We start from the raw sequence: 119,231 nt of genomic DNA, 5'->3' as shown, positions 1-119,231 counted from the left end.
TCTGTGAAGAAATTTCTCGTAATGTCCAACCTGAACATCCTCTGGTGCAGTTTGAGGCTGCGTCCTCTCGTCCTGTCACTTGCTACCTGGGAGAAGAGCTCGACCCCCACCTGGCTACACCCTCCTTTCAGGTGGTTGTAGAGGGTGATAAGGTCTCCCCCGAGCCTCCTCTTCTCCAGGCTAAACAACACCGTTTTCCTCGTCTGTTGCTTATAAGACATGCTACGGACTCTTCAGCACCTCCATTGTCCCTGTCTGGACATGCTCCAGAAAGAAAATGCAAGGCATGTCTGTCTTCTTATGCCAGGGATTGGAACAATTTGTCCTTCACACCCTGGCTGTGATCACAAGGCTCCCATGGGGCATGAGGCTCTTGCTGATGCCTCTTGAGGAGCTGAGGGACACCAGCCCCTGGCCTATCCTCCACCTGCCAAGACCCACATTTTAAGCCCCTTCCAACCCTGCCAAGCTCAGGTGTCTCTTCCTGAGTGTGCCAGTGCCAAAATCCATGGCCATGTCCTTCTGTAGAGGAACTTGGGGGTGCTGATGGATGACAAGCAGCCCATGAGTCAGCAGTGTGTCCTTGTGGCCAAGAAGGCCTTGGGATCCTTGAATGCATTCGGAAGAGCATTGCCAGCAGGTCAGGGAGGTGATCCTGCCTCTCTATTCAGCCTTTGTGATGCACAGCTGGAGTGCTGCGTGCAGTTCTGGGCTCCTCAGTACAAGAGAGACGTGGAGCTCCTGAGGCAAGTCCAGTGGAGGGTACAAAGAGGATTAAGGGACTGGAGCATCTCTCTTATGAGGACAGGCTGAGGGAGCAGGGCCTGTTCAGCCTCTAAAAGAGATGACTGAGAGGGGACATCATTAATGTAAATAAGTATCTATGGCAGGATGCCAAGAGGATGAACCAGGCTCTTCTCAGTGGTACCAAGCATTAGCACAAGAGGCAATGGGTAGAAACTGAGGCACAGAAACTCCACCTAAACAGGACGAAGAACTTTGTTGTGTGGGTGACCATGCACTGGAACAGATTGCCCAGAAGATGTGGAGTCTGCCTTACTGGAGGTATTCCAGAACCATCTGGATGCAATCCTGTGCTGTGTACTCTGGGATGACCCTGCTTGAGCAGGAAGATTGGACCAGATGACCCACTGTGGTCTCTTCCAACCCGACCCATTCTGGGATTCTGTGACAGCTGCCAGCTTCTCTTGGGGCATTTCCACCCTCAGCAGTGTGCAGGGCAAGGTTGATGCCACTGCTGGGATCTGTGTACCTACCACAGGCACGCATCTTCCTGGCTCTGCACAGCTGGTGACAGCTTGTCTGTCATCTATGTGATCAGGGGAAATTAAATGTCCCATGGCAGTTTGCTGCTGTCAGCAGGAAAACCAATTGGTTAGTCTTATTTTTAGTCTCTGCTGTGCTCTAGGCTTATGGAGCCTGCTGGGTGTGTGCCAGTCTTGTCTGGCAGATGCCTGGAGTTCCCCAAAACACTGAATTTTCCCAAGGTTCATTGAAAACTGGGCAGAGGAAAGAATTTCTTGGCTGAACAAAGAGCCTCAAGATGAGCTTAGACCTTAGCAGACATGAGAAAAACAAAAATGAAAGCCAGGACACATGACCCAGTTTCAGAAAAAGGGTTGGTCTCGAACCTGCTATGGGGACCAAATCCAGAGGAAGTCAGGTGTTACAGTGGGGATACTGCAACACGTGTATCAGACAACGAGACCCATGGAAAAGAAATATCTATGGACTGATTCTTGCTAGCTGTTTCAGAGATGTTTATTTCTCCAGCCGCATGGCCGGGCTCTGCTGAGGAACTGCAGTAATCACGGGACCAGAGGGTCCTTGCTGGGCAGGGGAACACAAAACAACCAACGGGGAACGAGGCTGCCCAGGGGCAGGGAAACCTCGTGTCTGTCCCCCAGGGCCCCTCTCCCAGGACCACATGGCAGGGGGGAAGGGACCCCGACAGTCAGGTTTCATTTTGTTTGTCGTGGTACTCCTGACCTCTTTTGAACAATGAAGTACTGCGTAGGACTTACATTTTACCTGAAAATTTAATATGGCTTTATTACCCAGAAGATTATTTTTGTCTTTCTATGCATGTTTCCATACTCTCTGATTACATCATACGTCCTAGATGACCCATGCCTCAGAAATTCAGCTTTCTCTAGGCTGATGCATAATGAATCTTTCATCCTCACTGACAAAATATGTTGCATTGATTTGTCAAGGCATTGCTTTGCTACATTTTAAACTATATATTACGTTGTAATTTATTGCCGGGCCACTCTTTATTCATGCACAGACAGCTCACATGCATTTTGCATCCTATTTATAGATTTATTGATAATAGTAATCCAGCAGCATGTCAGAATGTAAGCTAAATACAGCTGAATATAATTTGAGAAAATATTAGGTGCTTTTAGAACTCTTTAAGATTTGCATCTTCCTTGTGTCTCATCATGTAATTTGTTATTCAGGGCAAGAGAGCTTTCCAATAATGGGAAATTTCATGTATCTTCAAAGAGAGAAAATGCCAGTATTTGCCTTCTTCAATTATTCATGTCACAAAGCAAAATGTGAAGAGCATGTATTTTGTTGAACCCCATAATCCCAAACTGGGTGAAAATGGGCATGCTACTTTTGCAAAAAATATGTGGATAGAAATATTCTTACCTGGTTTTGAAGTAAAAATACTTTCAAAGAATTAAAACAATATTTCAGACAAAACATGAATATCATAGTCAAGAAAATGTAATATTTAAAGAAATACCAATCTGCTTAATAGACTAATCTAGCATTGAAATCTGGTGATGCCATATCAAAAGAAATACATTACAAGAAATATTTCAGATCCTATCCCAGAATATTGTGGCTTATTATTTTACATTTACCGATTTGGCTTCAAGTACCTGGTAAATACAGTCTTCTTAAGATCTAAAATGTGAATAAATTAGAAACTCCTGCCAAGGACTCTTCCAACATTCCTGTGTTGTCTAAATACCAGAAAAGGGAGGAAATCCAGTTTCCATTTCACAAATTTCACATTTAGATCTCTGCATCATGTGAGCATTACTTATCAAACAGGAATTCGGAATTGAGGGTACATTTCGTAATTGTCCTTTGTTTTGACAGTGATCCCACATCAAAGAACAAGCCACGAGGGTAGGCTCACGTTTGCAATGAAATTGAGCATAATGGCATGATTCACTGGAAATGAAAGTTCATATAGAATTGTTCCTTCCTGCTGAGATAATCTTTGTTAACAGATTTCCTTTCCTATTACTTTATTTTCATGGATTATTATTTCCCAACCCTTAGCAGAATGAGCAGAATACAATTCCTTTAGCTGCTTCTCTGCTATTGTCTCCTGATCACCTCCCACATGCCATGAAAATGTGCCTTTGTGACTACATAATGCACATAGGTATATTCTGGCTCTTTTGTAATTTGCAGCTATTGAGAATATTTATCACTACAGGAAATATCAAAGCAGCACCAGAAAGACTTTTAGACTGAGCTCAAAAGGGTTGCTCTTTGTTCTCATCAATGGAGAAAACAGCCTGATTAATGTAAGAACATGGCTTTAAATACAAAGCCTTTTTTGACTCTACAGACTAAAAGCTTCTTGCCAGAATGAATTTATTCCAAGCACTGAGAGCCTCAGAACAGTGCAAGTTGCTCTGCTATGAGTACCCAGCAGAGCATCCATCTACTGGAGGTACTGCCTCTCCCCATGTCATACTGTCATCAGCAGAACTGAAATTTGGTCTGCTGGGAAGGATTGTCTGCGGAAGGACAATTTTCTTCTGGAAAACATTTTCCAGAGTCTCAAGGCAGTACAAAGTTGCTGGCTCTTAAGGTGTGTTTCAGGCCTACCTATTGAAGAAGGTATTGGCAGGTGAAGAAAGTGGTTTCCTTGGTGTTTTAAAGATACATCCCTGATGCTCAGAATCTTTTTTGGTTGTTGGTTTGTTGGGTTTTTTGTTTGCTTGGTTTTGGGTTCTTTGTTTGTTTTTGTTTTGTTTTTTTTTCCCAGGGTGTATGTGCTAAGTAATTCCTGCACTTTTGGTCTGTAGACAGCTTAGACAGGCATGCTGAAAACGGACTACACAAAGAATCTAGAAAAATATCTGTTCTGGCACTTTCTCCCACATTTCCATCATCTTTGTACCCGACCTTGGGCTGGTCATTTATCTTCTCTCTGCTGCCTTTGTACAAAATGAGTCTCTTTCCATCATTCTGAGACTAAAGCCACACAAGTATATCCTCCTGTATCTCCAGGCTTGTCTGCTGAAGACATTCCCACCCACAGCACCTCCCCTTGAGGGGTAATTCCTGCCTCTTCTCTGTGGCTGCCCCAACAGATTTGCTGACCAAAAGCTGTTTGCTGAGTTTTTCATGTAATTGCTGTCTTTTAGTCCCTGAAATCAATGTCATTTCACTCAGTGCTCACTGGTGATACTCCTTAAAAGAGATCTACCATTAGTTTAAGCTAATTTAAGCTGTTTGATTGAGACAAATTAGAAAGTACCCATGAGTATTTCATACGGGGATGTCTGTAGCTCTCCCCCTCCCCTCCAAAAAAGCAGCAGCTGAAAGTGGAAACCTCAACTGGCAAAACTTGAGTAGGGAGAAGATGCGTATTCACTGATTCTGATCATCAATATCTTTTAGTTCATTGGAAGGAAGGAGTGGGTAGTAAAGGTTATTATTTAGATAAATTATCCAAAAGACAAGCATAAAAAAGATGGATATGCTGAGTGAAAGCAGAAATCCATTTCCCCAATCCATTAGCATTTTTAGTTTTAAACTACAGGGAGATTATCTAATACGTGGCACAAGGTTGACTGAAAAAATGCAATCAGATTACTTTTTGCTATTAAAAGGAATAGGTAAATTGCAACTAAAATGAGATTTTAAATTAGTGTTTTGTGCACATCATAGTTTAAAAAAACCCCAGTTGTAAATCAGAATAGCACCATTGGTCAAAGTCCTACATTATGGCACTTTGCATTTTTCATACAAAATTTATATAATCAAAGCTTCTGTGCCAAGAATTGTCTCTGTGGGAGACTTTGTGCTAAACACCAACCTTATCTAATGAACACTTGTATTGTCATTTAGAAGACAGTTTTCATCAAAAACCTGTAAATACATACCAAGGGATCCTTTTCTCTCTGTTCTTTCTCTTTTGTTGTTAATTACTTAGCTTTAACATACCAGTCGTAATTCTGTTCCCTGAAGATCAGTCTTTATCAGCTATTTCTTTAATACTGACAAGGAAACTTTAGAAAAATAATACTTAGGAGTGACACTCCAGAATAAATACTTGGGAAGGCTTGAATTCAACAAACAAATTCCTTAAACTTAACATTTTTTTACCTGTTTGTTTATTTATTTATAAAAGTGAGGACAGTGGCAAGAGTACATGTGGCCCTGACACAGGAGCAGTTGCAGCAGTAGCAGTGTGCAGTGCTGCTGTTCATCCCCCTGCTAGCACTCTCTCTTTGGTGCATGGTGTAAGGTGATCATTTCCAGGGACAATCTCCAGCTGCTTTTTCAGCTCAGTGGGGTGCTCCTAGCTATTAACAAAATTCTTACTACATTTCTTCTGAGGTTTTGCTAAACATGCAAAATATGATGTGTGTCTGAGCCAAATACAACGAAGCATTTGGAGGTCTCTCCAGGGTGTCAGCAACCTTGTACTGAAACAATGATATCAATTCATACACATTGGCTGCCAGTCTATATTTTAATCCCAGTTCTTATAAAGCATGATGATATTATGTATAATATAGTATTGATTTAAGGTACAGTTCCTGATATGGAGCTCTACTTATATGTCCATAAGCAGAGTGCAGCAGTGGATTGTGCCTGCTAAATCTCTAGTTACAGACCCTTCTCTCAAAGTACTTTGAAATAGCCACACTGATCTGAGCCTGACAGACCACGGGGCTCTTCTCCCTCAGTTTAGACAGACATCTAGAGCTGAGCCAGTCACTTTGATTTCTGTTTATAGTCAAAGGGAGAGAAATAATGACTCTTAGAGAAAAAACCCTCATCTAATTCATCTTCGGCTTCTGCATCAGGACAAGATGATCAGTGCCTTAGACTCCCTTAACCCAAGGTGAAAAGGCTGCCTTCCATGACTGGCTTAGCTGCAGGCAATGGCCTTGGAGATACCTCATTAGGTGACACATGCAAAGGTCATGGCAGCAAAACAAAACCATCCTCAAGTGACCTTAAGTGACCTAGTGTTTACACGGTTTGTGTCTGGCAGTATCTGACACTGGATACCACCCTAATCTAGTCCTTCACTTCATGACTTCCCTTTCAAGTGATTGCCATCTTTCAAACCCGCAGTTTTGCAGCTACTTTAGGTCAATCTGCCACGAATTTGTCCGGGTAATGCATTTCCCCATGTTAACACCAGGAGTAATAGCATAATGCACCAAATTCAAGATTTGATCACAATGAAACTAAAAAGTTTTTACATTGGACTGGCTTAATTTTGATTCAACTACACAAAGAGGTAGCTAGCTGTGGGAAGGGGAACTTCTTCCAGTTGCAGCACGGAGCAAGACCACCCAAAATCAGTTATGAAACTACAGCATTAGCAGATTACAGAAATTACTGTGTCAGGGTTATTTCCCATGCTGTTTTAAAGGAAAATTCATTATTCAACAGCTACAGCTGGCCCTTCTGTTGCCCAGTCTGAAAAAGGTTTTGAAACACCGGTGAAAACAGGAACAATTACAAAACCCCTTTTTGTGTAACTACATTGTTTGTCATGAAAGGGCTTGTCTTCTTCACTCTCCTGAATAATTTTCTAAAAAGCAAAGCATGCTAACAAGCAAGCTAATGTTAAGAATAAAGCCTACACAACTGTATGTGTGTGCTTAGGGAGCTGGCTGAGTCTGTACAGCTTGAATTCTTTTTCTTCAGTGGAAATTTCCTCCTTGTTTACTGGTGGCAAAGGTAAGAAATCTATTTTTAGGACAACCCACATTTGTCTGGATGCACTTCCAGAATGGCAGTGTTAAGCTTACTGCATCCTATTCCTCTAAGAAATCATGGGAAAACACACACTTGAAATGAGGCACATGTTAGTATCATTTAGAATTTTATGATTACAGAAATCAGCTAAAGAGACAGTTTTATTCTTCATCTTATAATTGCAGTTGTAAATTCTTAACTACAGGTGTGATATTTTCATTAAGTGTTTAAATCCCCCCCTGATGGGGGACTCCTGCAGCACCGTAATGAAGAAGAAACAACAATAACAAGAATAAATAACTGTGCCCATGCTTCTAAGGCATGTCAAGATGTTGGTTTGAATTCTGAGCTCTTTAATTAGTCCTGAGTCCTGCACATGAGTGGTTCCAATTCTAAGATCTGTTACCTATGTGGTGACACTACTGCCTGGTTTTGAGCTCTGCAGATGAAAGAGGAAGCTTGAAAGGAAGAGAAGCATATCAGAAATTTGACCATATGTAATTTTTTTCCTTTTTTTTCCCCTAGGGGAGAAAATAGTTAATGCATATTAATGTAATGCACTAGTAGTGATGATGATATCTGTCTACAGATGAGCTGCCCATATGTAAGACTTGTTTTCTCCTCCAGCATTCACAGAAGAACAACACCGGCTATGTGATCTTAATGTTCCTTTTCTTGGTAAATTGATCGTGGCTTCTTTCTGTTTCAACTTTGGTATTGAAAGAAACTTGATCTACACAGGACCAAAGACCAAATGTAACTGAGTTTCAGTCCTGGTGTAGTAACATCCTCTTTGTAGCCTTGGGCAGGTCACTTGATCTTTGAATTTTAAAGCTTCATATTTTGTTATGCAAATTAAAGATGTTGTGGTGTTAACTTGAGCCACATTAGTGGTGGCAGAACTGTTTAGATGTTCTTCATAAAGGGTGGTGAAGAGGAAGTTGTGCTAGGCAAGAAGTGTTATTAGAGATACATCTAAGTAGCAAAATTCAGATACTGAGCCTAATCTGGGTGTCCTAAAGATGAGAGAGCACCCAGATTTGGGGTTCAATATGACATTGACTATTTTTGAACTCCCAGGATCAAGCAGTTGACCTGTTTTGTTAGAGTTGGAATTTCGTATTTTCCATTACTTTCACATGCCTAATTTCAATTGCTTTTTCCCATCAGCAGGAAAGGTCATTCTCATTAGGAGACAAATAACGCAAATTGGATGCATTCAATTTGCATGTGTGAATATGCGAATGAACACACTTCCCATTTTTCTTCCCAAGGACTGACCTCTCACTCGAACAGAATTTATTCTACTCTTAGCTGAAAGTGAACTTCTATACAATAAAGATGGCTGGGAGTCACAGGGCATCTGACATATTTTAGCTAATTGTGATTCCACATATTTGATGGCAGACAGAAAAGCAGTGGCTGGATTTCACAAGAATGAAAAATTAGAAGTCAGCCTAGATTCCAGTTTTTGTGTAGAAACAGAGGTGATTAAGTGAAATTATTAGACTTGTTCAAGGCCAACATCAAAAATAGTTTTAAAGACTCGTGTATAAGATTGATGTTATGAGCAGCCTCTTGATGCAGACTGGGAACATAGCCATGGAACAATCCCAACCTCCAGCAATAAGGAAGCAGATTCAAGGTCACTTGCAAGCTGAGATGCTTTATATAGCACATCTTAATGCTTGCTTACATTCTGGACTGACCAGGGGTTCTTGCAGTACCAAGGATTGTCCTTTTATTAGGTAATCACTATGAGTGATTATCAGATGAGAAATACCTTGCCATCATTATCTGTGATGGACAATACACCATTATTCTGCAATAGAATTTAAAAGTATCACCACACTTTATTCTTTAGTAACTAGATTGAGTAAGGGTGTGATCCAGTATTACTCTCCAGTTCCTTCAAAAATAATTACGCACTAAAATTTGTAATACATCAAAAATTTAATTATGCTAAAAGTGCTTACTAATGTTTTGTTATTACTCTGTTTAATCTTGGCATCTGTATGCCATCCATTAATTTATTTCAGTAAAAACTATAGGTCACATTGTGGAATTCTTATTATATTTCTATGTAGTCAAAACTCCCATTTTTTCCCAGAGCATGGTTTAAGTCAACACATTGATTTAAGCTACATGACTTTGTGCATGCAGTGATGCATCTAACAAGGGAAGATAACTAAGATAATGATTTAGTTTGTGTATATTTCAGATTATACATAATAATTTTTTCAGTTCATAACACTTTCGCTTATTAGTTCTTGTATTATATTAAGCAGCCACTTAAATATTTAATCAGTTTTAAAATGAAGAATTTATTTGGGGCACAAACTTCAATGCCCCTCTTAAGGAAATAAAATATAAACTGCAAAATAAAATGATAAGCTGAAGAGGCCCTCCAACAGTAATTAACCTATGTTTTTGTTTCATATATATAGTCACACAAACTCACATGAAAGAATGATATAAGCTGCTGCTTCTTTATAAAGGCAAAAATACTGTTTTCATAAAAGTCACTACACCATGATTTTGTAAAAAACAAAAGCTCATACCCATACCATGCTTGAATTTAACTCAGCATACAAAATATGTAATTTGGCTCTTGTAAAGAAAGTCTCTAGAGGACCCTACCCAATGCTCTCCTCTGTACAAGCTTATTTTAGTACTATGGGAGAGTAACTATATTTTGGAGAACTTTAAATAAAAATAAGCACACACACCCCACATATAGCTTAATAAATACACAGACCCACACTATGCATAAGTATGCATGCAATATATAAATCATTCAATGATTTGAAATTGTACTCTTTAAAATCTACTGTGTGAGGGAATCTTTGAACAAACTCTTAAAAAACATGCAATAAACTTGTCCTGCTGGCACTCTGCATACGTATTTCTTCTGCCATATGCTCACGGCAGGAAGAACTGTCTGAAAATTGTTGGTCTGTAGTTATATCTTGACTCATAAATCCTTTATGAGGACTGTGATTACAGAGCAAAAGGACAATATAGTTTCTCACATTTTCTATTACTCTCAGTAGTACAAATGGCATTAGCCAAACGGAAAAACATATTTGTGATTGCTTTGAGTGTACACTGTAGCTCACAAGCATTTCTCTCTGCAACAGTGGTGGATGGAGTAGCTCCTTCTGCTCAGTTTACATCGCTCCTTCTGTTGTGTGAACGCAGAATGGACTGGCTCAGAGAATTAATTCTGATAAAATTTTTAATTTTTGCTCAGTTATTTTCCCCAGGTCTGACCAGCCATGTGTGGCTGTTGGGTAGTGGGAATAAACTGAACAAGAACAGAGCTGGGCAGGATCAGCACTACAGCCCAAAAAGTACTTGCTCGAGTATTTTTACAAAGTGCTCAAATGAAATCCTCACTTGAGTTTTTCAGAGGTCCTATGGAGATTATTATTAGCCTGCAGTATTATAAAATCAATTAGAAGTAGGGAACTTGGAGTTGTACATATCTGCTGGGGGATTACTTCACAAGTGCCAAATTATGGGCTAAATTTTAGAACATGAATAGACAAAATAGTTTTTTGTTCAGATATTCTGTAAGGTGCTTTAGGCCACAGAGAAGGAATCTGAGACTTTCTGCAGAGCTGTTTGAAAGCTAATGTTCACTCAAGCCTGGCATGACTCAAGGTACAACAAGAAAATATGAAGGGTAGAAGGATGCATCAGCAGATCCTGCTGCGTGGTGATGGTGTTGAATATGGGAGTCAGTTGTGGGGCTGCAAAACAGAGGAAGGCAAGGAGTACAGCTGGAATTTAATCTCACCAGGATGCTGCTGGTGTTTTACTGTGGAGTGTGGGGTGAAGAGAACTTGGAAAGATGATGAGCTCACTGATGTGGTATCTTTGCCACTGCAACAAAAAAACCAAGTGTATGTCATAGCCTATAGTGTTATTTAGGACAAGAGTGATGTTCAATAATTAATTCCCTAACAGGTTTGCTAGCAGCCTGAATGCATTCCAGACTAAATGTCACTTTGGTAACAGAGTTGAAGGAGGAAGAAGATCTGTCTGAGAGAAGTTGGTTGTTTTCTTACTTTGTTGACGATATTCAGGTGTTAATACACAACGAGACAGCAAATAGGTCTCAAAGTATATTGTAATTATGCTAATTTTGAGGCATGTGACTATAAATGGACCAACAGGTGCTGCAGGCTAGGATTTAAAGATGGGGATGATGTCAGGTTAGCATATGCTCAGAGTACTGGCACTTGGATACCCCCAGTGATGACAGGAGAGAGTGTGGGGTAGGAAGATAGGCTGTCAGGCTACAGAAACAGCGGAGACGTGACTTCATAAATAGCAAAGCTGTCATATGCTATGCAGCATTAATGGTACTGCAATGAAAACTACATCCTCTGCAATACTTTACCACTGACTACAAACTGCAGAATTATTTCCCGTGGTTTGTTGTTATTACTATTCAGGATGAAGTGACCCTTTTGTATTCAGGTCTTCCTATGTGCCTTATAGTGACTTTTAATGCACTCTTTTAATGTATGAGTAGCTATTGGCAAATTAACAACAATGCAAAAAATATTGTTTCTGTAAAAGCAAGTAAGTTTTGAGGTATCAACACACATGATATAAAACAGTACGAATACATCCTATGAAACTTCACTAACTTTGTATTATCTCTACAATTTAAATAGGTGATTACTCACAGAGTAAGACGAAGTATGTGGACAGTAGTCTCTAGACAAACATTGGATTTGGAGATTTTGTAGGATAGCCACATGCTTTTCTTTATGTTGTATAGATTGACCTTTCCTCTTGCCCAGGCCAAGGGCTACAACTTAATAAAATGGGAAAAACATTTTTCAATGTGATAGTGGCTTTCAAAGGGGTGCCTTATGGAATAGAATGAGGCTGTGTCAGGGGAAGTTCAGACTGGACTTCAGTTAGGAAAAGGTTCTCCACTGAGAGGGTGCTTGGTCACTGGAACAGGCTTCTCAGAGAAGTGGTGATGGCACTAAGCTTGTCAGAGTTCAGAGAATATCTGGACATTGCTCTTAGTCATATAGTTTATTTCCAGGTAGACCTGCAAGGAGCAGGGAGTTGGGCTTGATAATCCTTATGGGTCCCTTTCAACTCAAAAGATTCTGGGATTCCGTGTGACACACTGCATGTAAAATGTGGTCAAATATCACATATGCCTTGTAGCATAGACAGAGATGGGGTATCAGCATGCAGTATCTCTGCAGTTGCAATCTCTGGCAGGGTGGGTATAATTTGAGTTTAATGTATGGCTTACAGGACCTAAAATTAGAAAGATGAAAATATTTTAAAGAGTTGGATGAATCACAACCTATTCCTTGTTCTGTCCTCCCACCTTTGAGTTAGTATGAAATCCCTGGACTCCTCCATTCAAATACTTAGATATACCCAAGTGAATAGAGATGGCTTTTGCTTTCATATGAGGGCCAGAGGACTATATATCATCCCAGGGACTGAGGATCCTGCCATTTTCTTTTTTTTTTTTACTTGCAGGTGTAATTACTGTAATGTAATGTCTACTTGAGAAAGGAAATTAAACTCTCAAGAACAAATTAGCTAATTTCCCATTAATGGCATGATTTTGTTAAAAGGCCTCTAGAGCTGAGTCCAGTTTCTGAAAAGAAGTTTTGTCTTATATTATAAAATAACTTGCTCTCTTGGTGTCAGCATTTTCTGATAGACCACTGCCATGTCTTCTGTGGATCAATTACTGGACACTGGAGCTCTATGAGGAGTGTAGTCTTTGATGGGATAACTGCATAAAGTTCTCCTAATCAGGAGATCACACCTGACAGACCTTTTTGGTCTTCCAGCCTTTGGTGCCTTTTACAATGGCAATAGTCTCATACAGCAATGGGCAACTGGCAGATGCTGTAAAAGTGCATTTTATATATGACTGTTGCAGGAAGGAATACCTGCTGAAATTTATTTGCTCTGTCCTTGAACAACATTGAATTCTCCAGATTAGGTGGTGCCTGTGGAGCAAACCTATTCATTTTGCTAATGAGACAGAGGAGGAAGATAAAGATTTAAAAAATGCCTGGCATCATATTTTATTAGTCACCCAATATAATTATTGACAGGGATCGAGGATGTTAAGTTCCAGAAAAGGACTACTTATTATCTTAACACTCCTGAGATGCATTAAACACATTTGAATTTAATTAGAAAGGAGTATCCATGATTTAAGAATAAATCTTGCACCTATTAATTTAAGAAATTAAAATGATTAATTTCCTTTAAAATTTCTAGCATTTTGGATAAAAGTCCTTCATAAAAGGTGCATGGCTTACTTTCAAAGACTAAATTTATACAATGTGATTTTTGTCACCCAGACTGAAAAACGGTTGTAGTTAATACTGGATAGATTTTTGAAATGCCTTCCATGTGGTATTTAACAGCACAAGAATCTTAGTCATGATGAGTCAGATGCTGAATTTAGAGAGAAAAAAATAAAATTACTTAACTAATGCAATTTTTTTAAAATTATTGTTTAAGGATTTCACAGTGCAACCTATCTTCTCCAAAAATAGTAAAATTCCATTTCTCAAAACTATGTAACTAACAAAAAATAGCTTGAGGATAGTTCAGAGTAAGCACAGATGGCCCAGCAGATTAATGATTTAATTTTTTTTAAAGGACGATGATTACAGCCATGTTAAGTAGTCAGGAACTGATCATATGGGTGGGTATTTGCAATTTTGTCATTTATAATGCGGCGAATGCATGATCACATCTTTTAGAATCAATAGTAGATTGGCAGACTCAGATGTCTAATGCAAGATGTTGATTGGCCCACAAATTAAAGGAGAATATTCTGAAAGCACAGAGAACATTGTAAAGTAACAAGGTAAATGACCAGCAAAGCTTGTGGGGAAAGCATGGGTGGTGACAGGTGAGAGTGTGCAGGCCGTGTTCTGAGTTGTGTAGATGTAATGTAGTGCCATGAACACAAGAAACCGAAGTGCAGCAGGGCCTGGGGTCATTGAAAATGGGACCATGTGAGCACTTCAAGAGTAGGAACTAAACAGAAGATGAAGAAAAAGCACAGGAGTGAAGAGAGCATCTCTTCTGGAAGAACAGAAGAATTGTTTGTGACACTTTGGTTTCAGAGACACATTTGGTGCTATTATTCAGCCAGTGGTAAAACATTAAAGCTTCTAATGATTATTTGCTAACACAAATGTTATTGACTTCACTGTCGGATAACTCTTTTAATCCCATTATGGTGTTGCTATGTAACCAACACATGATATTGGCAAGCTTGTATTACATAGGGGCAAACATAACACTTTCAACCAGTAAAATAATTATTTTATGTATTTAGTACATCAGGAACTTTCCAAAGATGAGAAAAAAAAAATAAGAAAAACTTATTTTGATTAAATGAACCCCAGAGAGATGGTAAGGACATTTTTTTAAAGGATGCACTTACTCTGGTCAACAAATCACTGCTAATGCTAGTGGCAGATAACACAAAAATTCTGGCAAATACTGGAAATAGGAGTGGTAAATGACAAGGATGAGCTAATCATACAGAGCAATCTGAAATGTTTGGGAAGCAGAAAACAAAGGAGGCTTGAATTCAGTCAAAAGCCCATGAATACACCAGGAACAAGGGGTTTCGGTCCTTTATGCAAAACAAGGGCTGTACCCAGAGGGCAATGATTCAGAATAGAAATTACAGATTGCTGCTGGTTGGTATGAGTGAAGTTCAGAGGTAGCCACTATTTTCTATGTCAGGGAAATGATTGCTATAGCATTTGGATTAAAATGTCCCTAAAATTGGCTTTAGTCTCTGTAAGGAAGGAAGTGGACATGGCAATCAAAACCACAAGGCAGCCTTTTACCTACAGCCAGGCCTCTGATAGCAGGAGGACAGGAGTAGATACAAGTGTCTTCAATTGCACATTCCATTTACTTCTGGGAAGTAATCATGTTTTTCACCTCTGAATCTGTGTGCTGTTTTCCTCTGTAATGATTAAATGGTCTGTAATAAAGAGCATAAAATAAGAAGGTGATTTTACATCTGGTCATAGGATTGCTGAAACTGAGCCTAGAATACTGCTTTCAGTTTTTGTGTCTGCATTTTAAAAAGTATGTTAAAAGTTTGGAGAGAATTCAGGGATGAAAGAAAAAAAAAGAGTTCATGGTTGAGAGAAATCTTTAAAGGGTAAATTTACTTAGAGTAAATATTTTTAACCAGTTGAAAAGGAGATTTTGAGGAGAATTGTGATTAGCAGGACCATAAGGAGCACACCATAAGAAGTAATGAATTTTCACTCTTTTCATCCATCCACTCTAGCTGAACCTCCCTCAGAGTCTGATTGAGTCTAATACTAATTTCTGGGCTCAAAACAGACATAGACTGGTGAAAGGCACACTTTTTTTTTTTGGTTGATTCAATTCTTTGGTTCTTCAGTAACAGTATTGACCCAGACTGTCATTTTACCAATAAATACCTACTTGAAGAATCAGCCCAAACAGCCATGGGTGCACAGCATGGAACAGATGACCCTGGCCTTGTTCATATCTACATAGCAGGTGAACTTTGACTTAGAGATGCAGCTGCATATCCTTGAATATTTCCTTTCGTTTTATTCCTAATAAAATTTAAGCTGCAATGTGGTGTGAATTTTGTTTTGATTTGAGGACTGCTTTGAATACACCCAGTGGTACATGAAAGACCCATTAATGGTGAATGGAAGCAAAATGAACTTTCAGTCACTTCATGCCCCCTAGATATGGAAGAGAAACTGTTCTAGCTTCATGATGTGACTTATGCTTCCTTTACCTGTCAGCACTCAACTCCTGCAGCGTTTATGTCTCTGACTGTAATAAACTCTGCAGGTTTTCTGACTCTAGGCTCCTATCAGTGAAGGAATCTTAATGATTAGAAGGGGTTTCGTTCATTACCAAATCCAGTTCCTTGTTATTGAAAGCAATCTCACTAAACTTTTTATAAGTGGACCAAGCTTTAAGTTAGAAGTAGTGCAGATTTTTACTAAAATGTTAGTTTTAAAAGCTTGTTCAAGATTGTAATACTTTGATTGTACTTTTTTCTTCTTTTTGGATGGAGTAGATATTAATCAATACATTTAGTACTATATGTATATAAAATCCAGAACATACCTATGTGGGTCTATACTGAAGTAGTTTATAGCCTTTTTCTTTTTGTGCCAACATTGTAATTTTTAAATTAAATTTCTTCCCCTTGGATGTTTAAAAAAATTAAAAATATATATTGTGCTATACTACAGCATTTAGCTGGGGAGCTATTGTTACTGGGTTGATGCAATGAAAATATAGGCTGGAAGTATTTGGAACCAAAAAAAACCCCACTTTTTTGTTCTAAAAAAAGCAAAGAAATAAAAAGTATAAGTTGTGAATAGAAATGAAATGTCAGCCAGCAATGTTTTAAGTTGAATCCAGATCCAAGACTGATTGAGCTGGATTTCTAAAGTTATAATGCAATTCTTGCTGTGTTTTAGCTTACCAAATATAAGACACTGAAAAAATTGCCCAATAAATAAACTTAATGTACGTAATTATGATAGCATAACGTTTTTATACCATTATCAAGATATTTTAACTTTTTAATCTTTCTTTTTGTCTTCTGTAATTGGCTTTTGAGTATAAAGTGCTGGGTGTCATCTGTGGCATATGTTTACCCAAAATTCTCTTTAAAGTCAGTGGCCATTCTTGGCACCATGTTATAGTGGGCTTTGGGCTTCAATCTGACCAATTCTTAGGTAACATCTTGAATATAAGTATGTAAGTAGTCATGCTGAGAGAATAACTTCCTATTTTCTGTTTAGTCCAAGCTGCATTTGGCTGAAGAATGATTTGAAAAGAAAGTATCACCTATTCAAATGCTATGAGATAAATTTAGATTTAAAGGCATAGCGCCAATTTTGCATTTACAGTTAAAGAGTGCTTTAAAATCCATTGGCAAATTCTGAGGCAACCTTCTTAGAGAAACAGTTCCAACTTTAAAAACTTCCATCTTTGACAATTCGAATGAATTTTATTAGCTTGAATATCCCAACTTTTTTTTCTGGAAAATCTCAGAGGTAACCCTGTGCACATAAAACTCTCCTTGGGGATTCGGGGTACAGATACTTACTGGGTCATCCTGGAGCTGAAAAATGGTGTTAAAACTATGCTGAAAAGCAATAAACGGAGCAAAATCTCATAAATCTTCTCAACTTTTGTGCTGAGGGGTTAGGCATCACCAAATGTAAGTTTAAAAGGAGGCCAGTTTTTATTACTGCTTTTGTGTGTGTGTATCTGTCCATTACCAGTATGAGAAAGTTTTCTATTTACACCTAAATCACACATAGCTTACACCTACACCAGGTCCTTTAGGGTTACTGAGGAGGTCCTAAGAATAGCTGAGGACAGTGCCTCCAGCACTGTCTTGTTTTGTCTGGGATATGGGTGAAAAACTTCTAGAAGTCTTTTAACCACTCTCTGGTGCAAAGTACCTCAGACTTGCTTTGGTAGTTTTACATCTTGTATGCTTCAAACTATTACGTTTGTATTCCCATCCGATCAATGCATGCATCTGTCAGCCTTCTCATCAGTTTGCAAAAGCTGCCTATTTTAAGACTGAGTTTCCTTTGGTATAAATAGATTTTGCTGTGGTGGCTGCTCTGACCTTCCTTTGTGATGTAGATACCTCAGAACTGAGCAGTAGCTTCTGCCCAAGAAAGGATCGAAGCTATTTCCACCCCTCCCCTGCTTTTTCAGCAAATATAAATGTATATCGTGTTTCTGATGATTCATCTGCTAGAACTGGAAGAAAGAACTTGACAGTCCACAGTGTGAGACAAATTATGTACTATATCTCCTCCTTAGGTTTCAAGTAAGATTTCCTCACTTCAAATTCAGTAGATTAAAAAGAACACATATTGCCCAAATGGAAGTGGCAGCTTCAGGTCTTCTAAATATTAATTTTAATTTCTATAAGCTACAAAAATACGGTTAATTTTCCTTGCAATCTTCCAGTGTTTAATATGTCTGCAGATAAAGTTAGAAATGCTTGAAAGGCTGTTCCTTGACAGTGCATGAGTCATTTCCCAGGTAGCTCAGGAACTAACCCTCACCTCAGGCTTGGACTGCTGGCTGAATCTCTGGTTGTTCCTGTTTTTCCTCTTTGATTGGGCCATCTGGTCACCCTAGTTCTTAGAGCGGGTTTGTTATGGTGACAGCATTTCTCTCTTCATCACAAATACAGTGAAGGCCTAACACTGGGTTCCTAACAGCCTGGTTACAATACCATTGTCATTTGTTGTGTGAGTCTTTTATATAAGATGATGAAAGTTGGGATCCTGTCTGTTCTGTACCAGTATTTCTATAGGCAGCTCTAAGAGAATTTGGTTTCCCTGGGGTCAGGTTTGCACATACCAGACAGTTGTCTGCTCTTCCCAGCTGTTTTTGTTATAATAAAAGATACTGTGTTTACCTACAACCTCGCCTTCAGTTACACTGTTCAGTCTGGACCAGCTCCTGAAGAGAACAGCATTAGCCTTATTCTAGTCAAAATTAGAACTAGGCTTCAACTAGAAGCCTAATTCTATGTCAAATTCATCTTGGAAACTAGGGATGCTTTCACCACTTTCAGCATCTGAAGAAGAAAAGGAGATTGAAGATAAATGGGAATAGGCAAAGGAAAAAAACCCAGAGAAGTAATAATATTTTTTGTCAGAATCAAGTGCTGTGCAGAAAAGAGCTGTAAAGTAGGACAGTTTTTCCCAAGAAGGCGCTCAAAGACTGCGCTCCCTGCTCCTTCAACTCTACTTTTAATGGTATTCTGTTCCTACAGCTTCTCCCTCCCTGAGCAATGGGCTTCAAGAGGAGAGAGCATGGGGACATTTCTGGCCTGTCACACGCAGGGTGTGATTGTGCCTGCAAATACCTTATCTTTATCTTCTCAAGTATCAGAAGGACAAGAGTGGAACTGTGGCCATTCTGAAGCTGCAGGATGCTCTGCATCCATTAAGGACTACAAGAAATACATCAGTCAAAGATTACTTTTTCTAACTCTAAAATTTCATAAATCCTTTACCATTTGCTTTTAACCAAGAAAATGGGCCAGATGCTGGGGAATGAATATAATCGGACTTATAATTGGCATTGACAACATGTATAATGTATCAATAGTTGTAAATAAGCAGAAAATGATGATCCTTGTTTTTGAAACTTCTTTCAACTAATGATACATATTTGGATCGAAATACGGGTTTGATTTGCTAAACCACAATCTATAATTTATAGTGTGTCCTAGATTAATAGTCTTCTGTGGATATTTAGACAATTGATCTACTTGCAAACTCAGAAACAAAGATTGTCCGTGTGTGTAGGGGGAACGGGGAAAAATGAGGAGATTGTGCCTTTTCTCCACAGCACTTGGGCAAAAACCAACAAAGCAGAAATCACCCAAAGGCAGAAACCTGCTCCAGGGAAGTGGAACACAAGTTGTGACTGAAGTTTTAAGTACAGTCTTTCAAACTAGAAATTCTGTTGCGTTTACACTGTTGAGTTTCAGGAGGATCAACTAGAGCCGAACATCCCCCACTCTCTCATGTTGCCCTCACGGGTTCAGTGACAGCGGTGGCTGAACCCCTGTCCATACCCGTCTCTGAGCGGCTCCGTGCGCTGCTCCGGGTGACTCTTGCCGGTGACTCCCGGGGTCCAGACTGCTCTGCCGACTGCCCTCGCCGGGGAGCTCCCTGCAGGGCCCTGGTCTGCAGCTCTCCTCATGGCAACCACTGCCTCCCGCCCTGCTCCCCTCCAGGAGCGTCATGCCCCCCGTTCAGAGCGTCCCTTCTCCCACGGCCCCCGGTCCCTGTCCCCCAGGTCACAGAGGGGCTCTCTGTCCCTGCCAGTCCCCACACGGGCACAAACAGCTGACTTGCTTCCGACAGGATGGGAGGACTCAGTCTTAAGGTGCACCACGGGAAGTTCAGCTTGGACATTAGGAGGAAATTCTTCACTGAAAGAGCGATTAGATATTGGAATGGGCTGCCCAGGGGGGCGGTCGAGTCACCGTTCCTGGGAGTGTATAAGGAAAGACGACGTGGTACTTAGTGCCACAGTCTAGTTGACGTGGTGGTGTTCGGTCATAGGTTGGACTCGATGATCTCGGAGGTCGTTCCTGCCTAAACGGTTCCGTGATTCTGTGAACCCCCCTTACCGCTAAAACCATCCCCGCCCGTCCCCGCTCCCGAGCCCCGCCCCCGCCCCTCCAGGCCCGCCCCCTTCGCGCCCCTGCCCGCCCTGGTCCCGCCCCGCCCCGGCCTCGCCCCCCTTCCCTCCTCCCGCCCCCGCCTTCCTTTAGCCCCGCCCCCGGGCGCGACTTCGCTCGCCCTGCGCTGGGGCGAAGCCACGCCCCCACCCGCCCCCGCCCCCACCCCTCCCCGGCCCTCCCGGGGTCGCTGCGCGGTGACGCAGCAGGAGGAGCTGAGGCGGCGCTTCCCGCCCTTCCTCCTCCTCCTCCTCCTTCGCGCCCGCTGGCCGGGGACAGAGCGGCGGAGCCGGGGCCCCTCAGCCACTGCCGGGGTCCGTGGGAGCAGCCGGGCTGCATCCGGCCATGGTGGCCCGCTCGTTGCCGGCGGGGCAGGAGCAGGCGCGGCGGCGGCCGCCATTGCTCGCGGGGGCCGCGGTACTATGAAGGATGGAAGCGGACGAGGTGACGATCCGGGAGCAGAACTTCCACAGCCAAGTGCGGGAGTACACGGTAGGTGCCGCCGTGCCCCGCGGACCCTCTCTGACCTGTCACTGCTCTCCGTCCCAGCCCTGTCCCCGGGCACCGGCGGCTTGTCCCGCTCCCTCCCGCTGTCCTTGCCTGCCTCTCGCCCCAATGCCCGGAGGAACTCGGGGGCCTGTCCCGGGTGGGCAGAGAGGTGCGTGCACCTTCTCTGAGGTGCCACGAGAGCTGGAGGATCCCAGCGCTGAACCCCCTGGAGGGTTTTCGTCCCCTTGTGCCTTCAGCGAAAGATGGAGATGCTGTGTATGCGTGCAGGGCATCGGTGTGCTCCATGGGAGTGCTCTCGGAACAGATACCAGTGCAACAACCTCGTGAGCAGTGCGCAGCTTCGGTAAGAGATGACTGAGAGCGGACATCATTAATGTGTATAAGTGTCTAAAGGGGAGCTGCCAAGAGGATGGATCAGGCTCTGCTCGGTGGTGCCAGCCACCAGGAGATGAGGCAATGGGCAGAAACTGATGCACAGGAAGCTCCACCTGAACATGAGGAAGAACTTCTTTACTGTGCAGGTGATCATGGACTGGAACAGATTGTCCAGGGAGGCTGTGGAGCCTCCCTTACTGGAGGCAGTCAAGAACTTCTGGATGCACTCCTTTGCTTTGTGCTCTGGGATGACCCTGCTTGAGCAGGGAGGTTGGACCAGATGACCCACTGTGGTCCCTTCCAACTGTGACCCATTCTGGGATTCTTTGAACACCTCAGCCCTCAGGTGCAGCCCTGTTCCATCAGGTGTTCATGGGATTTCATGGTATCATGTCATACTGGAATTTTCCTGCCTTGTTGGGCTGCTTGCAGTGCTGTGTGTGTGCAGTGCATGTTTTCCCTGACCCCTCATGCGCCCTGCTCTCCCAGTGGAGCACATGGCAGTGCCTGTGCTGTCCCGTCTCCCTCAGCCCTCCGTTGGCAAGTGCAGCACTACACCCTACGTGCAGACAGAGCAGTTGCAGTTTCCTCTTTGACAGCCTCGTAATTGTTTTCAGGACTATTCAAAGCTGATGGAGGTGTTTGATGGAGCTCATGTCTCTCCTACTTCAATTCCAGGAAGGAAATACATGCTGTACATGGGAGACACGCAGTGTTGTAGACGTGCTGTCCCAGCTCAGATGGGGAATCGTGTTTTCTTTGCCATCCCTGTTTTTTGGGGGGAAAATGGATTTCTTGAATTAAAATAAGATTTCATAATTTAGCTTTAAGTATTTTTCAGCCTTATTGGGAGATTCTAAAATACTGCTGTTAACCAGTTTGTGTAGGGCTATGGCTAGGTCACTTGATAGCAGAGACTTGCTTGGAATGTGTTAATTCCTCTTCTGTATTTTATGAATCTATGTTAAGACCTTTCTTGTGGTGAAGTATTCTATTTCTGGGATGTTTCTCTCTGAAGAGTGCAAAACAAGCCTGTATGAGGAGAACAGTTACTTTAGGAGATATTTTGGAATGTCTCTTCTTTGGGCATGGATGTAGTTTATGTCCTGGGAGCCATGACTAGTGGAGGGGCACAAAAAGTAAAATACTTCTTTGTAAAGAATGCTCTAAGTATCATCTTAATCACCTTTGTGGTATGAAAACATGAAAGTATGTACAAATCTTCTCTCTTTTCCCTCATGTCTGTTTTTCCATTTGTATTTCATTGTGTGCTAATTATCTCCTACTTATTTTTACCAGAGTCTTGTTCTAATAAATCAGATGCTACATCTTGTGATTTCATTCAGTAGGAAACACAGATTTTTGAGTCTGAAGGAATGGCTGTGTGCAGCCTCTCTGGGTACTGTTACAAATAGTGAAGTCTATTAAATTCTTAAAGAACTAGCTATCTGTACTGTAGGTAGTCCTCTAAAGTTAGAGGGACTTTTTCAGCTCCTCTAGAGCAATTGGTAGGTCTTCCTATTGGTGTAGTCATGTGAGAAATCACACAGGACATCAGTAACTCATATTTTAGAGGTGCAGTGTTGTTTTGTTTGGACAGTGGAAGCAGAATATTCTTGCTCTTGAAACTTTACTTTGATCTTAACACTGATCACAGGCCACCTTTGTTATTGTTTAATCAGTGGGAATAATAATAACAATATTGCCTTTTAAATCATACCCTGGTACAGTTATGATTTTGTCTTCAATTTGGGTTGGAACACCACAGAGTTTTATGACTGCATAAACTGTTGCCACCCCCAGCTGAGTGTGCAGCCTCCTGTGGCTCCTGCACAGAATATTGCAAGTATGAGTGCATTTGTGGTTAGTCTGAGCATGCTGGAGCACACAGAATATGTTGCTTGCATATGCAATTATGTTAACATCCTCTCCTTACTATTCCTGCTCTTGCTGCTCATGAAGTTATATGGTGAATAGAATTCCTTAAAATATGCAAATTGGCAGTTGTTGTGTGGGTAGTGGGTGTAATCATCAACCCCTCAGCTGGAGCAGGGAGCATATTCCACTCTGACACATGGGTAAAAACTTGATTCCAGCTGCAGGTGGGCTGGGGGCAGTGGAGCAGTTAATAGAAGCATTTGATGTTACAAGAGGTAATGGCTTTAAATTGGGATAGGGTAGGTTTAAATTAGATATTAGGAAAAACAGTTTATTGTGAGGGCGGTGAGGCACTGGCACAGTCGCCCGGAGAAGATGCGGATACCTCATTCCCTGGCAGTGTTCAAGGCCAGGTTGGATGGGGCTTTGAGCTACCTGGTCTAGTGAAAGGTATCCCTGCCCATTGCTGGGGTTTGGAACCAGATGATATTTAAAGTCCCTTCCAACCCAAACCATTCCAGTCTGTTGTGGAATATTACAGTAGAGGAGACCTCTCTATGTCTGTTAGGAACAAGAGAAATTTATGTTGTCTGTTAGAAGTATCCTTGAAGAGCTAGTTGTGTGGCACAGTTTTTACTGGAAGCTAAAATGATACATTCACGAGAGAAGAGAAATCAAAGTAAGCTAATGTTGTTGAAAAGAAAATCCTTTTCACTTTTCTCTTTCAAATTTTCTTTGAATGCATACAGGATTTCTATACTGTGCTTTCTGATGGAATCCTTGAGTTTAGCTTCAGTGTAATGCTTTATTTCTGTTTCATCTATTCTCTGAACTGGCAAGCTACAAAGTTTTCCATAAAGTTGTGTAACATAAAAAAAATTCAAGGCTTGTTATCCTTTTGCTGGTGGTGCCTGTCTCTTTCTGCAGGTGCCAACTTCTGCTAATTCCGCCTTCAAAAGACAAATATTTTTGACACATGTTTATAGATTGAGCAAGGGTAGTAAAAGATTGTTTTTTAAAAAATACATCCTTCATCTGCTTTTGAGGTGACTCAGTGCTTTAATGCTTAATTTAACTCAGGCCTGTTTACTCTTGACCTCATTTGGAGTGTGTATGGCACCTGTTTTTCAAGAGGGTGCCTGTTCGCAACAAAATCGTCTGCCTTGGATTTTGTTGCTTCATGAGGATGATCTGTGCAACTAGAAGATGGTTAACTCCCTAGTTAGGCATGGCTCTTCAAACATTAATCTGCTCTATAGAGGATCTGTTGATTCGAACTGTTCTTGAAAACAACCAGATTGAGACTTGTCTGAACTTTAAAATTCAGATGCAATGAAGTAAATATGGACACCGTGAACTGGTGACCCAGTGTAAGAGACATGGCATAGCCATGAGTTTGCTTGAAGTCAGTGAGATCCTTGACTTCAACAAAGCCAGAGTGATCCTCAGTTCTGGCTAAAAGGGTCATCTTTCTGAAAAGTGGTTTTAGTTGATTGCAAAATACAGAAAAGGGTTTGTGTTCTGTACTTCATCAGTACTTGTATGAAAGAGCTGTAAACACAGGACAATATTCTGTTAGTTTGCCCTTCTTGGTCCTTTAGATTCATTTATAATTTGCTGAGATCTTGCACATCCATGGAAGATATTTGAGCTTCTAGGGAACTGCTTTTCCCTTGTGTCCTGTTATTAATATGTCTGTTAATAAAGTGTTCCATGTTCCTCTGGTATTGTTGTGAACTGTTTATTGCAAATGTAAATGGAGCAAGTGCAATGGTTCAGTCTGTTTGTGGTTCCCTGGGTTCACTTTTTAGAATATTGTCTTCTTCCTTTTTTTTCTGATTTGAATCTTCTATTCTGCAGTATTAGCTTGTATTTTTAAAAGCTAAAGCTACATTTTCCTTGTTTTTCCACTTAAAAAATGTCAGATTTTGAGTTTGTAAAAATATACATGTACACTTGGTTATAAGGGTTCCTTAGCAAAATAAATACTCTGTGCTTGCATTTGTAGTGTGGGGAAAACTGTGGAAGAGCACAGTAGAACTACTAGGTTCTATTATTATTATCTACTTCTAGGTTCTATTATTAGAACCATAGAACTATTAGATAGGAAGCTTAAGAATGAACATAGTGTATTTGGAAATAAGTTTACTATATTAAATATATTGAAAAAATCAGTCCTGGTAGAACAAATTCAAATACAAAAGTGATATTAAAACTTTTAAGTGCTTCATGCAAGTTCAGGCAGATACTGAAATTGGTGTAATATAGAGTTTTATGTTAAATATGATACACTTCCATTTGAAGGACTAAATGTTTTCAGGGGTGCAGCCTTCCGATGCTAAATATTCTGAGAAGCTTAGTTTCTGTATTTCTTCTCTTAATTCACCATGGCTGCTGCTGGCATTTGTCCTCTGTAAGGCTGTAAAATGAGGGAGCTGGTTTGAGCATTTGACTTCTGTTGGTAGTGGGCTCTTGTTTGTGACCAGTTCTGCTTCCTAAAAAAACTGATCTTCACAGACCCTTTTTTCTGCCAGCAGTGATGATATTCTGACAGTGGGCCAGGAAGAAAGTGCTGATTAGAAGTGTGGGGGATTTGTGAGAACAAACTTACTACATACTGAAATGTTTTTGTTTGAATGCTTATGCAAGTTTATCTTGTATTAAAAAAATGCCTTTCAATTTTTTTTACCTACACTGAAAACTTGAGGACTGCTTTATATCTTATCTATTCTTTTTAGTTTTTCTTTTAAATATTTTGGGAAAGATTTGTAACTGAATAAAGGAGTATTTGTAGTAGTGATGTGAGACATAAAGCTGAATGATTGGTGCACATTTAACATAATTAAAGATATAAAATGTTGGCATAATTCTGTCATCTTAAAACTATACTTGTAAACATGGGTGCTGTACTGAACTTTAAGAAGTGATGAATCATCTTCTGGCTGTTGGTCCTGGGGATCAGCGCTGTGGATCCATCTGGAATCAATAGGCATCTCAAAATACTTGGCATAGACAAATGGAGAGAGATACTTATTCCCTAAACAGAAACAGCTTTTGGAGAGTTCCGCTATTTCTGTTTACATAAAATAAACATGAGAGGCTGAAGTGTAAGAATTTGCAATTAATTGCAGTTCAGAATAATTTCTTCTGAGTTACTGGTATGTTTCTTTGGAGGAGCAGTTGACCAGAGGGGCAACACACTTTATGGAGGGTACAGACATATGTTTAAGAAAAATTTGTATTAAGGTGTAATTAGTTTTGAGAAAATCTAATAAAAAGCAAAAGAACTGACAGCAAACAAAACCAACTTTTCATTGGATGACCAAAACCAAGCATATCCGTCTTGGGTTTTGTTTGGGTGGCTGGGCATGGAGTAGAGGGACTGGATAAGATGGCAGGGTGTAACTGGGAGATGGGAGGGTTGTAATAACAACTCAGCCTTTGCTGTGAGGAGGTTGCTGAGTGTAACTGAGTTTGTTAGTTTGGAAATAGGTGTTTTCAGAGACGTTGAGGAGGGTTGAGAAATGGGTGAAGAGGTGAGCAGAGCAGCAGAGGAGATGGTGGTAAAGTCAGAGGGGAGAGAGAATCTGAAGCATGTTGCCAGTGACATGATAAGAAATTCAGAGTTCAGTTCTGTTGACGTAGATGGAATTTTGGGTTAAGGAAGACTAAAGAAAACATTCCATTCATTATAAGTTTCCTGCTTGTATTTGAAGATTATGCGAGTGGTTTTTTTTTCTTTCTTTCTTGTAAACTGAAGTGCTTTCTCCTTTCCTGTCTTTCAGCCTTCCATATTTAAATTGATATTGATCCTCATTTAGGAGGGCAGTGATAACTCTTGTTGAGAAAGTCTTAACTTCTGCATCACTCTCTACTCCCACGCTCTCCCCTTTACCTTGAAAACCACTGACTCTTTCATGTAACCGTGTGCTGTCAAATGACTTGGGGCACTGCCTTCTTAGGAACAATCATGTGCAAAAATTTATACCACTTACAACACAGGAGGAGGAGAGACTTTGGAAATCATGGCTGGAGTTTGTGTTTTTATGCATCTAATGACAAACAGCCTTGGTTGTTGCATCACTCTGGAGGGTGAGCATAGAGCCAGGTAGAGATGACCTGGAACAGTCTGCTGCTCTAACCCCCTGATTAGGCATTCATGTGACAGGGGAGGTTGCTTCACGCTTTCAGCAGCTTTGACCTGTGCTCTTTGGGATCCAATTGACTCTCATAATGATGGTTTCAAAACTCATGTTGCCGTTTTGTCAGCTGGGTGTTGAATATTCATGTATAATTGTGTTGCTCAGCTGCTTCTCACACAGAGGTTTCTAGTTTTTGGATTAGCTGGATATGTTAAAAGTTGTTTCTAACTACCATCAACATGGTTCCAAGAGAGAGCCCTGTGCTTTGTACTGTTTTAATATTTGAGCACTTGGATAATTTTTGAAAAATTTGATTAACTGGAAAATACAGAGCTATGTTTCAGTTCCTCTATTTCCAAATCATGTGTGCTCCTAATGTTGTATGTGTATTGATGGCATCAAACTCTGCATATGGCTGGGTAATGTACAGAGGATAGAAGCAATGTGATGCTTTTTCTCCCTTTACCTTCTTGTGTGGTTTCCAGGATAAGCTTCACAATTGTCATCAAAACATGGTGCTTTAGTTTTACTGTTGATTTTACATGCCTGTAGAGGCCTTGGGTATCCCATTTTTTCCATTATCTAAGTGTAATTTCTATTTTTGATGTATTTATAGGAAAAATTGATGCTGATGAGTTTTAGTTGAATTTGACAATAGGAACATGTCTAAAATATTTATTGAGTTTCAGACTGTGGTAACATATTCAGTAGAGAGTCTGCATAATTGGTAAGAATTATGAAAACATACAGGTGTTGCAGTTTAAATATGTTTGTGTTTTGGGAGTAGGGGTGCCACTTAAAAATGCTCCAGGATAAATGTGTGAGAAGACAAGAGTATTTTTGTATTATGATGAGAAAGTTTATTAGCTCTGTCTTCTAAGATCTTCTGCATCTTGCCCTGAAAATTAATATTAGTCAAAAAATCTGTCTTAAATAAATTGTTTACCAAGTCCCTATTAATGAGACTTTTGAGGTTATTTTTTCAGAAATGAATTTTTAATGGTATGACTCTGGAGTTTTAATATAACCGATTATTATAACCTGACTTTCCAGCGTTGAACAATGCCTTCATTCAGGGACAGAATGTTAGCATGGTCTGGGTTGGTGCTGCTGGTGTTAATTCTAGAGAATGTTTTTAAATCTTGCACTAATGCTGAAAAACATTCTTGACTGAAGGGCTCTAGAAGCTGGTTTTTATCTTCAGCAGAATTTCTAGAACACAGAATATATTTTTGAATGTTTCATACTTTCTGTTGGATCCTGGATGTTTTGTCTAGATGAGCAAGTCTGGGCACCTGCCTCCAAACCACTTATAATTTCTTCATGACTTAGGAACCAACAAAAAAAAGTGGGTCAATCTCTTGCAAATGTTTTAAGCCAGGGAGGAGTCCTGAGAAGAGACCATACATGGGGGAAATCATAGGTATGGAGGGCAGTGTTAATGAGAAAAATTAATCTGTAGTCATAGGACATACTTGATATTTTCTCATAAGATTAAATTTAGTGTGTCATGCCAAGTGTATAACGCTGGCTGGTTTAGAGTGAACTTAATCTAACCACAGAGTGCAGAGTTAATGTCTCATTTGAGAAAAATGAAATTTCCAGAGCAGATGATACAATGAATGCCAAGGTCAATCTGAGGGCCTAGTTACAATTTTTAGTTTTCTGTGGTGTGCTTAGTTGGTTGTAGGTCACTTACTGTTGACACATCCAAAGCAGGTGGAATGCCTTGTTTGCTTTTTAGATGTCTGGGATAATTGAGTTATTAGAAATAGACCAAGCAGAACTGCTTGTGTCCACCTGTATTTTTTTGGCTGTTTATTCCTGCCATCTTTTCTATGAGTAAACAGAAGCAGTTGCCAAGTGGGACAGTAGGAGGAAGCTTTTTGGTTGCCGTGTGGTATTTTAATGCACATTGAAATACTTGAGCAGCGTTAGAGCAGTAAGAGATGGATGTATAATGCTGTGTTCGTTGTTTTATATTACAGAAATTAAATCCAGAAGTGTAACACTTATTTTCTGTAGATAGTAATCACAGGCAAAATACTGACTGTTTCATGTTTGACACTTAAACATGTAAATAGACATATTCTACATGGTGATATTACCCAGAGGGATCTCTGCCTTCTCTTTTCTCTGTGCTGTTTTTTCTCCTTAGGGAAAAGGACAAATTTTGTAAAGTAATAGCTAGAAATGGAGATGTTCTTTATTACATCCATAGCTGTTTTTTGTGTATAATTTGCATAGAAATGCTTGTGGATGTAATAGCAGTAACTTTTTTTTTTTAATACTGGCACAGCCACTTCATTATAAAGTTACTTCCTTTCTTCCCTTACTCTTTGGAGCTAATGTTCAGAGCTTCTTGATCTTTCATTTCACACATGGCATAGTAAAATGCTGTTTGCTGCTTGTCTGTTTTGCTCCTCCAGATTTTCTCAGTTCTAAATGCTAGTATGCAGTCAAGTTGGAGGAAACAATCACTTATCTGCTTTGATGCTTTTCAAGTGGAAATGAACCTGTGTTGAACCTGTGTTTTGTGCTTGGAAGTGTGTTAGGTTAAAGAACATTACTAAGGTCTGTGATTTCTCTCTGTGGTAGTTCCTTGCTGCTGTCAGGCCGTCCTGAAGCCTTGTTGTCCTCAGCCTGAACATGCTGAGGTCCTTCAGCCTGTCTGCACCAGCCTCCTGATCATCCTGGTGATCATCTTTCTGCAATTACCAACATCTTTCCTGTACTGGTGGCTCAAAACTAGACACAGCAACTACATGTGACAGGGTGAATGCTGCTTGGAGAGAGATAATTACTCCCCATGATTGTTTGCTTTGCTTCAGGTAATACAGCCAGGGATGCTCTTTAAGGTGTGTGCTACCAGGGCACACCGACTGAGAGCTATGGAACAATTACTGGACAAGGCACCTGTGTGCTTTCTTCCTAGTGTAAACTACAGCTGTACTTCCCTCACAACCCATGCTGTATGAATAGAATCCTGTACATAAAAATGCAGCTTTTAATGTGCACACACACAAATTGCAGTTGTAAAAGATGGTTGAATCTTGTTTGTTAGAAGGGAAAAAGAATCTTACACATTTTGAACATAGTCTTTCTTAGCATGAAAGTAACTAACACTTGCAACAGAAGATGATGCTTTACCAATCTGAGGCATGAATTTCAGTGCCAGAGTTTTAAAGATCATCCACAAGGACAAATTAGTGCCAGCTTATCTTTAGTAATTGTCAGTGGGATAAATACAAGGTAATTTGACCTAGTTCAGACTAGGTCAAATTAGTTCAGACAGTTCAGACTGTTACTGCTTGTGTTTAATGCCAGACCCTTCAGTGCTGGCCCCTTAGAACATACAGTATGCAGGTAATCTCCAGCTTCGTTCTCCCAGGAGCTGGGAGCTGTGGTACAGATCCAAAAGTATGATGTGGATCATACTTGGATAACTTTGGATGAGAGATCCAAACCTGTGACACTGTGGGCAAGTTGGACACAAGGTACCTAAGAATGTAGTGCAGTGTGTCTCCATAAGCAGCCTCTCCTGGTGTGTCTGGTGTGTAATCTAAGCAGGAACAGAAGGCACTTCCTTTCCCAAATGAAAATTAAGGGCTCCACGGGAAGACAGGTTTCTTTTGCTTGTCCTACCAGAGGTTGTATTTAGTCCACGGGAAGAGATGTAAATGAATTACATGCTTGAGGTTTGAAGGCTTCTTAATGTGCCATCTGTTAGAAAGGAGCCCCTGGATGTGGCACAGAATCCACGTGTCTTGTTTTCAGGTACTGAGTGGAAAGGACACACACACAAAGACATTAAAAATTATTAAGAATTGCTTTGGTTGACTGTTTGGATATAACCATAGACAATTCTTGGGCTCCTTGTAATTTCCTTTTTTATTTTGAACCATCTGGTCAAACATGGACTGAATGTATTTCCCCTGTAAGGTCAGTATGTACCATAGGTATGTTTAAAGTAGCTTCCCAGTTTAGCTATGGCAACAGATCCACAACTACTTTGTCCATCAAATTTGGAAGTAATTTAAGGAAATACATTTTAAGATTGAAAAGCTTTATTTCTTGTGAAGTGGGGGACATCAGAAATCCTTATTCATCACAGTTGGGTACATTCTCTGCACAGTGTCTTGACTGTCTCCCCAAGTCAAACCTAGAAGAGCTGCATTTGAGGTCCAGTGAAAATCTCCTTGCAGAGAACTTGAGGATATGAGGAATACACCTTGTCCTAGATTTGCTGTATTTGCAGCATCCTTAATTTTTGTCGGCTGTAATTGTAGGGATGGGTGATGGCAGAAACCATTGCTTTTTGGTTGGAAACAACTTGCAATATAATTTGGACTTAACATTGTATTCCAGTGTTACCTCCAATACTGACACATACAGTAGTTTTCTGAAAGAAAGATGGACTTTACGGAATATAGGCTGTTTTAAATTCTGGTTTTTTACTGAAGGTATCAGTGTAGTTTTGTGTATGGTGTTCTTTTGTGAGTAGCACCCTATTTCAGTATTACTACCTGTACTTTTTTAGTAAGTGACTAGAAATGGAATTGACAGATGATTGTATGTAGTGTGACTTTAAGGTGTGGTTTAAAAAAAAAAAAAAAAAAAGAAAAAGACACAGTGAGGAACTTGAACCCTAAAGCCAAGTTTCTACTGAAACTTGAGAGCTACTTTGCTGTAAGCAATTGGGGAGGACAGTGCTGATGTGACCAGGGGATAATGCTGAACTGCCAGTGTGATTCTCAGGTGAGTGTGGAGAAGCATTTACAGTGCAGCAAGAAGGGCTTAGTGCTGTTACATACAGCTGTAAGATCATACCTGGAATGCTGCATACAAGCCCAGCCACTCATTATTGAGAAACACAAACTGAAACTACAGCAAATACGAACAAGTCCTGATGGCTTTTTTTTTTCCTAATACAAAAATATCCTGAAAAGAAGCAGCAGTATGAGGAATAAGAACCCAAGGTTGCAGCATGACAGGACAGTGGAACCTATTCTTCAGCTGTTAGAGGCAACACATTCCTTTTCCCCAGCTTGACTGAGTTCCACTCTAAAAATAGTTGGGATGCTGACTTGAGCTGTTTCCTTTAGAAAGCTATTCAGAATGCATGGTTAGAAACAGTTCAGAATCAGAGGTTTCACTGAGTGTAAATTGAGACTGCAGTAATATTTCTGAGCTTGGTGTTTGAGTTGTTTTGGTCAGTATGAAGGACTTTTATTTTGACTTCTTTTTTGTTAAGATCATAAAGCTTTCACTTAAAAGAATTTACTTATTTTCTTGCCAGTAATTTTAAAATTTTGTGAATTTTCAATAATAAACAACTTTATCAAACATTCGCAAAGTTGTTCTCAAGTCTGTCAGAAGTAGAGGGAGAATTACATCAGGATGCATAGTTACCCCTTACTGCTGGGTTGCAGAGTAGCTGTTATCTAAAACCAGAAATACAGCATTTGACAGTTTGTGTTACTGGACAGCTTTTGTCTGCCGTGCCCTCAAAACACCTCAGTTATCTCAGTGGTACCTTGTAAGTACAGACCCACATTTTCATTGTAACCTTGCTGTCACGGATAGAATAAAGGCCACATACTCTATTTGAAGATGTAAACAGATTGCAGTAATTTTGATTCTTGTTTTAAATAAAATTAAACCAAAAATGAGCTGAACTATATTTTTCTTTTACACCGGTTACACCGTGTTATTTGCATCTGACAGATTTTTAAAGAATTCACTTACCCTGTATATGTGATACCTGATTTTCAAAAGTGGATGCCTAAAATTAGATGTCTGTTGCTGTAGCCTTGGTCTAGTTTTCAGAGGAACTGGAAGCTTAGAGTAGGATTCTCTTTCAGCACTGACATTGCGTTTTCCGATACTGACAGGACGAGCTGTGTCAGAGTACTCTGAAAGCCCAAGGCTGTTCTCTGTTTCTTTTGTTCTTCCCGTTCAAAAATATACCAAATGTTCTTTATTAAATCTTAATAACATTCTTTAGAATTGTTTAAAGGACTGAATTCTTTATCAAAACCTTTTCTTCTTTGAGGCATCCTCAAGAAGGTTGGAGTGGTAAACTCAATTCAGATTAAAAGTTGGAAGTCAGAGATCTAGTTATGAAACCTGATTTTCAGTGGCTGTATTTTACATGTTGCTGCTGTGTTTTGCCTGCACAGAGAAGGAGCTGGGTTGCCACTTTCAGACTTACTGTTGTCCTTCTGGGAGGCACCTGGAAGTGACAGGCACCAAAATGCCATGCTTAGTCACTTGGGTTGTTTTAATCTAAAATATCTGACTACAGCAGAAAAATAACTCAGTTTATCAGTATTTCTTAGAAAGTCTGTCTTTCCTGATACTTTCTTCTCCCCTCTGATTTGCTTATTTGCATGTGGTTTTGTTGTTTAGATGCCAATTTATCAAGGCTATCATCACTACCTTCACTTTCACTTTTCCCTTTCTCTTAAGGTAGCCTTTCTGCTCTTGATTTTTTTAAGACAGTGAGTTCTTAAAGGCAACAAATCCACAAATGACTGATTAAAGAAATAGATCAGCTGTTATCCAGTGAAGTAGTTTTGCCGCAGAGAATGGCTTGCTTCCTTCTTGTTGCATTTCTGTCTGACTCATGTTTTTAATAGGCATCAGCGCCCAGGATTAAGGAAGCAGTGTTGAGCCACTGATGCCTCATTCAGGAGCAAATAAAATATGTGGGGATTTTTTTTGGTATTTTTTTTTACCCCACAAAGGCTTGGAAGGTTAAAACTTTCCTGCTGTTTAATTCCTTTCCTGTAAGATTTTCAGCATTTTTGTAGGGTTTTGGTCTTATCTTATAGTATTGAAGTTGTAGTGCTAAATCTTATAAACAACTTCATCCAAGTCACTGTGGGCAGAAGGTACATCTGACCTAAATAAACCACCAACCTTCTGCGAAGGGAAGTTGTATCCTTGGCTTCTGACTTTAAAAGAAACATCATGTTTGATGAGCTCATGCTTGGACGTCCACTGTAGGCACGAGTCTCTCTTGTGTGTGTTGTCACCTGGAATTTGTTTGATTCACGACAGGATGCAAATAGTAAACATGTTTGTTTCTTTCCACACATGTTGACAGCTTAGTTCAAAATGGATCCTCAAGAGCCCATTATATAAAATACAATTCCTCTTAAGGATACATGTGAAGGGGATACAAAGCCTGATATCTTTTACAACTCAAGTGGATTCAAACTTCAAAGAACAGCCCACTCCACTCAAACAAAAAATCACACTGTAGACAAGGCTTTTTCTTAATTTTAGAGTAAAACTTGCTGGCCACATGATTGATGCAATAACTGTTTCTCTAACCTAACTGTTCTTATGCGTTTAACTTTCTGTTAATAAGATACAAAACATAAGTCTTGAAATGACTTGAATTTACATAGAATGCACTCTTGTTGATCTGAACTAAATTTTAAATTGTTGAGACTAGATTTACTGTTTATTTATAATCCAGGCATTTCTTCATGACCTAATAAATGCAATTTTTTTCCCCAGATCTGTTTTCTCCTGTTTGCTGTTCTCTACATAGTTTCCTACTTTATAATCACAAGATACAAAAGGAAAGCAGGTAAGCATAGAAATTTTAATATGTGAAAATAATTTTTGTTTTTCAAATAAATAGGTGATTCTTTTCCTCTCCATCTCCACAAGGAGAGTGGAAGAAGTAAAACTGTTTGTTAGGCTACTGGTGTATGGCAGCCTGGATTGATCTGATTGTGTATGGCAGCCTAAGTGTTAACTGTTTTGAGAGGGAAGAAAGGGGTTAATGTCAAGTATATTCTTCTGCCTCCCTTGCCTTTAGATCCTGTTCTCCTTTCACATCAGCCTTTCCAGAATAAGTATATTCAGCTGTGTTTTAGCAGCAAAATCAGGTTCTGAGCTTTTGCTGGTGAAGTGAAAGGTTGCCAGTGCTACAGAAGAGAAGTAGCATTATTTCTTCAAAAAGTCCTGCTCTGCTCAGGTACAGTTATTTCAGTGGTCTTAACCTGTTTCTTATGAGTTCACCACTGAAGTTTAGATAATACCTTGAAATAGTACTCTTGTTTTTTTTCCCTTTGGAAACATGGTCTAGTTTCCATTCTGAAACTAGTCTTTAGGAAGCCCTGTCATTTTCTTCGGTATTTTTTCTAAAGACAAATAGCATAAAAATTGGTATAAAATTGCAGAATTTTAGACTCTTGACAGCTTAGTTGGGACCTTGGTGCTTGATAATAGGTTATAGAAACATTCCTGTGTATGGTGATCTTGGTGCTTTGAACTTTATTGGAAACTGTGTATTGAGCTGTAGTGACCTGTGTTATGATAGAGATGCTTTCATAGATTAATGTTTTAAAAAGTAAACTTTTCATGGAATTTAATTCCTTAAAAGAAAGGTACATATCTTTAAACATGGGAAGTAAGACAGATACTATCTTCTGATCCTGATACGTATTTTGGGCACTACAAAGCTGCTACTATTTGTAGATGGAGAAGAACAGGAAGGGGAAACTGGTTTGGCAAACACTGTTGGATGCAAAGACACTTTTATTGCCTTTTTTTGGCAGTTGATCTTCCAGCTAGGAAGAGGGACTGCTCTGCAGCTGTCCTGACTTTATGAAAGCTTTGTGAGCATGTACTTAGGCACACTTTGTAGCCTGCTACGATCTTCCTGATGAGAAATGTTTGAAGAGTTAACACATCTGTAACTCTTTCAGCACAAATTGTTCACTGCTTCTCCAAGAAGCTCTTTAGCCAAAATGATTCATAAGAGACCTTGACTTAGTCTTTCAAAACACCGTGAGGTTTCCATCAAAAAAACCAACAACTCCATGTCCGTTCACAGAAGAATTTCAAAATAGCATGATGTTAATTGGCTGTGTGTTTATTTCAACTGTGTGCATGACTCTTAAGAGCTTAAATTTATTTTAAAATCTAGGAATAAATAGAGTCAGGTCTCCTATCTCCTATGGAAAATAGGAGAAACTTTAGAATGCTGAGTGTAAAAATTATTTTAAATTCAGAAATTTTTATTTAAAAATGCTTCCATTATTTTAAATTTAGAAATGCTTACATTTGTGTACTGATGCACATAGAGAAGGGTGTAAAGCATAAAAGGATGTGTTAGTGATTCATCTGAGTGAAATGTTGATTGTTTCAAAAAGATTGATCTAGTGAAGTATTAAGTGAGGAATAAGTGAATAAAAAGGGTCTAAAATGTGAAGTATCAGAAGGAAGTAATGATATCTTAAATCCAAAACAAGTAACAAGAATAACACCACCTGTCCTTCCTCCCCTCTCCCAAATCCCCAGGAGCTGGGAAGAGGGGCAAGTAAAGGGAAGCAATTGAGTAGTCATCATTATTGTTCTGAGCATACTTTCTTGTTTTAAAAAGACATTAATACTGAAAGTGATCTCTAGTAGTAGTTAGTATGGATTCTAAGACTTTCCTGTAGCTTGCCTGCTCTCTGTGGTTCCAGAGATGCCCAGAGGGACAGTTTCTAGCAGCTGCCATGGCTGTAGTAATCTGAAAGCATGTTTGCCAAAAAGCACTCTGGAAGAGGTCTCCAAGAAGTTTTGAACTGCATACTTAAGTAAAGTGAAATAACTTTGTTGTTACATTGAAAAGAGTTTGACTAGAAAAAAAAAGGGGTGAGAGTATTCATTTTTGGAAGGAACCTTCTTAAATTATTCATGCTCATAAATTGTATCAGTATGTCTGAATTTAATTGTAAATTAAAATTATTCTGATGTATATACATTTTAGCCTGAGGAAAAACAAGTGAGTATTGAGTATAACCTGCTGTAATTTAATTTTCAGATGAGCAAGAGGATGAAGATGCCATTGTTAACAGAATATCGTATGTATAGCTCTTCTTGGCAGAACTTCTTTTCCTGAATATAGTGTTATGATAGGAACCTTCTGTGCTTCCAAATAAATAAGAGTCTATTTTAAATATTTAAATGTATTTTAAATAGATTGCTAGAGGGTCAGGGAAAATGATTTGGTTAATTGGCACCTTGTGTTATGAAAAGTGTTATGAAAATCTGGTCTAGGGCTTTTTTCATCTGTAGTTTTCCCAGTAAGCATGAAGTCGTCCAGAATACTGCATGAAGACCTGATGCAAGCAGTGGAACTGAGTGCAAGACCTGCATTTAGGTCTCTAAAATGTAGGTGTTTAGATGCAAGGTGGTGTAAGTTCCTGCAGCAGTCGATGGAAGGCCTGTCAAGGGAGGCAGTGGATCCTGGGAAGAAAGTTAACTGCCTCTGTAGAAGACATCTTATCTGATCATTGTGAAAAAGCTGCAGAGGGGGTAACAAGTGGAAGACAAACACTTGCCAGACCTACTGGTCTGCCAGCAACTCTCTCCTTATCCTCTTCCTTTGTAAAGCTAGATATTAATATCTCCTATTTGAATGTGCCTCAAGATGTACAGAGCCTCCATGGCTGTTGCTGCCCTGTCAATTAGGTGATTGGCTGAACAATGTGAATTGACTCCTTGTGTATTACAGTGTTCTTGGCTCTTCCCTGGTGGTGCTGTCATCCCCTTGGAAGGAGAGCTCATAGAAAAGTGTTGTTGTAAATATAAAATGTTCTTTTTTCTTTCAGCCTAAGGTTTCTTGTTCCTTAAATGTGCATCGTATTTTCCTAAAAGCAGTAACTCTCAAGCATATGTAGATAGATTTTTCTCCACATGGCATAATTGTCAGGACTTGAGGTGTGGAGGGAGGAGGAAAAAAAAGCCAAACTGCTGTAGTACTTTGCTGTAGTTTGTTAGGTTTTACAGTTCTGGCTTGGAACACTTAAACATCCTTAAATAAAAGAAAAAGATCCCAGAAGCCAACAACAATAACGTAAGAATATCTTAAAAGATAAAATTAGTCACTCTTTATGTTAACTTTTGTGTAAATGAAAAATGGATTTGTAGACTGTTAAGAAAGTAAGATTCCTGTAAGGAGCTTACAGATGCTCTTGTTGTAGGGATGTTCTGTTTATTATTTTGTCATGCAATTTGAGAATTATTTCTACTTTTATTACGGCATTAGATTAGTTCTGTAAGAATGCTTTGTTGATCTTATTTTTTTAAGAACACAGTTCTTTTTAATGCCACAAGATGGCATGTGGTTTAGGTTGTATTTGGGATCTAAAAAGAATAAGCTTAAATACTTTAAATATTTCTGATAATTTCTGTATATCGACTTTACAGCTATGAGATGATAACTTGAATAACTACTTTGTGGAAAAAAAACCAACTTTTTTTCAGTTCGGTGTTAAAATATTTATGTATAATTGTACTCACTTCAGTTGTTAGAATGTTGTTCTGCTTTTAAAAATTTCACTAAGAATATAGAAATTGAATCTTTTTTTCTTATGTGTATGTCTGTGTGGGAAATTAAAACTGAAAGAGGAGACTTGTGAAAAGATATTTGATGAACACCAGTAGTTTAACCTTTGTATTACATTGGAATTGAATGCATACATGTGCCAAGAGACTAATTATGGGAGGTGGTAAAAGCTAATTATTTATACTGGGTTCTGTAAACTATTTTAAATTTGCTTTTGGAAGTCAGATGTTTTGGAAATCCCAGTTTCTCCTGCCTGTTTACAATGTAAGAATGTGTTGCCTTTAGATGCTGATTAACAGGAAGTTTAATGACTTTTTTTTTTCCTGCTGTTCAGAGCATGTTGGTGGTAACAGTAGTACATTTCTTTAAATTTCAGGCTGTTCTTGAGCACCTTCACTCTAGCAGTTTCAGCTGGTGCAGTCCTGCTTCTACCTTTCTCAATAATCAGCAATGAGATCCTGCTTTCTTTTCCACAAAACTACTATATTCAGTGGTTAAATGGCTCACTAATTCATGGTTAGTATTCAGCATAATGTAATTAAAATGGATGTCCTCGTTTTACATGCACAGATATGTTCTTATTTTCAAACTGATAACTTATTTTCATTTACTATGCTAATTGTTAATGTGCTATTGGCTGGTTGGTTTTGCTGCTGTGTGAGGTATGACCAAAGTCTGTCTTAACTGCTCTGTTCTTTTTTTAAGAATTATGCAGAGTTGCTGGAATTAAACCAAAATCACTGCTTTGAATAGTAATGTAAAATAAGAGCTACTACAGGCTAACCTGAAACATGCTGTTCAGACTTCTTCCTCATGTGTGAATGCAAGATTCATATGCCTTACTCTTTATGAGGATACCTATAAATTTATTCTCAAAATAATAACATGTTTTAAGAAACTTGCTAGTTGTGGGCAGCTTGGACTGGATAGTTAAATACAGCTGTTAGTGATTTATGTGTAAACAAGGAAAATTGTGGAACATAAGTATTGTGGCAAAGATGTGTGATAAAATAACTGGTGAAAACAAGGTCTTTGCTAGGTTTGTCTGGAGAAAGTATGTTCACTATGCGAAACAGTTTATTTAATCTGGTATAAATAATTTACAAGTTAACTGTGGTGTCCTCTTTAGTCTTGTGAAGAGATAGTAATTTTGCTTTGGAGGACTTTTCTCTGAAAAGTGCATGCTTTCTGCTAAATGTGTAATAATATTCACACATAACAAATTTATGAATTTCCACATCCCTAACTTGCAAAGATTTTGTTTGGGGTTTTGTTTTGTTTTGGTTTTTTTGTGAAGTGAGAGGCAAGAAGGGATATTTGTAGGACATAAAGGAATGATTCTTCACAGTGGGGGTGGCTGAACGTTGAAAAAGGTTGTCCAGAGAAACTGGGAGATCTTGAAATTTTTCCAAAACTCAGGTGGCCAAAGCCCTGAGCAGGCTGATGGCACCTGCAGTTTGGCTGTTTTAAGGGCAGATCAGACTGTGTGACTTTACAGGTTCTTTCTAGTTGAGTTATTCTATGACCTGTTTGTGACATGTCATGGGGGATTGCTAATTTGGTATGTCTCCTGCATGGGAGGAAAAAGCCCAAGCTAGATCTCATTTTCCACATGGATTTAGCTGCTCAGACATTTTCTTCTTTACTTCCCTCAAAAAATTAATGGAGAAGAATCCTTCCTTCTGTGTCTGAATTGCCTTTGGAAAAAAGACAAAAAAATGCATCAGAGACTGAAAATTGTATAATAACCAGTTCAGAAATTTTTACTCTGTCAGTTGTTGCTTGAGAAAATTTGGTTTAGTATGAAATCTGCTGGAATAGTTACTGTTAAATAGGAAGGCCTTTGAATTTTCCAGTGACCATCTTTTGATTTTACTGTGCTAATGTTTGAAAATACCACTTTATAGGTACACAGTATAATTTATATTCCCTAAGTCCAGCAGCAGTGGCTAGCAAGAAGGGAAATTCAGCATCTTGGTGTTTCCAGGTGTAAGTGTGTATGGCAAAGGGATAGGCGTGACCGCGGTAAACCTCGGGTGGGTTCCGGCGATGCGGGGCGAGTTCTGGATCTGGGAGGTTTTGGGTCGGGGCTGGGTCGGGCGCTGGTGCGGAGCCGTTCCCTGGAGCAAGGGCTCCCCCGCGTGGCACTCGCCGGGATCGCCCCGATCCAATCCCGTCCCGTGCCCGGCGAGGTCAGAGGGGGAAACCTGTGCGGCTTTGGGAGCTCACAGCCCTGGCACCGGCACCCGAGCTCACAAGTGCTCACATGCCCATAATACTCTGCCTACGCAGCCTTCACGTGTGGTTTATGAACTGCTTTATAAATGTTATCAAATGGGAGCGTTTGTGTTGCTTTAAAACACTTCCCCTCCCTAGATTGATCGATTACAGCTATCATCTGAGGTACTTCAACCTGACACCGAGGGGTTTTATTCTGTAGATTGTTGCATTACTTCTGGAAAATAAAAAAGTCGAGAATATATGCCTCAAACTTTTGAAACGAGGCAGAAAGGCCAAACCTGTATCCAGTATAAACACTCTTACCTAATGAATACGTGCTGAAGTAATCCCAGGACTAGTTCTGACAGCGGTGTTCCCTTGTGCTGCTGTTGGGTACAACCAGCAGGTGGGGGTAAAACGTAATGAAACTGCCATGAATAAGAAAAATGGGAAAATGCTCACGATCTAATCTGTTTGCCTAAGACTGGGAAATTTTTAATTTTTATGTTTTATTAACTTGTTTTATGGGGTACAGTCTTAGGTCACTGCAAATGCAAAGGAAAAAAGTTCTAATTGACTGCTTAAAGCTTTTCTATATGTTGATGTCTGCAAGTGTCTCATGCAATTTTATGATGCAGTCAGTGTAGTAGAAAATAATTCTTTGTCTGGGTCTATTTTAATTTGATTTCTGAACTACCAAATCAGGGTAAGAAATACAGAGGGCCCTTACTTTGAGGAAAGTGTATGTGTCTGTTGACAGCAGAACAGCACTATCCTTGCCTCTCCTAACTTTGTGTGCATATTGTAGCTCTGTAGTTTAATATTCTGTAAATGTGGTTCCTATATGCTACTAATGTGTTAATTTCTGGATTTTAACTTTTAAAAAATCACCCTGGATGTGCACCAGTCTCCTCCCCCCCCCCAAATGCTGTGTCCTCTTCATCTCCTGAGCACTGTTTTATGTTGTAAGATACACATGTAATAGAGCTGCTGAAATTAGGACAAGCAGATATTGAACTTTGCATTAGGTAACTGAATGCATTCTGTCTTCAGTTAGAGAAAACTGCTGAAATTAGACTCCTACCCCCATCTAGTTGTATTTCTACTCTTACTCTGGTGTCTTTTTTGGGGAAAAAAAAAGGTGCAGACTGCTGAAGTTAATGTCCCCTCGTAAGGGCTGTTAATGACATTCTTGCTGATGTTGCTATGCCTGAATGTTTCTCAAATGGTAACAGGAGCTTCCTGGCAAAGCAAATTCTAAAGGAAAAATCCCCCTCTTTGTTAACTGGAGTTTAGCCACCTTTAGGCAGTCTGTTTTCTTTAGCAAATGAGTGTTATATTTCACGCATCTTTTGGAATTTTCGTGTTTTGTTTTCTGTAGCCTGTTTGGCTGGGTTTGGTTGCTGGTATCCTGCTGCTGTCAATTGCTGAAGAGGTTCTTTTGGCCCCTGTCCCCCTCCTTCTCTCTTTTATTTCTCCTTCAAATTCGAATGTCATTTGAGCAAAAAGGATGTATATGGCGGAAGCACTTTTTGAGACGGTACAGGCAAAGATCACTGCTAACTATTTTACATTTGGATCTAACTACAGAAATTTCTCTTGATAATGAATACCCCAGACATCCAGTAAATGTCTCTTTCCTTCCCTGTTCTTTACAAAATGGACAGTTTCAAGAGAAAAAGGAGCAAGCCTGTACATGGGAAGAAGGAAAGAAACAAAGCTGTTAGTTCAGATTTTCTTATCATGGGGGAATATTCCTTTTTGAGTGATACTCAGGTGATATAATATAGTCCTGCAGAATTATGGAAATGTGTGTGCCTTGGAGAAGGTGGGGAACTAAGCCTGTTTTTCTGTACAGAATTTTTTTTTAGGATGTAGAACATGTGACAGTAGTTAGACCTGTTAGGTACTAAATCGCAGATAAGCTTCTGCTTTTATAAAGAAGAAACACTGCATCCTGCACAACTTCTGATAGGGTGATTGATGATGGATTCGTGTTTAGGCACCAGAAACTGGCTCTTCAGTGAGTGTTCAGCTTAGAAAATCTTAGTAGAGCAGATACTCTAATGGAGATTAGCTATCACTTCAGGTTGTTTTCTAAACCCTTTCTCTTCCTGCATATGTCACATGTGTCTTACAGATGTCCTCCTTGTAGACAGTTGCTGATTTTTCACATAGATCATAGAACGGTTGAGGTTGGAAAGAGCTCTGGAAATACCCTGCTCCAAGCAGGGTCAGTCATAGAAGGCTGCTCAAGGCACTTCTCTTTTAGGTTTGAGTATGTTGAAGGATGGAGATTACAAAACCTATGGACAAACTGTTTCACTGCTTGCATACAGCGGCAGTGGAAAATGTTTGGGATTTTTAGTTTTTGTTTGGTTTTTTTTCCTTCCCTTTTATGAGTAAGTAGATTTTCCAGTTTTTCAATTCATGCTTATTGCCTCTTCTCAATTCACTGGATACCACTGTGAAGATCTGACTGTTTTCCTTTCTCTCCCTCATCTGATATTTATATATATTGTTTAAATCTCCCTGAGTCCACTCTTCTCTGCTCTCTGTCCTTTTGTCTAGCCTGTTGAGATTCATCAGAGCTGCAGGAGACTGCTCCTCCCCATCCTGTCTCTTGAGCAGATTTGCTGGGGATGTGTCCTCTCCCACCACCCAGGTCTCTAATGAAGGTGTTTAACTCACCATCAGCCCTCTGGGGTGTACATACCACTGGTGGCACAACCCTGGGAGCCCAGAAGCTCAGCCAGTGTTCAGTCCACCTCAGAGTCCATTTACCTTGCCCACATCTCATTAATTAAGCGATGAATGGGTTAATGGGAGATGATGTTGAAAGCCTTATAAAGCTGAGATAAAAATATATACTGCTCTCCTTTTGCCTGCTAAGCCAGTCATTCCATTGTGGAAGGCTGCTGTTACCATGATATCTTCTTCTGATTTGGAGGTGACAGTGGCATTTGTGTGCTGCTCATGTTAAAATCCATGGTTTGCTGAAGTTTCTCTTGAAAAAATATGGGAGGAAGGAAATACACAGAACTGGATTTTGTGAGATTCACTGAGAGTAGTAAAATACTTCTGTCCTGAAAATTTCTACAATGGTTCTCTAAAGAGCCTTCAGTGAGTTTGTGGAAGTAGTACACCTGAGCTTGCAGTCTGTCTCCCAAGGTTTCAGACACTTACTGCTGAAAGGTAAGTTGTATCCAGTTTTTGTTTGAAGATCATTATGCAGAGAAATGGAAGTTTTTCAGCAGTGACCTGTAAATAACTATATCCATAAAACCTTGGCACTTGTACATATACTACATTGTTATATGTAAGGGAAGAAAATGTTGTATATTTAACTGTTAAAATATAGGAACTTATAACGTAAACTTTTTCTTGTTTGTTGCAGGTTTGTGGAATCTTGCCTCTCTTTTTTCAAATCTGTGTTTGTTTGTATTGATGCCCTTTGCGTTTTTCTTCCTGGAATCAGAAGGATTTGCTGGCTTGAAAAAGGTAGGAAAACACTATTAAATACAGAGTAATTGCAGTATATATTTCATTTTCAGCCCTTGTTTCTGATGAAACTAATATTACAGATTGGAGGGGATTTGGTGCTGGGATGTGTGCTTATGTGAAGGTGTATATACAGCTGCACACTCTGGCACAGGCCAGATCTATGGGGGAAAAAGGACTCCTTAAAACCCACATGTACTGAGATCAAGAAAATTACTTTGCTCTCTTTTCAACGAAACAATTCAATCAAGATTTATTTTTTGGAAGGTAATTTTTTTGGGATGTTAAAAGGAGAGAAGGTTCAAAAAATGCATAAGAAATAAAATAACAAGGAAAAGAAGTTTCTTGCTAATGGGAATGGTGATTAAATAACAGATGACCCTGAGAAAACAAGCTTGATTTGTGAATTTTAAAGATTACAAACATCCCAAAAAAGGTTTAAATGTGGCCAGTATTAACAATAATATGTTAAGAAAACTGTCTTAAATGGGTAAAGAATACCATAAAATACTCAACTTCATTGAAAATATTCAGGTTGAGAGGGCTGAGTATTTCAGTGAAGCAGGGAATTTGGCAAAGCAGTTTTTGAACAATGAGATGATAATGATTGTATTAATATGTGAACATAAAGAAACACAGTGAAAAATTACTATAATGGGAGGCACATCAAAATTAATTTCAAATCATAAATATGAGATAGATTAAACTGCAATGACTGTCTGAGACCAGTTGTAGCACGTTACCATTAATCTTTATCATCCAAATGATTACACTTTTGTTTTTAATGATACTACAGTTAGGGGAATTCTGCTCCCTTTGGATGACAGTTGTCAGAAAGCAAAGGGTCTTGGGAAGTGATCTTGAAATCTGGAGGATGAAATGAATTAAAGATGGATGCAAAAGAGTATGAGTCATTGAAGCACGGCATGTAATGTAAAGTCACCAGGGGATAATTGTATTTGGAAGGTAAACATCATTCCTGGTTGCATTGACAGGAACTGGCATGAAGGCAGTGAAGTTGCCATTTTGGTTCTTGGTGGGATTAGGGAAAACTAAACTGAAGTGCTGCATTCAAGTTGGGATTTTTTGGTTCACTTGAGAAAAAACAGAGGACAGCAAAACAAACCACTTAGAAACTACTGTGTGAAGGAAAATTTTAATTCAGAGAAAATAATGTGGAGAAACAGAGACTTTATTCCGTAGCAGAAGGTACTGGGGGATTGCAGCAATGCAGCTATGTCAGAAAACACCTGCAGGGCCCAGCCCAGGTGGTGGGTAAATGTTGTCTGGTGTCACCTGCACTGAGCTGATGCTGCTGCAGCATTGCTGTGCATTGACCAAACTGCAGAAGTATCCAGGTCACTTCAGTTATGAATTTGGGTGACCAAGTGAATGCATTCAGCTTCCAAGGAGTTTGGTGATGGGCTGCTGGTTTAACCCTACTTGTCCATTTTGGCTGGAAAACACTCTTCTTTCTTCTTCCTTCACTTCAGGTATATACAGGGCTGAGAACTTTTAGCAACTCTGTTTGTCCTTCCAGTTTTCATGTGGAGGCCACTCCATTTTCCTTTTGACACTTAGGTATCTAGCCACAGCTAATATTTATCTTTTCTTCTAAAAAATATGTTAACTAATTACAGTGGGGTTTTTATCTCCTGCAATCCAACAAAACCAAGGATGCTGTCCATTAGCATACTGGGTAAGGTACTTCTGCTTGTAGAGTTCTGTTGGCTCCAACAGATGCTCTGTGTATCCCAGCTACATGAAACTTGCACTTTACATGAAACTTTTAATAATTAAAGTGTAATTTTCTTACGATAGTGGCTATCAGTAAATTCCATTCAAGATAAATCAGATCATCTTTGCACGTTTATGCTTGAAAGCATTTGTGAGATGAGATGGATAAGATAGAACCATAGTCTTCTGCAGATGCCAGGGAAAAGATGATTGTTGGTGCTTTAGAGTAGTTTTGCTTTTAGTATCAAAACCCAGGGGAGGGAATTCCATTTTGGATTTTTTTTTTGAGTTCTGGATGTTTTTGGAACATCCCAGAAGCCAAGTGTGCTTCCTGCTACAATACTCCAGGCCTTTATGCAATGTCTGTTCTATCTCACTGCTCTGTTTAAAATTATCCAAAATGGATGGAATTGTTCTGCCTGTTTTGTGTGAGCCTTAAAGCTGCTGGTCAAGACTGAGGAATTGTGGTCTGTTGTAATATGAACATACCTTGTCTTTGATTGCTTTTCTTGGAAAGTAAGTGGCAGATGGCACTTCTGGACTAAGATGATAGTTAAAATTAAATGTGCTGTTCTGTTCAGGTGCTGATGTAGATAAATGATTCTACTTGTAATAATTGCTATACATGTTTTAAAGAATTATATCACATAATTGGGTCATTAGAATCTGGGAAAGTTCATAATTAATTGAAATCAGGATTACATGTAAGGTTTTCAGTTCTAGCATCTATGAAGGAAGGGTATTTCCCATTGTTTTTTACTTTTACTAGATTTTTGTCATATTTCTTACCTCTTTTCTGAGAAGATTTTGAGACTGCGATTACTTTGTAGAATTTTGGTATTTGAACAAATAATTTAGTGTAATTTTTAAAGAAAAGTAATATTTTGTCATTCATCACGTCAAACTAATAGACCAGAGAGATAAAACAGTGTTCAAATGCTATTACTGTTCACTGGGAAAACCAGATTTTAGTGGTCTCAATTTAAAAGAACATTTCATACATTTGGCAAAACTTGTAGCATTTAAGAGAAGAATGATCTACTGTAAATGTGAAGACATTCAGTAAAGAGGTTTGGCATGGATCTTTAATCTTTCATTTGGGAGTTGGGAAAGCAGTTGATTCTAGATACCCAGCTCAAATCAAAATTCGGATAAAAAGACTGTTCCAGTGGAAGCTTTTATGCAGGTCATCCTGTCATTGAATTACCTTCATCATAATGACTAAATAGGTCACTTGGGATATAGGTGTGTGCAGTGAGGATGTCTCTTTGAAGGTGTTCATATATGAATTACGTGCTGGGCTTTCATTAAAGTTCTGAAAATGCATAATTAAAAGAGTTTCATTCCTGAAATTGAAATTTTTTTTTCATTTTTAATGGATGTCTTTGTTCAGATTAAATAGCAACAGTAATTTTAGTCATTGTCATGTATGGGTCTGACTCCTGAAGATTTTAGCCATCTGTTTGTTTATCACAGACTGTGCTAAAAAAGTTGATTTTATGTATTGACTGTAATATGTGGGATTCTTTTTTTTCCAACCCTGATATTTCAGATAGTTCATAGATTACTGTTGAGAGCTCTGTATAACTTTTCTTTCCATGTTCCTGAATGGTAGCATTGCTCCCTTAACTGTTCAGAATCAGAATGGGTTTGATTAACCATCTTCCAATTTCATATGGCTCTTTTCCCTGACTGCTAATATACTTTCTAAATGGCACATGGCCCCTCTTAGAGACTCACTTGGATTCCCCAGGGCAGCAGTTTAAAACAACCAAGGGCTTGCCTATTGTGCAGAGGAGAGAAACAGGGAAATGAGGCACTGGCCATGGATGGATGCAGTGCTGCACTGGAATTCAAACTGATTCTCTGCTAGTGTTTCATAAAATCCACTGTGAAATCAGAAAGGGCATTTTGGACCTAAGTGGGTTGACTGCCCTTCTAAAGAGTTTAAGTGCTGCTCTTAGCTCTTGTTCATTTCCATTTAATGGCACTTGAAGAATTCAGATGTCAGGACAAGAATAATAATCCAGCCAATACTGGAAGTGTATAAGATATACATATATATATATCCATATGCATGTATGTCCTTGGGCATCTGCCATGTGTGTATGGATGCACACATGTATTTTTGTGCACACATAGGAATTGGATTTTTCTAGACTTTGAATTGTGATACATTATGCCTCAGCCAGTGCTATTAACTGAGCTGTTGGAGTACCTGATATCACTTTAATCTCTTGCACCAGTATTAAAAACTGTTTTACATCTTTCTCTGTTCTTCTTGTCTTCCTTTGTAGAGTCTGTGCATAAAGTCATATTTCTTGTTTAGATAATCTCTTAGTTCTTTGTCACTGATGTGCTCAGATTCTATAGTAGTTATGAAACAAAGTTGTCAGCAGTGTTTCTTAATGTCTGAATTAGCCTCATTCTTTATCATTCTCCCAAAAAAAGAAGAATTGTGCTATTTGCAGTTGAGTAGGTCATAGTGCTGATGTTTCCATGTGTGGTAACAGACTGCACAGAAAATTACATGTGTGCTGCTGTGTGAAGGAGGCAAACATTTTTGAGGAGGTAATTGTTATACCTTTTCTTGACCTTTAAAATATGCTTTCTCTTGAAATAACTTCAATGGAAATTTGTATTTATTTGAAGTTGACAAAGAGAAAGACATTTTGGAGTAATTTCCTCGTAAGAAAGTACAAATAGTGCAATTTACCACAGCGAGAAACTGGAAAAACTAGGTATTGCATAATCAGAAGTGTAGAGTTTTAAAAAGGTTTTATGAAGTATATTACCTTAATACTGATCTTTGAACTTGAAGTCATAGCATAAAGTTTAACATGAGCGACAGCAACATCCTGACCAATTATCCAAATTATCCAGACATCCCAAAATGTTCAGAACACAACACACAGAGTCTGTGGATTAAGAGGTTAACTCCTGGAACATCAAAAGAAGTGCATGATAATAAAAACAAATAGTACAAAAATTTGAGGTAACTTCCTTGCTTAATTAATTAGGTAGACCAGGTGGAAGCGAAGAGGCCAGAGCTGGTGCTCAGAATGTCTATAAAGCTGAGCAACATGACAGCACAATGGAGGAGGAACAAAGATTTTTTTAATATACTTCTATCCTGTGTCACAGTTTGAAATTGTCCTGGTTTATGTCCCTTTTGGCAAACTTACATAAAAGTGACCCTGTACTGTATTTTATGACCAGATGACTTTTTTCCCAGTGGCTAATTTGTATCAGACCCCCATCTTAAAGAGACACAGAAATGAGTAGGAAGTCCAAGCCGGTTTGTCTCAATGAGCTTTCATTGCATGCTTTCATTATTTTTGCTCGTTTTTGCCACTGATCATCCATAAATTGTTGGAAATGAGTGATTAAGGAAGTGCTGCTTAGTGTTAGTGGCACATGCACATTCTTGGTATGTTTTTTGTGGGTGAGAGGAAATCGCGTACTGCACAAACAAAAAGGAAAACTCCTGCTGGGAACCTTTCAAGGAAATTTAACTTGCGTAATGTTTTGATCTTGGTGTTTATTACAGAAAATAAGAGTAATATTTCACCAGCTATTGTTATGTGTCAGCTAGTCCCTCCATCTGCTTGCCTTTCCTTGATGGCTCTTCCCAAATTCTCAGTTTATTTTAATAAAAACACCACTTAAAAATGTAGCAGTTTATTCATATGCTGAAGGCAGGTGAGCTGGGCCAGTGTTCAGAACATTTATTGTGTTGTGCTTGCTACTGTATAAAGATTTGGCTGTTGTGGCTGCAGAGCCCTGCCTGTGTTAGCTGCTGCAGCTTAACCCGTGCAAGTAAAATGTGGGGTGTAGTTCCTTTCCAGATAGTAAAATGCAGGGGTTTCTGCTCTTCAAGGCAGATTTCTTCTCTTCATCTCTTTTACTGAAGCATGGCTTTAAAAAATGTTTTGTAAGTAAAATTACTTATTTGGGGAGAGGGTGAAAAGTTGAAGCTTTGCAAAAATACTGTCATTAACATTTTTTGAAACTGCTTTTTTTTGCTATACTCTGTTGTTAGCTTGCTGAACAACCACAGTTTGTATGTCTCCCATTTCCTCAGTGTGTGATTTGATCCACTTTATATTTATCAATAGCAATGACTTTTCCTAGTCATGTCACTATGAAACAGGACTGAACTAAACTTAAGTTTCTGATATATTGTGTTGCAATGCATTGTATTTGCAAACTCCAAGTAAAAGAAACGCGGTAATAAATACAGTGAAAAGTGAACCTGCTGCTTTTTTATTCTTGGTGGGTATGGAAATTCTAATTTCTGTGTTTTTCCATGTAGAAAATCTGTACTCCCAGCTTTGCTGTTTGTACCAGTAGAACTCTGATAGGTGTACATTACTATAAAAGACATTTCAGTGTGTGATGACAATGTAGGAAGTATGTTCAAAGTTAGTTTTGAAGTATTTACTTTTAGCAACTTTTTTGCTTATCTCAAGCAGATTTTCATGGAGAGAAATTTGTTCCTATATTGCAAAATACTGGCACATAAGTGGCTTGGAAATTCTTTCCAATATGAAATAATCTCTAATTAAAATCAGTCAGTTTTTAAAATTTGCCTTGATTTTTCTGTAAGAGGGATTTGGAGAGTTGAGCCTTGTTTGCAAACAGCATTTGACTGTGCTTTATGCTTTTTGCTTGTACCTCTGACTGCAATACCCACAGGCCACTCTGTGTCATGGCTCACCAAATAGTCTTGAGGTGCCCTGTTAACAGTGGATGTTTATTTGGCATTTAAGCTCATATTTATTTGTCCATAAAATCATTCTGCATGAACTGAGACTTTAGTGCTCTGATGTCTATGAAATGTTTACTAGTATGTAACTGAATTATTGTACATTATATTACAACCCATTTACTCATTCCATTAGTAATACCAGAAACAAAAGTTGTTTAATCAGTCACATCAAAGGCAGCTGTTTGGATTTGTATTTTTGACATAAGCTAACATGTTAATTTCAGATATGAAGTCCAGTTTTTAAACTGGAGGCCTTTAAAATGACACCACCTAAAATTTATTAGAATTTGTTGTTGTTTGGAAGCAGATCCTGATTATTCTGGGATTTTGATTTGGCAAGTAACTTGATCATGGTTTTTCCTTCTCCCTATTAGAAGCATACCTAGCTGGCAGTTGTACAAACCTGTAACTTAATTTGTAGGATGTAAGGTGCAGAGCTAAGGACTATATTTAACTGTAAATCTTGCATTAAGGATGATGCCTATCTGGAACCTTTGTGGGCTTCCTGCTTCCACTGAAGTCTCAGAAACAGCTTGTACACAGCTAAATATGGAGTGTATTTGGAATTAGTAATATAGAGGACAGCCCCATCTATTATTAAGTATGAGAAGAGCTTATAAAATGGATGGAAAGGGAAGATGAGAAAGTTTAGTATAATTTGTTAGCATGTCACATTGACAAGGGTTACAGCTCTGAAAACATGTTATAATTACAGCTTTACACTACCAAGTCCTTCATTTGCACTTCTGCAGAGGAAAGAAAAATGTTCTTATCTTACAGGTATATATATTAGCAAATTAGTGCATGAAGAGTTTGGTGATTGTTTGGGCTACCTTTATGAATCTGTGACTGGAATCTGTAACTCTACTGTAGATTAGTGTGAAATGAAAATACCTTTGTAAAAGTGATGTCTGTTTGCAGCGATGTCTGTTTGCTGTCCTTTCACAATGATGTAAGAGCCTGACAATTACTACAGGTAAGTCAAAAGAAGTTGGGAATCCTTGTTGTATTACTATTCTTTTGTATTTCAAAACCTTGACTTCAGCACACAATTTTTTTTTTTTTTGGCCTAAATGTCTGTATTTGGACATTTAGGATCAAAGGCTGTGCAGGGCAGGTAAATCACGTCCATGTATTTGACAGCTTAAGGTCACATCATGTTTCACTGAGAGCGAGATAAAAAAATTCAAGAATCAGTGGCCAGGAGAGAGAAACTTGTCATATGAGGAATAATGACTTAATGTGAATTTGGTTTTGTAGATACATAAAATATTTTATCAGGTTTTTATAAGACTTCTTGCTTAAGTCAGTTGGGGTCATTATATGCAAAAATCTGCCTTTTTTATATTAGCATAAGGAGATCTGTGGTTTGTTGAATATAAGTAACAGTTCTGTATCTGGGGACAGCTGAGGGGGAAATAAGGGAATGTTGGTTGTTGCACACATTGGATCAAGATGTGATGAGATGTGATCTGTGCTCCGTTTCATTGAAGTAGTTAAATGTCAGTTGGTTGCTTCCATAAATTAGATGGTACTTCGTTTAAAGAGGCCTCAGTGTAAGGTACAAAAAAATAGGCTACCAGGAGATAAGCTGATGGTGGAGTTTATTTGGTACAGCTTTTCTGCACTGGCTGCCTCACTGCCACTTTGTTATCTGAGCATGGGTTCAGCCTTTCTGCAGCAGTGTGTGGAGTTGAGGTTATAATTACTTTTTTGATCAACTCTATAATGCAGATAGAAAATCAAAATGTGTCAGCTTAGTTTGTGTTCTTGCAGCATTTTAATGTGTTTGAGCTATGGAAATTTGTAGAGTAACAAGATGAACCAAGTGTTGTTAGTAATATTGGGGTAAAAATACTGCACAAAGAAAATGGTGTCATTTTGAAATGTGGTTTTTCTGACTGTGACTTCTCTAGCACACTGTGAGAATCTGCATTAGGTGACGCATTATGAGTAGGTAGAGGCATCTGTAAAACTACTCAGTTTTGGAAGCTAGCACTGGAGCATTAGTTATTCCACCTCACCCCAGCCAGGAATGGGCTGCATTGCTGAACTTTGTGCTTTCCCCACGCCTACGTCGCCCTGAACTTGCACATTTGTGCTGTATGTAGCATGCTTATGCTTTGTAGAATTTCCACAGTTTCTGCTAAGAGCCTTAACACGTAGCTGGAAGCCTGCAAGTGGAATAAGATGAGAATATTTTCCTTTGCTGCTCTCTTAGTGGATAAATGGAGTTGGTTTTTTTATTTGGTTTTAGGATAACTTACGGAGTTCTGCATGAGCAAAAATAAACATGTTAAATACTTCCACTACTTGTAAAGTGTGCATCTACCAATGCTAAGCTTGCATCTCTTAGTTTATCACTGATGTCGACTGAAGCACTGGCTTCTAAAATATTTTTTCTTCCTAAGACACTTATTTTTAGGCAAAAATAAGTAGCTTTTAAATTTTGTCTGGATGGAACGTTCCTAATGCCCTCTATAGACCCTTCTGTTTGTGGTAGATGATAACTGTGTATCTAAAAACCCTGAGATGTAATTTTTTAAAATTTTCTTTTTTATGGTCAGTTTATAATAAAATTCATGTAACAATTTAATTTAAAACGGAAATGTTTCATGGAAAAATTTGCCATGCTTTGGGAAGGAAGTATTCACACATGCAAGATCCCTGAAATGGCTGTGATTCAGACCCTGTTTTTAGTCAATGGAAACAGGCAGATGCCTCTAAGAATTTGGCATGTCTGAGTTAGAGGCTTCAAGAGGCAATGTAAGCATCTTCCATCTCAGTGTGTTTGGATTTATTTCATTAAATGGTCAGAAACATTAAATTGATTTGTTTTATAAAAACAGCTGGTTTATGCACGAGGAATATCTTACTAAGATTTGAATATTTAAATATTTTCATGGCAGTGTCTTCATTTGTGTCTCCGTTGACATCAAGTAGTGACCATTCAGAACAAGCAAAACTTTGTCTCTATTTTAAGTCTGTTTATGCACTTTTGTTACTTTATATTAAAATTGAAAAATACTTACAGATTTACTATAATTGTAATTTTAATTCACAGAGAAGAAAATTTCCATAGAATTTTATGTTGGTAGCAGAAAGGTTTAATATAATTGTCTTAATCATAGAAAGGCAATAAACATTTTTCTAATGGGTTTTCATTTATTAAATGAAGCTTTACTAGCAGACAGCACTTCTCATTCCTTCTTAGAAAGCAGTGGGATTTTGATACTGATAACCATGTGATATTTAAATCCGTATTCTACATTACTTATTTAGTATTAGTAGAATTACTTCATGTTAAGGATTGCTGTATATTAAGAATCACTTTTTCTGAACTGACATCTCAAGGAAGGAGCTTGCACATCTGTAGTGAGAGTTTGTGAGGCAGACAACAACTTTATTTACAAAGGAGGGGAGGAGGGAGAACCACAGACTTTCTTCCATCCCTGTCTATTTTTTTGGTAGGTTTCCCAAGAGTTTTCCCGCCTTATTAATAGGAGCTTCCATCATTCTGGTGCTTTGACCAGTTCCTAGATGTGAGCTTTCTTCTTGGGCTTATTGACCCTATCAGGGCGTTAGTAGTAGACATGACTTCAGGGGATTTACTTTTGTTTTCTTTACTTAGTTTAGAATTTTAAAAGTGACCTGTGTGCTTGTACATGTCATTTGCTTTTGGTAACAGTCTTCAGGGTTTCTTTCTGCCAGAAACACAATCACAGATTCCAAGTCTTTCTTTATACTTTGCGTTACTTGTCTTAATGCGCTGCCAAGCTACAAGGAAGTTGGAAAACATCTATTTATCTTCCTATCAGGCCAGTCTAGCAGGAAAGATTCTTTCTGATCCAAAAGTAAATTATTAGAGGGAGACTCATAGTGTCAGAAATCCCACAGCTCCCATGTTGTTGTTGCAGGTGGCTTTAGAAAGTCTGGGAAACTTGGTAGGTGGAGGGAGTGGAGCATCTGAGAGCTAATTAGTGAAGGCTGAGCTAGTGAATGGAACAACAGAGCAAACTTGTGGGGGAAAGGGGTAACACTGGGACAGTTATCATTTTACTGTGATTGTCCTTTCATTTCTCATTTCCCTCCTCCCCAGAAGGTTTGGGTTGTATGTCCATAGATCTGCATAGGGCAAGCTGCAGCAGGGTAGTCGTGTCCATCCTGACAGCTGAAGGATGTATTATTTTATTCCAGTTAGTGTGTGCTTGCATTTTGTCTGCCATTCTGTGTAGCTTTTCCTCATTTTAAGAAATTGGTATGTATTCTGATATGTATTCTGTTACAAAATTTGGAAGGAATAATATTTCTAATGTACTATTTCTATGTTAAATCTACAAGAACGATACCTAAAGTGGAAGAGCCAGGGATATGCTCTTTGCTTGAGTAATTTGAATCCATGTATTTGAAACAGTGCCTTAACTGCTAGGCAATAAATGAATCTCACATTATCATTCTCACTGGACTCCATCTTGCATTGGATAATTGAATAATCCTAGGGAAGAAGGTGAGAAAGGACTGGTTTTTATCCCAGTCATGAGGAATCAAGTCTGCAAGGAGTCCATGTTGGTTCTTAGGTTATTTTGCTGAGTTGTTTGTGTGCAGCGGCATCAACAGGAACGTTTGATGGGTATAGATCCCAAACTATGTTAGAACATTTTGGTTTGGATACTCCTCTGGAACACTGAGGAAGGGAGCATAAGTTTTCTTTGGCAGAGGAATCACTCCAGTGAGTGTACTGCATCCTGAATAGATGGCCTCCTCACCAGGCATCTTTTTCTTGAGCTCTGGTTGAGGGATTTTGGTCCTTCACTTCCAGCTTGGCAGGCATAACTGTAATGCTTATTGTTACATGTCTTTAGCCAGTACCCAAAGAAATAATTTTCTTTTTTTTTCAACAAAACTTTCATTTTGTTTTTCTCTGTCTCTGCTTCTCTTTGAATTTTCTGAATTTTGTGACTTATCCTGTGTAGCTGTTAAGTTTGATACAGGTCAAACTTAAGTATTTTGGCTGCCTACTCTTCCTCCATTGACAGCATAGTAAGAACTGTGAAACCATTTGAGAAAATATGTTAACAGAAAAATCAGCTGAAAGTTGCTGGGAGTGTTTTATGACTGAATTTTTCATATTTGTATTGTGTGGAAAAATAAATATAAACTTTAAAATATACTTGTGCTGTGATGAAAAGTGCTCATTTTCATCTTAAAATCCCCACAGGCTGGGAAGATACTGTGAGGGAAGAGGTGGTGTGGGAGAAGGCACAGTCAGTGCTGGTTACAGTCTGAAGTATTTGGTTCTTGGGCAAGGAAATTGTTGGTTGTTTTTTTTTTTTTTTCCTACTTGAATCTGAGGCCTGAATATATTACTTCTTGGTTAAAATTTTCTTAGCTTGCTCCATGAGGGTTCTGAGTCATGAGCAGCTGCATTTTTAAAATGAACTGAGTTTTCCTAAAACTACAGCATCTGTTTATGGCTTAGTAATTTGTGTAGTCTCATAAGCTAATGGCCCCTTGACTAAATATCAGTGTGCTAAATGTAGTATGTGTTTAATGTTGCCTGATGCAGAATGCTTCTCCTTTGCTTATTACAAGACAATTGTTTGTGGACTGCCTTGAATAGGTCACAGCAAAGATTGCTCCAAGTCTGGTGTCAAGCCATAGGAATGGGTGAAATGCTTGACACTCATCTCTTCACTAATGCTTGCAAATTGAAAAAGATGCTAAAAAATGTAATTGGGGTTAATATATAACATCCCCGACCTCATACCCAGTGTAATTCTCCCTTTTTTAGTGGCTCCACTTTTCCTGCAGATGTTATCATGTGTGTTTGTTGCCATCAGCCCCTCACTGAACAAATCTTGAGGTTACTAAGACTCCTTTCTGTCATGTGAAAACAATGGGCGTCATGTGTACTTTAAATGTGCCATGATTGCAGAAATGTTTCCCAGGCTTTCCCCATGGGTCAGGGCATGGTGTAAAAAGTGATGTTTACCTACTTTGCAAGAGGTCAAGATGTCCAAGCAGAACTGTGTTCAAATATTCAGCACCATAGAAACTTAGTGCTCTCTGGTTTTGTGTGTAACACGTAATTTTTATTTCATTGATGATAGGCTGTTTTATTTTTTTTTCTGCAAAATTGCAACCAAATTAAAATGAGGAGTTAACAAAAGCCATTCCATGTCTCACATTGGCAATGTAGCTCCAAAAATGTCCATCTTATAGGAGCTAATAATATGTTCATCAAAATCTCTATAGCCAGGTAATGTTCCAACAAAGAAATACTTTTTCTTAAGGTGAGGATGGGGCTGTAGTTCTTTGACTTTACCAGGAATTTTTCCTCTTGCAAAAGGAGAAGATAACATATTGAAAGGTTTTCTAATCATTCATCAGCATTGAAACAAAAGAACTCTTGGTACATACCTGTTAAAATCCATCTGGCATTAGACAGCATTAAAAACTATGCTTAAATTTCTGAAGAATAATATTTGTGTTTCTAATCATAATTGGCAGAGTATAAATTGACAAAAAATGGCTCGATTGCTTTCATTTATGTAATCATTCTTTCCCAAAAAATAACAACTTGGGCGTTTCTGGCACAGGGTTGTGCCACTGCTCGGAAGATAACATTATCTTCCACAGAGACTTTCCTGGAAGATGGTGCGTGTCTTGCCTTAGCATTGCTAGAATGGCAGTTGTCAGATATTTCCTTTTAAACTTTCCAGAGTTTACATGTGGCCCTTAATGGAGAGAGGAGCAGACAGGCAGGTTTCTTGCCTATGCACTGCCCTTGTGAGTGAGGAGAGATCCCTGTGCTAACTGCCTGTTATATGAGAGGTCTGAAACTTGGTGGACAAGCAGTGTGCAGAGCAAGATCTTCACTTGTTACTGGTGCCAGATCAATGGCAAAGCATTTTGTATTGTTATGTTTGTATAATTCAAAGTAGTTACAGAATTTTAAACAGGAAAAAAAACCCCAGTATTTTTGTCTCCATTATCAAGAAATTTTCCTTACTGAAAAACTGTAAGAACCTATCACCACACATATTATCTTCTAAAGTAAAACTAGTCTCAAGGTGTTATGTGTGAATGCACATAGCAGTAAAGTCTTAATGTGTTGTAAGTGGTGTAATAGTCATCCCTCAACACAAATGTACTGCAGGGAAGAGGTGGTTTCTTTGGTAATTGAGTTGCTTGCATGACGTCTGTTATCCCTTCAGGACTGTTACCATTTGTACTTCATTGGGTTTTTCAGATGAAGAATTACCTTTTTTGGCCATGTGCTGTTTTTTAATATCTTTTGGCTATTTGTCATCCAAGATCTGTGTTAATCATAATAGAAAAGAAACATGGTAAGATTTTGATGATGCCTTCCAGAGTAGCAATTAAAAATTTGTCAGAACACTTCTAAAATAATTAAAACCTTTCCTGCTAAAATTAGGCTTTTCTTGAAACATGAACCCTTAGGCCTGGTGCTCCTGGCAGCATAAGTAGCTCAGGATTAAACTATAAAAACTTCTGAATGTCTTGACAATTGAATTTTAAAGAATTAGAAGTCTGAGAGTCAGATATCTCTAAGGCTGTACAAACCACAAGATTCTTAGAATGTGTTTGTAGGACAGCTTTTATTTGTAGGCAGGCCTTGAGAGCTTCAAATGCTCTTTTTTTTCCACTCTCTCCATTAGTGCACAGAGAAGATGACAGATATTACTGGACTTCTGGCAAGTTGCAGTCTGCTGGGATTGATGTGTTAAATATCTTTCCTTTAATAAAATACTTCACTTGGTTAAGTGCTCATGTTAAAGAACTAGGTGGATTTTGAAAATATGCTGTGAGTAAAAGTGTAGGTGAACTGTGGACTTGTAAACTGTGAAACTTTGAAGTTTAAAAAAAAAAAAAAGGTGGGGGGGTTTGAGGGTATAATCTGTCAGTCCTTTTCCCCAATTTTCTTGATAAACAATTAAATTACAGTTTCTGTTGGATTATAATAATCTGCTTCCAAAAGTTTTCATATATCATATTTTTTTTTCATCTTCCACAAGAGACTCCTTTAATGTGTCAGTCAGCCTGTAAGATGTCAGACTTCTGCTTAGGGACAGTAGGGAACCACGCTGGAAATTGACTTTCAGGAGTGGCTTTTGCTTTATGGATAATCTGAAACTCAGCTGGAGGAATTTGTAAGGTGTTGGTGTGTTTTGTTTTGTTTTCCTGTTCAGCAGTTACCAAAGATGTTGTTATGTGCTTGTAGTGCAATGATAGTTGATGCTTTGTTCTAGATACCTTCATGGAAAAATCCTTTAAAGTGGGGTTACTGAAACTAAAGCCACTGTTGAGAAAGAGAAGTGCCACCTTCCTTCAGACTGGAGGGTGTTCGTGCTTCCTAAATAATGATCCCGAGTCCATTTCTCTCATTTATTAACAGGCAGAGAAGTTTATGTATGAATTGAAGACCAAAGATCAGACTCTTTTCAACACTTCTGCCTTTCTTTTTAGCTTGCATTAGTTCTATCCTGTTGCTCTTTGTGTTCCACTTCCAGTTCATCTCCTCCTTCTTAGTGTTTACAACCCTCCTTCTTCTCTGCATGTCCCTGGAGAGTAGGAACAACCCAAGTGTGTACAAAAGTGAGGGTGCTTTATGAGCCCCTTCTCTTTAATAAAAAAATCTGTTCATGTCATTCTTGAGTTTTTTGGTTGGTTTGTTTGTTTGTTTGTTTGTTTGTTTGTTTTTCTGATATCTTCAGGGAGTATCTGGAGAGGTAACCATGCTTTATATTGATTCATCTGTTTCCATTGAAGAAAATATGTCCTGGTTACAGATTCAAATTTTCTAATTTTTGATTGGCAAATAGTCTTTCTGATTGCAGGCTTTGTTCTAGACAAGTTGGTTTTTTTTTTTTTTTTTTTAAGAGGAATATATTTTTCCAGGTCCTCCTACTTCCCTTATTTCTTTCCCACCCCTTTCTTATCATGCACAGAAATGTAACTTGAAGTCATATCAATATTCTTAGTGTATAGCAGTGAGTGTATGAAAGCCCACAACCTTAACATGTATTTCAATTGTCCACTTAATTTTATAATGTTAAACTTAATCACATTTTGTGAAAATGAAGCCAGTGTATTTTTATATTTTTAATTATTTCTAAAGGCTATGGTTGTATTCATCTCTTAAATTTACAGCACAGGAGTGTTATTTAAGGCAGTGTAGTTAATGCTGGACTGAAATCTGTGTTTGGTATTTTAATTGATAGTGGTGTTGAGGTTGTTCTCCTTATGCCCACCTTTAATAAACAATATAGATATTTTTAGTCTATATCAGTCTGCATCTTGTGTTTGAATTCTTCTTTAAGTACTAGAACACAGGATAGCTACAAATCAGCCTTTTTCCTCACTGGAGGCATCCTGGTGCTTTGCTGTGCAACCCATGCTTGGTTTGGAGGATGTGTTAAGGGTGAGATAGTGTTTGTGTAACCAAGTGCAGTTATGAAAGCTGAGATACAGAGCCACCTTCTGAAAAACCCGATGCAATCTTGTTGGTTGTATAGTGCTGAATAAACTTGGTCCTTGTTTAGAATGCTGAGTGGAAATAGTCTTGTGTACCTACACTTTGTGTTTTCTCATACTGCACTAATGTTCTGTGCTCAAGGCAGATCTAGTGGTGTAGACTGAGCATGAGAAATTAATGTACTCTACAAGCTGATTTCACATCTCCAGTTTTAGATGGGATTGTTGATGGTTTTGGAGATGTCAGGCTCTAATGCTCCTTTTCACATACAGAGGAGAAAATGTGAGGAGTAAATGGATTCAAAAAGTGCAACAGGTGTTATGTGAAATAGAAGTGGCAATGTCCTCTGTGCCGGGACGTTTGGTTCATCTAAGAAATTTGAAGTAATGTAATGGAACTGTGGGAGACAAGTGAAATGACTCAAAGAAGAAATGTTAAGTCAAAACCAAAATGTCAGGGAAGAGGTTTTTGCTCAGGAAAAAAAAAGAAAAGAAAGAAAGCACTGAACTTCAAGTTTTATTTGGATAGTTTTGCTTTATTGAAATAAAGTGAAATATTTCTTACATGTACCTGTATCTTTCTGAAAGTCAGCACTACAGATTCTTGCCCAGCTCTTAAATTACTGATGTTACTAATAATAGTATTCAAGCTTTATTTTTCAATCTGAATAAGCAAAACTACCCTCAGCAAAAATAAGAAGTAATAAGGGTATCTAAGGTTCATTTCTTTCTACTTTTTTACTGTGAGGGTGCCTGAGTACTGGCAGAAGTTGTCCAGAGAGGTTTTGGAGTCTTCAAACTTTGAGATACTCAAAAGATGCTTGGACATGGTCTTGATAGCCAGCTCTTGGTGTCCCTGCTTGAGCAGGGGGTGGACCAGGTGACCTCCGGAGGTCCTTGCCAACCTCAGTCATTCCATGATTCTCCAGAGCTTTTCCCTTTGTGCACAGGGGAGGAAAATTCTGTACCTTTCATTCCTTTCAAATAGCAGCTATTTGGCAGGTACTCTAATGTATGTAAGTATGAACTAATGTGCCTGGAACATTAATGTTTTTATAGGGCACTGTCTTATAGGTGCCTAATTGAGATTAAGTATTTACCTATGTACTTTAGGTGTCTTAATTTCTTTTTTATCCTGGAACATTACCAAGTATTCATTAGTGTCTATAACAGAATATTTCTATCTAGTCACTTCACCAAAGTTCTTTAAAATATTATTAATTCACTATTTTAAAATGAGTGTGAATCCTAGTATGTGTGCTGTGCAATATAAAAATTGTTCTGCCCTCAGCAGAATGGAATGAGTTGTCAGTGGCAACCTTACTGTTGTGCAGAGGACTGGTAGAGGAGAGGAACTGGTGTGCTGCAAGAGATCAGTGCTCATGGTTAGGATGCCCGAGGTCCTCATTCATGGTTGGATGCACTGGTTATGTAGAAAGCATAATTTTCAGGGTAAATGCCATATAAAGATTACCCTTAAGTAATCCTTTAGTTAAGCAGTGAGGGAAGAGGTTATAAAAATAGAAAAAACAATAAAGTAAAACACATTTTCTGCTTTTTAACTGTAAAGTAGTCTTTGCAGTGAAATATTCCCAAGCTGGGGTGAACGTGTGTGAGAAACAAGTTGGGTTCTCTTGTGGAGATGTATACTGGCAAACATAGAAAAATAAAAGTAAAATTGATATTTGAATGTCAGTCTGATGGTTCCTTAATGGCCTGGATACCTAAAGAAAGCATCCCAATCACTCTGTTGCTCAAAATTAATTGAATTAGTGACAACACAGTCAAAAGTAAATCTGATTTTGTGTGTTATTTGGTATATTTATATTTGCGAATCTAGCAGTCAGCTGTTGGAGCGTTGTTACATTTTCAGACTCGAGCAGATGCCGTGGTCTGTGGCCTTGTGGAAGTGGGATCTGTGTGTGCTCGGTGGCCGGGGCAGGGTGGGAGCTGTGCCTGAGCGGGAGCCGGGAGCAGCAGTTCCACAGCCGAGCGCTGGAGGGCTCCGCAGACTGACGGCTGCGGGAGGGATTTTAGGGAAATTGCTGCATTGTACTTGCGCAGGGTTTAATGCTTGCCGGGCCATTTGGCTATTTGCCATAATTGGCTTTCCATTCCCTTGATTGGAATCATAGATAAAAATTTGCTAATCCACTTTCTTTGCTGAAAGTATTAGAAAAGTAATCCATCTTTTAAAAATGCTCGAACAAAATCATATGGTATAAAGAGTACTTTATGGAATAATGAGATTAATGAGAACTGTAAGGCATATGCAATTTAAAACGTTTTTCTATGGGTTTAAGGGGAAAAATGCAATCTGGGCACTATAAAGACATAAGTACTTCCTTTTTTTATGCACTACCTTTTAAATGTGCATTACATGCTATGCTTTTGTCTACATGGTAAAATGTGAGTATATATTTAGGAAGAAGGATCTGCTATTTGCTTGTAATTTAAAAAATGTTTGAAAATACCTGATTCAAACTTCTTGGCTGTATTTTATCCTCCCTCTCCCCTCTTCTGCCCACAGGGCATCAGAGCACGGATTTTGGAAACCCTTGTAATGCTCATTCTTCTTGCACTGCTTATCCTCGGAATCGTATGGGTGGCTTCAGCACTCATAGACAATGATGCTGCCAGTATGGAGTCTTTATATGGTATGGAATGCAAAAGAACATTCGCACCAGTTTCATTGTAAATACAGAAATGCGTGTTTCCAGTTAAATGTATTTCTAGTAGATGCTGTGTGAGTGTTGCACAGGTTGTGAAGAAGGTGTATTAATTCAGCCAGCACAATTTTTTATGTTAAATTCTGTGACATAAGTAGCCTGTTTGTAATGAGCTAAAGCTGTGCTCAATGTTTTTTTTTACAGACCTCTGGGAATTCTACCTCCCGTATTTATATTCCTGTATATCACTGATGGGATGCTTGTTGCTTTTGTGTAAGTATTTTCCTCATTATTCCAAAAGATGAAGGATTTAGGGTGGGGGTTTTTTTTGTGTATTGTGTTTAATTTTTTTTTTTTTTTTGTGGTTAAAGGAAACTTTTTGATTGTGAAAGTCGAGTGGGATTTTCTTTTTCTGGTTAAATTTAAATTTAGATGTGAATTTTTTGGGTTTGGGTTCTGAAGTTTAAATAAATGGTACTTTACATTTTCAATTTTTGAGAAACTTTACACCTCACCCAAAACAATTCCAACTTCTAACTTGTTAAAGCAGGTAGTTGAAAAGTAGTTGAATTTGTCCATTCTGCAAAGAAAAGCACATTTTTTAAATGAAATATCTGCAGGAAGTCGGTAGTATGGTGAGACAATTATTTTGGAACATTATGTCCTATATTCAGTAAACTACCATTCTTCCTTTTGTAATTGAAAGTGTTTCTGTATAGGCAGGAGTTGGAAGACAGTGCAGTCAGCTTTCATAATCACACAGCTGGTCTCTGGCCAGTCTGCAGGTCAGTTACACAATTGCATTTGAAACAAATGCAGTAAAAAAACAACCTTACACCGACTGGTCCTAACCAGAGTTCAGTCATGCATGTTTAGGGGAATAAGAAACATTATGGAAGGCTCCAAATCCCACTTATAATCTCAGCCCCCTCCCTGAATAATTTCTAGAACACTGCTGAGAGGGACAGAATGTCTCCCTTTCTAGACTATTACGGTTTCATCTCTTCTCCAAGCTTGGCAGGTTTAAAGCTTACACGGGGCTGTCACTGTGGAGAAAGAGTGGGGAATGATAATTTGTAATATCCTTTAAGCAGATCTGTCTATGAAAGAGACCTCGTGAGTCTCCTTAGGTTCTCTGTATGTGCAGATTCTCAAATCCACTTTGGAGGAAGATGGGAGAATTAAGCAATGTGCTTCTCAAAGTCTTGTGTAGGCTCTTCTGAGTGGGATTGATAGAGGTGCTGAACACTTTAATGGGAAGTTGGTTTACAAAACTTCAAATCTGCCCTGCAGTTTGCTTCGGCAGAGCTGAAAACGCAGCCTCTGTTCTGGGGCTGTTGTAAACCAGGTCACCAAAATTATTGCGACTAAATACCAGGTTTTGGAAAGGTTTAACTTAAACAAGCAAATCACTGAGGTGAAGGCCCTCCTAGCTGTTAGATCTGTGTAGCTGAAAGGGCAGTATGCAGCAGTGGGGCAGCTGCTGGGGTAGAGCTTCTTTAGATCTTCAGTTGGTTTAATTGCTGAAGCAGTGTTTGAGTAAAGCCTATTGCCATGGTGATTTGGAGCATCACTTCCTTTTTCTTTTCTCCTTTTCCTGCAGGATTCTTCTGCAGTAAAGGCAGACTTAAGTTAGATTTTTGAATACTCTTTTATTTTTTCTGTAATATGTAGTAGCTACAGTGAAATGCTAGTTAATAAAAATAAATGCAATTCTCACAATAAAATCTTGTCTCCTTCTTTTGGCAACAATGTTTTATTATAATGGAAACTATAAATGTACATCCTCATCCATGTAGTTATAAATTTCTTCATCTCCTACACATTTCAGTATTTGCAGGCTGTTTTCCCTAAACTGTCGTTTGCTAATAATTTTCTATTATCACGGTTGAGCCTTTCTACCAAGAGGCATACATGCATCATTCCTGAAAACCATTACAGGCTAGGATCAGAAAGGGCCTGTTATTTCATAGAAAATAACCTAAAGTCTGGTAGCTGAGCCTAATATCAGTGGAAGTTGAAGGATAACTTTCAGAGCAAAGCAGCTTCAGGATCTCTTGGCCTTGCAGCTACACCTGTGCTAAGAGATGAAACATGCCTGATGTATTCTCCAGTGCTGTGGCCAGCCAGTGTCATTCCATCCAGGTATTGCAGTTGGCAGGTGTCTGTGCACTTTGTCTCATGATAATGGTCCCTGGGCTGCCTGACCTCCAGAACTGCTCTGAGAATCGTTCGGCAAAGTGTTAACTGGCCCAGGGCGAATCATGCCAGGAATAGTTCTAACAATTTACTGGGGTAGGCAATCCAACCTTAAAGCCCAGGAATGTATTCTGGCACTGCTGAATTTACTAGTGAAGACATAGCCTCTGGGGCCACATGCTTAGAATAAATAATTAATTAGTTGAGCAAGTTTAAGATCTCTGATTATATGGTGTTCTTTGCTGACAAAAAATCACAGTTAAGCTCTTGGGGGGGGAGAGATGCTTGTCTTGTTCAAAATTTGTGTGATTGCAGTGTGCTTAAAAGTTCATATTGGAGCTTTAAGCTCTTGCAGTTCTTTTCAAAACCAAAAAATGGTTATATGTGGACTAGCACACTGAGCATCCAAATAAAAAACTGGTCTTTGACGTACAAATGACTGTTTTGCATGCTCTTCCTTCCCCTGCAGTGTGCACGCCAGTGGGGCTCTCACGGATGTTTACAGTGATGGGTCAGTTGCTGGTGAAGCCGACAGTAAGTGCTACACAATTCTGTCCTCCTGTGTTACCTGTGAGAAGGTAGAATGGTATTTGGGTACTTTCTTCTGGAATGCTTACACTTCTACAGAGCTCTCCAGTTCATCAGAGTTTCTATAACCATTATTTATGTGCTTGTTTCACATTTTTCATATAGCACAAAAGCCTGTTTTTTTCCAAAGTTTTTCTTGTAATAATACATACTTCCTCTGATTTTTCAATTTATGTCAGTGCTACTAGTATTATTTATTGCCAGTATTTCCTGCTGTGTTTTACCAGTGCCTGAAAAGTGTGGGCATATTCTGAGTTCAGGAGAAAAGAATACAAGAGCAAACAAAGTCTGCATAACAAGAAGGGTACCTGGAGGTACACATAGATGGGTGAAATGTGGTTAGTTGTCATCTTTAAGAGCTTGTTATATACAGATGCTCTTTGGTTCATGTTCTGAATGCTGTGAGGGAAGGGAGAAGTTTGTACCATGTACAAGTGCTCTAGTGACTTGGGTGTCACATGTCCTAGTTTGTATTTACTGAAATTTGGGTTCACTTAGATCTTGCATTCCTTTTCATTAGTCATTTCAACCCTGGAAATACAAAGAAAATATGTACTACTTATCTGTCAGCTTTAGTGTCAAAGCACCTGATAACTGAGGTAGACAGACTTCATTCATTTGATTTTAGCTTCCAATAGCAACTTATATTTGCATGAAATACTGGCTTATATGAAAAGGTGCTTTTAATATAATTTTTCAAAATTTGTATTTATTTTTGCTTAAATTGAGTGTGAAGATTGATAAGATTTGAATGTAGGACAGACATACTGTTCTGTCTCTTTAGATTGAAACTGAACATAAAAGCCTTAACTTGAAATAAAAACTTAACAGTAACTTTGCTTACAGTAAAGATACAGCTGTGTAACAGAATGGAATAATCTTCTGTGAAGTTCTTATTTGTGTCAGTATTGTAAAGTTGTAGACTGTATTTAAAATACAGCTTACTGGAGCAAAGTGAACCTGATTATGTAAGTGCAGTCAAGAAAACAAGTGTCTCTGATACTCAGTTCATGTTTCTGTTTCCAAATACAGATCCTGGAAGACCTAGATGAGCAGATGTATATCATTACTTTAGAAGAAGAAGCAATTCAGAGGAAGCTTAATGGTATGTATGTTATACCTGTAATGACAGCGCTTCAGATTAAGTATTTAGAGTGGTTCTGGCCAGGAGTATTGGTCTCACTGTTGTGCAGTCTCCTCTCTCAAAACAGAAAATTTCAACATCTTAGCCTGTAACAAAGGCTAAAGGTGTACATTTCCTTGCTGGGTTTTCCAAGATTGGCTCTTTGTGTGTGGTTTGCTTTGATTTTCTTTTTAAACTGTTCATCAGCCCTCTAATGTGGGAATGTTCTGAGCCTGAGAGAGCAATTGAAAAGTTGTCCAGACCCACCACCCTTACTGCAAAATAGTTTGGATTGGTAAATGACTCTATTTCAGCCTTGTTTGAAGGACAATGAACAATTAGCAAAAGAGGCTTGACTTCCTGCAATATGATCTTTGTTTTTAATTTGGAGGATTTTTTATGTTTCAGTTGATTGTTATTTAAATTTTCAGGTAGTAATTCATTTAAAATCAGAGCACTCCTTTATATTGTAGGAGTTACTTGGTGAATTTAATAATTTAAAAAATTCTATTAATAAGTAATGAAAATGAATCATTACAAAAATGTTTTTAGACTTAAGGTATTTAATCTTACAATTTTACATTTCTTGATAAGGTGTTTTTGTTATGAAGTATTTAAAAAACAGTATGAAGCTTTGGCTTAGAATAGAAAGGAGTGTTGCAACATGGCAGGCACCAATTATGGAAAATGTATTGGTTCTATAAACCTGGAAAGCATGTTGTACAAACCTTCTGTCTTGCTTTTAACTGCATGGATGAGCCATCCATCCACAATTTATACAACTACTGCAGTTTGGAAAATCAAGGAATGTTCATGTCATGACACATCCATTGTTGTGCTGTCTTACCTATTTTAGTGTTAATGTTTTTAGTTTCCTGCTTTTTCTCTCCTACTTTTCAGTCTTCTGTCATATCTCAATCTTTTCTTCTCTGAGGTCTCATTAAGTCTCCGTTTGAAGTTGCTTGTTCAGGGGAAGTACCTTTGATAGCAGAGATCATGGTGGTCATCTTTATTCCAGTGTTTAAAATTTGTGGAGGAGTAGTGACTAATTTGTGGAGAAGTAGTGACTTCTTTGTGCTGAAATCAGCCATAATTTCAGTTCAAAAGTAACATTCACCTTTTCAGTGTTGAAGGCTCAGGTGTTTATAGTGACACCCCTATGGATGTGCATTCACACACAGGCACACAAAAAGGTGCATGCAGCTTTGAAGCTGTGATAGGGTAATTATAATCATTCTGTGTGTTTGATGTTAGCTGGGAACTGTAAAATATTTGTAACTGAATATTTTATGTTGTCATGGTGATTGTGCTTGTGTACAACACAGAGAAATGACCTGATAGTTATTCAGGAATCTATTGGAAGCAGTGAGTAGCAGAGAGAGGTCTGCTACTCAGATGGGGAATGGGGTTATTTAGGTGCTGCTTGGCTGCTCTTTTTCTTGCAGAAATCTCTCAACAGCTGCTTATGTTTCAGTTTAATATCACTTGTGGGATGGACCTAGGCTGTTTGTAAGTCTACTAACTGGATATGGATTTAGGACGTGTGCAGGGGCATCCTCTGACCACCTGCCAAGAGACTGGATTCTCTTTCAGCTCGTTGCTTGGTATGAAAAGTGGAACTGCAGCCCACCCATATTCCATGGAGCACTCACCAGCCTGCTCTTGAGCAGTGAAAGACATGGGGCTTAAATGTCCTGAGACAGGAGAGGAACTGAGTTCCCTCTGTTTCCAATGCTGAGGGAATGGCATTGACACCCCCATCTAAAGGAATGCTTGAGAACCCCTAGTTTGGTGTACAGGGAAAATTAATTAAGCTGAGAAGTAAATGAAAATCTAAACTTGCATATAGCATGTAGTTGGGACAAGATGTTATGCAAGAAGATACTCTGCAGGATTTTTGTGAGTAGTTACTTAAGTAAATTTAAGCATGGTTCTCAATATGACAGGCTTAATCTTCTCTTCCAGAAGTCTTTCTAATACATACAAATTATGCCAAAAAATTAGACATTGTTATTGCCAGAACTATGAGGGGTCATGTTTATTGCATTTTAAAAAATGTGTATAAATGGGGGTGGTGCTAATTTCCTCAGCAGACATACTGTGATGTTAGAGGCATAATCTGTGTTTTAGTGCACAGATTGTATCTCTTTGTTGCTGTGTCACAGCAGATACATTCACCTACATGCTTCCTCTGCCATGGCCATTGCAACTCTTCCACAGTGTTGGTGATGGAAATCCATGTGCTTAAGTAACCCTGCTGGGCAGGTTTGCAGGAACGTGCTCTGAAATACATACTTCATTTATATGTATAACTAAAGAGTTGAATTTTTATTAAAATGAAGAGGACCAGAGCAGAGGCTTAAGTGATACTTGATGATTGTAAAGCTCTTCATATTTGAAAATAAATCTATCTGTGAAACTGTAGATCTTCTTTGTGGGAACTAATTTTCTTCCTCCTCAGGTGTCTGCAGTGTCTAACTGAAAATCGGAGTAGGAGGGAGGGGAAAGTTTGATTGTGTTATCTACCCTAGTATTTTTATCTATTGAAGAGATACTGGGCTTTGGGAAAATGTTTGTTTCCAGTGTATTATATTTCAGTACCCACATCACTCCTACAGTCGAAGAATAAAGCTGGGACTTTTTTTATATAGAAAGAAAAAAGTTGCCTTCAGCTATTAGTTTTCCTGAATGCAAAGAGACGGGTGGGGTAGGATCAAAAATACTTACTTGATCAAAGTTATTGGCTCTGAAGGTATCCTTACCTATGTAAGAAAGATGAAAGGTGTTGTTTTTATTGCACACTAGTAACAGTGTAATTTTGAACTAATTGGTGGTGAACTGCCAATCACCTTGGGGGAATGCAAATAGATACTCTTACAATTTCCTTTGAGGTACTGAAATCTTATGTCGGGGCTGGAAGAAAAACAGAATAATACCGTTAAATTGACCTTAAATGAGCTGCTTTGTGGCTTTCTTGGAGAATCCCTTCTAACTTTTCATTGCTAGTCCAAACAAGTCTTGTCTACCAATTTGATTTATTGGCTAGACAGCGCTGACATTGAACTTTGTGCGTGTTTGAAATAAAGCTAATGTTAGAGAGCTTTTAAGAATTTAGCTGCATCCTTTTCAAATACTCTTTTGACTGATCTGAAACTTTGCCTCTCTCATAAAATATCCTTTTGTATAGCAACCTGTTGTTTGCAACTATTTTTAAGGGGGAACTACAACAGCCCTTAGATATGATTCAGAATTTCTACTGAGCTGTCTCTGAGGGACCTAGTGTGATGATGCTGATTTGTTGGATAGACTCCCAAGAAATCAGTGTTTTGAGCTCTGGATTTTTATATTGAGGGAAGAAAACAACATATATATATATATATATATATATATATATATATTGAATTGAGCTTTTCCTCAGAGACCCCTAAATCAGTTACAGAGAAGAAAATGTCAGATGCTGACCTGAGTTTTCCTTCTTGTTCAACTACTTCCATGAAATCCTTTTCCCCACCTCACAGTAGTTAGTCATTCTATCAAACAGATGTTTTTTTGGGGGGTCATGCATCATCGCAGAAGCTTATTTTTATAGTGGTAATTAGCTTGGGGTTTTTTAAAAGACTTTTTCTGAAAACCTGGGGATTATGGTTAATTTAAAAAAAAAATACTGAGAAATTAAACTGACATTTGTATTTCAGGCACCTCAAGTGATAAGATGTAATGGAACAGTGTCTATAGGTCTTACTGCATAGTCCTGAGATTAGAGATATTTATATATTTGAAGCCCTGTAAATATTACCCCATACTCATTATGTCACTGATATCCAAGATAAATGTTTAGACATAGCACAGAAGTTACGTGTTATGTACAAAAATGTGTGTGAAGGAAACATTCAGTTAATTCAATTAAACTTTTAAAATTTTAAATGGTTGGATGTTTCATTGATGATTTGACTGCATTGAACAAATCAGTATTTAATAGTCTGCAATAAAAAGAGTCACCTTTATTCTTTTATTGAGATTACTGGATGGATGAGCAGACAACAGAAAATAAGGAAATAATGAGACTGGACTACAAAGTAGTGTTGCTGTGCCAGCAGTCTAAGTGCTGTTTAGATTTTGTAGGCAAGTGATCAAGATATGAGATAAAAGCCTGGACAAGAATATTAATCTCATATAAATGTATTAGAGAGTGTTTAAAAAAAGTACGTGGAGCATGGTGCTCATATGGGTTAGCCTGCAGCCAAAGGTGGGGCTGAGAGTAGGGAATGGCCAGCAGGTGAAGGGTGTGAATGTAAATCAGCAAAACAATAACAGAGAGGACTTTGGGTTTAAGACCTTGAACTGTCACTGTCACAGTGTGTTACTGCAGAATGAAATTGGCCTGGAATAAAGGAAAATATGAGCCCTTATTTTCAGGTGAGATTGCCCCACTTTCATCCCTTTTATTTCTGAACAAAGGTGAGTGGAGAGTGTTTTTAACTTACCCCAGGCAGAATATTCCCAGGTTGTGATTGCAGAAAGTGAAAGCTAAAGCTGAAATAATGGGATGGGAACTGAAACAGCAGATCTCTAGTCAGCATTGCAGAGCTGTGTCAGTGCTTGAACACAGGGTTTGTAGAGGAATGGGCATCAAGGAGGGAAACCACAGTATGCTTGCACTGGGAAAGAGGAGTGGTTGGAAGAGAATGGAAGGTTGAAGAGAAAAAGGATGGAGAGAAAAAATGGGCTGGGTTTCCTCAAGGCTGTGTAGGGATAGGAAGAAAAGTTGCTGAGCAACTTTTAGGCAGAAAATTAATAGGAAGAAAGGAATTACTATGATGATTGTCTGGGTTCAGCTGGTGTAGAGGAGAAAGCTTGAGGAGTTGCACAACAGTGACATGTGTATGTTGTAAACTGGAAAGTGGAACAGGATGGTCTCATGGGTGGTTGTGGGAATATCTGATTGTGGCATGGAGGGACGGAGCAGGCAAACTGGCATGAGCAGAGGATCCATCAGCAAGGAGGTCAGCAGTATGGAAACTGAGCTTGCTGAGGAAAGGGAGGGAGGGGCAGAAGCTGAATCTAGAGCTCTGGCCAGTTTGGAGGCAGAGGTCCACTTTGCCTTTGAGTTGCTAAATAATAATGTTCCTGAAGGGCATCTGGGGATTCTTTACATCTTGGTGCAAGAATCACACAGGGACACAAGAATGAGGCATTTGAGACATTCTGTCACACTGTGGTCGTTGGACTTGTGTTAAGGCATCAGCAAAACAGGCTAGGATCACAGGAGATGACACTGAAACCTCTGTGCTGAACTCTTCTGGTTAGATGCTTCTGTTTTGGAAAAGTGTTTGAAGAGGCTCAGAAATATCTGCAGTTTAAAGTCAAAAGTGCTAATATGATGCTTCCTAAATCTGAATTGTCACTGTGTGCCTTACAGTACTACAGTCAGTCACATCCAAAAGAAAATCATGTCTTCTGTTTTAAAAGGTGTATCTTCCACAGTGGAATACCAGACGGTGGAGCTGGAACGTGAGCTGGAAAAAGTGAAAAGCAAGAAAACAAATCTAGGTAGTGAACTTCCTAGTGTATCATGTGGATTGTAGTTTACTAAATGACCTTAAAGGTGCTGTGTTTAGTTTGGAGCAGTTGCTTGATTGATTTCAGTTTGTTCTTAACCAAATTTGTGCATTTGTAAGTACATTACTTGGAATCATTGCACCCCTCCAACAAAACAGTTCAAGTAGGGAGTCAGATTTGGATCTTATTTTTAACATTAGAGAAATTGTAACACTTGACTTCTTTGCATGGAGCTTTAAATATATGATATGCTTATGAATATTTGGGAATTACTTTCCTTTTGTGTTTGAATTATTTCTATAAAATTCAAATTGTGGTGGTTTTTTGTTTGTTTTTGTTTTTTTTTTCTAAAAACATCATCTGCTAATGATGTCTAGTGATGTTAGTTTTGTCTTTCTTACCTTACAAGAGGAAAATACTATTTAAATATCTGAAATGCTATTCTGTCCCTTTAGGTCATGCTAAAATTTACATGTAAGCAATGTATTTTTAAACTCAGCAGATTTTAAACTTTGTGGAACTGCTGTGTGCTAGGGGAAGAAAAAAGTTATGGTGAAACATACCTCTAAGAAAAATCTGCTTGTCTCTGTCTCCCCAGCCTTTCTCTAGAGAGGTTTCATGTTTTTGCTATTGCTTTGTGCAGCTCTACAGAGTGGATGTTCTTATGAGCTGGTTGATGTTTGTTCCAGATCAGGTTACTGATGTTACTTATGTTTATAATGAGCTTATAGATAGCTGAATGATTCTTACTTGTTTTATTCTAAGGTGATCTATGGTATTAAGCTTCTGTTTTTTCTCTTCTGAACAGAACGGAGGAAAAAAGCTTCTGCTTGGGAAAGGAATTTAGTCTATCCAGCTGTCATGATATTGCTACTGACTGAGACAGTAAGAACTTTCTTTTTTTTCCCCAACAAAAAGTATGAAGAGTTCTTTGGTCATTTGAGGGAATAGTTTTAAATTTTTTGAGGGATGTGTGTTTAAGCAACAGTCTTGATATTCTTTTCTTGACCATTTTACAAAAAACTTGACGTTATGGAGTCTGGTGAGCATAAATGAGTAGATTTTAAAAATGTGGAATGCTTTTCAATAACAAGACTGTTTCTACTTTTTTATAGTCCATTTCAGTTCTCTTAGTTGCTCTCAACATTCTTTACCTGTTGGTTGACGAGACTGCAATGCCAAAGGGATCAGGGGTAAAGTAAATTTCTCTTATGACTTTTATAACTTTAGTAAAGCTTTGGGGGCCTTGCAGAAGTGCAAGTGTGAACTTCTGCTTTAGTAACATGGAAACTAATGAACCTTGACCTTGACTTTGCTTCTAGGTTTCATTGCTGTGCCCACACAAATGTTTATTACATGTCATGTTGTAGGGAGCTCTTACTAAAATAGTGCAGAAGCTTTATTTAGATACAGTGATGCAGTAAAGCAGATTGGTAATCTGGAGTTTGCAGTTCTGTCTTAGCAATACATTTCACTGCAGTTTGAAAGCTGCTGATGCCATTACATGAGGTGGGGGGACTTTGAGGGTAGGACATCAGAACGCCCCTGAAACACTGAAATTGAGAAAGGCTGTATTTCATGTAAGATGTTACATGTTTTGTTCTTGGTAGAAGGTAACTTTGTGAACTGTTGCATGTATCTTATTTAATTATGCAAAGTATCTTTTTCCTTGTAGGGGCCTGGAATAGGAAATGCCTCCTTATCCACCTTTGGCTTTGTAGGAGCAGCACTTGAAATCATTTTGATTTTGTATCCTTTCTGTAAGAATTCTGTCTGTTAACAAGTATTCTGTCCAGTTTTCTGGGACACTGGTAATACACTAAGGCACTTGCCTAGAAAGAAGAAAGAGATAGGTCAGTCCTTCTCAAACACTTGAGTGTTTTTGTTTCTTTTTTCTTTAGTTCTTAAGACTTTTAGGAGGCTGCTGAGAACTTGAATGAAACTTGCATTCCTTGGAGGTTCCTTTTTCCTTGATTCTCACAGCTATCTTATGGTATCTTCTGTCGTCGGCTTCTACAGTCTTCGTTTTTTTGAGAATTTCACTCCCAGGAAGGATGACACAACTATGACAAAGGTAAGGTGCAGTCTGGGATGGCCCCCTCCTGTCTTTCTTGCCACCCAAGACAAACTGACTCTCTTAGTAATTGCCCTGAATGGCTCATTTGCAGTGATCACTGTTTGTTTGTAAGCTGCGTAAACACAAACTGGAAGATTTTCAAAATGCTGAATGAGTGGGAAAAAGGATGTACTCTGTTTAGCTTGGATGGCATCCATTCACTTGTAGGAAGCCAGGAATGGCAGAGCTTGTTAACTGGCTATAGAAAAGCGAGTGAAAGAACTTTCTTCAAAAGAAACTTATTGCTAATGAGTAACTTTGATTGTGTTAACTGTACTTCAGGGAACTTGTATGAGATCTGAACACCGTGCTTGCTAGAAGTAATACAAAGTAATTCAAATTTGAATAATGAAACTAAGACTGAGGAGGGCTATTCAGCAACATTTTGCAATCTGAAGCTAATTTCACTTTCTACAGTTTAGCAGTGGCTTTAGAATCACCAATGCCGTTACCTAATTCAGAGGAACATGCCTAGGTTTTTGGCAAAATATTCCCACAGCTGACAAGAGGAAGTGATCAGTAACCAAGGAACAGATGTTGAATTTAATTATTTTTTCAGTATATTTCATTGTTTCTGTTTTGTTTTTTTTTAAGTAATGGATGAAGGTATTTTTACTACAAATTGTTGGAAGCGAGAAAGTGGGTATGCACACAGAATGATTAGAGTAATAAGAAGTAGATAGTTGGAATGTTCTTAATATTTCCTATTGATTGTTTACAGTACACCAGGAATAGTGTAGCAATAAATAGTGAATGTACAAGTGTCTACCTACTTTCAAGTTTTCTATTTTTTTTTTCTTTTGGCTTCTGATAGAACTAGACCTGAAGAAAATGATCCCTTTTGAAAGAAAGTTTCAATTACTCTTTTTAAAGGCTTTAGAAGAACAAGAGTAAAATCTTAACAGCTGTGAATTTTTTCATACTATTTAAAGTAGACAACAGGCATTGAATTGAAAGGAAGCTCTTTGTTGTAATTTTTTAAATAATGCTAATCCTGCAAGCAGTTACATCCAAGGCTTAAGCTGATGTATCAGTCATCTATTCTAAGCCCATGGAATTGTTCTTTTATAAAACATTCACAGGAAGTAAGTAAACAGTTGATGCTTTGCAGCATGGTAGTTTTGGATTATTTTGAATCTGAGCATGCATAACACTGATTAAAAGCACATGCATACATATTTGATTTTTTCTTGGATCATCTTTGTCTTGTTTAACATCATGTGGAGAAGAGTGACAGAAGTCAGCAAGACTAACAATATGTTACTGTAAATTGCTTTAGGTTCAGTTTTAAGAATGTGCCTTTTAAGATTTCTTCTTTTTCATCTTGACCACTGTTTTTCTTTGTGTTCCCTTCAACAATCCCATTTATCATTTAAATGCTGTTTGTCATTTTCAAACAGATAATTGGAAACTGTGTCTCAATCTTGGTGCTGAGCTCTGCTTTGCCAGTGATGTCAAGGACACTGGGTAAGTGAAATGGAAGTCATAGTAAAGGATGTTTAATTGAATTAAAAAAAATACAAGAAAAAAGAAGAACCTGTAGCTGTATTTTCCATAGTATGTATTTAATTTGCCATCACTTTCAGTGGAAAGAGCATGTATCCATGGCCTTCATTTCTACACCAACATGAGTTGTTGAACATACATCTATGTGCATGAACTGCAGAACATACTTTCTAAAAATAAAAAGATGCTAAGCATTTTTTAGAGAATATATTATTTTAAGGTCAGATCTGAAACTTCTTAAAACAGGAGACTGTGACATGGAAAGATAGGAAAACTGATTGTCCAGAGCAGTATGAAGTAGTTTCTTGGTCACTGTGAAATTAATGCTTAGTTCCTGTGAAAAATTTGGGATTTGGTGTCTGAAATTTGAGGTAGCAGTTAATGACTGAGTGCAGAAGTTAATGACTCTTCATTTATTAAGTTTTTTAATCAGCAGTGATACCAGGCTACTTTAATTTTCCCTGAAATAATATGTTTGTATTTTTTGCTACTTCATTTTTCAAGTTTAACAATTTGGAGTCTACCATAGCAGAACTGAAGAACTTCTGATTTTATTGCTAAGAACTGACAGTAGCAATTGAAGTTCTAACTGGTTTTAACCAGTTGGAAAGTCGTGTTGTATCATCACTTCATTTAGGTAATCTTCAGCTTGAATTCTTGAAGTTAAATTGCAAGGCTATTACATGTTTAAGTAGTGCAGAATCCTTGTAGCTAATGTGAATTTCATTGGGAACATTAAATAGAACAAAACAAAAATCTTCACCTCAGGCTGTACAAGTCTTAAGTACAAGCTTAGAAGTTTGAGCTCAGGCCCACAGACCTGCAGTGTGTGCTCAGTAGTTTTACAGCTGGTTTTCTTTTCAGTGAGAATACTCTTGAATCAAGAGTAGTTCATGTTTTGCAGTAAACTATACTGTATATTCTCATGCTATGTATACCTACAGATGAAGCATTTTAATAAACTATAAATCATTTCTATAGCAAAGGAAAAACCCTCTGTAATGCATTTTGGAGTGTGGAATCTTAAAATACTCATTCTAGAACTTACTTTAAAAAAATCTGTAGTAAAACTTCATGAAAATGCAAAAGAGTAATTCACGTATTTAAAGTAGTGCAGTTTTAAAATATAACCAGTATGATAAAGGTCTAAGAAGTAAAATGGTTCTAGCATGTGGAGCCAGATGTTACATTGGAAAATCACTGTTTTAGAACAGAATCATAATGTCAGTTTGTGTCCACTAAGTTACTGCATTCAAGACTTGTTTAAAAGAAAATAAAATTAATTGTTAATGATCCATGAGATTAACAGTTGATAATAACCAGATTCTGTGGCAGTAAGTGTACACGCTGGGCCCATTGTTGTCTCATAGGAAACAGATTAATGGTAAAACTCACTTAAAAACCAGACTAACAAGTGAAATTCCTGAATAGTTTGCCATAGAGATAAATAAAAGAAGAAAAAAGATGGAACAATTAACACACAGCTAACAAACGCACAGTCACAGCTGTCCAAACAGGATTAATAGAGTGTGTTAGAGTACAGTGAGTCATGTGGTGCTTTGCAGAAATATCAATGTGTGTTGCACTACATGCCACTGCCCTGTGGCACTGAATAGATGAAAAGAAATAAATATGTTAAGCAGATTCATAGTCTTTTCACTTTATTAAAAAGGCGAGTTTCTAGACTATACAGAAAAGACTAGACTTTATCCTTATGGGAAAGGTGAAAAAGCAAAAGTTATCTAAGGCATCTACTGCCATTTTTCAACTTTTAAAAATGGAAATGGAGTTTCTTACATGTTTCATGGCATTCTAATTAGATATGTAGGTGGTGGATATGTCTAATCTGTCATTCTTCTAGAACTCCAGCAAAGTTTTTAACTAAAATAAATTATTTTACTGAAATAAGTTGACTCATATTTTCCCAGGACTTTTCAGCCTTTTAGTCGCCCTTCAAAAATGTTTCCCACCAGCACCATATTGCTAATCACAGAGAAACAAATTGGGAACAAGGCACTTAATAGTCAGGAATACAAACCCAAAGAATTTCAGAGGAAATGGAACTTTCTAGCATACAGAAATTTTCCTAGCATTCTACACTTGAGTATTATGTGCAAGTAAATAGGGATTTTAAATTTATTGGTGTGTGCTGTCTAAAACCTACTATTTGTTCTTAACCTGAAGAATTCTTTAATAGTTTATTTGGTAAAATTTTATCAGCGTTTGTGTGCATATATTTGTGCCACTAGATCAGTAATTGAACAAAAACTTGCTTAAGAGTTATTACAATTATTGGTTTCTTTCTCTGTGGGCTGAGTAGATACTGCTTCTGTAAGAAAGTCATCAGAACCTTTTTAACCTTTTTCTCCCATGAGTTTACAGACTGTTACTGTGTCAGGTCTTTTCTGATGAGCAGTGACTTTTTCTGTTTGTAAGAAGAAATTGAATGTAATTTATGGACAATAATTTTCCCACCTACTCTAACAGAAGTGTCAGGGTTCATTTCTGTTTGTCCTTGTAACACGACTCCATGGCTCACTGTTCTTCTGGACCTCTATGTGTCAAGGAATGTTATTCTTTTTCCAGAGAATTTCAGTGCTCTGCCTGTTTTGTTCCTTTTCCTTTAAAGTTCTGGAAGCCTGTGCATTCAAACCTGACTTTCTTAATTTTCATGTGGCTCCACAGTCTGACTAAAACACTGCTGCTTTGGAAATGTTAAGGACACTGTTTGCCTTCAAATGGGAAAGCAGCTCTGTGTTTATTGTCCTTCATCTCTTTACTAGTCAATTCAGCTGGTTTCTTCTTTCTGTGCTAAGACCTTCTGTGCTTTTTTGGTATTTCTCCCTGCCTCTTTTGCTATTTTGATCAGTGATTGTTTTGTTTCATCCTTTGAAACTTCTTCTTTTCATTTCAGTATGTTTTCCTTAGATACCAAATTCAGTAATGTTTTAATTTAAATGACTGTACAAGTGTGTGTATCTTTTAACATTGTGATACCTGCCTTGCAAGTCTTGGGTATCCAGGTACAGTGAGATTCCTAAGTGTCAGGTTTACCCTTGGAAGAAATGTAACTGACCCTTAATTCTGTCTCTTCATTTATTATCACTTGAGAAGTCAGTTTTTAAAAGCCCAAAAACACTTTCAAAATACGATGATAGAAAATCAGGAGCTTTTTTTAGGCGTTTCAGATCCAGGGCTATTTTGTGATTGCCTTCTTTGCTGCTGCCATTTTAGTTCTGGGACAGGATCAGCTTCCTTTTTTGCACTGTTGTGAGGGCACACTTCACTCTGACTTTGTCTGTGCCATAGGTTTTTTGGGAATAAACAGCTTTTGAATCCTGGACAATGGTCATGTGGCTGACATCTCAGTGTTCTGCCATGTATTCAGTACTCCATGACACCTGACAAAGGAACAACCTGGGGTTCTTCCTCTTCTGCCTTCTGGGATGGGCCCTACACCTTGTAGACCTTTCCATGTTTCAGAAAAATGTTGTTCCTTAATTAGTGATTGAGAAGCCTTTGATCAGCACAAAGCCCGAGTGCCAGGGTTGGAGGTGCACTGTGAAGAAGACCTGTCAGCACCATCTTTCAGCCTAACTCTTTTCCTTCTGTGCAAATGCTCCATGGCTGTAGTGGTGGGCCAATCCAGGAGAAAAACTCTAGTTGGAAAGATGTCTTTAAACTTTGGTTTCAAAAGCAGTGCTCTGGAAGAAGACTTAAAAGGCTTAGTGTTTACCATAAGTTGTTGTGGCTCTCATAGAAAGGCTATTTGCTACCTGTATTTTTTTAATAGAAAAAGCTCACAGTGCATTTCATTCTTTTCTCAAATCATTAAGGATTTCATAGAAACTGTGGTTTTAAGCAATTTTCATAATAAAGCTGATTTTTTCCTAGTTACATTTATTGAACTTATAAAAAGAGTTCTTATCTAGAATAAACAATTCATTTCAACTCCCATTATTTAAGTGTTTTACTAAGAAATTTAAAAAACATTTTGGTAAAGGTGTCTTAGAGTTTTACAGTGAGCAACAAAGTAGAACATGACTTCAAGAGCATTGTCTTGTGTGTTTAACTGTGTGTCTTCTGGTGTGTTGTCTGTAAGAATTTTGCATCCAAATGTATATGTAATATAATGAAATTTTTGTGTTTCGTAAAATACTGTTATGAGTATTTTGATCTAAATCTTGCATGGAATTTAACAGGAATCACCAGATTTGATCTGCTTGGAGACTTTGGAAGGTTCAACTGGCTGGGGAACTTCTATATTGTGTTATCTTACAACTTGCTCTTTGCTATCGTGACAACATTGTGTCTGGTCAGAAAGTTCACTTCTGCTGTGCGAGAAGAGCTCCTGAAGGCATTAGGTAACACAGCCCTGAAAATTCACTGTGTGCTTGAACATTCCCTTTCTCCACCATTGACACCTTGAGGTGCTACTGGTAAAGTTCTGTCACAGCTCACAGAATACTTTTTTTTTTGGTGGAAATTCCTCTAAGTTAAGGTGTGAGGATGAGTAACGTTGTGTTGTTTTTTGAAGAGTGCAGAACTAAGGTACAATGTTGATTTTAATGATATGCGTGTGGTACTTATTGATCTGCAGTTGGATTTTCAGTCTTTGGAGAATGCAGAAACATTCTCATTGCTATGAGCAATTATTCCACATTAAAACTTCACCTTGTGTATGGGTTGGCTTTTTTCTTTTTTGTTCAAAGCAACTTATTAGTTCCCTAAAAATAGCTAGCAGAGATCTTAACTGCTTTGTTGTCATACTTTTTTTTGAGCATCTTTTCAGAAAATCTTTGTACACAATGTACAGAACCTTAGTAACTGGTTGAGTAAAACCTATACCTGGTACAATCTAAAATTTGATCAAATTTTGCATTGATATTTCTTGACTATAGAAGAAAGGATTGAAACACATTTGATAATAAGAGGATAAAATGTTGGGGGTTTTTTTATTGTTGTTGCCTCATCTTATCTTTACTAATTAGGAAAGCTCCTATCTCTTTAGATCCCCAGAGTAGTATTTGCTTAAATTGAGAGGACTAATGATCAAACTTTAGTGTTTCTTTGTAACTGAGGATTTAGTTTGCATCATCTAGAAGTTACTCATGTTAGTTTTCACTGCTTTCAGAGTTGTGATGCAGAAACAAAATCCAGTCACTTCCCAGCGTGCACCTCTGCTGGTGGGAAATTAGGTTAAAATTACTGTAAAATAATTAGAAAGATAATGTTGAATAAAGAATTATAAATGTTGAAGGCAGATTAACAAATTTCAAAACACAGGCACAGTAGGGTAGTGGTCACTGGGTTTGACACAAGCAGGGAGTTACAAACCCTGAAATGTGTAGGTTCCTGACACAATTGTGTTTGTTTTCAGTGCTGTACATAACAAAAGGTGTCTGTTAAAAACTGTCCCATGGAATTCAAAGAATGAGAACCAAAATTGGCCTATGACCAAAAAATTCACATATTAGAACTACAAATAAGACATCAGTAAGGAGATTTTAGTTTTTTAGTAGTGCAGTAAATTTTGGAATTCCAGTTCCAACAATGCAAGAAATTTAACTGTACATCGTGGCACTTAAGTAAAACATTCAGTGTAGTCTACCCTAAATGAATAAGAAACTCTTTTCAGTTTTGATCCTTAATTTTAGAGACTTGATAGGAGACTTCAGAGAGAAACTGTAGCAAGCAAGGAAGGACTGACATCATGCCTCTTTTGAATAAAATATGGCTAAATTTGCTGTCTTTCCTCATCTTCCTCCCCCTCAAAATAACAAAAAAAGAGAGTAATTTAACTGCTTGCCTGGGGCACGATGTGAGGAATTAGCACTCAAAATAGAGAATTGTGCAATAAGAACAAATGGCTGGAAACAGAGATAAATCAGTAATAGTATAGTCCTAAAAATGTAATTAGACATATAAATAGTTTAGAGAAGTGATCTGGTCATCACCAATGACATTAAGATCAGCAATGGTTGATTTACAAGAAGATGCTATAATTTAAAAGAAATATTTTAGGTAATTATTTAGGTCTTTGTAGGTGACAGGGTAAATTATTGCAAGTCTTTCTTGGTTCTTAACATCTGAGTCTGTGATTTAAGCAATGGGAAGTTAGGATTCTCTGGTTTCCATGCTTGTCCACTGTAATGGGCTTTTCTCACTTAAACAACACTGAGGGAATTTCCCAGAAGCAATTCTTACAGGAGATAGAACATAGTTCTGGTCTTCAGCAAATGTGAAGTCCACAATCCCAAAGTAGAATTTGGATTGTTTGTGTTCTTTTGAATACCTGTGTGCATGAAACAAGGGGGAGTCTTAGTTTTTTCTTATTCTGTAATGTTTTTCAGGACTAGATAAACTTAATCTATCAAACAATCCAAGAGACTCGGAGACAAAGCCTTCTGCAAATGGCCATCAGAAAACACTGTGATAACAATCACCTGCAGTCAACAGAGCTGAAAACATCAACCTCGTGGCATTCCTGTCATCTCATCAGCATTTTTATATTGCTTTTAGTTATGAGTTTGGGTCGAGCCTTGTCTCGTTTTGATGCTGTGTGCTTCTGAGGAAGTTATGTGTGTCAGATTCTTCTCTTTCCAGTGAACTTTTGGTCTGCTTGTTTATTTCCCAGTAAGTTAATGCAGGAGGTGCCTTGAAGACTGGAAGCTGAAGAGAATAATGCATTCCTTTTTATTTGTTTAAAGTCTCACATCTTTATTTTTAAACTTGCTACCATTTGAATGAGCAGTACCTCCTGTGTTATACAAACACAGCTATGAAGAATAACTTTGGGACTTGGTTAAAAAAAAAAAAAGAAGAAAACATACACTTGAAGGCCAACATGACCCTTACTGGAAATGTAAAGTACCTGGAGTAGGTATCCTTGACAGAAGATAAACAGTTCTACTGAGAGTGAGTTAAAAATGACAGTAGAGATCACAGTTCTCTCGGTGCTGGGTGCAGTAGGCTGTGTCACAGATGTGTCTCAGAAGGCAGCGTTTGCAGCTCTCTGGCCTTAGCTCCAAATGCCAGGTTGCTTTACTGATGGTCAAACAACGTGTTATGGAAGTCCAAGATGAAGATTATCTTCAGTGTTAAATCTGAGCCTAGTATGCTTTGTAAAAAGCTGTGTAGACCCTCTGTCACAGCTCTTACAGTTCTGTGAGCTGTTGTGCCGTGGAGGTCCCTTAACCTACCCAGTACCCCCTGTGAAATTCTTGATGAACTACTGTGGGTAAGCAGTACCTGGAATCAATGCAAGGAGCACAGGCCCAAGAGGCTGCAGCTGCAGTTTTCTACAATCTTAAATTTGAAGTAAATTTCTCTGAATTTATACTTCAGTTACCAGGATTTCTGTTAAGTGGCACAATCCAGTTATCTGTCACTAGCCTGTTTTTTAATGTACACATGAACATGTATATAGGCCTATATGTGTAGATATCGTAAATTAAATTCTAAGGTTATAGAGATGATGTAGGTGGTTTGGTAAGTAAAACTTGTGTGTTCAGTCTTGGTAGTTTGAATTTCTGCAGTGTTACAGTTTAACTGCTCAGAGGCCTTAGATTCAGGATGACATCAGTGGGTGGTAATGTCCTTTCTTGTAGCATTTCCTGCAGCCTTAGGAGTCCTTTCAGGAGTTTATAGTAAAGAAGAATACCAAGTAAGTATTCAAAATCTGGTTGCACTTTTGTACTGCTTGGCCACAGTCTTCAAACAGACTGGAATGGGGACACCTTCAGTGAGTGCCCATCATGTAGGGAGCCAGAAAATGTTCCTGTTTATTTCCCATTTGTGTAAAACTGCCTGTCTGTAGTTTGAGGTCTTATATTAGTTGGTGACAACTTGCTCTCTGGTGGGGTTCCAAAATAAGGTAAACCTTGTGTCAGAAACTCTTTGGCTGTTTTCCTGAGATGACTGCTCTGGGCTGTAGACCTTATTGCTGTGTGTGTGAATGTCTGCTTGTTTTTTTTTCCCCTAAAGTGCTTAAAAAATCAAGCTCCAGTACACATGAGGATTTACCTTTTTTGCAGCTGCCTTTTCTGACTTGAACTGGGGCATAATGTAAATATTTCTGTAGTAAATATGATGCTAGAGAGTTACTTTTTTTGTGTGTGTGTGATTAGTATAAATTCAAGGTTTATTGAACTGACAATGTGTTGTATCAAGTCTTGGAAGAAATAGTAAAATTGCTTGATTTCACTAAGATTTACAAGCATCTTTTCTCTTGTTTAATGCTGACACTTTAGTGAGAAATCTTTATGTGAGTCAAAGTTCTGCAACCAATAACAGGGAGCTATAATTAAAAGTTGTTCTAAAATGAGCTGATATTTAAAATATGGGGAGATATATTATTAGGGGCATCGTTCAGGTATTCTCAGAGCTTGTAGCCTTATGTATTGGCATCATAGTTAAAAACTGGTGAAATGTGTCCACTTTTTCATGCAAGTCATTGTATGACCAAAATTGTGCTCATGTCTTAATGGGACTGGTGAATTGTGGTGTGTGAGGCCAGTTAGCTTTATAGAAATATTTCTATTACAATGCTAAGACAGTTAATAGAAACTGAAGAAATTAATATTAGGAATAAACCTAGGAGTGTGAACCAGCATAGGTCATACCCTTCGTGCCTTTGGAGAGATATTTGTCCTGGCATCAGTGACCCAAGAACACAGAAGAAGGTGGATTGTAATGTGTGTGTGTCTTCTGCAAGTGGGTTGGGCAATTACTTCAACTGAGCAGGGGCAGTTCCTGACAAGAAGCACCCAAGCTCCAGGCAAGGCTTTAAATCCCTTTTTCAAAACAAATGTTACAGCCTTGACTGTCCCCACCCCTTCTGCTGGATTCTGCAGGCAGGTGTATGGGTTAAGGCTGTGTTAGGGAAGACTTTACACTGGACTCTGTGGGATGGTTGAGGTGCTGTGTGGTTTCCAGGGTGGGTGAGAAATTCAGAACTACCCTGTGCAACTACTGACAGCGTTTTGTTTTAAAATCAACTGCTGATATTGTGACACTGTCCACATTAAAATAAGCCTTTGGCCTTGAAAATGACATGCTTATGCAAAGCTTTGTAACTGCATGCAGGATACAGGTCACTGTATACTTTTCACAGAAGCATATGGTCACTTAAGTACAAGCAACTGGTAATTCATTAATGGATATTGACAATACATTCCTAGTATTTTGACTCATGTAGAGTCAGGTGGTCTATACCTTCAAGGTATATACAACTGATCTTAGTAACATTAACATCTGCCTCACTTCTTATGAGGCAAAAAGCACATCAATGCTTCCATCTTCAACTAGATACCACATAAGACCAAAAAATAGATGTAAACTGAGTGTTTTAAGTTAGCTGTTTTTTGGCTTTTTTCCATGTTGGTAGCACAATATTAAATGCAATGGTGGAACTGTAATATTTGTAGGATTTCTAAGCATAAAGCACACATGCTTATCACTTTAAGCTAAAAAACAATAGTATTGGTTACTGTACAAGTAACAGTTTTGCATTCATAGGAAGCTTTGTTTACTGTCTGTAATGTGATGTTTATCTTTGGCCCTGTTCCTCCAATACCTTTGACCCTGTTGACTGTTGTAGTGTCATAGAAATTAAAAGATTTGACGAGTTGTTTTCCTTGTCTGGTTCCCAAATACCACCTGGAGCACCAGTGGAGAGGAGCTCCTGCAGCAAGTGCTTGGCAGGATGAACATGGGAGCAGATCCTGGGGGACACATCCTCCCCTGTGTCCCCAGGAGTGCCATGTCCTCCCCTGTGGCACCAGGAGTGATGGGTGCCAAGGGGCTGCAGCCCCTGTCTGTCTCCCACCATGTCTCTGCCACTCGCTCGTCAGTCTGTGCAGCAGCTGATGCTATTTGAGGTGCTCACATGTGCCTAGTGCTGTGTAGTGAAGACATGATGGCCCTTTTCTTAAAGACTTTATAGTCTGAATTAGAAAGGAATAAGGTAGAAACAAAGCAATTGGCCTCTTCCTGCATGTGGCTTTCCTTGAACTCTTGAAACGCGTTCTAGGTTATTTCGCATCTCTTCTTCCTCTTCCAGAAGGGGGTGGTGGTGTATGGTACAGCAGCTGAGCCTTACCCTTAGTGGACTAGCTTCTAAAATACAAGAAAGCATCCTAAATTCTGTTAAACATATTCTCTGATCTTGAAAATAGCATTTTTTTTAAACAAGGTGAAATAATCTAAACAGAGACAGGACGCTAAGGCCATATGAAAACCTCTTCAAAAAGAAATGTGCTTAGTTTTGTTTAAAAAAGTGTTGTTGTGAACTGTAAAACTTTATTTGCTTTAATGAAATGAGATTCCCTACCTCCTAGTGTTAGGATTTTTGTTGTGATTTTAGCGCTGAGTTGAGACGATATTGCCTACACTGAGTTCCCTTCCCAACCCATGAACACTGAATTTGCTATTGGTAAGCTGGCAGGTGTTTTCAGTCACATTGTCAGGATTTGAGCTTTACAAAAATGCTGCTTCTGAATTCATCCCAGTCAGTGAGAACCAACTAAGCCCACAGCCACCACCCACATGCTGATACAACTTCTGCCCCCTTTTCTACCTTGCCCCCTGCCCTGACCTTAGGCAAGGTAGACACAGTCTCTGTTGTGTGAAGTTGTAATGTGGTCAGGGTGAGAGATGAGCCTGTGGTGTGTCCCTCTGCCACACACAGTTCAGGTGCTGAGCTGTGGGAATTGGTGGGAATTGCAGACTCCTGGGGTTTCCAGGTGATAGCTGAGGTGTTCTGGAACTGGAGCTTGGCACTTTCAGCTGTTTTGTTAGGGCTTCAGGTGGTTCAGGATCTTCTGTCTGTACATGACTGTGCAGCTGTTCTGTGTTTAATTGGCTTTTTGCTGTCTCAAGAGCTGCATGGTTCTGAGAGGAACTGTGTCCCTCCACACCACAGCCAGAGAGGGTCTCCTGTAAGCTGCACCTGAACACTTAAAGCCCAACAGTATTGGTCAGAATCCTAGGAAGGAGAACGTACCTCGTGGGGAATCAACACCAGATGGGACTTCAGAGTCCCCACTGTGCCCAATAATTGGTAAGGGTGGTGGCTGATGGAAATGACATGGAGCTCACCTGCGTGGATTCTTTTATTATTTTTCCAGTTGGTCTTTAAAATTCCAGATTGCTGAAAATATATTGCATGGAATTCAGGGACTGATGAAGCTTTTTTTTTCTAAATTTGGCCTTAATTCTTGGAGATACCCAACCTCTTGGTTTGCTTCCCTTTTTAGTGTTTTCAGGTCATTCTCAGTGGCCTTTGTGTTAAGAACAGTTACTCTTCTTGAGATAGACAAAACATGAAATAGCAGAAGAATGTGCATAGATTTGATTTATGCACTGTAAGAAAACACACCAGAAGGCAACTTCAATGGAAGGCTTTTGAAATATTTCACAAATGAAGCACCTAAAACTCTTCTTTCAAAGAGAAAGAAGAAATGTGTATCATTAGTATACAAATTGTATGTTCTCTAAATAATTCACTGATGCTGAAAAGAACTTAGTCAGTTGTTAGAATCTCTTTCGTGATTCCCAGTGAAACAGTATCTTGGACTTTATAGAAGCCTGTGAACTCCTGAAGGTATCTCTGTCTTGGTAACAGAAACCTGAGGATGCTTGCTAGTTTTTTGTTAACTACCATATTGTATCAGTAACTTTTTAGTTTCATTTATTGCTCATAATTTTTTTTTTAATATAGAAAGCATTAAATGTTTTACCAAATAGAGAAGGTGACTCCAAACAGTCAAAGAGATAGTGTGAGAAATATCCTGTAAATGCTGATATTCTTGACATACTGAATTCCAAGCTATTTAAAAGCTGTGTCTGTATGAAGGCCTTACATAAACATAGAAATTAGGAAATCCAAATTCTTAAAGGCTTTTAGGTATCTGAATGTTGATATGTACCTACTTGAGCACTTTGGGATGCTGCTTCTAAATGTTTGTTGATCACTAACCCCAAGTGTTGCTGTTGCTTTTTTCCCTGCCCCCCAGTACATTAAGTTTTATAGTCAGCATCACTGGATGAAGCTCGTTTCCTGAGCAGGTCTTTATTTTGCATTCCTCATCTATTCCCTGCTTCCATAGATACCAGCTATTGAAGTACTGGGGCACTTGCTTTGTTTTTAATGTATTTCTTTTCCCATGTAGCCTGTACAGAGATATTCCCCAGTTAGAACTGTTCTTCCACTACAAAAATGTTCACTTTTATTAATTCATTTGTTTTTTACCATTAGATTCCATTTAAGCAGTCCTGTCACTGGAGGGTCCTCTAACAAATTACCAAAAGCTCAAGTCATTTTGAATTAGGAGTTGAGAGGGTCTAGTCATTGCATATATTTGTGCTTTTAGCTTCCAGTAGTGTGAGGGTACAGCCCCACTTCTGAGTGAGGGGAATGAGCTGGTGTGGCCACTGGGAGCCCGTGGGGTGGTTGTCACTGCAGGGTGGCTCCTGTTGTGGAACTGCTCCGCTGTGGGATGTACAGAGAGAGACCTCAGCTCTCGCTGCCTCCCTCAGTGGGAGGTGGACACACTTTGGGGCAGCAGTGTGTGGCTCTCATGTTCTCATCAGGATCAGGCTTTGTGAGGTGCTGAGGTGAGGCTCTTCACCTGTTCTCTGGATTTTTGTATTTCATGTGTATGAGCATGCTTTGGGCCTTCTCTCCCCATGTGATGGATCATTCAGAGAAGTGTCATGATGGTGATACCTGTGCAGTGGATTCAGTGGGTGTGTTAAAATGCTTAAGAGGAAAATTAGCTGGTGCATGATTTCCCTTTTCCCCCTAACCATGAGTTTTTCCAGTCTGGACCAAAATTCCTAGAGTCACAAAATCTCTGTGAGTACTTTCTCCTCCTTGGCTTTATATAACAAAAAAAGTCACTTTTACTTTCTTAAAGGTAGGTTTCAAAGTATTTTTACCTAATTTGGTGTGACTTCTGTTGCTTTAAAAAGAAGTGTGTAGAAAAAGAAGATACATTTGGGTCATGGGATTTGAAATCTTGGGGGGGTGTGTGTGTGTATGAAGCACATGTACACAAAAAAAGGGTGCATTTCCTTTCCTCTGGGTTTGGGACCCAACCCTGCATTACCTAAATAGAAATCACATGTTGCTCTTGTCTCCACTAAATTTTGTCTTTTAAATTCCCAGTGAGGAGACTGAGGATGTTCTCAGGGTGCTGTTGGCACCCTGGTCCCTGTCACGTGGAACTGGCTTCATGTGGGCTTGGTGGGCTTGACTGTGAAAACACAATTCTGAGCTGGCGTTTCCGTGGCAGGTGCTGCTGCTGGCTGGGCTATGGTGATGGCCAGCAGGTACCTTCAACTGTGCACATCCAGGTTTTTCACTGCAGTGTTACTGGTTAATACCACAGTTTACAAAAAACAGTTATCAATTACGCACAATCTAAACTGTGTGAGGCTGGGAGGTGCTGAATGGAACTGGTGGTCACCACTCTCTTGGTCTGATTTGTGCTTCAGGCTTTCTAAACTCCACAGTCTTGAGCAACTGGCTTTGCTTTCACATGGATGTATCTGACCACGGTATAACACAGCGAAAAACTGTGCTTTGAGTGTTAATTCAATCACAACAGTTTTTGGGTAGATACCTTCTCCCCACCAAACCCTTCCTGGTTCATTTTAGGTCACCCAGAATTACGATTTATAATGTTCTCTGTTGTGGATATTTTGTTGTGTTACAAAAATAAGTGAATATATCTGCTGCCTTAGCTAGGCTGATTTTTTTTGTTTTGTGGAAAGCAGTGGTAATATGTTTTTTTTTCCTTTGTTTAAAATGTTACACTGAATGTTTTGTAGGAAAATTTTTTTTTACTGTGTTTTCAATAAAGGTAAAGTGTGATTTATAGCAGAGTTTTGTGTCTTTTTTGATTCTAAGCAATGAAAAAATAAGAATCTGTGTCATTCTAAATTATCATGTCAGTAGTTGGTATGAATAGTTGTGTTCCTTTCTCTTCTTCCTCTCTTCTTCCTTCTTCCTCCCAATTTAACCTGCTTTTGAGGTTCTCAAATGGCTGCATTTCTAAAATAGCTGAGGTAGGGAATATGATGGAGATTCCTGTACATTCAGAGGCATCACAGCTCTGTGTTTTAAGACAGGTGTGCAGTTAATTTGAACCCTCTGCTTTAGGCCAGTGGGGATTGTTTATAGCAAAGTATGCTCATTATGTAATTTGTAAGTAATTTTCAATCCCTTAATAGTTTGACTGAAGGGCAATTTTTGTATCTTAAACCCCTGACCACCGTATTTCTTCCAAAGGTGTCTGTAACTTAAACAGCTTCAGACTTTAAATTCCATTTCACAGGAGAGTTTAGGCTGTTTTTAAAGTTCAATAATCATGTGGCTGGAAGGGACCTGGAGATGTCTGATCCATCCAGCTGCACAGGATCAAACATAGCTGCGTTATTCCTGGTATTTAACCAGCCTGGCAGGGGCTATCTGTGATGTGATTGCTGTGCTGTCTTTAGGCAGTATATTCCAGCGTTTAATTGTCCAAGATTTCATAAATGTCAAATGTGAAGGGCCCTTCCCATGCTTTAAGCTTTAATTTTGTTCCCAAATGTCCATAGTCAAACAAGCCATTCTGCTTGCACCAGCTTTTTCCGCACCTGAAAGGTTACATTTCCCTTTATTTCTGATATGAGGTGACCCCCAATTCCCTCAATGGTTTTATGGAGGCCTCTCATCATCCTTTTTGCTGTCTGTGGGGATGCTCATGTATTTTTAGAAATGCAGAGCTCAAGTGGATGTAGAAACCTCCAAGCCCGAGCTGTGGCACTACATCATGTCTTCAGTACTTTGTTTTTAGTTTGGTTGGTTGTTTTGGGTTGGTTTTTTTTGACAGGCAGTGACAGAAGAGGCATCTCAGGTGTTGTCCTCAGAATATATTTTTATGCCTTTTTACTGCCTTAAATATGTTTCTGCATGTAGGCCTGGGCAATCTCATCTTCATATCTGAAGATGCTCCCACATGGGCTCAACAAAATAAATACCTAAAATGATTGCTTTTCTTGAATTTAATAATCTTGAATACAATCCCAGCTCACTGTGGCCACTTCCTCCTGATGCATCCCAGTGTCTGAAAGCTCTGCAAGGACTCGAGTCTTAGACTTGTCTGTATGTCTCTGCCCATAAATGCTTGCAGCACTTTTAAGGGGTGTTTTGACAGCATGACCAGGCAACATGAGCCTTTCTCTCTGTGCATTTCCTTGAGTGAAAATCTGATAGGAAAAGAAGGAGCCATTTTTTAGGGAGTGTGTCTTGGGAAGTGAGAGGGGAGGTGGCAGAAGGGTTGAGCTCAAGGTCAGACAGCCTCATGGCACCTGAACACTTTACTGTTGTTTCATTTCACTTTTGGTAGCACACGTGCTCCCTTCCAACTGCAAAAGTGATTCTTCCTAGCATATATCAGAATATTTAAATTGAACTTTTCTAGACCCAAAGAAATCAAGAGCCCAAATCCCACAAAAATCTCAGAGATGATGTGGAAAACTCACTAAGAATTCATATAAACTTGAATTTCCTAAATTTGCTGCTAACAAGATCTCATGTATTCTTTTTATTTTATGGTCTGATTCACTGCTGAGAACTGTTACGACTTACTTTGTTCCCAAATGATCCCTAACACAACAGGATATTGAAAGGCTGTATCCATTTGTCAGTAGAAATTGGATTAGTTTCTTTGTTAGTAAATGCTGATTTAGTAATTTAACATAACAGAAAGAAGTTCCCTGAGAGCCCTTGTATTGTGCATGTATTTAAATTCCAAAGTGATGGGAAAAGCAGCAGCCCCTCCTGTACTCTGTGAGAGAATTCTGTGTAGCAAAGAGCAGGTGGGGAACCTGGTGCTTCCCCTCATCACTGCTCAGTCAGGAAACATCGCAGTCTCTCCCACACAGGCGTTCACAGTGACCTTCAGTGGTATGTGTAAAACAAAAACCAAATAAACAAGAGTCCCACCACAGGCCTCCTCCAATATTTACACTCTGTGGTCTTCAGACAATCCCGATGGGTGACACCGTGTGCTTCTCTGAATGACTCATGAAGTGCTGCTTCTATCTTTAATATTTTAATGTGATTATGGATTTAATCAATAACAACCATAGTAAGTTGTACCTAACTGTTGTTAGCTGGGTTCTAGAACTGAATCTCTACATTGCAATTTTAACTGCCCTTACTGATTTAATATTAAAAGCTGGCTTCAGGAGGAACAAGGTAAGATGACACCCAACTCTTCCATAATTTGTGGTTTCTGTTCACCATCAAGTACCTATTGATCCATTTGAAAACACTTCTGGCCCTGAGTTATGCTTGGTCTTCATTTATAGTGGTATCAGACTTGACCAGACCTGCCCTGGTTTTGTAAGCAAGTGAGCCTCCTTGAGCTGGAACTGTAAAAATAAAGAGGAAAACTCTTCTCCTGCATGAGACAGGGATCTATGAAGTTCCTCTACTGCTAAGATACTATCTGCTTTGAGCTGCTCCTGGATTTTCTGTAGTATGACCTGACCCAACTCGTGTCCATCAATCAGTAAATAAAGTCTAAGGTTGGGAATGAAAAAAAGCCTAACTGAAATTTAACCCAGAAATTTTTCTAACTGGTAAATCAGTGTAAACTATCAATGTGAACAGAAAGGATATCAGCATTTTGAGTAATTTGTTATTGTTGGCATGTTCTAGGATTTAAATATGAAATCCTGCTCTGCTTTAATGCGTAATACTGAAAAACCTTTTTTATCCTAGAACGAGTGAAACAGAGCAACTGAATTTACTTCTGAAAACACCATGCCCTGTATGTTTTATGTCTGTGACTTCCTAAAGCTTGAACAGAGTGGCATAAAGTGACTCTGTGAAATCCCCCATCGGTATGCAAAGCTGCATCAGTCATCTGTACAGCAGCACAAGACTATGATAAAATGAAACGATGAAACAAAGCGCCGAGGTGAACTTTGTCCATGGGGAAGCCTTTTTAAGTGATCCAGTGTCAGCAAATTGCTTACTAATGTGTTGACTTATGGCAACCCTCAAAAGTAAAATGAAAAGCCTGGAATTTACAGCATATCAATGAATCAGTTGATAAGCTTTTACTGGTTTAATATCCTCCTAGTTTTGCTGCTTGGAGCCACTTCAGGTTAGCAACAGAATGTTTACCATCTCTGTGTGATAAAGGAAGTCAAACGACTAAACAAATTCCAGGACCATTATACTGTTTGGTGAGATTTAAATTAAAATCGTTGGGAGAAATCATGTGGAGGGGGGAGGAAGAAACTAAAGTCAACTGCATCATTTCACAATGACTTACCTCACTTCCTAAACAATGGCAGGATTTTTAGCAGAGCTGGAGATAATGTAATGCATTAGAAAAGATTTAATTGCACCAATAAAAGGCTATACCACAATTAAATGACATATAGAGTGACATTTATAGGTAGGATCAAAGAAATTCACTACCTAACATGCTGAAGCAACACCCTGCTCTCTGTGTATAGGAGTGCTAAAAAGTAGCCTACTTTGGTTTCAGTGACCTTTCTTATCTCCTTTGATCTAGATTATTAAAAATTTTAATGCCAGGTATAATAAGGGCTACTGTAGCACCCTGAAATAAGCAATATGTGTCTTTCATAGTACTAATATTTCAGAACTTGTTTTTTATTTTGTGATATTTATTTAAGCATATGAAACTTGACATTTAACCTTTGTGATCCTTCCAGAGGCGGCAGGGTTATTAAAAATAGTTAGGTTTTTTTTGCTATTGTGATGCCATTTGATTATGCTGATGTTTAGGGAGTGACCTTTTAAAAGCACTGTTCAATTTTGAGAAGCAAATTTTATTTTAGAAAAGCTTTTTAGTGTCTGGAAGTGGATGACTCCTTGTGAAAACTTTCTTTACTGTTTTCATTAACCAACACTTAAAAGTGTAAGAGTGAACAGCAGGAAAACTCATCTACAGTTCCCACTTGAAAGCCACTAAGAAAAATAAGTGTATATCCTTTAATCATTACTTGTACTGAATTGATTCAAACCCGGCTAATTGTTATGAGAAGACTTTATAAATTTATTCTTAATAGAAGGTGGAAAAGTGGTGCTCATATTGTTTCCTATGAAATCCTGAAGTGTTACATGTGAGAATGAATTCCTATTACTGAGGCCTCTATGTGGGTGCTGTGTTGAAGGAAGACCTTCCCATGGCTTTTGTAACTATGGGGTGAAATGTAGCCAGGCACCAAAGACAGAGGCCCTAAAGCTGGCCCAGGGGAGGTAGCTTGGTGAGTTGCAGCTGTAGCCATCTGAAGTTCAGTGAGAGAAATTTTAACCAACGACATTCAGCTGCAGCTTTTAGCATATTTAGGAGCCTTCTTCAACCTCCTGTTGCTGAGACCTTGTTTCATAGCTTAGCATGGTATCTTGGGCCCATGGGAAACTGACAGCCTTCTTGGAAAAGAAGCATCCATCTGCCTCCCCAGACTTTCAAACAGGAGAAAAATCTAAGTATTGCTGTTGTCTGTTCCAGTCATGCTTCTTGAGGACAGTCACAATCTGCCAACAGATTAATTTATTCCAAACTTAAGGGCTTGAGCACTTTTGAGTGAACATCAGTGTTCTTCAATCACCTTCATATTCTTTTTCTCTGCTACAGGGAAGGATTTTGCATTGGTTCCAAAGGCAGCAAAGCAACCAGCAATCTTTCTCAGTGTTACAGCTGAGAACAGGATTTCCTCCCCATCCTGCCACTGAACAGCAGTACCAGTTTTGTGTCACCAGTCTGCCAGGTTACGTGTAGGGTACAGTGTCACTGTCATACAGAAGTGCAGACTGTGGCAGGAGCAGGTTCCTGCCTCCAAAGCTCTCCAATAGGATACAGCTGTGTACGTGTGAGAAATGATGTCAGACAGTAATAAGCCTTTTTCTGCAAGCACTCTTCTGTTTAGCCAAAGTGATTGTTTAAAAAACCCAAACCAAACAATTGATTTAAGTATTGGTCTAAACCTAGCACTGTTTTAGCTTGCAGCTTGGGTGAGAGGATATTCCTGGCTGCACATACCAGCAGCACTGACACAGCTGGTGATGTGGCTCTGCTCTCTGAACCAGGCTCTTGGTGACCCTGGGCTGGACCTTGTCTCCTCTCACTCCCTGAGGGATGCTTTAGTTATTGCTGAGCAGTTTTTGTTCCTGAAAAGCTGATCTGAGCTGGCTGTGACTAAACTGAGGGAAGACTGGAAGCTGGCAAAGGAGAACCTGAGGCTTGCCCAGGACTCTGCAGCAGCAGCTGTGTGCTGGAAGGCAAAGCGGGGTCACTGCAGAGTGCTTGACTCTGCTTTATTTGTATGGGGTCACCCTCATTTGTTACAGTCTGATTTGCATCTGAGCAGAAGTTAGAGAGGGGCAAAGCCGTGGAATGGAAGTACCCAGTTCAGTGAGAGAACAACAACCAAAGAAGTTATGATTGTTTATGGATTTATTTATTTCTCCCCTTACCGTACCCCCTTCATTTAATTTTATAGGAAAATAGATCACTTTGATTTATCAAAAAAGAAAAGGGATACAGAGCCTCACAAGAAGTCCAGTATTGTTGGGCTAGGCAAAATGCAGGTCATAAAATTAAATATTTTAATTATTTTCCTTACTTTTAGATTCTAAAGAGGATGGAATGAACAGACTGACAAAACAACTGAGTGACTCCAGTGCTGCCTGTTTCATATGAATTAGAAGGAATAAATGAAAAGGGAAGGAGCTGATATTCAGGAATTCTGGTTTAAGAAAGCTGAATCACACCAAGGAAACAGACCAAGGAAGCAAATAGAACTTTTTGTCAAATAATTGCTTTCTTAATTTTCTATCCTTAGGAGGCACTGCTTCTCTCAAGTATTTATAATCTTTTCTAACAATATATCCCCTCCAGGAAGCTTGAATTCTCTAAGACACTTCCTCAAGAAGAGGAAACTCTAATTTCTATAATTTAATTATTTACATGAAACACTAATTTAATGCATTTTTTTAAACTTTAACTTTTGTAGTGCATTCATTTTGTCTAGTTTCTTACTAAAAGTCTAATGCATTTGGAACATTATTAAGAAATAAATATTGTCCAGTGACACACCTGTAGCAGAAGTAAGGCTTACCTAATTCATTCATTTTAACCAAGCATGCCTCATCATGTATTAGTCTGGTCTGATACTGCTCTTTTCTACACATAGGACAACTTTTTACCTGTAAATTTTTCAAAGGTTTTCAGACATGACCAAAAAAAAATATATATATAATTAAAATTACTTACAATATATTTCATCTCGGTACAGATGAAACAGGCTAGATTACAGAATGTAAAAACACTTAATTCTTCAATCCATGAACACTCCACAAGATGCATACTTTTAAAATTAAAGCCTTTAGATAATTTTGTAAATCTCCACATATTCACATGAAATTTCATGGATTAAATTATTCCAGGTTAGTATACCCATGTCGAACTCAGTTACAAACTGTGTTTTCCCATTTGCTTTTAAAAAAGGTTATAAAGAAGAATAAAGTGCTTCATCATAAAATAGCTTTAAATTATATTTCTTACCATAAAAATCTGGAATCAAAATTACTTTTCAAGATGATTACATTTAATTCATTAAGATATTCACTTAGGTAGTTTAATTAAAAGACTCATGTATTATGTGCTTGAATAGTTATATAAAAATGTACTCACTTAATGGACTACATGGGAACATGAATGCAGCACCTGTTTTTTCAAAGGAAATAAACAACCCCAAGAACCAAACCTGACTTTAAAGCATTCTAACAGCTGAAAAGGAAAAAAATGCTGACAAGAAAAATTCTGACTGCCTGAAAGGTCATCAGTTTCCTTTGGTGATTACTGCGATCTTTCGAGTGGAAATAAAATTAGTTTCTGAATCTGTGAATTTTGTGTTAACAACACATGGGGTGGCAGAAAGCAAGAAATGGCAACTGCTACTGACTGGAGGAAAAGACTGTAAAACAAACATTTAAAATGAAATCTGATTAATTTTTCTCCCCTTTCCCAACAGAGACATGACATTTCAAGGAGTGATACACATCAAATGCAGCGTTTCTCGCATACAATAAAACAAAAGAGAAAGTATGTTGACAGGCTTCAAGAAAACTTCACCTTTATCTGACCTAAATTCCCACCAAATGCTGATGATCTCCATCCTGACAAAAGATACAGAGTTGGACAAAAAAAGCAGTTGGCTCTCAGAGGAAGGAAAAACTGGGAAAGGAGTGAAACCCAGAACAAGCAGTGAGCACTCTTGAGCTGGCAAACACAAGAGGATTAATGGCCAGCAGCCAGCTGGAGGGAAAGCTTTCAGATACAGTGGCTTTTTCCCTTGAGGGAGGAAAGCTAACGAAACACCGAGGACAAAAAGAATTCCAGAGGCATTTGCCTTTTTGTGCCAAATCTAAAGTAACCTTTTTAATGAGTGCTGTCTTTTGCTCTCTCTTGTCAAGCTTCAGACTTTCAGGGTAGCCAGAAATTGGCAGATCTTTCCAGAGATATCCTACCTGTCTGTGGACAGTTGTTCACCTCCAGCTAATGTTGATGTAAAAAGAAGCAAAAGCCCTGCATCTAAGGTTATTCAAAGACTTTGATTCACAACAGAGACTTGGTTGTGAAAAGTCTTCTAAAAAAATTTAAAGGGAGAACAGGCAGCAAAACTACCCTAAAATTCACTGTGGAGAGAAACTTGCTAGCAGTTGGGATAATCTTCTAATTACCATCATCACCTCTCTGAAGCAGCTCTTGCTTCCATCAGGCACTTGTCTTTTTTGCTTAATATTTTCAAGGTGATAGATGAGAGAATGTAATAAAGCAGGATGTATTTATGCCCCTGCTACACACGTGCATTGAGCAAAGCCATCAAGGTAAAATCCAGGCATTTCAGATAACCTGAAGAAGTGACTGACTGGCATTGGGTGTACACCTACTTCATTTTCCAAATAGAAGTAACTGTTGTACTAAACTGCAATTAACAAAACTTGTGAGAAGACAAAAAATATCTTGAATTGTACAAACAGCAAATGTCTACCTGATGAATGAAGGCCAGAATCATATCTAACATGAGTTTATTTGAAGCAGAAAATAGCCTATACCTGCTTTGCAAGAACAGATAAAAAGGCTTCTCTACTGTCATAACTTCAGAAGTGATATTACAAATACTACCAATCTTCCTCTACCATGTCATGCTCAAAACGGTATCAGAGTTGGCCACTGAGTTGGTCCACTTATTAAAAGCTAAATGGTGTCTGAAAGTAGAATCTTTCCTTTATTTCTTCCTCCAGCTGATGACTTTCAGCAGCACCTCAGGAAAATAACATAAGTAAATACAATTGTGTAGTCCACACAATTATTCAGTTACATATGTACCATAGCTTGAATTGCAAATTCTTCCCTGAATATTGCACAAGGCTGTATGGATTCTCCATGCTGTGTGTGTATCTGCTTTCTTTTGACCCGTTCTTCAGCAGGAAGTGTCAAGGAAGGATGCTCAACTACTCCTGATTTCTGAGCTGTGGACAATAACAACAAATCACAATGGGTTATTCAAACCCATTGGCCTTTACAGACAATGGATTTTCTTCATATGAAATTCACAGATAATGCACTTGCTTAGGAATACTTTATACAAATACTTCATATAAATCTATCATTGGACAAACAACCATCAGGCAATATATTTCTTATGATTAAGTACCTAAAGGGGCTACAAGGGAGCTGGAAAGGGGGTTCTGACAAGGGCATGGAGAGATAGGACAAGGGGGAATGGCTTCAAACTGGAAGAAGGTAGATTTGAATTACATATTGGGAAAAATTCTTCCCTGTGAAGGTGGTGAGGCCCTGGCACAGTTTGCCCAGAGAAGCTGTGGATGCCCCATCCCTGGAAGTGTTCAAGGCCAGGTTGGAGCAGCCTGGGATAGTGGTAGGTGTCCCTGCCCATGGCAGGGAGTTGGAACTGGATCATCTTTAAGGTCCCTTTAAACCCAAACCATTAATGGATTAGCTATTCAGTAATTATCAGAACCTCTTTACATACAGGATTTATACAGGATTTTTTTTAATGTACATTTTTATTTGCTGAGTAATTTGAATTTATTTTGATACCTTTTCAGAGCCCTTAAAATGGGCTAAAGAATGTAACAACAGCATAATTTCAAATAATCAGCATAAATAAAATCTCAGAATTGTGAAGTTTTCCTCAGCATTGCGTTTATGCATTCTAAAAATAAAAATTAATCAAGTGGTATAATAAAAAACTGTGGCTGCTGCTGCAAAATACTGAAGTTTAATGAGGCTGTGACATAAGAAAGAGAAATAAAGAGCATGAAGAGACAAAGAGATGGTCCCAAGACACCAGTGATAGTGTCACTGTTACAGCTGAGCTTGTCCAACTCCAGTAATGACTGTGAGGTGCCTTGCTGCATGTACATGTGAAATCTGTTTTCTTAAAGAAGGAATCAGTGAAAATACTTAGAGTATTACTACCTGCCCCCACAAGTGGCAGATAAAGTCCAGTGTCAGTATCTCAGCAGTAAAAAACTTATGCTAATAGGTACAGCAGGGGATAGATCTTTGTCATCTTTGAAGACCAGAAGAAGCTGCTTTTCTGGATTGACCAAAATCTGTGGAAAAATATCCTAGGTTTGTGTAATAAGATAATAACTCGAGTTCATAATGAGGCCTTAATGGTGTTTGACAAAATAAGAAAGGAAGAGGGACAAAAATACAATACAATAATTGCAATAATTACAATGCAAGCTGATGCCCCCTAGATGAGAGTTCCAGTCCTAGATGGGAAGGAAAGGGTAAACTCTTTCATTCATACCAGAATCTTTGCATAAATCTCACATTACTATGCAGCACATATTTGTTCTGTGTAAGCTTTCAAAACCCCCATCAGGCAGCTTGTGCATCCAAATGCATTTCTCATGAGGAAAAAAGGAATCCTAGCAAATCATGGGGTTTTGGTGATCCCCTTGCTCAAGTATCTCATTATTCTAGGGCAGGATTTGTTAATTTTTGAGGCAAAAATTCTCCTCCTGAGCTCATCCATCTACAGATGTATATCGTTAATCATCTACAATTTGCACAAACTGCCTTTGATCTTTTAAAAGAACTTTTGAGAGGTACTAAAGGATCTATCAGGAATACTGTCTTCCCTTTAGTTGAACTATATGCCTAGCCTACTTCCTTGTGAGGTCATGACATCCTTCAAACATAAATCAATCTGAATCCATATTTTAGAACAACAGGATGGCTTTGAGGTTTCAAGCTGGGTCAGTTTATGCTTTTGGAACAATGTGGGGAATGATTGCCCTACATGTGGTTTGTTTCACATCCACTCCCCCTTTTGTTATCCCATTTTGATAGCCCAATATATCGAGGGATGGCCTCTGTGATGAGAAAATCTGGGTACAGGGGGAGTGAACAAGAAAGCAAAGCAATGACAGCATGAAAGACAGTATCACAACCTAAAAAATGCCTAATCTTGGTTTCTTTCCAAGCAGTGTTGGTCAGAGACTGTTTTAAGGAAGAAAATGGGATGGCTTTGTGGAAAGCCTTCTGTATACCCCCGGGGTAAGAGAAAATGCTTATTTAAAGCTTTCACAAATGGATTATTTAAACTGCCTAACAAGAAGAGATTGGCAGCAAAATTGAACTTCTAAATAATACAAACCAGATGGGACACTTGTGAGAGACAGGTTATACAGGTGTTTAGAAGGAAAGCTTTTATACAACAGAGTTTCTGAAGGAAAACTGGCAGGAGGACACACAAGGAGGGATGTGTGGCCAAAGCAAAAAGCTCTATGGAGATATTCTCAAAGCAGCACTTTGAAAAAATACAAGCAGTGAAAACCTACATTTATCAAAGCTCAAGACATCCAAGAATTTTCATCCTTATGCATCAAATTTAAAAGCCCAACCCATTTACTGACGCACCCATTTGCAACCAAGTTATTTATCCTAAAATGAACCTTATAGAAGTGTTTACATGCATTAACCTTTAAATTATTACTGCTGAATTTTAGGAATCAAGCCCCTATTGAAAAGAATGAATGATAGGAGACCTGTGCAACTGTGTTTGATTACCCATAAACTCAAGGAGAAAATGTTGCATTAAACTACATTTTTAAAGTTGTTTTGCAGTTTTAATATTTAAACCACACAATCCTTATTAAGGAAGGAAAAGTTTGACACATGCATTTTGAAATAATATGAGAATATTGGTAAAAATTCTACAAAGTAAATCCCAGGAACCATTGAAGTTCCAAAAAATATTTCAGCACAGTCTTTTGAATCACTTGCACAAATATTCATGTGGGACAATTCAGTCAATGCTGTGATTTAAAGAGAAAATATTTGGTCTTTCTAATAACAGCAGAAAACATGCTTGGGCTGCATTTTTTCACCTCAGCATTCAGCTTCCATAATCACTCATTATTGATGTTCCTGTTAACCCCAATGCCTCTCTTCTGTTTTTCTCCCTGCTACCCTCTCTTCAAAATGAACCAAAGAAAAAGCCCTCACATCTTTAGAACTATAAGCATGTAAATATAGTGCTAATTGCCTCATCTTATTACCTTTGTCCTATCACTGGTTACACTCACTTGTTGTTCGTTATCTGAAGTTTCCCTCTGAACCTTGAGCTGATTCCAGAGGCAGAGGTGCTTGGATGGAGTGTCCCTGGTTTAATGGGTTCCCTCTGGAGCTGGGACTACTGTGACAGTTCCTGTGGCAAAGGCAACCTGATCTTCAGGGAGGCCTAAGGGCGTTTCTATGAAAAAGAATAAATAAAACAGTTATTAATGATGATGAAGGCTCGTTATTCTCAAACCTGCAAATTCTGGAGCCAGAAGGTTCTTTAAGTAGTGCCTAATCAAGGCAACAGAAAGGATGGACACAAGAAGACGTTCATGGCAAAAATACTGTTGAAATCTTTAGAAAAGGGAAATATAGGGCTGAAACTGAGAGGCAGGAAGCACATTTGGTCTCCTGGTCTGTTCAGATGTTCCCTGGCTTTGTTTTTCTAAGCAGTATCTGTCGCTGCTCCACAACTGTATTATTATAACACTATTTGAAAGTGAGTTTTCTTACCAGGCATCATTCCAAGCCCTCACATCTGTGACTTTTATCTTGCTGCATGTTTGCTTCTAAATTTGAAAAAGGTATTTAGCTACAGGTGTTAATTCTTCCCTGGTTTAGCCCCAGGACCATTGTAAAAACAAACCTTTTTAACTTTGAGCAAAGCTGGGTATATATTAACGAAGAATGCATTTCATGCAGCATTAGTAAATGTCTTTTTACAGAATAAGGAATAAACCAAACTGTTTCAAATAGACTTTAAAAAAATCTTAATGCTAGAACCTTCCCCCAGCTAAATATAGTATCAAAGTCACTGATGTTTTCTTGAGAATAAAATGTAAAAAAAGTTATGACAGTCAATAGACATTAAAAGTACTTCTTGCTTCTAATGAAGAATTTGTCTTCATCAAGATGCACTATTTTCACCTTTTTGCCTTCATTGTCACAAGAATAATATTTTAAATGCATTTCAGGTATGAAAAGATGCATTTAAGCCACTGATGGCAATTCTGTTTTTTACCTAATGGCTTAAACTGCTGAATTTTGACAAATTTTAAAACAAGATATTATGCTGTTTAGCAATAAATCATCTTACTGAACAGAAAGCTTAGCTTCCACATTTTAGTTTATTTTAAATAAAAACAAAAATTACAAATCAGAATGGTTTACCTAATGTTAGCTGTGGAGAACTGGGGTCAAGAAGATACTCCTTTTCTGCATCTTCCTTGCTTTGGTGCTCTTTTTTCTTAGTCCAGTATCTACTGTTATTCTGACTATTTCTTTTATTCATGGGATTTGTAAAAGTTCTTGGTATTCCTTGTCCTTGACTTAGAAGAATCTGTTAATAAAAGATCCTGCAGCTGATGACTGTGTATTGTATGATCCTGTAGAGCAACTGCAGAAACTGCTCTCGTCCCTTGTTTGGAGGGGCAGCCCTAAAAAGCAAAAAAACCCAACCAATCTTGAATAATTATTGTTATAAATGATTTAAACCCATCCATATTATAGTAAATTAAAAGAAACTCCGCACTTTTTTGAATTGTTAAATGCTTTTATACACATACGAGTCCAGTAGTTGAAGCCTAACATGCAATTACTGTAATGTGAAATTTAGGATTGATGTTTCTGACACATCCTAGTTTTAACTTACAGAAAGTCAAATGAAATCTTTGATTTATCATTTATATTAAATAAAATAGCAGTAATTTTAGAGTTTTAATTACTGAGCCCATAATTATTATATTCAATAAACTCATTATGAGCTATAAAAGTTTGGCATGCCCAAACACATTTTAATTTCATATAACTAAAAACAATCCCAAAGGCTAACTTTGCCTTCCAGAACACTGAATATAAACAAGAATGTATTATTTTTATACAGGGAATGGGCTTATCTACCTGTTCCTCTGTTTCTCCCCATGCTTATCCTTTATTTTAAGATATGCGAAATAGTACCATGTAAAATCGTGATGTCCCATTGATAATCTTTAGCTGATCTGACAAGAATAGTGTTCTTTTAGAAACAGAGATGTAAAAAGAACTTGAATAATATTTCTCAGGAGAAGCAGCCTCATAATAGCAGACAAGGAACCTACAATTCCTGTTGTTTTCTCCTTGGGATCCCATGGGAAAGAGCTTAACATCTGTTCCAGGCACAGAAGTTAACTTTGGATCCATAAATCACCAAGTCTGTTTCTCTCCTGTCGACCTCATTTCACCCTCAGTAGGCTGCCTGCAATGTACAGGGAATGGATTCAAAACAAATGGCAAGAATCACAAATTTCAGGCTGAACTGAGGAAAAGATGTGGCTGTAGCAATAAACCCCACAGAACTGTTCTGCAAGATTAGTTTGCTGTAGACAGGGAAGCCTGTGATACACAGAGCAGGGATGATGTTGGCAGCCCCTTTGGGGCTGAAGCTGCTCCACTATGATCCCAACATCCTCACTGGCACAGCAGGAGGATGTGATTGGTACCAGAGTGGAGGCTGCAGGGGATGGAGTGAGACCCCTCAGCTGTGAAAAACAGGAGCCACTGCATACAGGGCTGTGCTGCTTCACAGTCACAGCAAGGTTTAGTTTGGAAGGGGCCTTAAAGATCACCTTGTTCTACCCCCCTGCCATGTCTGGGGACCTTCAACTAGACCAGGTTGCTCAGAGCCCCATCCAACCTGTCCTTGAACACTTCCAGGGATGGGACATCCACAGCTTCTCTGGACAACCTGTGCCAGAGCCTCACCACCCTCTCCGTAAAGAATTTCTTCCTAATATCTAAACTAAATCTATCCTTTTTCAGCTTGAAACCATTTCTCCTTGTCCTATCACTCCATTCCCCTGTAAATTGTCCCTCTCCAGCTGTCCCTTAAGGCACTTGAAGGTGCTATAAGTCTCCCTGGAGCCTTCCCTTCTCTAGGCTGAACAGCTCCAACTCTCAGCCTGTCTCCATAGCAGAGGTGCTCCAGCCACCTCATCATCTCTGTGGCCTCCTCTGGACTCACTCCTGCAGGTCCATGTCCTTCCCATACTTGGGACCCCAGATCTGAACTTTTCAGTGTGTGGTTGTTCCTCTGCTACCACAGCCAGCCCTGTGCTTTGCCAGTCACAGCTCCAGATGGGATGACCAGAGGGGCTGTGTCTGTGCTGCCAAGAAACTGTGGATGTGGCACACTTGGGGACATGGCTTTGTGGTGGACCTGGCAGTGCTGGGTTAATAGTTGGACTCACTGGTCTTACAGGTCTTTTCCAACCATGATGATTATTTTCAACCTCTTGTCCTTTTTCCCCGCACAGCTCCAGCCCCACAGCCCCGCACGGGCTCTGAGGGAAGGGTGGCAGTGGGATGTGTTGCTCCCTTCTCCTCAGAGGGTAGAATGGAGCCTCTCCTGGCTTGATCCCAGTCACTGCCCATAGGGAAGCCCCTGGGAATGGTTCCTTTCTGATTTTTCCTACCACTGAAGCTGCACACTTCCTGTATCCCACTGTCCCTAGGCACTGTTTTGCCCTTTAGCCCCATGTCTGTGTGGTACTGTGGGGCTTAGCGAGCATTAGTTTTGACCCTCCATGTGCATTTGGATTTGAAGACTTTTTTTGCTGTGTTTTTTGATTTTTAATGTGTATTTTTAACCTGGCAGATGGTAAGATGAGAGGCAGGCCCTGTGATTATCATAGATTTATAGAATTGTTTAGGTTTGAAAAAGTCCAACCATTAACCCAGCACTGCCAATCCACCACTAAACTGTGTCTCTAAGTGCCACATCTAAACATTTTTTTAAACACTTCCAGAGGTGGTTATTCCACCACTTCCCTGGGCAGCCTGTTCCAGTGCTTGACAACCCTTTCAGCAAAGAAGTTTCTCCTCATATTCAATCTACACCTCCCTTGACCCAACTCGAGGCCATTTCCTCTCGCCTTTATTGCTTCTTACCTGGAAGAAGGGACTGACCCTCACCTGGCTACAAGCTCCTTTCAGGTACTTATGGAGAACAATAAGGTCTCCCCTAAGCTTTGTTTTCTCCAGGCTCTTAATCCCCAGCTCCCTCAGCTGCTTCCCACAGGACTTGTGCTCCAGAGCCTTCACCAGCTTCCTCACTGCCATTTTGGTGACCTGTGTCTTTGGCAACTCTATAATAGAGTCACCACTGAAAGGAAAGAAATCTTTATAAAGACAACAGATGAACAGTATCCATATGGATCAAACAATGATCTTTGTCACCTTGTGTCCCATTTTTGTTCAAGGCAAGAAAGAAAATGGCTCAGGGGGATGGTAAGAACACATTAAGTACAGCACCAGCTCTTCAGGGACTTCCTGCATTTTGAAGTGCAGCTTCCTGAGCCAGAAGCACTGCCCATGCCTTTGATTAGCACTGATGTGTTTCTTTCAGATCCAGAACTGTGTGAAAATCCTTCTAATAGGAGTGTAGGCTTCCCCTGGCCATTTTCCTGGTTCTCACTTGGTGGGCCTTATTTTACATGAGTAGGACAGGCACAGATGGTGCCTCAAATCCAGGTGTACCATTTCTTTAATTTTTTGGGTTTAAATACTTGTCAGAGTCCTCAGCTGCTGCTGACTGGAGAGCTTTGTTTTTCTGTGGAAGTGACATTTTCTGAGCAAAAGCAGTGAGGTTGTCCTGAGAGTAATCTTTTGAGTAGCATATAAATGGAGTGATTAATCCACTGGATGCACTTCTCTGTAATTACAAGTAATTACTTTAAAGTCAAATCTGCAAATGAGAATACCTCTCTCTACGGTAGGGAAGATGTAAAAAGCAGCTGAAGTGGCTATCTTTAAAATGACATTAAATCGCTGATTGTTTCCGAAGGCAGGAATAAAAAGATAAAATAACGGTTTTTAAAGTGAACTTGCAAGTTAGCCTGCCCCCCAACCTGACTCAATAATATGATGAAGGGATATTTTAAAATATAAACTTTTAAAGGTGCTTAGTAATAAATTTTAATTAGGAAATAAAGTAGAAAAGTTGATTTTCTGCTGTCTAAAATTTAAACGAAAGTGTAAATGCTGTTATATTTTCAAAACCCAACCCACTGATGTGTAGAAAAATCATGAATATGTATAAATTTGAATATAAAGATACTGAAAATAATCTCTCTTGTACCTGTTTTGGTTTCAGTTTTATGCTTGAACATGATTCATCATTCTTATGTCTTTTCAGTATTGCATTCCATTTTTTTTTGAATGTATGACTGAATTTCCTAAAGCAGCTAATAAGCTTCTTTTCAAATGTTTGCCATCTCTTCTATTTCTGTCATACCTCATTAAGGTGATCCTATACACATGTATGCTTAATTAAGGCTTTTCCTTAAAATAAGCCTTTAATCCAGAGGTGCTGGGCCTTAATTGAAACTCAGAGAAGATTAGTGTCGTCTCCTATTTTGGTTTTCACTTTTACTGTACTTCCAACTGCTTCTAAACGAAAAGGCCTGTGTTAGCCTTAGCTGATACATGGCCAGGAAGAAATTAAAATTCATACTGCAGTCTTCTGAAGAGTAACATGCCTTGGTAATTGCCATTTCTTATTAAGTGCCACCTTTTACCACGAGCCTCCACTTCAAATGCAAAAGGTTGCTTTAAACACTCCAAAGACATTAACATAATGAACACGCTGCCTGTTTTGAAGGTGACTAATAAGTGACTAATGATACCTGGTTTTATCCATGTGCATAATTTTTAAATGTTAATTGTATGTTTAAATAGTGCTGAAGTCTCGGATCTGTCTAGAATGATTGGCTTTTACAGAGTCCTTTTTAAGAAGACTTAGGAAAAACGAGGATTTAAGCCAAAGGTTAGCTGCACTCAGTTGAGGTACTGTGTGGTGCAGTAAATTTTAAAACCTTTTTGGAGGAGTAAGACACAGACTCAACAGCTTCTGCTCTTCTAGAGCGAATTGCACCAGCCAAAGAACCCATCTATTTTCTTCTTGTAGAGCTGCAACTGGGCATGGTATTGCTAACTAGCAGAGACAGGTGGCCTGCTGTCATCAATGGGAGGAGAGTAACTTTTCAGGAAGAACTATTAAATTCTGTGGGCTGAATGAATTTGATACAGAAAGAGCAATGCTAGGGCAAAGGTTTGAAGCAAACATTTTAGTGTAGCAACTGTAATGAGTTTCACTGATATTCTGTCTTCACATCATGAAACTTGCTGCCTGTAATGTGTTTTTACACTTACTTGTGTTAAAAAAGTGTAATAAAAATATGCATATATAAGTGAAAGGAAAGTAGCACTATTGTGCAGGTTGGCTCAAACTGAATGGTGGTTTCTAAAAGAATGTGTTATAAAAATGTGTATTGACACAATAAGTAAAGCCTGTGTGGAGAGCAGTGAGCATGGTGAGGGCTCTGTCTGCCCTAAGCTTATCCCTGAAAGGGTTGTGAGGTAGGATTGTTCCAGGGATGCTGGGCTGTATCACTGCCTCCAAACAGGTTCCAGGGTACAGACATTGAGTAGGATGGGTAAACATTTGCATGTGTAAACATATAGATTTTTTTTCTCCTACTGGAAATCAGGACATTTATGATACTGGAAATCTACAAGCCACTATTTCCTCTGAGAACCAAGTGCACTGCTGTCATAAACAATGAGAGCTGAGTCTGAATGCATTAAAGAGGAATTCCAGCTTGAAATACTTCTTTTGGCTGAGGAGGGCAGGTTTTGGCAAATCTGCACATGTGAGCCCTGCCTTTGACTCAGCAAGGAACACGGTGTTGCAGAGCTTTGTAGTTGCCCTGTTAAAGGCTGTTTTAAGAGAACTGAGTCAGACATTCTTAATTACAAAAATACAGTGTCTGCCCTTTCTTCTCAGGAGTTTGAAAATGTTTTACCTCATTTGCTCTTTGTTCACATATATGAAATCCATATTTGTTTGTACAAAGGCATACTGTGCATTTGTCATTGTTATGCTATTTATTCACTGTTTGCATTTTCTCTGAATTTCTGTTAACTTTCAGGCATGTGCTTCTGACTCAGTAGGAAAGCTGAGCAATTTTAGTTTGTAAGGGTAGTAGAGATGTTATTAGGTCTCATTTAAAGCCCTTACAAGTCAGTGAAAAGGCTGTCACTTGTTCATAGTTGAATTAAAACTCTGTTCTGTTAAGTAAATATTACTTCCTGCTCAGGGAGAAAAAGCTTAATTTAAAGGGAAATTTGTATATATACATTATTGGATCAAATTAGATTCCAACCAAAATGTGATTTCACATATAACCATTGATTTTTATTGAGCATATGTCTTAGTGAAAATCTTGTTACTCCAATAGTGCACATAGAGTAAGGATTTATTGATCTGAAGTGCTTTATATTTGTGAAAACTTTCAAATATTTAATGAGAATGCAATGGCATTTGTTTAGGTAATGTTGCTGTAAAAAAACCCAAACATTTTGTTTGCAGTATTTCTGATGCCCGTGCATTAACCATGTGTGGTACAAGTCTGTGTAATGTGGTAGATGTAGGAATGTTTAGTTTTGGATCTATTTGTGAAGTGCTGTGTATGTTCTAATCTGTAATTTCCGGTCAGATTAATATTTGCTTAATGGAGAGGGTTTTTGCTTTGTGGGAAATCTGTTTAATTGTGTAAAGGGTGAGTTTTCTGCAAATGGATACTGCAGAGTGCAAGCCTCGAATTCATACCATTGCCAGCATTAAATGCACTCATATTGTTTCTTCCTTTCTGTTTGTCTTTGGAGAGGTCCTCATTCCTTGGGGATGAAGTAAAGCTCTGGTTCCATCACTGCAGCCTTCAGAATTAGCACTGAAAACACAGGATTCTTTCCCTGGGTTGATGAAAGTAATTTCTTGTTTGCTGTGTCAAACAAAGCATGCTATTTGTCACATTGTGGTTTGTGTATCTTTTAAGAAGCTTTCAACTTTGATCTGAGCCAAGGTACACTCAGTAGCACAGATGACAGAAGTAACAAACCAGTGATGTGCATTGTCATTCATACAAACTCTTTAAGTCAACAAATACTGAGACTTAGATGTAGAAAACCATACTGCTTTTGAGGGGGCTTGTGCATTCTTGTGAGAAAATGAAGACCTTTGCTTTTCTTGTTTCAGACAAAGGTGTGGAACAATTTATTAGTTAAAGATTCAGTTCACTGTCTGCAATCAAAAGGTGCCTCATCTAGTCCAGATTCTGGCCCTTGCTGATATTTTCTAGGTAAACAGTTGCATTTAAAAGACATTGTAGAGATGGGCTCAGTAGCACATAAAAGCTGCTTTCTTCAAACTGTCATCACAGAGGTTTTCAGAGCATGCTTTTAATACTTCCAGAGCTGGTGTTTGTGTCTTTTTTTCCCCTCTTCTCCCTCTCTCTCTTTATGTTAAATGCTATTTGAAGCAGGAGTGTTTTTTTAAATACAACTTTCACCTGCTTTTTACCTGATATGTCTGAAGGGAAATTAACCTTTTGTGTAACAAGACTGAGGGTTAGAAAACGGTTTCACAAACTCAGCATTTTAAGAGAATTCAAAAAAGACAGTTATAGAAAACCTGCAGGTTTTTTTATGAATAGTTATGAATGGTTGTGTGATTCTGAAGTTGCCACATGTTAAAACTTTCTGGTTTGAGGCACAGTTTGATCACCCACTTCGACCTTCTAAGATCGTGCAAGGAATTTTATGCAGTTTAGAACTTACACCATTTGTTTAAATCAGGTATTTCAGAAAGCCATCAAGTTTTCATCTAAAAATTTCATAACTTGGGGGAGGTTGTTTTTTCAAGTGATTAATCATCATGACTGTTACTCTTTATTATATCTCATTTGAATTTGTCTGGCATCAGCTTCTAACCATTTGCTCTTTTTATGCCTCTCTCAGCTAGGCTGAAGAGCTCTTTATTAACTGGTATTATTTTCTCCTTGAAAAGATACATTAACGATGTCATCAAGTCATCCCTCAATTTCTGTTGCTAATCTGAATAGATTGGGTTTGTCAGACCACTCTTGAGATATTTGACTAGGCCTAGAATATTTTCCTGTCTTTTTTGCATTATATAAATGCATTATCCCGTGCATTATACAAATTTTCAACTTAAAAAAAATTAATGTACTTGAAAAATACAATATTCTGTTCTTTGTTTCATCAACTTATACAAAGCAAAAGTATTTCTTGTTTAGTGTTACACATTTCCTCATAGAACGAAAGTGTATGCAGCAAAAAACAATCTTCACAAAAAAGGGATTTTTTCCAATTTTGCTTTTCTCCTTGTTGTATTTGCAGATGAAAATGTTCCATTTTGTAAGTGCTCAGACCTCTCATCTTTGCAATATACACCCAAAACCAGAAGGCACAATAAACAACTGCATCTGTGGTGCAGCAAGGGGAAAAGACACCTCTAAAGAGGAACATTTCAGTAAAATAATAAAACTTGCAAATACTGATATAAGCAGCTTAAAGGAAACTCTGAGTAGGGCTTAATGTCTGGCATCAGGATAATGTAGGTATAATTTATCACATGTGAAATATGGTGCTAAGTTAAAAAATCAATGAGGTGCAATAATTCATTTCTCTATACTGTGTAAGAAAGAGATTGGGATGTGGAAGTGGCAGGCTGTTCTATAAATCCCATAGGTTTTTTTTAGACAAGAAAAGTGAAGAGTGCATAGGACCAAGAGAGAAAATATGGGCTCAATACTACCTTGAATAGGTTATGAGTGGCAGTAAAGAGCACAAAGCAAAGGCTGTTTTCTTCTCCGATGGGGTTTTAAGGAGAATGTGAGTAAAGGTAGATGACAACATTGGTGTGTATTTTTAAAAAATAGGGGTTTATTACTATTTCAAAGCTATTTCCTTGTAATACAAGTGTAATCAGTCTCAAATATTTAGAGGAAATTTGAAGAAGGTTTATAGTGATAATGTGCTGAAAATACATAAGGAGTCATCAAGTCACAGAGGGAACAAACTGAGAAGACAAAGAGCTTATGCAGAAACAAAGTGTTTTGGTGGCTTAGAACTTCAGCAGAGCAGATCATAAGGAACCACTTGCTTTAGTATTTGCTATTTACAAAGAGCAAGTGCTGCCAAAAGCAGTGATGTATACACAGGGTTTGCAACAACCCACGGAATTAAATGACAGTGAAAGTCAGAACATGTGGCATTCGTCCAAGGAATCTGAAGGAGCTAAAGAATTGCTAACTGAATTCCTATTAAAAGTTAGGTAATTAATCAGGAAAATGTGATACAATAGAGGAAAACTGGAGGTAGCCAGCTTCATACAAAACTGTGTTGGGGTAAGTGGTTCTGAGAATGCTTCCAGGAATTACAATGGTGAACTTCTTTTGGTGTCAGGACACTTAACTGATGAATTCCTTAAAGATAAAAGACCCAAATCTACAAAGAGTCTGGATGGAGTATAATTCTAAGGAAAAATAACCCTGATTGTTGCAACAGTATATCTTGCTGCTCCAGCCTTATAGTATATTTCAAAGATTAAGAATTTAATGGAGAAATTTACAAGTACATACATAGTTTTCTCAAAAAGACATGAGTTCCACAAAAAATACTGGACAAAGTTTTTCTAGAGAAGCTAGTAGCACAGCTCAGCATAAAAATAAAAACTTAATAGTTAAAGTGAGACAAATAAAGCCAATGAGGGGGAAAACTAGGTTGGTGATAGAAAGCAAAAGATTTCCTCAGAAAAATAAATTGGTCAGTGGGATGTCCAAGGATCATTGTAGGTGCATTTAAACTACCCCAGAGATAGAGCACGGGCCACCTCTTTTTCTGACACACCATGTCTTACTCCCTGAGCTGCCTTGTGTGTGTCGCTTCCTGCACCTTCCCAAACCATGGAGGTGTCACAGGCCTTTTTGTGCTGCACCCTATTGTGAATCTGATTTTGGAGGAGAGGCTAGAAGTGGTGACTAATGACATCCCTATTTGCTGATGAAACAAAATAAAGCATTTTCTCACCATGTTTCTAGGATAAAACCCCAACCTCAAACACAGGAAGGGTCAAGGGGGAAAATAGAAATGATTAGAGGCATGTGGGGAGCTTCTTTACAAGTAAATTAGCAAGAATGGTCCAGATTTGCAGCTGATGAAAATTGGCACAGTTCCACGAGAATCCGTGGCACTTTGCCAGTTTACACCAGCAGAGAACTTGCCCCAATATGTTTCTAATATGAAAACCAGGGCAATTATAGCAGAGACCTAGAGCACAAGACTGGCATAATTGTGAAAGCAAGGCTGTGCAAAGGCTAGAGGGTGTGTCTTTAGAGATGTGGGCTTCTTTGAGTGCTGCTTAGGATCAGTTTTTACAGTCGATGCAAAGTTGATTTCTAATTTTTGCTGTAGGATGCAGATTTCTTCTGTCATATCCCAGTCTGCTCCTGTCTAGCCCTTTCTTCTACCTTTTCCTAGTTCCAGTTCTATGTTCCATTGGCATCAGGGAGGGCTTTTTTTAACTATTCTACCTAGGCTCCACAGAGCAAAAGGGGAGCACTGAGAGTGCAGGAGGCAGTTTAAAAGTCCATACAGCTGTCAAGGTGCTTCTGCTCCTCTGCCATCTGCCAAAAGCAGCTTCAAGGTGGGGAACCTGCCTTCTGCCTCCAACTCTCTGCATCATACAGCTTACTGGGACCTGCAAGATCTTTCTGGAAAACCAGGTTAATGCTTTGTGGATGGCCCACAATGAGCTCAAGGCAGGCTTGGTGATGTGGTTGAACTGCCCAGGTTGTACCGCCCAGCTGTGGATCCACAGATCTTGGGCTGTGTAAAAACCACAATTTTTCTGATCCTGGTGCCTGTGTTTTCCTACACTGGTGCAGAAAACATTCTGTGTAGACTACCAGGACAACAATAGAGGCTGGTCAACTGCTGGGGGTAAAATATGGTCAAAGTGGTTTCATTTTCAGAGCTGTGGGAAGATGGAACATGCCAAAGACAGAAGCTTTAAATCTGCCAACTCTGATGAGACTCCCTTGAGCACATGAAGAAGGACATGCCCCAATTTTTTCTCTTTTTCTGCAATTACTGCACCAATAATATCTGAGAAAGGCGCAAATGTCTTGAATGTAGACAAAACAGTTTTTCCACTCACATGGAAGGTTTTTACAGAAATCTTCCAGAAATGTTTCTTCCCAAGACAGAAACCTGGCGTGGAAAACAGCTCAAGTTTGGCAAGGTTGTGAGCAACTGAAAATATGTAATAAAGTGGTGTTAAACCACTTAATTATAAACACAGTTACCAGCTAAATAATTTGTGCAGTGAAAATGTGCTTGATGCAGCTAATTGCACTTCCTGATACTACCTGAAATAAAAGGTGAATTAATGAGAGGGAAACACAAAGTTAATGAGAGTTAATGAGACAAAAACCTGTGCAAATAGTTACATCCACATGAGGGAGAGAGGGAATCCCCGCTGCTTCTGTAGGGCAAGCCACTGCATGGAATAGTAACACCTTCTATAATTCATTTTTCACTGTGAGGTTTTCATTTGTTTTACCAGTCACCATCGCTTTATAAACTCTCATGACCATCTTCTTTGCTCACCTTCTCCTTTGCCCTTGCCTCTTCAGATTCTTATTGGTTTTTGTGTGTTTTGGCCTGAGTGGAAAGTCATTGAAGGAGCCCTTGTGCTCATCCCAGAAAGGGGAGGAGGAGAGGGATCCCTTGGGCCCTGGCTGTGCCTGTGCTTGGCCATCGCTGCCTTGTGTGTGATCATCATGACACGGTTTGTGCCATTCTGAGAGACAGATGTTGCTGAAGAACAGTTTCAGATGACATCATTAATATTCAGAATTATTTGTTTCAAGTCACAGTGACTATAGCTGCCATACAAGCTCAGATACACCCAAGTTTTTTTCTCCTAGCACTGTATTTCACAATAATAGACCTTTTAAAGGAGCTGTTTTTTTCTTCTAAATCATAAGTCACTTAATATTTTAGATACTGGTTGCTGGGCTATTGGTGCATGCTGATGCCCTGGTATTTCTCATTTTAAATTAATTTTTCTCCCTATTTTTTAAATAGAGATTCATTTTTTTTATTTTAAATGCCTATGAAATGCCTGTTTAAATGCATATTTATTTTCTAGTTTAATTTTTTATTAACAGAGAGTAAAATTTCCTAAAGACCCTCATATTTCTAATTAGAATTTGTCTAAGAGGTGAAAGAACCAGCATAATATTTGTTGAATAGGGGACACAAATGCTGTTGCTAATGTGATGTAGCTATTGTGCCTGTGTGAGGCTTATGTGCCTGAGAGAAAATAAATATTTATTCCAAGTATATCTGTTGATTTGACAAATATTATTAAAGCTCTTTACATATATCATCTCTCCTAAGTAGAGTTTTGCATATTTTTTTTCTAAAATTATACTTTGGATTTGGAAGAATGAGTAAAATCAGACATTCTCTCAAAAACATGCTACATTTATGGTAGTCCATACAATTAAAAAAGTAAATTGCCATTCAGTTTTAGCGTTGTCAATACTGATGGAAAGGTTGCTGAGTAGTTCTTGTTGAATGAGATTTTCTCTAATGTTTAAGCAACCAATAAAACCTCCAGTTAAGCCCTTCATAGGAAACTTAAGAATTGACTGATGGGAGTCACATGGTTAAATCAGTGCTTGTTATTCATAATTTATTCAATGGTTGATGGAAAAAAATTGTCCAATTATTTGACAAATACTGCTTGGCAAGATGATTTACAGAGAATAATGCAAGTATTTGTTGAAGAATTTAAAGTGACAAAACCTGCTAAAATTACGGCCTTTATTCTCAATGCAGTGATTAGAGCTGATTGAATGATATTCAGACAGTTTGACTAATTTTGAATAGTCCTTACACAGGCAATATTCCCATTGACTTCAGCTGGAATTTTGCCAGAGTAAGGACTGCAGGATTGGGCCTTTGAGTGTAATGTCTTGAAAGGGTCCCTTTATAAAGCAGCAGCTTAAATTCTGAACCGCAATGAAAACCCATTTTCACTTTCCTCTGTTACTTTGCCTGTTCTGTGGAATTGCTCCATATGAATGTTAATCCCATTCCCTCTTTATCAGCAGAGGGTGCTATGGGAGTTTTGTGCTCTCCAGTAGCCTTTTGTTTATGCACAGTTCAATCTAATTTAAGTTGAACTGACCATTTCAATGGGAGTCAAGTGTGTATTTAAATGGTGTGTGGGAGAGCCATAGTTTAATGGCAAACCATTTCTTTAATTGATCCAAGTTAAAGAAGGGAGACATTTTAAAGTGGATATTTTCAGATCCCTGGCCTCTACCCCCATACCCTCCAAAATGGGTCACTGGTCATGGTCTTACACCTTTGCATGATAAATGATAGTATTTGCATGTGTTTTTGAAAGGCAGGTTCAGTATTACAACTTACTAGAAATGTATAATAAATAAGTATTTTTGAACGTAATCTTCTGTGACTTTTTAAAGTTCCTGAATTTTCTAAATATTAGTAGGACTTCAATACAAAAAAAATAGTGTTTACAAATCTCTGACATGGAAATGCTCATATTGGAAAAATGGATTTTGGTAAGTCAGTATATCATATGCTTTGTTACAAGAGTATAAAGGTTGTAAAGTCAAGTACAGAGAGAACAGAAAATACATAGGCAATCCTAATTCCAGTTATTTTTTCAATTGTTCATCATCATCCTGACAGGGATATTAAATTACATGATTGCATAGCTACTTTTTTCTCTGAGATGTCTGTGCCTTTAACATGTACAAAAGAGATTGCTGAATAGGAGCTTTATGAAATGTTTCTTTTTATCTGAATTGCTCAGTGTATGCCACTGAGTTATTTGCTGTACACCATTCTGTCCAGCATTGAATGCATGATTATCAACTTCCTCAAGTATCTTTCTATAGTGCTACCATAAGAGGGTGGTTTATTAATCCTTTGGTTAATAACTGTTTAAAAGTATTTTTGCTATTTAATACATGAGGACAGAAAAAATGGTGAAATGCAAGGTAAAAGTGATCAATTTTATTAATTCGAGATGCCTTAAACCTCTTACATTTCAGAATACTTTACACTTCTTGTAGAGAAAGCAGATCTGTGGCCAACTCCAGCAGTTCTGGATCCTCAGCCCTTTCATAAATCAAATCTGTGATCTCAAGCAATCTGGGTTTTCAGAAAGTAAGGGCCAGACAGTCAGAGTTCAGCAGTGCAAAGTTCAGAGTAATCTTTTCAAAGTTCAGAGTAATCTTTTTAGCACCATGCAGGTTGTGGCCAAAACTGACCAGACTCCAACACTTGAGGATTATGTTTTTTAATTTTATGACCACATTTTTAACTTTCCTCATGCACTGCCTGTCTTTCAACTCCTGCTGTAAGTGAGAGAGTTTCTTAAAGATGGCATTCTCATTTTCTGCACATTTCCAGCTTTGATGGGTTCCCAGCCTGTTGGCCTCTTGGTACATGGAATGAAATGGCTTCATGTAGATGATCATCTAATGGTCCAAAACTACTAAGGTGCTGAAACAAAGTCATGGAGGGATTCCAGAGTGCTGGGTTTTTTCCAGCCCTAATTTTCATAATGCCATCCTGTGGAAGGAAGTGAGACTTCAATTTTATTGGAAAGGTGATTGTAAAGTTGCACCTAGAAACATGCTGATTGCTTGAGACACTGGCAAAGACAAAAGCCATGGATGCACTGGACAATCTGCTGCTGTTGGTTGTTCTTCATTATGTGGCCCAGCTTCCACTGTGAATTTTGTAATTGAACTTCTTTATCCAGTCATCCTTAAACTTTTCTGCCTCATTCTCATTCCACTGGGATAACTTGCAGTGTGCCTTTCTAACCATGACTGAGGAGAGAGGGGATAGCAGACAGAGGCAATAAAAGGCACAAGTAGGAGAAAACATACAGCTTTCATTGCTAGTGGGCCTGGTAGGTGCACACAGAGAGAAAGGCACACCAAGCCCTGCCAGGGGATGGACCTGTGATTCAGGAGGACAAGGTATACACACTCCAGCTGCCCCAACAGGTTTCAGTGGGTCCAGCTTTGCTACTTATTATTTGCTCTACAGTCAAAATTTCCGCTCAGTCTGTGTGGGTAGATGTGCAGAAACTCATAACTTGGCTGAATTTGTGGACATTTTCACAAGAACAACAGAATATTGATGCTATGGCAACTGCTGTGCCATGTTTCCAAATCCTGATCTGAGTCATGGAGGGAGCAGAAGCATCTCCACCAAGCAGCTGTAAAAGGTAGTTTTTGTTTAAAATGTAAAAGATGGGGGGAGGAAGGAATAGGGAAAGAAATGTATTCATCCTCCCAGCCCTGAGAAAGAGCAGAATTTTGTTGGGCCAACATTTCTCTAAAATTTCAGCCTTGGCAGTTTTCAAGCCTCTCAGCCCAAATCATTACAGTTTGAGGAAGATGTGAACTCCTGCAAAGATGTTATTTTAGTGGGAAGGCTGAGACAGCCTTGTCTAAGAGCACTGCCCTCTGCAGACACTGCATTCTCTACTGTAAACCATCATCTTCTGCTGGTGAGAAAGTTTTGTTCATTGCTTTTGTAGTACCTCCTAACCATCTTAAAAATACCTATTTTGATTAACTCCAGTCTTTGCACACATAAGTTCTGTTTCCTCTGGCATCATCAAAAGCATTTTTATGTTGTCTTTTGTTTTAAATAGTGATTTGAAATCCAAAGATGACACCTTTATTGTTTGAGGCTGTTGCTAGAACAGGTGTAAGATGACGAGTTCCCTGAAAATGCTTTCAATAATATAAGAAAAGGTTGAATTGCTAAATTGAAGACTGCCCATTTTTTTTTCTTTTGCTTTTGTTTGACACTGTAACTAATCAGTGTACTTCACTTCCAGATGTGTTTAACTGGAATTTTGCTTATTGCTCATTTTCACAGTTGTGTTCTTAGCACTTCCAATAGTAGAATTTTCTTGTAGTTCGAATTATTGTCATTTTTCCTTACTGATATCTAGAAGGTGGCTTTACTTTTTAACTGCTAAGGAATAAGGATGCTATTGTTAAAGATATTTTCACTGTGACATTTCTCTTAAGTAAAGAAATGAAAAATTTTTGTATTTAGGTGGCTATTTAAGAAAAGCGATATAATACTCTTCTTAAACCTAGTGCTAGAGAAAAATATTTCACTTGCTGTTTATTTACTTGTATTCAGTCATTGAAAGAGTATTTTAAGTGGTGATTTGTACTAGAACAAAACAGATTCAGAGAAAGTTTTTCTTATGCCCACTGAGAAGTTTAAGTGAAGATGGAGATTTTTCTTTGTATATAAATATTAGGATATTTGTATTTATTATATTAATAATATTATCTCTGTGTTTTTACTGCTGCTCTAACTCTCTTTAAGAGTTGCTGAGCACTGAGACCTAAGCAGGTCCAAAAGATGAAACTATGCTTGCTCATCAGGAGGAGCTTTCTTGCCAAGTATTGTAGCACAGAATGTGTTTTATTTTATTAGTTTTTACTGCTGTGAAAGTCTCTTTAACCTGCTTTTATGCAGGTTACAATAAGGAAGCCAGATGCTTTCCTAGCTTGTTCAGATCACTTGCAAAATTATTGCTAGCAAACTTAATACTGCTCCATCCTT

General features: G+C 38.6%; 2 protein-coding genes across 5 annotated transcripts; one reads left to right on the top strand and one right to left on the bottom strand.

The window, feature by feature from the left end:
- The first annotated feature begins 20,483 nt into the window (after positions 1-20,483).
- LMBR1 (limb development membrane protein 1) lies at positions 20,484-89,923 on the top strand. 4 transcript variants are annotated; one of them, XM_069006405.1, is made up of 17 exons: positions 20,486-20,779; positions 34,723-34,795; positions 37,025-37,064; positions 38,928-39,067; positions 44,169-44,272; positions 62,809-62,935; positions 63,152-63,220; positions 65,616-65,680; positions 66,767-66,839; positions 72,327-72,407; positions 73,225-73,301; positions 73,532-73,609; positions 74,092-74,165; positions 74,400-74,490; positions 75,933-75,999; positions 80,241-80,402; positions 82,392-89,923. In XM_069006405.1, the coding sequence occupies exons 1-17, from the start codon at positions 20,717-20,719 to the stop codon at positions 82,472-82,474; spliced, it is 1,467 nt and encodes a 488-aa protein (XP_068862506.1). In that variant the 5' UTR covers positions 20,486-20,716; the 3' UTR covers positions 82,475-89,923. The 4 variants fall into 4 exon arrangements, with proteins under 4 accessions (XP_068862507.1, XP_068862508.1, XP_068862506.1 ...); XM_069006406.1 differs by lacking the exon at positions 72,327-72,407 and having other exon boundaries at positions 20,484-20,779; XM_069006407.1 differs by lacking the exons at positions 37,025-37,064; positions 38,928-39,067 and having other exon boundaries at positions 20,485-20,779.
- A 5,919-nt stretch (positions 89,924-95,842) lies between these two features.
- Positions 95,843-105,776, bottom strand: RNF32 (ring finger protein 32). The gene is given in 9 exon segments (XM_069006085.1): positions 95,843-95,997; positions 96,196-96,275; positions 96,277-96,313; positions 96,770-96,803; positions 98,469-98,611; positions 102,852-102,914; positions 102,917-102,965; positions 102,968-103,117; positions 105,630-105,776. Coding segments are annotated over 9 exon segments (858 nt in total).
- Positions 105,777-119,231: the final 13,455 nt, after the last annotated feature.

Source organism: Aphelocoma coerulescens, chromosome 2, assembly GCF_041296385.1.
Source record: "Aphelocoma coerulescens isolate FSJ_1873_10779 chromosome 2, UR_Acoe_1.0, whole genome shotgun sequence".
Lineage (NCBI taxonomy): Eukaryota > Metazoa > Chordata > Aves > Passeriformes > Corvidae > Aphelocoma > Aphelocoma coerulescens.
The sequence above is the reverse complement of the archived record's forward strand: the minus strand, read 5'-3'. Positions and strand labels throughout refer to the sequence as shown.

Coding starts and splice junctions, on each gene's coding strand:
- LMBR1 (XM_069006405.1), top strand. CDS start 20,717: ATGGAAGCGGACGAGGTGACGATCCGGGAGCAGAACTTCCACAGCCAA. Junction 37,065..38,927: donor GCCATTGTTAACAGAATATC/GTATGTATAGCT, acceptor TTTAAATTTCAG/GCTGTTCTTGAGCACCTTCA. Junction 44,273..62,808: donor GATTTGCTGGCTTGAAAAAG/GTAGGAAAACAC, acceptor TTCTGCCCACAG/GGCATCAGAGCACGGATTTT.